The following is a 134,512-nucleotide window of genomic DNA, read 5'->3' as shown; positions in this document are numbered from 1 at the left end:
GGGCGAAGGTAGCCTTCGTCCAGTCCCTGCTCACAGGGAGAGCGCTGAAGTGGTCCACGCCGTTGTGGAAGCGCGGAGATCGGGTGGTGAATAACCTTGCGGCTTATCTTGGGGCCATGAGAATGGTGTTCCTCGGCCCTCAAGTCACCCACGACTCTGCGCTGCGGCTCCTACGACTTAGGCAAGGGTCCGCTTCGGTCGGGGACTTTGCGGTGCGCTTCAGGACAATCGCCGCAGAGCTGGACTGGCTGGATAAGGTCCTGGTCCCTGTGTTCTGGGAGGGCCTGGCAGGGTTCGTCAAAGACGCACTGACCATGCGTGAGGTGCCTGCCACCTTGGAGGCCTTGATTCAAGTTGCTTCTCGCATAGATATCCGCCAGGCGGAGCGGAAGCTTGAGGTCTCTTCGGCACCCATGTCTACCAGGCCTAAAAGGCGTCTGGCCCCTACCTTCCACCGGACAGGTCTCCCAGCCAGCTCTGTAGACGACTCCGTGGAGTCAATGGAGGTGTCCAAAGCGGCTTCCTCTACCACAGGTCCTCGGTCTTCTGTCATCTGCTTTTCATGTGGGCAGAGGGGACACATAGCTACCTGATGTCCTAAACCTTCGGGAAAAGACAGGGTCTAGTTTCCATCAGAGGGGGGATTCTGGACGCTGCATCTCCCTCTAGGTTGACCATCAGCACCCGGTTGCAGTTCGGCAGTACTGTCTTCTCTAACCTGGCTTGCTTGGACTCTGGCGCTGATGGCAACTTCATTTCGACCTCCCTGGCAACTCAGTACTCAGTCCCCTTGGTTCTGTTGCCAAAGCCAAATAGGATTCGGGTAGTCAACAGGTCCCTCCTTGACGATCCCATTACCCAGATCACCATCCCTCTCAGGATGGACGTACCACCAGGACACCATGAGCAGGTGTCCTTCCTGGTGCTTCCCGAGGGGATGGATGAGATCTTACTGGGACTCCCCTGGTTGAGACAGCATGCTCCTATGCTCAGTTGGGCAACAGGGGAGATCTTGTCCTGGTTAGGGTCTTGTAGGGAGCACCTCGTGACCACGGGACCACCCACTACCATTAGGTTGGTTGGGTCCTCGGGGAATAGAGGGGGTTCGGATTTACCGGCACCTTATGAGGCTTATAGGGACGTCTTCTCCAAGAGGGCCGCAGATACTCTCCCCCCCCACCGGCCATACGATTGCCGAATAGACCTGAAGCCAGGCTCCGAGCCCCCTAGGGGCAGAGTGTATCCACTCTCTGCTCCAGAGACGGAGGCTATGTCCAAATATATCCAGGACAGCCTGGCGAAAGGCTTTATTCGCAAGTCTATATCACCGGCCGGTGCGGAGTTCTTTTTTTGTGCAGAAAAAGGAAGGGGATCTGCGTCCCTGTATCGACTACAGGGGATTAAATGCAATCACGATTAAGAACAAATACCCGTTGCCCCTCATTACGGAGTTGTTTGATCGATTCCGAGGGGAAAAAGTCTTCACGAAGCTGGATCTACGGGGGGGCATACAATCTAGTGCGAGTACGAGAGGGCGATGAGTGGAAGACCGCCTTCAACATCAGGGACGGTAACTACGAGTATCTCGTAATGCCCTTTGGACTCTGCAATGCCCCCGCCGTGTTCCAAGACTTCGTGAATGACATTTTCCAGGATTTGTATCTTTCTGTGGTTGCATACCTGGATGACATCCTCATTTTCTCCCCCGATCTTGCCACCCATCGGAGGGATGTCATCCGGGTACTCAAGAGGCTCCACGCCCATTCTTTATATGCCAAGCTGGAGAAGTGTGTCTTTGAACGTGAATCCTTGCCGTTCCTGGGATATATCGTGTCCAGTCAGGGGTTAGCAATGGATCTGGGGAAGATGGAGACAGTGATGAACTGGCCTGAGCCCCGCTCGCTAAAGGCGATCCAGCGATTCTTGGGGTTCATCAATTGTTATCGCCAGTTCATTCTCAACTTCTCGACGGTGGCAGCACCCATCATTGCCCTTACCCGCAAGGGCGCTAATCCCAAAACGTGGACACGGGAGACGGTAGAGGCTTTTCACGCTCTTAAAACCCACTTCTCCAGAGCACCCATCCTCCATCATCCAGATGTCTCCAAACCCTTCCTACTGGAGGTAGACGCCTCTTCGGTCGGTGCAGGCGCAGTCCTGTATCAGAAAAACGAACCAGGAAGGAAGCATCCGTGCTTCTTTTTCTCAAAAACCTTCTCTTCGGCCGAGAGGAACTACTCCATAGGGGATAGGGAGGTACTGGCGATGAAGCTAGCATTCCAGGAGTGGCGGCATCTCCTGGAGGGTGCGAAACATCCGTTTGAGGTGTTTTCTGGCCATAAAAACCTCACATACCTCCAGACAGCACAATGCCTGAACCCTAAGGCAGGCTCGTTGGTCTCTGTTCTTCTCCCGGTTCCGCTTTATTTTCCGCCACCTGGCCGGTGAAAAGAACGTACGGGCCGACGCCTTGTCGCGTTGTATGGTTGTTCTGGATGAAGAAGAAGAGGAGCCTCATCTCATATTACCCCCTTACAGCTTGAGGATGGTCACCCCCACTACTCTTGACCAGGTGCCACCTGGCAAGACCCTCGTTCCCCCTGAGCTACGGAACGAGGTGCTATCGTGGACCCATGCCTCCAAGGTCGGGGGCCACTTCGGGGTCAAGAGGACCATAGACCTAGTGGCCAGGCATTATTGGTGTCCGAGATTAGCCCATGACGTACAGGAGTACGAGGGAGCCTGTATGTCGTGTGCGCGGAATAAGCCGTCCCGGCAGAGACCTGCGGGTCTTCTTCACCTGCTACCGGTGGCGGATCGTCCCTGGAAAGTGGTGGGGATGGACTTTCTGGTAAATCTGCCCAAGTCAGCAGGGCACAGGGTTGTGTGGGTCATTACAGATCACTTTTCTAAGATGGTTCACTTGGTGCCTCTCCCGCGACTGCCGACGTCACGTGTCCTCGCCACCTTGTTCATTCGGCATGTATTTAGGCTGCATGGCATGCCCGACAAGGTGGTGAGTGACCGGGGTCCCCAGTTCGCGTCTCGCTTCTGGAGGGAACTCTGTAAGCTATTGCAGATAGAGCTTAACATCTCCTCCGCATACCATCCCAAGACCAATGGACTGGTGGAGAGGACCAACCAGACCCTGGTAATCTACCTCTGCCACTTCATCTCCGCGCACCACGACAACTGGGCTAACCTCCTTCCTTGGGCCGAATTTGCCATCAATAATGCGGTCCATGAGTCCTCTGGCCGGACCCCGTTCCTGCTTAACAACGGACAACATCCCAGAATCCCGGTCCCGTTGCCCATTATGTCACCTGATCCTAGAGTAGAGGATTGGGAGACCGAGGCCCGGGAAATCTGGGATAACACCCAGGAGGCCCTTAAGAGGGCCAAAGACCGGATGCTGACGACGGCTGATGCGCACCGCCACCCTGCAACGTCTTTCGCCCCTGGTGACCTAGTGTGGCTGTCCTCTAAAAATATCACCCTAGAGGGAGAGGCAGCCAAGTTCGTCCCTAGGTACCTGGGGCCGATTAAAGTCTTAGAGCAGGTAAACCCTTTGGCATACCGGCTCCAGCCCCCTCCACGCTGGTCTATAGCTAATACCATTCACGTATCCCTTCTGAAACCCGTACGACTTAATAAGTTCTCGGGGTCCCTACCAGCCCAATCCGGCTCCTCGTCCGACGACCCTGAGGTAAGAGCTTGTAGGGACAAAAGTCATACAGGGTAGAGGGTACTACCTCATGGAGTGGGCCGGCCATGGCCCAGAGCATGGGTCCTGGAAATTGGAGGATCATATCCGCGCCCCGGGTTTGATAGCGGCCTTCGAGCATGGGCAGGGGGGCCCTGAACGGGGGGGGGGGGGGGGTAATGTTACACCTCATGGCTCCCCTTGTTATGGATGGGATTTAATACATATTGAATATAACCAAGAAAATGCTGGACTAATAACAATAACTAATAAAATGGCGCTTGATTTATCTAAACACACCCATGTCTGGCAATTTCAGACATGGGACTTTCCACTTGATCATAAGACATACTTTTATTTTAATACATGCTGAGTTAGCTTAATGTAACATTATGAATGCATACATATATATTACTCGATGTAAGCTGTTTTTGCAAGTCAACCAATAGGATTATAGTAGGCAACCCTGGCTCTCAGCCAAGGGTCTTTGAATATTATCCCTTTCACTTCCTCAATAAACTCAGAATTCTGCATCGATCATGACTGGTTGTCTTTGATTTGTGCAGATATAGATATCGCATGTGATAAAGGTCTTTAATAACTAATTTGGAATACAGGTGTCAAAGGGATGGATGCGTATCATATGAATGGCATTAACCTAAATTAAGGCTTTAACACCCTGTTGCAAGGAATGAGGTGGTCTCCCATTCCTTGCCTGGCACGAGCCCTCCTGCTCAGCAGTGCCAAAGGTCTAGGAGACTACGCAATGTGCACAGGATGGCTGCTCAGGGTAGCAGCAAGAGTTTCGTTATCCCTGCACATTGTGAAACCACGGGTCCCTCCTCTATGTCCCAGAGGCGGGAAGATGTGCTTGTGCACCACGTGGCATGTGTTGATTCGCCCACTGACGTCACACGGCTTGATGACGCGCCGCAAGCCGATTGCTTTGACACCAGTGAGGCTGATGATGTGGTGAACCCTGACTGGCCGAACTGGGACGTCGTGGACCCTGATTGGGCCAAGTCCGTCGTCACCGCCTCGCGCCCGCCTTTGGGTGGAGCTGCGCCTCCTTAAAAGCTCTGCTTGCCAATATGGTGGTGTGCAACCGTTCTCTATTGTTAGATGTCTGGCAGCGTGTTGCTATGCCACTGTTCAGGCATCTTGTCTACTTGTGGACTTTGTCTTTACTGCCCAGGCAGTACCTTGTTTGTAGGCCGTGTTCCTACCCTTGGTGAGCTCCTCGGGACTCCTCCGGACTCACCTTATTGTTGAAGCACACGTGTGTGGGCACTGCTGTGCTACCCTTGTGCCACGTTTCCGTGACTTCCGCTTGGGCACATGTGCGTGGGCACCACTGTGCAACAAGTACACCGAGCTGTGAACCCTGTTCCATACAACCCTCATGGGTTAGGGCGAGCCGGTGTACGCAGATCGTCTGTGACGTAGCAGACGATCGTCAGCAGTAACCTGCTCACTCTTCAACTGTAGCAGCGGTCCCCTACACCGCACAGTGGACCTTGACCGGCGGAAGCTGTCTCTATACCATCTTGGCACGCTTCCCCGGGTCCCCTGCGTAATATATATATATATATATATATATATATATATATATATATATATATTACACACCACTACATAAGAGTAGAAGGTGGACATGAGTGCGGTTATGTATGTATGTGTATGTATGTATATATATATATATATATATATATATATATATATATATATATATATACACGCATTCACCGCACTCATATCCACCTTCTACTCTTCTATGTAGTGGTGTGTATATATAGTACTGTATTTGTCACACTTCCCAGTATCACAGCCGCAGACGACTTCTAATTAGGGGCTTCCCCTTACAGAGCAGCAGTTGTCACACGACCCCTTATGTCAGTGTACGCTTTATGTGGGAGATCTGCGCGGCGAGGAATTTTTAGACCTCCCCTTAATTGTTTGGATCTTTTCAAACAGCACTTTTCTCCGTTGACTACTGTTGATGATCAGTTACACACTGTCCCTATCCATACTTGTTTGCAGACGCTCCCTTTAAAGGTTAGTCCTCCAGTGCTCTGTAGTACAACGAGGTTGGAAGTTTGCCGACTCTCCCTGGATTGCGGCCAATCAGGTACCCCCTTGTCGTGGTGGCTCCGCCTTTCGCTCAGATCCCAAGTTTCTCCTCCGAGAATAAGCAGCGGAGACAGTGGGGGTAAGAGTGGGGTACAGCAGGGGACACCCAGCTCTCGCCGGCGCGGGGGGCGGGAAAGTCAGCCACTGGCCCCTACTGTGATGCCAGGGGTGTTATTATGGGCCTGGTGGGGTATGAGCTGTGGTGGGGGAGGGGTGGGAAGGGTGGGGTGAAGGCAGGGGATGCCTGGAGAGGACCTGGTGGGGTACAGGTGTTATTTAGGGGCGACATGGAGGCTGGGAGGGGTGCCAGGGGCTTCCTGAGCGGTGCCCTGGATATAGGGTGGGGTTGGGGCATGGATGTGTACAGTATGGAGTAACACTCTGTTACGGCTGGCACCCGTGCTGAAGTGTCTGAGGGCAGCCCCGGGCACCTCCGCCTATTTACGGCTTATGTAGACCTGCCACTACTGACCTGTGCCCAGTGGTGGCATCATGGCTGCCAGCCGTCCAGACGCTCATGGGCAGGCTATCTCATGGCTAGATTTCCTATCACAGTGGTCCAAAACTAATAAAAAGGTGCCAGCTGTGCTCTGTGCCATGCTGTGTACTGCTGCTTCTCGTGTACATGGCAGCAGGCACGCGTGGAGGGGAAGTGGCAAGATAGTGAGAAGACGATGGGAGTCCAGTGATCAGTGGCTGATCCAGACCTTAAGATGGGATTGCAGTCATTGTGGCCCTGCGGCGTGTATTTCTGGGCCCTGCGCTGCCCCTGCGGCGTGTATTTCTGGGCCCTGCGCTGCCCCTGCGGCGTGTATTTCTGGGCCCTGCGCTTCCCTTGCGGCGTGTATTTCTGGGCCCTGCGGCGTGTATTTCTGGGCTCTGCGCTGCCCCTGCGGCGTGTATTTCTGGGCCCTGCGGCGTGTATTTCTGGGCCCTGCGCTGCCCCTGCGGCGTGTATTTCTGGGCTCTGCGCTGCCCCTGCGGCGTGTATTTCTGGGCCCTGCGGCTTGTATTTCTGGGCCCTGCGCTGCCCCTGCGGCGTGTATTTCTGGGCCCTGCGGCTTGTATTTCTGGGCCCTGCGCTGCCCCTGCGGCGTGTATTTCTGGGCCCTGCGGCTTGTATTTCTGGGCCCTGCGCTGCCCCTGCGGCATGTATTTCTGGGCCCTGCGCTGCCCCTGCGGCGTGTATTTCTGGGCCCTGCGCTGCCCCTGCGGCTTGTATTTCTGGGCCCTGCGCTGCCCCTGCGGCTTGAGTCACTGGGCCCTGCGCTGCCCCTGCGGCTTGAATCACTGGGCCCTGCGCTGCCCCTGCGGCTTGAGTCACTGGGCCCTGCGCTGCCCCTGCGGCTTGAATCACTGGGCCCTGCGCTGCCCTTGCGGCTTGAGTCACTGGGCCCTGCGCTGCCCCTGCGGCTTGTATTTCTGGGCCCTGCACCTTGAGTCACTGGGCCCTGCGCTGCCCCTGCGGCTTGAGTCACTGGGCCCTGCGCTGCCCCTGGGCCCTGCGCTGCCCCTGGGCCCTGCGCTGCCCCTGGGCCCTGCGCTGCCCCTGGGCCCTGCGCTGCCCCTGGGCCCTGCGCTGCCCCTGGGCCCTGCGCTGCCCCTGGGCCCTGCGCTGCCCCTGGGCCCTGCGCCTTGAGTCACTGGGCCCTGCGCCTTGAGTCACTGGGCCCTGCGCTTGCCCCTGCGCCTTGAGTCACTGGGCCCTGCGCCTTGAGTCACTGGGCCCTGCGCCTTGAGTCACTGGGCCCTGCGCCTTGAGTCACTGGGCCCTGCGCTTGCCCCTGCGCCTTGAGTCACTGGGCCCTGCGCTTGCCCCTGCGGCTTGAGTCACTGGGCCCTGCGCTTGCCCCTGCGCCTTGAGTCACTGGGCCCTGCGCTTGCCCCTGCGGCTTGAGTCACTGGGCCCTGCGCTTGCCCCTGCGCCTTGAGTCACTGGGCCCTGCGCTTGCCCCTGCGCCTTGAGTCACTGGGCCCTGCGCTTGCCCCTGCGCCTTGAGTCACTGGGCCCTGCGCTTGCCCCTGCGCCTTGAGTCACTGGGCCCTGCGCTTGCCCCTGCGGCTTGAGTCACTGGGCCCTGCGCTTGCCCCTGCGCCTTGAGTCACTGGGCCCTGCTCTCCAAGTGCTTCTTCTGTGGTGTGGGTTAAGACTTGAATGTCTTCCATTGATTGTGCCTCGTGTCCAAAACAAACCTCCCTTTGTGCCAGAATGGAGCACTGACCCTGTGTACAGGCACACTTTGGGGAGTGTCCCCTCCCTCCTCCTTGGAAACATCCAGTAGCTATAGTAAGGGGGGATTCCAGCTGCTGTATTAACCCTCTGCATGACTAGTCTGGATCTATTTACTCCACAGAACAATGCTGGAGGACAAGTCTGGCCTCAGGCATAATACACCATGCTGGCTGTTTACAAGTATTTCTGGACGCAGCCCTGTGATGGGGGCAGGGGGCGCTCTCCAATGCTTACAGGTCTCTGGCTAAATATCCAAATATTAGATTGGAGTATGGAGTGAGGGGGCTGCTCTGTAGGGTCCGCTTTGGTGTGGTCCTCTCTGCATGGCTTCTCCACCGCTCTGCTCTATGGGGCTGACCACTGTGGCACATAGTTAATCCAGTCTATCTGCTTAGATAATTAAGAGCTAATGTCCATGGGGGAGGGGGATCCCCAGCCCCTCCCTCCATTAATCTCCCACCCAGTGTCCCTCTTCTGTGCACTGTGCCTGGACCTTCTCCGCTGGCGGTGGAGCATTAGGGGTACAAGGAGCCTGGTGTATTTGGGGAGTTGGGCTTTATTTTTAGGAGGGGTGTTGAAGCCTGACTTGATGTTGGTTGCTGCACTATTTTGGGAAGGGCGGGGAGGATGGGGACTTGTTACAGACATGGCTTTTTCTGTCTGGCCAGATAGACCTTGTGCTTTGCTAGTGACTAATATTTAACCTTTAGTTGGCACAGGCAGGTTTACTGCAGCCAGTTCACACTGCTGTTATTTTTTGTAGGAAATGCATTGAGCCCACTCCCAGCAGGATGGGGGAAGGGAGGTTTCCCTTTAATGTCCTCCACTTTTAGAGGACGTGCCCGCTCGTACATGGTGGTATTTATTTTCCAGATGATGTGATCTCTGTGCAGGCTTTTTGGAGTTGTGCAAAGTCTGCAAACATTTCTTTTCTGTATTTGACCATTGTGTGGGAGTTGTCTCATACAATTGTTACATGGCACAACTTTCCTTCCCTTTTTTTTCTGATCTGAAATAATATGCAGTACAATTGCATGGCGGGATCCGTTTTGGCCTTTGTAGAATAGTTTGCCGTTTGGTGGCAGGGTCTTGTCACCGCTTGGCCTGCTTGTGACCGCTCCGGTTGCAGAACATCCAGTTGTGTGGGCTATCAGGTTGCCTGTCTATCTAGTCCTTCAGCAGTCATGATCACCTACACTGTGTGTGTTACAGCAGGTTTTCAACTTTTTTTTTTTTTCCATTTTAAAAATTCTTAGACTGAGTAATTTTTTTTTTTTTTTTCTCTTGAACTTTATCTCTTCTTTCTTAAAGGGGATTTTCTCCAAATGCAGCCCATGAGCCCCAATCAGCTGATCACGGCCCCCCCAGCAAGGGAACCGCATCTGCGAGATTACACGATGGCCATATGTGTAAGGCTAGTTTCACACTTGCGTTGAACGGTATCCGTTGCATTGCGTTGTGAGACGGATGTGTTGCATATAATAGCACAACGGATGCTGCATAACAACGGAATCAGCTTTGATATTTTTTTTTTTTTTTTACAGTTTACCGGCGGCAGACTATTGTGAACGATCAGCTGATCGCTCCCAGCAGCCGGTCGCCGGGTGATCAGCTGATCGCTCCCAGCAGCCGGCCGCCGGGTGATCAGCTGATCGCTCCCAGCAGCCGGCCGCCGGGTGATTAGCTGATCGCTCCCAGCAGCCGGCCGCCGGGTGATCAGCTGATCGCTCCCAGCAGCCGGCCGATCAGCTGATCGCTCCCAGCAGCCGGCCGATCAGCTGATCGCTCCCAGCAGCCGGCCGATCAGCTGATCGCTCCCAGCAGCCGGCCGATCAGCTGATCGCTCCCAGCAGCCGGCCGATCAGCTGATCGCTCCCAGCAGCCGGCCGATCAGCTGATCGCTCCCAGCAGCCGGCCGATCAGCTGATCGCTCCCAGCAGCCGGCCGATCAGCTGATCGCTCCCAGCAGCCGGCCGATCAGCTGATCGCTCCCAGCAGCCGGCCGCTGGGTGATCAGCTGATCGCTCAGCAGCCGAGATTGTGTGCGGGGGCGGAGTGAGGAGTGGGTGGGGCCGAGCGGGGCCATGGTGCTGAGGACAGGTGAGTGTCCGTGTGTGTGTACATACATGCGGAGTGGAGTGTGGGAGGGGGCGGAGCCAAGCGGGGAAGTGTCGGGCTCCCTGCACACGTAGCCAGGGTAAATATCGGCAAAGCACTTTGCTTGGTTACCCAATATTTACCTTGGTTACGGGTGCAGGGAGCCAGAGAGGACATGCGCAGTGAAATCCAATGGATTGTGCTGCTCAAAAAACGTTACATGCTGCGTTCCGCCCGGCGCAGCGTCAAAAATAACGACGCTGCGTCGTCCAGTGGAAGCAACGCTGACACTTGCGTTACAGTGCGTCGTCCATACAAGTCTATGGAGAATAGCGCAATGCGTTAACGGACTGCTCTATTCTCCATAGTGATGGACTCTGCTGAACCCAAGTGTGAAAGTACCCTAATCCATGTGCTTGTGTCGTCTGCCAAACTAGAAGCTCCCAACTGGAGCCACCGTCCTTCACCCCAATAATGGCCATTTGCCCTTGGAGGGAAGACTTGTTATGCTGAGACAACGGCTCTAAGCATTTTTGTCCCTCTTTATGAGACGTGCTTGTAAATCAGTTTTATAATGAGCAATTTAGCCAAGAATTAACATGTCAGACCAAATCTAGATTTATGTACAGTGTACCAATTTTATGGGATGTTTTCATTACATAAAATTAAGCATTATGGCTATTTTTGTTAAATTGTCTACCTATTTATTTAATTCAACATATATAGCACTGAGTGATGGCTGTAGGGATGCCTCAGTGTTTTGATTGGCAGCTGCAAATACGCGCTGTAGAGCCAGCTGTCAATCACAATGCCTAGACAGCCGCCCCATGCACTCTACTATGAGTGAAAGCCACTTGCTTCCTGGAGGAAACAAGTTTTGTTTTCTTCCGGTAGCCCTGCTTTCAGTAATGTGTGCGGACAGAATTGTAACAATGCTTATTTACCGATTTAACCCTATATTTGCAGGTAATGGTGTTTGAGTGACAGGTTCCCTTTAATGGCTTATTTTTATCGATCCAAAGTGATTAAACAAAATAGAAATCTAAATCAAATCAACATTAAGATTAGAGATGAGTGAGTACCTAACTATTCATACTCGCTATACTCATAACGAGTACTGTCTAATACTCGCGTACTCATTCTGAATAGCGAGTACAGTGCAAGTCAATGGGGAAAAACTCACAATGTAACGAGTAACCCGAATTCCACACTATTCCCTACTCACATGAATAGCGCGGTATTCGGGTTACTCGTTACATTGTGAGTTTTTCCCCATTTACTTGTATTGCACACAGTATTCGGAATAAATACGCAAATATTAGACAGCACTCATTACAGTTACATTGAGTTATTTCCCATTGATTGGCACTGTACTCCCTATGCGGAATGAGTATGCGTGTATTAGACAGTACTCGTTATGAGTATAGCGAGTACGAATAGTTAGGCACTCGTTCAACTCTAAGGGCACTTTGCACACTATGACATCGCAGCTGCGATGTCGGTGGGGTCAAATCGAAAGTGACGCACATCCGGCGTCGCAGTCGATATCGTAGTGTGTAAATCCTTTTTGATACGATTTACGAGCGCAAAAACGTCCAGATTGTATCATCGGTGTAGCGTTGGTCATTTCCATAATTTAGGAAGGACCGATGTTACGATGTAGTTCCTCGTTCCTGCAGCAGCATACATCGCTGTGTGTGAAGCCGCAGGAGCGAGGAACATCGCCTTACCTGCGTCCTGCGGCTCACGCCGGCAATGCACAAGGACGGAGGTAGGCAGGATGTTTACGTCCCGCTCATCTCTGCCCCTCTGCTTCTATTCGCCGCCTGCCGTGTGATGTCGCTATGACGCCGCACGACCCGCCCCCTTAATAAGGAGGCGGTTCGCCGGCCAGAGCGACGGCGCAGGGCAGGTGAGTGCATGTGAAGCTGGCGTAGCGATAATGTTCGCTACGGCTGCTATCACAAGATATCGCAGCTGCGACGGGGGCGGGGACTATCGCGCTCGGCATCGCAAGCATCGGCTTGCGATGTCGTAGTGTGCAAAGTGCCCCTAAGATGTTTGGAACAGCCTCCCTTCCAAGTTCTGTCAAAAACTGTGTAAAAGGGTATCTAGAAGAATGGATCCTCTTAACCGTAGAGTGATCACATCCAATATCAATCTGACTTTTATTTCTCTTGTTCATTCACTCTACACTATAAGTGAACACTTGTATTCCTGACAGTATTCTTGGCAGTGTTTTTCCACCTCTGCCTACACTTTTTTGGCCGTGCTGTGTACATTTCTATTTTCCCTCATGCACGCGGCGGAGCCATGTGTGAATGTGAGGGTCCATGAGGTTGTGTTGTGGAGCTGCCACCACTTTCTAGCTCTGTATTGCTGCCTAATCCAATAAATCTCACCTTCTACGGACATATCGCATAAGAGGCATCCAGAACTCCTGTAGGGCCTCCTAGACTTCCATAGTACAGTTTTACAGCTTTGTGCGTTTTATTGAGCCATAGTATTGGACCTTGCCTTTCTCTGTCATGAAAAACAAATTGTGAAGTCCAATGCCTGCCATTGATTGTAAGTGATCTGGGCTGTCTCCATAAATCCTCTGTTGTAAAACGCTGGCTGTTGCTGTGTGGTAACTGGAGTTGGTGATCATGTTGTAGTACTATGCTTGCTTCACTTCACGTGATATCAGACTCTAGTCCTGACTTTTTGGTGTCTCTTCTTCTTTTTCTCCTGTTAGAGTTCATGTTGCAGTCCCATGGTTTGCCACCAGTCTGGTTTGGAGCAGGAAAGTCTTCGATCTGGCACTTTATAAAGAAGTCATTGAAACCTTGCCATGCAAAGGACGCCAGTTTACCCATGCTGAATCTTTAACGCTGCTGACTGCTGGGACTTCAGCGCTGCTGGACCCCCACAGGTCTTCGTGGTCTAGTTTCATTACATTCAGAAGGTGGAGGAGGCAGCACGTGACCCTCCTCGCCCGCCTCACCGCGCAATGAAGCTGCAGGCGGTGATGGAGACGCTTCAGCGCCAGCAGCGGGCGCGGCTGCAGCAGGAACTTGAAGCAAGGCAGCTTCAGCAGGATTTGGCAGGCGCTCCCCCTGAAGGGGGTTTTCCTACCAATGGTACTGAAGATGCTGAGCCAGAGACCTTAAAAATGCAGCGAGCACAGGCAGCGGCTCTTGCCGCCATGAGGGCTGCAGCTGCTGGCTTAAGTCAACAGCCAAGTCCAGCTGCTTCAGAAGATGACGATGATGAGGAAAGCATGCCCTCGGAGGATGAAAGACAAAAGGATGTGGAAAATGAGCACTACCAGGACATGGGCTCGGAGGAGGATGAACTGTAAGTGTTTTGTCTTTCTCTCTCCACCATTCCTAACCATGGAAGGTTACCTTGTGTGGGAGGCCATGCACCTCTTGCCTGTAATCTGTGTGTTTTCCTGCAGTCCCTAACTTTGTTTGCACACATTGCCTCCTGTGTAAGGGTCAGGGTTATCCACATTAAGCAGGCACAAATGGAACTGCAATAAGCACAGGCAGAAAACTACTTTCAAGCCTATTTACTGCCATTTTTCAGATCTCTTGTTACAAGTAGTGGGAGATGACGGTCATGCATTTGAAACCTGTGATTTTATTAATATAAGTACACATTTATTATGTATCACTTGTTTCAGTATCTAGGATCCCTTTTGAGCAATTCACCTATCTCCCCCGTACGCTGAGCATACATGTGCTCTCAATGGTGTATTAACCACGTCTAGGTCCTCTGACAGCTGCTCTTCTCCCATGAAAACAAAGGAACTAACATACCTTCTTTTCCCTGTACTTTGCAATTGGGGGAGAGTGGAGACAGTCGTGTACATATAATCTGGACAGCCTTCCCCCTTTAATTATGAGTGGGCACCGTAGTTTGAGTTTTCGTAACTGGCATGATAGAGAGTAGAAGGTACTTCATAATGATTGGCTATCCTGAGAGATTACCGCTCACGTTGGAGGAAATCGTTAACATACTGATCTAATTAACGACTTTAATTGTCTGTGGCATCCTGCGGCATAAACAGACGTAGTAATGTGTGCTGCCCCTCGGATGACCTAGTGATACAGTGTGTGCCAGAAGCTGGCAGCAGGCCTGCATATGTTGGCAGTCAGTCAGGCGGTTAGAAACCTCAGACAGAGCGGGTTTTGAAGTGGCAGGATCTTTTGTTCGCACGATCTGTGCCAAGTTGTACACGGTTTGTTCTCTTATAGGAGCAAGTCTGTCTGAGTAGCCGAAGACTGGGTAATGTTACCTACTTTCACTATAGATTGATTTGACTGCTGATATTAAGATGTACATACATTTTCATCTAAAGTAGATCAGTCTAATCAACATCTGGAGGTGATAAAATTGGCCAACTGCTGAAATGCCTCAAATTTCAATTTTTGTCTTTAGGAAGGGGAAATGGGATGAAGATGATTTTGAAGAGGAAGATGACTATGATGATATGGAGGAAGGACTTGACGTGGGTGAATCGGGCAGGCCAAGTAAAGCGGCAGGCTTGCAACCTAAGCATCCTGCTCAACAGACCTTGCCATCACGCCCACCAGGTGGTGCAGAACGTCCAGGACTTCCACAAAATGCACATCCTCCAATTCAGGATCACGGGGATTGGACATATGAAGAACAATTCAAGCAGGTGTGTAAATTAAAGTGGGATGTGAATTGCGAACATTGAGTTTCCATGATTGTCAGCTTGTAAATTGCCATCCTACTTGGGCATTTGGATATCCTAGTTGGGGCCTATTAGAATGCCCCTATTAGCTGCTGTTTTAGTGGCACACGCTCTGGTAGATCCAGGGTACCCGTGTATTAGACCGATGGCCATATAATGCTCTAGATCACTCTGGAGGATAAATATGGGCCTGGCTGCAACTGCTTGCTGGAGATTTTAGACGCTGGACTCAACGTGCTCTACTGATTGCTGTGTTGGCTTAATTTTTTTTAGAAGATATTGTTGTGGCAAGTCAGCAGCCTAGAAGTTTTAGCGGAAATCGTCTATTCCATATAGTGTTGCTCACTGGGATAGAACTGGGGCTTGCAAATTTTAAAGAAAGAAGCCTTGCCATTGTTTCAGGTTACTGCTCACTTGACTCTTTCAGTATCTTCCATAGCTCTCACTGTAGAGCAGGAGTGGGGAACCTCCGGCCCACGGGCCGCATGCGGCCCGCCGTGACCTTTTATGCGGCCCCCGGGCTGATTACCGGGGGTGGCAGTGCTTGGCCACTGCCATGGTCACACCGGGCGCCGGCCCTTTAAGGTTTCACATGCGCTGCTTGCGCGCACAAATGAGCTCCTTCCCTGGCAGATGCCAGCGTGCTCAGGACTGACTTTGTGGGCGGGTTTAGCGCTCTGCGCTTCCGTCCCACAGCAGCTTCACCATTTCCTGCATTGTGCCGCCCGCTCTCCCCCCTTCTCACGTGCAGCGTGCCTCAATCAGTGCTGTGTGCTGCCGCTCCCCGGCACTGTGTGCCTCCCGCTCTCTGCCCCTTCTCCGGTGCAGCGTGCAGCTCCACGTGCTGTGTGCCGCCCGCTCTCTGCCCCTTCTCCGGTGCAGCGTGCCCCTTGCAGTGCTGTGTGCAGACTCCCCAGCGATGTGGATCACCCCCACTGAGTTCTCTCCAGTGCTCCTTACCACCCCAAGTGCAGTGTACCCCCTAGTGAAGTCTGTGCTCTGCAAGTGCTGTCTGTGCTTCCCAGTCTCCTCCTAGTGATGTCTGTGTGCCCCCCCCCCTTAGTGATGTCTGTGTGCCGCCCCCCCCCCCCCCCCTTAGTGATGTCTGTGCCCCACAACAATGCTTATGCCTACCTGTGACCTACTGTAGTAATGTGTGTTCCCCAGCATCTCCAGTTATGGATTTGCCCCAGCGTCTCCTGTGATATATACGTCACACACTGGGGTATATACATCACATTGGAGATGCTGGGGCTGTACATATGACAGGAGGGGCTGGGGGCATATACCTCACAGGAGGGGCTGGGCGCATATACATCAAAGGAGAGTCTGGAAGCATACACATCACAGGAGGGGGCTGGGGGCATATACATGTCCCAGCCCCTCGTGTGATGTATGTGCCCCCGTGTCTTCTGTGATGTAGGTATCTCTTGTGATGTATATACAGCAGTCCCAGCATCTCCTATGTGATGTATATGCCAACAGCCCCTTCAGTGATGTTTGTGTCTCCTGTGATTTATATACACCAGTCCCTGTGTTTGTTGTGTGATGTATATAGTCTACCAATCCTATTATCACAAAGAGTTGCCTGCGCTCCAGACCGTGACCAACCTGGAAAAGAGAGAAGCAACATAAGTATCACTGAACATCACAGCCGCACAAAAGAGAAGCCGCTCCGGCCACCACAATAGGGGTGAGTTAACTGTTTGACCAAATATAGTTGGTTAATTTTCACATTGATAATTCTTGCGGCCCCCGAAGGTTGGTAGAAATTTCCAAATGGCCCCCGGCAGCGAAAAGGTTCCCCACCCCTGCTGTAGAGTGACACTGTATGAGTAGAAACCTCTCCTACAAGGTATCCATGTCCTAACTCACTGGGGTCACACCTTTTCTGGGAGCCGTAAAGGGTTTGTCTCATAAATGTTTGTTCTTTAGGAGCACACTTGGCAAATAGCAGATTTATCTCTGTGTGGGACAGGGCCTTAAGACTATCCCTTTAACAGTAAAATCCAAGCAGGTCCCACATAGGGTCTGCAAGACGGCACTACTGAGGTAGACACAGTGAGCCACCGAGGTCGGCGGTCGTCTACAGTGGGGTGTGCTGGCGATGTGATGCTTTTCTGAAGGAGGATAACCCAGCACCAGGAAAGTGTAGTCTAATCTGCAGACATCATGTTTTAGAGCAAAGTGCATGGTTTTGTAAAAAAAAAAAAAAAAAAAAAAGATTTGAGAGTAACCTGTGCTTTAATTATTTTAAACCTTTTTCTTTCTGGGTGTTTTTGTTTTGTGTTTTTTTTTTTTTTTTTTTTTTTTTTTTAATTTTTGTATTTTTACTGATGGTTTTCTTTGACAATTAATTTTTGCCAGAGCTGTAGAAGCAAGAGACCACTTCCAAATTTTTTTTTTTTTTTCTCTTTTATAGGTATTTTTTTTTATTAAAATGTAAATTTTGTTTTATTCTATAAACCACTGACATGTCTCCGAATTTCCAAGCAATAAATTTAGTATTTATTTTCTGAAAATGAGAAATGGTCAAAATAACAAAACAATGCATTGCTTTCAGATAATGTAAAGAAAACAAGTTCATAATCATTTAGAAACAACAATACTAATGTTTTACCTCAGAAATCAATATTTTGTGGAATAACCATGATTTTTAATCAGCTTTCATGCGTCTTGGCATGCTTTCCACCAGTCTTTCACACTGCTTTTGGGTGACCTTATGCCACTCCTGGCGCAAGAATGTAAGAAGTTCTTTTTTTTATTTGATGGCTTGTGACTATCCATCTTCCTCTTGATTACATTCCAGAGGTGTTCAATGGGGTTCAGGTCTGGAGACTGGGATGGCCATGACAGGGTTTTAATGTGGTGGTGATTGACCTAGCTGTGTGGCATGGCGCATTGCCTGCTGGAAAACCCAGTCCTCAGAGTTGGGGAACATTGCCTGAGCAGAATGAAGCAACTGTTTTTCCAGGATAACCTTGTATGTGGCTTGAGTCATACGTCCTTCGCAAAGTTTAATCTACCCAATTCTAGCCTTGCTGAAGCATCCCCAGATCACCAATCCTCCACCAAATTTCACAGTGGGTGCAAGACACTGTGGCTTGTACGCCTCTCCTGGTCTCCGTCTAACCATTAGACGACCAGGTGATGGGCAAAGCTGAAAATTAGACTCCTCAGATTACCTTACTCCAGTACTCTATGGTCCAATCCTTATGTTCTTTGGCAAACTGCAGCCTGGCTCTCCTTTTGCTTCTCATTGATGAAAGGCTTTTTTTTTCTAGCTTTACATGACTTGAGCCCTGCCTCTAGGAGCCTGTCTCCTGACCAAAGCTCGACCGCCTTATATGCCTATGAGGCTCTTCAGGTCGGGTCAGGGTACCCGTGGTTGGTATGTAGTAGGAACAGACTTTGGATGTGGCGATTCCTTCATATTCTGATCAAATGGTAATCTTATCATGTGGCACAAAGGCATGGCATCAGCCTCGATGGTTGGTTTCACTGCCAGATCATCAGGCGATGGCATTTGCCGATTACATTGGTATGACATGCACTTTGGCTTGCTGTGAGCCAAATGAGTGCAGCTATTTAGCCATATTCCCGCACTAAAAGTGGCTATTGCAATGCATTTCGTGGTCGGGCTGAGCTCATCGGTGAATTCGATGATGGTTTCTCTGGCTAATATGGGAGAACCCTGAGTAGGCATACCTGCAGCTGCTTCTCTTGCTGCCCATGTGCTCAGGTTATAGTATGATATTAACAGGGTATGTCCTCATGAGACATTGCTTTTGTACAGCAGCATAAATACATTTTAGAGACTTTCCTAAAACCTGGTGTGAAGGCTGAGAGGAGTTGCCCCTAGCAACCAATGGGGCCACAGCTTTTATGAAAAGAGAGGCTTCTGAAAAATGAAAGCTATAAGCGGATTGGATGTTGTGGACAAGTCCCAGCAAGCGTGTAGTTAGTGTTGTGATTTATGGAGCTGCGGTGATGTGCTGCAGGGAATGCTCCGCTCTCGCTTTCTGCAGACTTTGCTGTTTTCCTTCCTAGCCATGTCTTCTTGTAGCTGTGTTGTCAGGCTGTGGTTCTGCCTAGCAGCAGGTATTGCGTGACTAGATCCTTGTTTATATCGCTCTGCTTCCCCTCTCCTCCCCTGACAATGCTTCTGTGTGTGGGTTTTCGCTCTCACTTCCTGTAGTGGGGGGAGGGAGTGATTAGGGTGTGACACTGCAGGGTGGGCACATGAGGGGTAGCTGGAGGTGCGCCTTTCTGGCTACTACTATCACCATACTTTCTCTGGCATCTTGAATACTTTAGTGTCTTGGGATTTGCTGGGGAATCACTGACAGTAGAGGTGGGCTCAAGCTGAGGGTCCATGTACATAACTGTATACACTCTGGACATAGAGCTACCTCTCCGGCAATCTTTGCATTGATAAGGGTGAAAATGTGCAGTGTCCGTTGACATTTGGGATGATACAGTTGCAGCTTTGGGTGATTTTTTTTATGTACAGCATGTGCCATGTGTGAAATCTCGTGCCTATGTTGGATTAATATGCATAGTCATGCCGTGAATTTGAAGGTGAAAAATCTGTAGGCTTTATAGTAGCGGCTAAGGCTAATTTCACACATCAGTTTTTTTCCATCAGGCACAATCCGGAAAAAAACGTGTAAAACGGATCCGGCGCAGGATCCGTTTTATCCCCATTGATTTGTATTAGCGCCGGATTGTGCCTGATGGCCTTGCGTTGCATCCAGCTTTTGCCGGATCCGTCATAATTGCCTAAAGCGGCGGTCGGAGGGAACGTATCTTGTAACTTTTTTTTTTTTGGTCCGGCAAAAAAAATGATACGGCGTGTTTTACAATGCAAGCTTATGGATGCCAGATCCGGCGTAATGCGGTTAAAAACTGATGCGGCCGCTGGTTCCGTTTTTGTAAACTGAGCATGCTCCAATGTATTGAGAAAAACGGATCCAGCAAAAAAAAAAAAAACGGACGAAAAGGATGCAAAAACTGATGCGCCGGATCCGTTTTTTGACGGATCAGGTATTTTGGAAAAAAAAGGATCAGGCACAGAAAAAAAGGATGAGGCACATCAGTTTTTGCATATTCTGCGCCGGATCCGTTGGATCAGGCACACGCCGGATTATGCCTGATGCCAAAAACTGATGTGTGAAATTAGCTTAGGCTGCTTTCACAAATCCGTTTTTTTGCTGAGCAGCACAATATAGCGCTTTGCAGAAAAAACGCAAGGTTTTTTTTTTTTTTTTTTTTTTTTTTTTTTTTTGCTGCTGGTTGCGTTTTTTCTGCATAGACTTGCATTAGCGCCGTATTGTGCCGCAAGACCTTGCGTTGCGTTCGGCTTTTGACGGATGCGGCATATTTGGCCCATGCGGCGGCCGGATGGAACGTTGCCTGGCACGTTTTTTTTTGTTTTTTTTTTTTTTTGTGCGGCGATTTACAGTGCAAGCCTATGGACGCCGGATGTGGCGTCCTGCGGCAAAAAACGCATCCGGCCGCCGGATGCATTTTTTTGCACTGCGCATGCTCAGTATCAAGCCGCATCCGTCAAACTGACGGGCAGCATGGAAAAACGTATGCAACGGATCGTTTTTTTTCGCCGCATCCGTTCCATAGGTTTTTGAGCCGCATTGCAAAAAAACAGATGTGTGAAAGCAGCCATAGTGGGTGATGTTTTACCCAAACCGCAGCTTGATGGTCTATGCTCCTCTACGCATTCATGGCGTATTATCGAGAGAATCCGCACTCAATTACTGTGTACTATTTTGTATTGTCTCATATTGTCCGTACATGTCCCTCTGAATTGTAAAGCGCTGCGGAATATGTTGGCGCTATAGAAATAAAAATTATTATTATTACTTTGTGGAAAATATACGCAGCACCAACTGACTGCAAGGATTCAATTTGTAATGCACACAATAACAATATTGTGGATGGACAGACGCCATTGCAGTATTAAAGTCTTCAGAGTTCATTATAGAAAGTGGTTGCTGTGGCCAAGCCAATATATTTTGCCTGGTTTGAAGCCTAAAACTTTATCATTATTGATACATAGTGGTTTTTGAAATGTGACTCTTGTTCCAGGATAAAACTGTTATGCAGTATACTGGGGTGCGCATTGTCTTTATATACCATCATGTTTCAGCTACAAACCAATTAGGCGTGGGCTTCACATTAGCGGTATTCTGCCGCAATGCCGGATCCGGCACAAATGCCTTCACTTCAATGCATTTCCTATGTACTCGTAGCACGTTCTAGTCACATGCGGTTGTGTATGACGCACGCAACCGCATGTGACCGGAACACTCCATAGGAAATGCATTGAAGTGAAACGCATTTGTGCTGGATTCGGCATTGCGGCAGAATACCGCTGATGTGAAGCCCACCTTAGCGTAGATTTGAGAACTAAAACCTAAATATACACTAAAAGTGCTTGCGTTGTTCTAGTGCACTGTGGCAAATTCCATGAAGTCACTTTTTTTATACTTGTTTTTTTAAGTGAGTTTTCTGGGAATATATGAATATAGTGACCTGCAAGGTCCTCAGCTTAGTTTGTTTTTGGTTGTTTGTTTTTTTTGGGGGGCTTTGTCTTGTCTCAGAAACCTCCTTTTCATTCCTAAAAGCTCATATCAGAACTATGTAGTGTAGAAATCAGAAATGGTTTCTGTAATCTTATTCGTGGAACAGTTTGTGAACAGGTCCATTCTTGACGCATGGTGTCGTCTTGTGAAGACACAAGTTTTTTTGCGCAGGAGAACGCAGCGTCCGTGCTCAGAAGGGGTGGGGCCCCTGCGGACTTTCGCGGTGTTCTCCCAGCTGAGAATACTCGCGTCTCCACAGCATAAATTGACTTGCTGTGGCTCAGAAAGCCACGTCACATGTCCGGATACACTGCGGAGAAGCACAGTGGGCATGTGATGTCTATAAACCCATCCACTGTGCTTGTACTGTACAACACAGCGTTTGGTCGCAGTGAAACGCTGCCTCCAAAATGCTGCTATTCCTGATTGTGTGTAATACCTTTACTGATTAAGCAGTGAAGGGGTTAGTCATGAGTTCTCCTAGTGGGCTTTGTCGGTTACAGGTGCACGTAGAGGTTATTTCCCCCACTCCCCCTGAGTACAGTTCTTTCATCTCTGTAGGGAGGGGACCTGGCTGCACCTGTCAGACTTTTTGTGTAGCTGAGCTGCACAGACGAGTTGGTGTCATGTACATGTGGGGGTTGTTCTTTTGTTTCTGATAAATGCCAGGTGGAACGTTAAAGTCTGTTTAAAGCAGCGCGACTGGGGATTGTAACCTGTTTATATGCTATGTAGATTAATGTAAAAGGACAGAACCTGAATGGTGAGGTTGCAATAAGGAGGGGGTGGGCAATATCCCTTGCTCCTTCTCCGCTCCCATGTGCGCGCATACTGTATAATATACATAATGTGTATAATACTGTTGTGCTCAAAAGTTTACATATCCTGAAAGATTTTTTTTTTTTTTTGCATTCTTGGCCTTTCCGCACCCCCCCCCCCCCCACACACACACCTACTCCATCCATGGTTAGTGGTTGCTGAAGCCATTTATTGTCATACTGTGTTGTCTCTTTTTAAATCATAATGACAGCCATAAATATCCAAATCACCCTGATGAAAAGTTCACATCGCAGTTCTTAATACTGTGTATTGCCCCTTCTAACATCAATGACAGCCTGAAGTCTTTTGTGGTAGTTGTGGATGAGGCTCTTTATTTTCTCAGATGGTAAAGCTGCCCATTCTTCTTGGTAAAAAGTCTCTAGTTCCTGTAAAGTCCTAAAGTCCTGGACTTTCTTGCATGAACTGCGTGCTTGAGTTCTCCTGAGAGTGGTTCAAAGATATTGAGGTCAGGAGACTGATGGCCACTCCAGAACCTTCACTTTGTTCTGCTGTAGCCAATGACAGGTCAACTTGGCCTTGTGTTTTGGATCGTTGTCATGTTGGAACTTCAAAGTACATCCCATGCATCGCTTCTGGGCTGATGTGCAAATTTGCCTCCAGTATTTAACATGCCACATTCATCTTTCTTTCAACTTTGACCAAGTTTCCTGTGCCTTTTGTAACTCACACATCCCCCACATCATCAATGATCCTTCTTCATGCTTTACAGTAGGAATGGTGTTCCATTCATCATAGGCCTTGTTGACACCTGTCCAAATATAACGTTTATGGTTGTGGCCCAAAAGTTCGATTTTGGTCTCATCACTCCAAATTACTTTGTTCCAGAAGTTTTGAGGCTTGTCTCTGTTCTGTTTGGCGTATTGTAGGTGAGATACTTTGTGGCATTTGCACAGTAATGGATTTCTTCTGGAGACTCAACCATGCAGCCCAATTTTTTTCAAGTGCCTCGTTATTGTGCATCTTGGAACAGCCGCACCGCTAGCTTTCAGTGAGTCATGTTTTTCAGCTGATGTTGTTTGTGGGTTTTTCTTTGCATCCTGAACAATTTTCCTGCCAGTTGTTGCCGAAATTTTTGTTGGTCTACCTGATCATGGTTTGGTTTTTACAGAGCCCCTGATTTTCCATTTCTTAATCAGTTTAAACACTGCTGCCTGGCATTATCAATTCCTTGGATATCTTATTGTATCCATTTCCTGTTTTATACAGTTCAACTATCTTTTCCTGAAGATCCGTTGACAATTCTTTTGCTTTCCCCATGACTCACAGTCCAGATATCTCATTGGCTGGATGAAAGATGCAAGAGTATGGGGTGCTTCACACGCAGCGAGCTCGCTGCCGAGTCACGCTTTTTGTGACGCAGCAGTGACCTCATTAGCGATCTCGCTGTGTGTGACACTGAGCAGCGATCTGGCCCCTGCTGCAAGATCGCTGCTCGTTACACACAGCCCTGGTTCGTTTTCTTCAAAGCCGCTCTCCCGCTGTGACACACAGATCGCTGTGTGTGACAGCGAGAGAGCGACAAATGAAGCGAGCAGGGAGCAGGAGCCGGCGTCTGGCAGCTGCGGTAAGCTGTATCCAAGATAAACATCGGGTAACCAAGGTGGTTACCCGATATTTACCTTAGTTACCAGCCTCCGCAGCTCTCACGCTGCCTGTGCTGCCGGCTCCGGCTCTCTGCACATGTAGCTGCATTACACATCGGGTTAATTAACCCGATGTGTACTGTAGCTAGGAGAGCAAAGCTAAGCGGTGTGCGCTGGTAACTAATGTAAACATCGGGTAACCATACCCGATGTTTACCTTAGTTACCAGTGTCCGCAGCTTCCAGACGCCGGCTCCGTGCAAGCGCAGCGTCGCTTGCACGTCGCTGCTGGCTGGGGGCTGGTCACTGGTCGCTGGTGAGATCTGCCTGTTCGACAGCTCACCAGCGACCATGTAGCGATGCAGCAGCGATCCTGACCAGGTCAGATCGCTGGTCGGATCACTGCTGCATCGCTAAAGTGTGAAGGCACCCTATGTCTGGATCCCAGAAGCTCACTCAGCTTTTACGCACACACACTGATTACAAGCAAACAGGTCATAGGGGAGGATGTTACCTTTATTAGCCATTCAAACCCATTTGTGTCAACATCTGTGTATGTTATCAGCCAAAATCCCCAGGGTATGTGAGCTTTTTATCAGGCTCATTTGGATGTCTTTGGTTTTCATTATGATTTCAAAAGAGAAAACACAGTAGTCTGACCAATAAATGGCTTCACCCAACCCCTAACCATGAGTGGGAAAAAAAAGATTGTATTATCATTGATATTCTCTGAAAAAAGACCAAGAAAGCAATAAAAAATCTGCCGGGGTGTGTAAACCTTTGAGCACAGTAGTGTATATGTTTTGTATGTTTGTCTTGTGTGTGATAAGTATAGCAGCCACTATTGGCAGTTATGTAATCGCTGCCTGTAACTTGTCATAACTCTGCATCACTGTGGAATGATAACGTGCAGCTTCTCTCCAGGAATCATGGTTTGGCTTCTTGCCTGCCCGTCTGTTGATTGTTTCCCGTCTTTGGTTTGGGCTCGAGCCATGTTCTATAAACCTTAATCACTTGAAATAACTCTTTCGTGACCACTAGCTCTGATTTGCAAGAATGTCACAGGTTAGCAAAGTCTCTTGTTGAGTCAGACGTTTAGCCAGCTTTGTAGAGCGCGACATTGCAACAGTTCCGAAGATGTGGTGTGCTGCTCTGATCACCTGTCAGCTGCTGTAATGGAAAGGCTTCCACTGTGAGTTTAAGAACGCTATTGAATTGGTTTTTGATGTGTGGTTTTTTTTTTTTTTTTCTCTGAGCGGTTATGCACTAAAAAAAGCATTAAAAAATGCACTCCAGAATCAGAGTAGATTGGTGCTGACACTTGCAGCTTACGCTGCTTTCACACTACGTTTTTCTAACATGCGTCATGAACGGTTTTTTTTAACGCAAAAACGCATCCAGCGCAAATGTATTTTCATTTCAATGCATTTGCAATGGACTCGCGTTAACATGCGTTCACCTGCGTTTGCGTGCGTTATAGTGAGGATCCAGCGACTTGCAGTTTTTTAACATTTTTCAAAAACGTTACTTGTAGCATTTTTGAGCTGTGTCCAAATACTGCAAATTGCTGGATCCTGACTGTACTGCACGCAAACGCATGTGAACGCTGGCATGCTGATAGACAGGACCCTGCTTGCCCTACTGAGCATGCCCAGAAGCCAGCCTGGCGTGATCAGTCCCTCTCTCCCCCTCCCTTTCTCCCCCCTCCCTTTCTCCCCCCCTCCCTTTCTCCCCCCCCTCCCTTTCTCCCCCCCCTCCCTTTCTCCCCCCCTCCCTTTCTCCCCCCCTCCCTTTCTCCCCCCCCTCCCTTTCTCCCCCCCCTCCCTTTCTCCCCCCCCTCCCTTTCTCCCCCCCCTCCCTTTCTCCCCCCCTCCCTTTCTCCCCCCCCTCCCTTTCTCCCCCCCTCCCTTTCTCCCCCCCTCCCTTTCTCCCCCCCTCCCTTTCTCCCCCCCTCCCTTTCTCCCCCCCTCCCTTTCTCCCCCCCTCCCTTTCTCCCCCCCCTCCCTTTCTCCCCCCCCTCCCTTTCTCCCCCCCCTCCCTTTCTCCCCCCCCCTCCCTTTCTCCCCCCCCTCCCTTTCTCCCCCCCCCTCCCTTTCTCCCCCCCCTCCCTTTCTCCCCCCCCTCCCTCTCTCCCCCCCTCCCTCTCTCCCCCCCTCCCTCTCTCCCCCCCTCCCTCTCTCCCCCCCCTCCCTCTCTCCCCCCCCTCCCTCTCTCCCACCCTCCCTCTCTCCCACCCTCCCTCTCTCCCACCCTCCCTCTCTCCCACCCTCCCTCTCTCCCACCCTCCCTCTCTCCCACCCTCCCTCTCTCCCACCCTCCCTCTCTCCCACCCTCCCTCTCTCCCACCCTCCCTCTCTCCCACCCTCCCTCTCTCCCACCCTCCCTCTCTCCCACCCTCCCTCTCTCCCACCCTCCCTCTCTCCCACCCTCCCTCTCTCCCACCCTCCCTCTCTCCCACCCTCCCTCACTCCCTCTCTCCCCCCTCCCTCTCTCTCCACCTCCCTCTCTCCCCCTCCCCCCCCCTCTCCACCTCCCTCTCTCTCCCTCTCTTTCTCCACCTCCCTCTCTCCACCTCCCTCTCTCTCTCCACTCTCCCCCGCCTGAGAGCGGAGGACGCTCATAACCAAGGTAAACATCGGGTAACCGCAGTCTTAGTTACCCGATGTTTATCTTGGTTACGTGTGCAGGGAACCGGCTCCTAGCAGCTGCAGACGCTCGTACCCAATGTAAATATCGGGTATCCAAGCAAGTTACCCGATGTTTACCTTGGTTATGAGCCTCCACAGCTGTCGGCTGCCAGTCTTTCACGTTCAGTTCCCCTCACTCCCGATCACATGACTCCAATGTCCGCCCATAAACTTAAAGTGACAGGATCCTGCAAAATAACACATGCGGTTTTGTGCTGTAAAAGCAGGATCTGCTTTTGCAGCAAAAAAACGTTCATGACGCATGCTAAAAAAACGTAGTGTGAAAGCAGCCTAAATAACATTTTTCACATAGTGCTACTAAATCAGGATAAGGTATGGATTGTTAAGGCAAATCTGTCAGCAAATTTTTGCTATGTAATCAGACAGCACATGATGTAGGAAGAGAGACCCTGACTACAGTGATGTATAACTTGGCTTATTAGGTGCGGTAGTTGTGACATAATCAGAATTCTTAGGTAAAGTATGAAGCAGAGCTGAGAGAGCTGCCCACACCAGGCTCTCTGTGTACATGGTATATAGACGGTGAACTACTTAGCACAGGAAGGGACATGGGTGGTTGGATTTGTACTAGCTTTTGAAACATGGGCCCAGGAATGTATATCCAATCAAAAGGGGGTTCCTTTTAACCTGTCTACATGAATGGAGGGCTAAATGTTCTTGGTTTCTAGCAGCATAATAGCTGCTTGTTTCCACCAGTGCTTCAGCTGTTGAGTTATTCTCTTGGGTTTTGCACAGTCGTTGGTATATGGTTAATCTTCATGCCATAATGCAAGATTGCGTGAGAAGTATTAAGATAGGCTGATGACCAAACTTCCTCTGTGGGTTACCCAGCCACCAATATAAAAGCTTGCATGCAGATGATAGTTTTACAATATAACTGTACACTTTCTTTGTGTATTAGTCAGCATGAAAATCTCTTCCCATTAACTCTTTGTAGTCTTCCTACCTAATGACAGATTATTATACTGCCGTTGCTCTGGATATTGGAGGAATGATTCTGTGGGTGTAGGGCTCCGGAGGTTAAACGGTAACTTACACTCTTATTGATCGGCGTCCTCCCTGTAATTGGCTGTCATAACACAACCCGATCGCTGGTCAGAGGCGTACTTACAGTTTAGTCTATGGACTGCTTCATGGTAATCCTATATGTGGCTGGATGCAGTGAGTTTGTGTAATATTCCAGAACATAATGCTTTGCCTGTCAGGATGTACAAAACGTGCTCCCAATAACCAAGTGATGAAGGGGGACAGGCCATTAGGAGGCATGACAAATTGGAAACATCCAGATGAATGGGAGGTGGGAATCCATGCTTGGTTTTAGCCCTTTCAAACAAAGAACACGTGGATAGGGCGTGACCTCTACACAGAAGGTCCATGATGTACAAAGGGGGTCTTCCCTGGACACATTAAATGCATCAGTGACTAAAGACGCTGGTTAAGGAACGATGTCTTAAACTTTTGTGCCCTTTATAAAAATGGTGTGCGGTTGATTTTAGGATATGTGATGCAGCATAGCTCAGCTGCTGCAGTTTGCTCGTATGACAGAGCGTAGAGCAAGTCACCTCTGTAGTAACGCCACAAATGGGAGAAATCCCGCTGCCTCCTTTATGCTCCACCGCAGCACGTCTTATCAGCTAGGGCCTCTAGATTCTGATACATTGAACCTAGATTAATCTGTGTTTACAGATTATCTGTGGGAAAGTTGTGTACATTTTTATTTTCCACATCTGCCAGAATACAGTTTGGAGTTGCTGAAAGATAGATATATACATATAATAGATCATATGTCGCCCCCTCCTCAAGCTTCTGATGACTTGGCTGTGGAATTCAGATTGTCGCATGTCCTTGGATATTCATATCATGGCTGCACATGCACCAGTACAGAAGCAAATCAGATACAGTCCATATTACAAAACAACGTATTTTTATTTCTGTAATTAACTGTATAGAAAGCTTTCATTGCACCATTGTTGCATATTTACTTCTATTACTTAGGCTGCTTTCACACATTCGCATTTTTGCACTGCGGCTCAATCTGGCTCAAAAACCTATGGAACGGATGCGGCGGAAAAAACGGATCCGTTGCATACGTTTTTCCATGTGGCCCGTCTGTTTTTGACAGATGCGGCATGATACTGAGCATGCGCAGTGCAAAAAAACGCATCAGGCGTCCATAGGCTTGCATTGGAAATTGCGCCGGATCCGGCGCAATGCGTTTTTTTTTCGCCACACAAAAAAAAAACGTGCCAGGCAACGTTCCATCCGGCTGCCGCATGGGCTAAATGCCGCATCCGGCAAAAAACGGACGCAGCGCAAGTCCATGAGGCACAGTACGGCGCTAATGCAGGTCTATGCGGGAAAAAACGCAACCGACGGCAAAAGGTTGCGTTTTTTTCTGCAAAGCGCCGTATTGTGCCGCTCGGCAAAAACCAGATGTGTGAAAGCAGCCTTTAAGGGAATCTGTGCCACCAGGTTTTCGCAACCTCATCTGAGAGCAGCATAATACAGACACTCTGATTCCAACGATGCATCACTTAGTTTACTCGTTGCAGCAGTTGTGACACAACCAGAGTGCTTAGGTTATGTCCACACGCTGCATTCTTGATTTCACAAAAAAAAAATTCACCTTCTGGTAGACTTGACAACTGTAAACACTGCATTTGACAAAAAAAAATGCTGTGAAAACACATGCGTTTTTGTCAGTGGGTTTTTTAAAGGAGAAATAAAATGGGATAGGATACGACAATTGATAGCTAGAATAGATAGAAATAGAAAGGATAGAACATATAGATAGAAATAATAGAATAGCTCAATAGAAGGATGGCTAACTTGGTCAGCTGTCATTATTATTTATTTATTTATTTTTCTTTGTCGCTCCATTGGGAGACCCAGACAATTGGGTGTATAGGCTAAGCCTCTGGAGGCCGCACAAAGTATTACACTCAAAAGTGTTAAGCCCCTCCCCTTCTGCCTATACACCCCCCGTGCTCCCACGGGCTCCTCAGTTTTTTGCTTTGTGCGAAGGAGGTCAGACACGCACGCACAGCTCCACAGATTGGTCAGCAGCAGCTGCTGACCATGTCGGATGGAAGAAAAGTGGGCCCATATAGAGCCCCCAGCATGCTCCCTTCTCACCCCCACTCTTGTCGGTGGTGTTGTAAGGTTGAGGTATCCATTGCGGGTACGGAGGCTGGAGCCCACATGCTGTTTTCCTTCCCCATCCCCCTCAGGGCTCTGGGTGAAGTGGGATCCTATCGGTCTCCAGGCACTGAGACCGTGCTTCATCCACAACTCCTGTGGAGCCTGCTGGATAGGAGCCGGGTATCGTTCAGGGACATGGCCCTGCTACTTGGAGGTACTCTGTATCCCTGTGGGGACAGCGCACAGCAACACTCCAGCTTTGCTGGGTGTGCTAGTGCACCGGGGACAACGGCGCTGACCGGGTTAATATGTGCCATTACACACTCAGCGTTGCTGAGTGTGTTTATGTATAGGGACTGCCGCACTGACCGCCGCGGCCATGGAAACACTGCGGCGCGGCTGGGACTTGTAGTGCGCCGGGGACTTTCACGCCGGCCGCGCTTTTACGGCGGCCGCGTTTATTACTAGAGTCCCCGGCTTTTTGCGGCCTAGTTTCCTTTCCTCCCGCCCACAGCCCTGACAGGCAGGGGAAGGGCGGGACGCTGCACAGAACGAGCAGCACTGAGGGCTGGAGCATGCTTTGCATACTCCACCCCTCTCACTGTGCACAGTGCGGGCACCAGTTCCCGCTCTTTCTGGGTCACGCCCACGGCTCCCTCCTCTCCTCAGGACGCCGGCAGCCATTCCTGTCAGCTCCTCGGACGCTGCAGAGGGGGACAGTCTGGGAGACCCAGGCAGGGACTCTGGTGGCCTCACAACCGCTTTAGGCGGGTGGTAAGCAGCACCTGTGGTGCTAGCCCCATTGTGCAGTAGTGTAACATTATATGTTTATGGTATATATGTTTTACACTGTATGGTGCACAGTTGATTTCTGGCTATATACCCTATTGTGTTACTCAGGGAAGATAATAGCATGGCGCCCACGAAAGGCAGGGGTGCCAAAACACAGGCTTATTATGTTGCCTGCGCCGCATGTACGACCCCGCTACCGGCAGGTTCCACTGACCCTCATTGTGTGCACTGTTCGGCCCCTGTGGCTCTTACTCAGCCGGAGCCTCTGCTAAGAGGGGCCCAGGGGGAGCCACCTGCTACCACTGTTCAGGTGACGGGGACGGAGTTTGCAAAACTCTCTGAGACTATGGCTAAGATACTAGAAGCCTTGCAGTCCAGGCCGGTATCTCAGCACGGGGACTCTGTTGAATCTTTGTTCCCTGGCCCACCTCAGCTGGACCAACAATGTCCTCCCGGGGTATCTCATGGATCCCAGGCTGAGGGTTCTGACACAGACCCCAGCCCCAGACCGACTAAGCGAGCTCGCTTAGATTTTCCCTCGACATCATCATATTGTGCAGGGTCTCAGAGGGGGGAATCTCTGGTTGATGATGCGGAGACAGCTGATCAGGATTCTGATCCTGAGGCCGCTCTCAATCTTGATACTCCGGACGGGGACGCCATAGTGAACGACCTTCTTGCGTCCATCAATCGTATGTTGGATATTTCTCCCTCAGCTCCTCCGGTGGAGGAGTCAGCTTCTCAGCAGGAGAAATTCCGTTTCAGGTTTCCCAAGCGTACACCGAGTATGTTTCTGGACCACTCTGATTTCAGAGAGGCAGTCCAGAATCACCATGCTTGTCCAGATAAGCGTTTTTCTAAGCGCCTTAAGGATACACGTTATCCTTTTCCCCCTGACGTGGTCAAAAGTTGGGCTCAGTGTCCCAAAGTGGATCCTCCAATCTCCAGACTGGCAGCTAGATCCATACTTACAGTGGAAGATGGGGCTTCACTCAAAGATGCCACTGACAGGCAGATGGAACTCTGGTTGAAATCCATCTATGAAGCTATCGGCGCTTCTTTTGCCCCAGCGTTCGCAGCCGTATGGGCGCTACAAGCTATCTCAGCAGGTCAAGCGCAAATTGACGCAGCCACACGCACGTCCGCGCCACAGGTGGCGTCCATAACCACTCAGACGTCGGCATTTGCGTCTTACGCTATTAATGCTGTCCTGGACTCTGCGAGCCGAACGGCGGTTGCAGCCGCCAATTCGGTGGTACTCCGCAGGGCCTTGTGGCTACGGGAATGGAAGGCAGATTCTGTTTCCAAAAAGCGCTTAACCAGTTTGCCAATTTCTGGCGACCGATTGTTTGGCGAGCGTTTGGATGAAATCATCAAACAATCCAAGGGAAAGGATACATCCTTACCCCAGCCCAAACCGAACATACCCCAACAGAGGAAGGGGCAGTCGAGGTTTCGGTCCTTTCGGGGCGCGGGCAGGTCCCAATTCTCCTCGTCCAAAAGGCCTCAGAAAGATCAAAGGAACTCTGACGCATGGCGGTCTAAGTCACGTCCTAAAAAGGCCACCGGAGGTGCCGCTACCAAAGCGGCTTCCTCATGACTTTCGGCCTCCTCACTCCGCATCTTCGGTCGGTGGCAGGCTCTCCCGCTTTTGCGACGCCTGGCTGCCACGGGTAAAAGACCGTTGGGTGAGAGACATTCTGTCTCACGGTTACAAGATAGAGTTCACCTCTCGTCCCCCGACTCGATTCTTCAGGTCATCCCCGCCTCCCGAGCGAGCCGAGGCTCTTCTGCAGGCGCTGGGCACTCTGAAGGCAGAAGGAGTGGTGGTCCCTGTTCCTCTTCAGCAACAGGGCCACGGTTTTTACTCCAACTTGTTTGTGGTCCCAAAGAAGGACGGGTCTTTCCGTCCTGTCCTGGACCTGAAACTTCTCAACAAACACGTAACGACCAGGCGGTTCCGGATGGAATCCCTCCGCTCCGTCATCGCCTCAATGTCCCAAGGAGATTTCCTTGCATCGATCGATATCAAAGATGCTTATCTCCACGTACCGATTGCTCCAGAGCACCAGCGCTTCTTGCGCTTCGCCATAGAAAACGAACACCTGCAGTTCGTGGCACTGCCGTTCGGCCTGGCAACAGCCCCACGGGTTTTCACCAAGGTTATGGCTACTGTAGTAGCGGTCCTCCACTCTCAGGGTCACTCGGTGATCCCTTACTTGGACGATCTCCTGATCAAGGCACCCTCTCAAGAGGCATGCCAACACAGCCTCGACGCTACCCTGGAGACTCTCCAGAGTTTCGGGTGGATCATCAATTTTCCAAAGTCAAATCTGACACCGGCCCAATCGCTCACATACCTTGGCATGGAGTTTCATACCCTCTCAGCGATAGTGAAGCTTCCGCTGATCAAGCAGCGGTCACTACAGACAGGGGTACAATCTCTCCTTCAAGGCCAGTCACACCCCTTGAGGCGCCTCATGCACTTCCTGGGGAAGATGGTGGCAGCAATGGAGGCAGTTCCTTTCGCGCAGTTTCACCTGCGTCCTCTTCAATGGCACATCCTACGCAGATGGGACAGGAAGCCGACGTCCCTCGACAGGAACGTCTCCCTCTCTCAGGCGACCAAAGCTTCCCTTCGGTGGTGGCTTCTTCCCACTTCATTATCGAAGGGGAAATCCTTCCTACCCCCATCCTGGGAGGTGGTCACGACGGACGCGAGTCTGTCAGGGTGGGGAGCGGTTTTTCTCCACCACAGGGCTCAGGGTACGTGGACCCAGCAAGAGTCCTCGCTTCAGATCAATGTTCTGGAAATACGGGCAGTGTATCTTGCCCTGAAAGCGTTCCAGCAGTGGCTGGAAGGCAAGCAGATCAGAATTCAGTCGGACAATTCCACAGCGGTGGCATACATCAACCACCAAGGCGGCACACGCAGTCGGCAAGCCTTCCAGGAAGTCCGGCGGATTTTGATGTGGGTGGAAGCCACAGCCTCCACCATCTCTGCAGTTCACATTCCAGGCGTGGAAAACTGGGAAGCAGATTTTCTCAGTCGCAAGGGCATGGACGCAGGGGAATGGTCCCTTCACCCGGACGTGTTTCAGGAGATCTGTTGCCGCTGGGGGGTGCCGGACGTCGACCTCATGGCGTCCCGGCACAACAACAAGATACCGACGTTCATGGCACGGTCTCAAGATCCCAGAGCTCTGGCGGCAGACGCCTTAGTTCAGGATTGGTCGCAGTTTCAGCTCCCTTATGTGTTTCCTCCGCTGGCACTGTTGCCCAGAGTGTTACGCAAGATCAGGGCCGACTGCCGCCGCGTCATCCTCGTCGCTCCAGATTGGCCGAGGCTGTCGTGGTACCCGGATCTGTGGCATCTCACGGTCGGCCAACCGTGGGCACTACCAGACCGACCAGACTTGCTGTCTCAAGGGCCGTTTTTCCATCTGAATTTTGCGGCCCTCAACCTGACTGTGTGGCCATTGAGTCCTGGATCCTAGCGTCTTCAGGGTTATCTCAAGACGTCATTGCCACTATGAGACAGGCTAGGAAACCAACGTCCGCCAAGATCTACCACAGGACGTGGAAAATTTTCCTGTCGTGGTGCTCTGCTCAGGGTTTTTCTCCCTGGCCTTTTGCCTTGCCCACTTTTCTGTCCTTCCTTCAATCTGGACTGGAAAAGGGTTTGTCGCTCGGCTCCCTTAAGGGACAAGTCTCAGCGCTCTGTGTTTTTCCAGAAGCGCCTAGCCAGACTTCCACAGGTACGCACGTTCCTGCAGGGGGTTTGTCACATCGTTCCTCCTTACAAGCGGCCGTTAGAACCCTGGGATCTGAACAGGGTGCTGCTGGTTCTTCAGAAACCACCATTCGAGCCAATGAGAGATATTTCTCTCTCACGCCTTTCGCAGAAAGTGGTTTTTCTAGTAGCAGTCACTTCACTTCGGAGAGTGTCTGAGCTAGCAGCGCTGTCATGCAAAGCCCCTTTCCTGGTTTTTCACCAAGGTGGTTCTGCGTCCGGTTCCGGAATTTCTCCCTAAGGTGGTATCCCCCTTTCATCTCAATCAGGATATCTCCTTACCTTCTTTTTGTCCTCATCCAGTTCACCAATGTGAAAAGGATTTGCACTTGTTAGATCTGGTGAGAGCACTCAGACTCTACATTTCTCGTACGGCGCCCCTGCGCCGCTCGGATGCACTCTTTGTCCTTGTCGCTGGCCAGCGTAAAGGGTCACAGGCTTCCAAATCAACCTTGGCTCGGTGGATCAAGGAGCCAATTCTCGAAGCCTACCGTTCGGCTGGGCTTCCGGTTCCCTCAGGGCTGAAGGCCCATTCTACCAGAGCCGTGGGCGCGTCCTGGGCTTTGAGGCACCAGGCTACGGCTCAGCAGGTGTGTCAGGCGGCTACCTGGTCGAGCCTGCACACTTTCACGAAACACTATCAGGTGCATACCTATGCTTCGGCGGATGCCAGCCTAGGTAGACGAGTCCTTCAGGCGGCGGTTGCCCACCTGTAGGAAGAGGCCGTTTTACGGCTCTCTTACGAGGTATTATTTACCCACCCAGGGACTGCTTTTGGACGTCCCAATTGTCTGGGTCTCCCAATGGAGCGACAAAGAAGAAGGGAATTTTGTTTACTTACCGTAAATTCCTTTTCTTCTAGCTCCAATTGGGAGACCCAGCGCCCGCCCCTGTTTTTTTGTGTACACATGTTGTTCATGTTGAATGGTTTCAGTTCTCCGATATTCCTTCGGATTGAAGTTACTTTAAACCAGTTTATAATTCTTTTTCCTCCTTCTTGCTTTTGCACCAAAACTGAGGAGCCCGTGGGAGCACGGGGGGTGTATAGGCAGAAGGGGAGGGGCTTAACACTTTTAAGTGTAATACTTTGTGCGGCCTCCGGAGGCATAGCCTATACACCCAATTGTCTGGGTCTCCCAATTGGAGCTAGAAGAAAAGGAATTTACGGTAAGTAAACAAAATTCCCTTCTTTCCAAAAAAAAAAAAAAAAGTGGGGGTCCCCCCCCCATTTTTCATATCCAGCACAGGAACAGCAGCTGCATGCTGCAACTCTCAGCTGTGTTCTGTACCTTGGCTGTTTTTTTTTTTTTTTTTTTTTTTTGTTTTGTTTTTTTTTTTATTGTGCGGTTTCACCCCCCCCATTTTTCTGAAACCAGCCAAGGTGCAGGAGACAACAGGGGGCTAATATTATTAGGGTGGGAAGGCCCATCGTTATTTGGCCCTTTCCAGCCTAACAATAGCAGCCCACAGCCGCCCCAGAAGTGGCACATCCATAAGAGGCACCAATTCTGGTACTGGACCCGGCTCTTCCTGTTTCCTGTTATGTTATCTAATGTTATCTATTATGTAATGTTATCTGATGGTGGATGGTGTAAATCTGTGTAGACTGGATGTCCGGGTGGGTGTCAAATGTCCTGTTCCCTTTGATTACTTAATCATCCCCTGGTGTGATCAGCATTTGTTGATTTCCCTTAACAAGCTGAGCTCCCATAATCCCACTCACCTACCCCTCTAGTCAGCCCTATATATTTGTGTCTTTCTTAAGGGGTGCATGCATGCGGGGTGTTGCATGCATGCCATCATTGCGAAGTGCTGGGCAGTTACCTCAATGGCAGTTAGTCAGGGCAGGAGTCTGCAGGTAAATTACTCTTTGATGCCATCTGTTTTAACCTTAACTATTATTTCTCTCTCTATCATCCTATGTGCCTTTACTGTCCACTTTCACCGCCCTGTCCCCCCTCCATCACCACTCATCCACATCAGCCCCTCTCTCCTCCCCTCTCCTATGTACAGCTCCCAGGCTCTTTTCACCTATCTTAATAATCTGATTCAATCAAGCTCCAGGGACTTCCAAAAAAAGCCATGCCACAAGTCCAAAAACCATCTGACCTTTCTCCTTCTACTCCTACTTCTTTCAGGTGATATCTCTCCTAATCCCGGTCCACCCCAGGCTAACTTTATCCCCTCCCCCACCTCCCATAGAAACCCTGATATTATTAACATTCCCTGTACACCCTCACTTCCCTCTTTTAATTGTGCTCTCTGGAATCCACGGTCTGTATGTAACAAGCTTCCTTACATCCACAACCTCTTTCTCAATAACTCTCTTAACTTACTAGGCCTAACTGAAACCTGGATTCAGGATTCTGATACTACTTCCCCTGCTGCCATCTCTCATGGTGGTTTACACTTTTCCCATTCACCAAGACCTGGAAACAGACATGGTGGTGGAGTCGGCTTACTCCTGTCCCCACAATGCACTTTCCAGGTTATCCCCCCAGCTTCATCACTCTCATTCCCATCCTTTTGAGGTCCACACCATCAGGCTCTTCCATCCCCTCTCCCTCAGAGTAGCTGTCCTATACCGTCCCCCAGGCTCACCCACCCAGTTCCTCGACCACTTTTCAGCCTGGCTGCCACACTTCATGTCCTCAGAGTTACCAACCCTGATCCTAGGAGACTTTAACATCCCCATGAACAGCCCCTCCTCCCCTTCTGCATCCCAGCTTCTATCTCTCACCACCTCCCTTGGCCTCTCACAGCTCTCATCCTCTGAGACACATGAAGATGGTAACACCCTTGACCTGGTCTTTATCCGCCTCTGCTCAATCTCTGACTTTGACAACTCACCTCTTCCCCTCTCTGACCACAACATCCTCTCCTTCAAGCTCACAAACCCTCGTCCGCCCCAGCACACTCCCACCAATCACACATTCAGAAACCTACAGGCCATCGATTCTCAGACATTTTCAGACTCTTTACACGCATCACTGTCCCCTATATCCTCACTTTCCTGTCCTGATCTGGCTGTAAAGCACTACAATGACACACTCAGGACTACGCTAGACCAAGTAGCGCCCCTCACCCTCAGTAAGACCAAACACAGAGTAAAACAGCCCTGGCTCACATCCCAAACTCTACTTCTTCAGCGATGCTCCAGGAGTGCCGAACGCCTATGGAGGAAAACCCGCACACCAGAAAACTTCATCCACTACAAGTTCATGTTAAGGACCTATAACTATTCCCTTCACCTCGCCAAGCAGACCTACTTCACCAACCTTATCTCCTCACTTGCCAACAATCCAAAAAAACTCTTTGACACCTTTCACTCCCTCCTCAGTCCCAAAGTACAGACCCCTGTCACAGCCCTTCATGCTGATGACCTGGCCTCGCATTTCACAGAGAAAATTAAAAACATCCGCCAAGAGATCAGCTCCCAGCCACCAAGCCCTGTGAATCCCATCCCTCCCCATATTCCATCCAGCTCACTTTCCACATTTGACCCAGTCACAGAGGAGGAAGTCTCCAGGCTCCTATCCTCCTCTCGTCCTACAACTTGCCCTACTGATCCCTTCCCCACACCTCTACTCCAGTCCCTCTCTCCGGTTGTCACCACTCACCTAACTAAAATCTTCAATCTCTCTCTCTCTTCGGGTATCTTCCCCTCCTCCCTCAAACACTCTATCATTACTCCATTATTAAAAAAACCTTCTCTCGATCCGTCCTGCACAAGCAACTACAGACCAGTCTCTAATCTCCCCTTCATCTCCAAACTCTTGGAGCGCCTGGTCTACTCTCGTCTCACCCGCTACCTCTCCACTCACTCTCTTCTAGATCCTTTACAGTCTGGCTTCCGCCCTTTACACTCAACAGAAACTGCCCTTGTCAAAGTGACCAATGACCTATTGACAGCAAAACGTAACGGTGACCACTCTCTGCTTATTCTTCTTGACCTTTCTGCTGCCTTTGACACTGTTGACCACCATCTCCTTCTCTCTATGCTCCATTCTATCGGCCTAAAGGACACTGTTCTCTCCTGGTTCTCATCCTATCTTTCTGGCCGCTCATTCAGTGTATCATTTGCTGGCTCCACATCTTCTCCTCTTCCTCTCACTGTTGGGGTCCCTCAAGGCTCAGTCCTTGGCCCTCTTCTTTTCTCCCTCTACACTGCCCCAATTGGTCAGACAATCAGCAGATTTGGCTTTCAGTACCACCTTTATGCTGATGACACACAGCTATACACCTCATCCCCTGAGCTCACCCCCGCTGTACTACAGAACACAAGTGACTGCCTGACTGCAGTCTGCAATGTCATGTCTGCTCTCTATCTGAAACTTAACCTTTCCAAAACTGAACTTCTTCTTTTCCCTCCATCTTCCAACTTTCCTCAACCTGACATCTCCCTCTCTGTGTGTGGCACAACGATAAGTCCTAGGCCGCAAGCCCGCTGCCTGGGGGTTATACTTGACACTGATCTCTCATTCACCTCCCACATACAATCTCTTGCCCGCACCTGCCGCTTGCACCTCAAGAACATCTCTAGAATCCGCCCCTTTCTCACTATGGAAACGACAAAAACCCTCACCGTGGCCCTGATCCACTCTCGCTTGGACTACTGTAACTCTATTAATTGGTCTCCCCCTAACTAGACTCTCTCCTCTACAGTCAATCCTTAATGCAGCAGCCAGGGTCACCTATCTGGCTAACCGCTACTCGGATGCCTCTGCTCTGTGCCAGTCATTGCACTGGCTGCCCATATATCATAGGATCCAATTCAAGCTGCTTGTTCTCACCCACAAAGCTCTCCACAGTGCAGCACCCCCCTACATCTCCAACCTCCTCTCTGTCTATCAGTCCACCCGTTCTCTACGCTCTGCAAGCGACTTTCGACTAACCTCCACACTAATTCGAACCTCCCACTCCCGGATCCAAGACTTCTTCCGAGCTGCACCAACCCTCTGGAACGCTCTACCCCAAGAAGTTAGGACAAATCACAACTTACTCAGCTTCAGACGCACCCTAAAGACGCATCTTTTTAGGGCGGCCTATCACACTCCCTAATCAGATTCGATTCACATAGTCCCTCTACAACCTCTCACAACATAGCTCCACATCAAACTCCATGGCACCCAAAGGCATCTCAAGGCTCGGGCCCACTGGTCCAGGAAACCATTATCCAGCCCCATTTCCGTGAGATGGTTGGATTGTCATTGTAAATAAGCACTTGAACCATTGCCTCTCCCCCATCTCATTGTAGATTGTAAGCTCTCACGAGCAGGGTTGTATTTTTTTCTCCCTCTAAATATTGTATTTCTATAACTGTTACTTGTTTGTATATGATCCTCCTGAATTGTAAAGCGCTACGGAATATGTTGGCGCTATAGAAATAAAGATTATTATTATTATTATTATTATTATTTCCCTGGTGCCGTGGCATTCGGGGTAATGAGTTAATAGCAGCCACTAAATCCGAGATTAGTGATGGCAGTGGTCTGAGACCCTACCCCCATCACTAATCTGTAAGTGAAAGTAAATACATACACCTCCAAAATCATTTATTTGGACTAAAATACAAAAAACACTCACCACTTTATTAACCCCCTAAACGTCCCTGCAGGTCCGAAGTAATCCACACGAGGTCCAACGGCGATTTAGCTCTGTTACATCCCTGCCCTGTCGCAGCAGCACCGTAGCGCATGACTGCCCGCTGACAGCAGACACAGAGCCGCGCGATGAGAATGAACTCGGGTGAACCTCTGACATCAGTGCTGTGACACAGGCAGTAGTGCGGAGCCCGCAGTTGTTACGTCAAGAGGTTCAACAGAGATCATTCTCAGCGCGCGGCTCTGTCGTGGCCTGATTTGCTATCACAGGTGAAAAACTCCAGCTGTGACCGGAAATCACCTGAGCGACTGCATCGCTGATCGCGCTGCTCACTTCAGTCACTTGCGTGATTTGCTGTGACAGGTGGAGGACTCCAGCTGTGGCAGCGGCTAACCTGAGTGACGGCACCGCTCAGTCTTGTTCTATGGCGCTCGCTGCGAGCATCAGATGTAGCAGTGCTGGACGCGCCGTGGGACCTCGTGTGGATTACGTTGGACCTGGAGGGGTGTTTGGTGGGTTAATTAAGTGGTGAAAGGGTGTTTGTTGTTTTTTGTTTTTTTTTGTTGGTTTTTTTTTTTTTATAAAGGATTTTTGGGTGTTTTGTGTTTATTTACTTTCACTTACAGATTAGTGATGAGGGGGAGTCTCATAGACGCCTCCCATCACTAAACTAGGACTTAGTGGCTGTTGTGGGCTGCCATTAACTCCTTATTACTCCTATTGCAACCGCACCAGGAAGATTGGGATGAGCCGGGTAAAGTACCGAGACTGTCTCAGTTAATGGATGCGGCAATTCTGTCTGGCTGCTGGCTGATATTTTTAAGCTAGGGGCTCCCAATAATGTGGGTCTCACCAGCCTGAGAATACCAGCCACCAACTGTGAGGCTTTTATCTTGGCTGAGTATCAAAATTGAGGGGGACTGCACGCCGTTTTTTTTAATTTATTGTACTGTACGATATAGACCCGCCCACTGGCGGCTGTCATTTGTTGCAGTCTGACAGCTGTCACTCAGCGTGGGGGCGTGTCCGACTGCAACCAATGATGGGCTTCAGTAGGCGGGGGAAGCAGTGAATGAGATGAGTGGCCGGCACTTTCAGAAGCAGGAGAGGCTGCGGGAGCAGTGTGACAGCAGCGCCGGTGATCGACGAGCATGAAGTGGAGAGAGCGAGAGAATGGAAAAAAGTTGGTGACCTGCGTTTTGTTGCCAAAAATGCGTCAAACTCAACCAAAAGGCAGTGCAAACACACAGCTAAACATTTGGTTGCGTTTTGACACATCTCATTCATTTCAATGGCTGGAAAATGTTCACAAAACACAATGAAGTGACATGCTGCTTTTTTTTTTTTTTGCAGTGATTTTGACAAACATTTGTCAAACAAAACGCTGTGGGAAAAAAAAGCAACATGCGGAAGGAATTTTTGATCAGACTTTGCTGGGGAAGCAGAACGCATGCATTTTGTCATTGACACCGTGCAGTTTAAAACGCAATCAAAACGCAAGAAAAAACGCTACGTGCGCACATACCCCTAGATGTAACAGCTCAGAAAGATAACCCCGCCCACACCACTGCTCTCGGTATATATTGCGTTTTGACAGGGAGCTGCTTATCAGAGGAAGGGGTGTGGTTGGTCTATCAGGACCTGGTACTGGCGGTGTTAAAACACTAATTGTAAGTAAACGGCACACAGAATAATAAGTGACACATCATCATAGCATCAAGCACTGGGGTTGGTAATGGATAGGCATCTATCAGTCACCCCATTACTAAACCGATTTGGAATTTCTCACCAACCAAGATAAAGCTGACAGCTAAAGATTGCAACTCCCAGCTGCCTGCTTTACTTGCGCTGATGGGGGGAGGGGGGGGACCCTAATTTTTTTTTTTTTTTTTTTTTAAACCGCATAAAGTTCATGCTCCTTTAAATTATGAGGTCCGGGGTCAAGACATGTCCTAAACCAAACTTTTAACTTAAGTCTGGGCCAACCCGAACCTCCGTGGGTCCGCTCATCCCTAGTTATTAGGAAAAGATGTTTCATTTATTGTCTATACAGTTTTTAAAGACATTCTGGTGATTGGTTATACAGTATATATGGTGTTTTCCTAGTCTGTGTGCACCATTCAGTTACCTTAACTAAGCCTTGTGTGTATATAGACCTTGCATGGCAGCACCTGCTAAGCTTGTAGCCTGTACTTTTGTAATCCCTGTGCTTTTCTGTACGGGGAAGCCTCTCCGTGTACTGGCCTCTTATAAGAAGGTCTAGCTTCAGGATGGGAGCGAGCTACAGTCTGAACAAATGTTGAGCCTGGGTGGATTTCAGACTAGCTAATAAAGCTGCGCTAAAAATCAGTCAGATCCGTGGGCAGAAGTGGCAGGCACCTTTTTCCTGTAGGATCTGTCTTGCATATCATTTTTGCCTAGTCCTATAGTAGTGGTTGGGGACCTGACATGGTTGTGTTAAGGCTAAAATCACATTTCCGTTGTTTTGCATCAGTCACATGCGTTGCTTGTGACTGATCCGTTGTACAACGCATGACAAGAATTGGTTTGAGAAAGCGGATTCCGTTTTTGAGAGCAATTAAGTGATCGCACTCAAAAACCGTCGGCTGGGAGATTAGCTGATCGCTCTCATAAGCCGGTGGCCGGCTTCTGTGAGCGATCAGCTGATCTCCCGGTGGCCGGCTTCTGTGAGCGATCAGCTGATCTCCCGGTGGCCGGCTTCTGTGAGCGATCAGCTGATCGTTTGGCCGCCGATGAGCATGCGCAGTGAAAACATACGGATTGCGCTGCTCAAAAAAAAGTTACAGGCTGCGTTCCTGCCGCCAGACGGTCAGTCGTTCCACGACTGATCAGTCGGGTGGAGGATGTGACGCAAGGGCATCAGTCGCAATCCGCCGCTCATACAAGTCTATGGGAAACAACAGAATCCGCCAAACGGATTCCGTTGTTTACCAGAGCCGCAGATTGTGACTGATACAAATTGATGGAAGTGTGAACCTAGCCTAACGCACATGAGTAAGACTCAATTCTTATAGCCCAATTTTGCACACCACCACCTCCACAGTATACCTTTACTGTCAGTGGTGTCCTCCCTCCACTGTATGTACAGTGTATAACAGCCACACCAGCACGCCACCACCTCCACAGTATACCTTTACTGTCAGTAGTGTCCTCCCTCCACTGTATGTACAGTGTATAGCAGCCACACCAGCACGCCACCACCTCCACAGTATACCTTTACTGTCAGTAGTGTCCTCCCTCCCCTGTACGTATAGTGTATAGCAGCCACACCAGCATGCCACCACCTCCACAGTATACCTTTACTGTCAGTGGTGTCCTCCCTCCACTGTATGTACAGTGTATAGCAGCCACACCAGCATGCCACCACCTCCACAGTATACCTTTACTGTCAGTAGTGTCCTCCCTCCCCTGTACGTATAGTGTATAGCAGCCACACCAGCACGCCACCACCTCCACAGTATACCTTTACTGTCAGTAGTGTCCTCCCTCCCACTGTACGTATAGTGTATAGCAGCCACACCAGCACACAATCACCTCCACAGTATACCTTTACTGTCAGTAGTGTCCTCCCTCCCACTGTACGTACAGTGTATAGTGTGACGCCCTAGCAGCAGTCGGACTGCTCGGCAGACACTTTGATGAAAAACAAAAAGGTTTTTTACGGGGGAGAATATTTGTGACGCCACCTGCGGTGTGCGGTAATAAGGAATACCGCCGCTGCTGTATGGGAGTGCCGGGGCTGATGGTGTTGGGGCAGCCTGGTGGTGATTCCCTCCGCAGGTAGGGGCCCCGGGACTCAGGGTAGGGAATAGGTAGGAACAGCCTATATTGATATAGGGCCGGCAGGGCGCTGGGGAGCCAGGGTACTCACTCAGGTGTGATGACGCATTCAGTGGACACAGACTCTGAGGTAAACAAAGTCTCTTGGTACTGCTGCACTCGGTGACTGCACGTGCGGTGGTCCCTTTCAGTGATTCTGTGGTGGACTGGAGCCTTCCTCCATACACTGTATACTGTGTGTGTCCCTGGCCCCGTTGGCTTGAAACCTTCGGGTCCCGTCCCTCTTTTTAATTGGGACCTGCTCTTAGCAGCTGGCACGTGGGATTTTCTGTGACTGCTCTGTGTGGGAAGTCCTATCCCTCCGCTGTGCTGACGCCGCTAATCTCTGAGCCGTCAAGTACAGGCCACTGTCTGCGACCCAGCCAGGCTCTCCTCAGGGAGCTCTTAATCACCAGGTCCTCTCTCTTTTTCAGTTACTACCAACTGTCTAACTGACTCCTCCCACCAGCCTGTCTGACTCATAGGTGGGCGGTTCCTTTCCCAGCTGGAACCACGCCCCTGGTGTGCCTGACAAGTGTAGTGTTTGGGTGACTAGGATTTGTGCTGTTAGTACAGAATCACTGTTGCGGACCCCGGAACCAAGGAGGGTGGGCCCTGCACCAAGGATAGAGAATAGTGCAGTTCCCTGTGACACCCTGGACTAGTCCAGGGGCGTCACATTCCCCCTTGGTTAAACGTAGCTCGTCCCCGAGCTACAGTGCACCCAGAGTGTTTATTTTTATCTGCAAAAAGTGAACATTTTAATAAGAAAAACATATCTATCCATCCCACGCAGGGGAGGCACTTGAACCCAACGTTTCGCTTTCCCAATCCTTCATCCCACCCCCAAAGTTCCAAAAGGAGGCAAGCCACCGCTCCTGTTGGTGGCCAGACCTGGGCCATATGTCTCCCAGGTCTCTCCTCCACCTGTGTCTTCTCCTGTAGGTGGGGATGCAGTCCGTGGCTATGAATGGGAAATAACCATTTACAATAGCACCAGTTCGTGCTGGCTACCACCAGTCCTGTAGCCAAAGGTCCATTTTCAATAAAACTTATCATTGGTCGTCAATCAGGTCATGAATCCAGGTAATTAAAATAAAATCAACATTCTTCTTATCAACACTCTATATCAACATGTCTTACATGACTATCTTTAGCATGGAAAATAGTAGAATTAAAAGCATGGAAAATACTAAACATTTTTAAATTTACTCTATATTTAGACTATTTACATTAGGGTAGAGTAGCCGGGTTCCGCTACCATTCCTCATCTCTGAACCTATGTGGGGGCTGACCAAAGTTCACACGGGTGGACCTTCTCAGCTCCTGGCTTCCCTCTAACCCTTGTACTGTGGTGTTTGCTACTACCTGTTCCCCACTACTGGTGCTAGGTGTTGTAGGTGGTAATCTACGTGTTCGTGGTGCTGGTATGGGTACTTCTCTAGGTGCAATGATTTCAGGCCTCCTTGGTTCTGGTTCTTCCGCGGGTTGCGGGAATGTGAGTACAGGCACAATCACTGCTCCATTGTACATAGGCCAATCTTCCGGGAAGTCACCTAGGATAGTGTGGATCACTCTCTTCTTTTTCTCAGTCACTTGAGGTTGGGGCTGTTCTTCCTTCTGGATGTTCAGGGGTTCAGGGCACTTTTTCAAGTGGTCACGGGAAATTACAGCTGTGGTTCTTCCTTGGTCCTTGCTGACAAGACAGGTCTTCTGGTTGTTGAAATTGGAAGGCTGGACCACATATGGCTCTCTTTCCCACTGGTCGTCCAGTTTATGCATCTTTCTTTTTCTTTTTAAGACCACTTCTCCTGGTGAAAATGGAGGGGCTTGGGCTTGCTTGTTAAAGCTTCTTTCTTGCTTTTCCCTACTTTGGTCCAGATTCTCCTCGACATACTCTTGAATTTGCCTGTATTGAGCTCTACGCTTGGTATCCCAATCTGCATTTGGGGAATAAACTTCAGGCATCTCAACTTCCATCTCCAGATCCACTGGCAGTCTCCCAGGTCTAGCCCTCATGAGATAAGCGGGTGTGCATTTAGTGGAACTCACAGGAATACTATTGTACATGTCCACAAGATCTGGCAATTTTTCAGGCCACTCGTTCCGCTCCTCAAGGGGTAGAGTTTTCAGCAGGTTGATGACTACATAGTTCATCTTCTCACACATCCCATTTGTTTGTGCGTGGTAGGGGGCAGTGCGTATCTTCTTACACCCATACAATTTACAAAATTCCTGGAAGATTTCTGCTTCAAAAGCGGGACCTTGATCTGTTAGGACGTGATCTGGGTAACCGTGGGGTCTGCAGAAATGTGCCTGGAAAGCCTTCGCCGCAGTGCTGGCAGTTAGATCTTTGACAGGTACCACCACCAGGAATCTTGAATAGTGATCTACTATGGTGAGTGCATAGGTGTACCCATTCCTGCTTGGTGTGAGCTTGACGTGGTCTAAGGCAACGAGTTCTAGAGGCTGGGTAGTTACTATTGGTTGCAATGGCGCTCGCTGACTGGTGCTATCTTTTCTCCTTAATGTACATGGACCACAGTTCCTGCACCAAGCTTCTATGGTATCTCTCATCCCAGTCCAATAAAAGCGACTTCTCAGCAACATTTCCAACTTCTTCCAACCAAAGTGCCCAGCTCTATCATGATAGGCCTCCAACACCACTGGTGCATATGCTGTGGGTATTACTATCTGGCATATTCTCTCATGCGTTTTTGGATTAATGAGACTTCTGCACAACTTGCCTCCATGGAAACACAGACGACTTCTTTCTTTCCACAATTTCTTAGCTTCTTCTGGAGCATCTGGTTCAAGGTGTGAATCAGCCTCGGATATCAATGCCTTTATCAATCTGATTGCAGGGTCATTATCTTGGGCTTCTTGCCAACCATGGTGGGGCAATGGGTTGAAAGTCGCCTCTTGCTGATCACTATAATATCGGGGTTTCACTCTATCAGTAGGGCGATGGAAAGCAGGTATCTCAATCTCCTCCAGGTCATCTTCATGCCTCCCATCATCACACAACTGGGGCATCCTGGACAACGCATCAGCGTTAGCGTTCTTGCGACCAGCCCTGTACTTTATAGTGAAATCGTAATTTGCCAGTCGTGCTACCCACCGCTGCTCCAAAGCTCCAAGCTTCGCCGTGTCCAGGTGTGTCAACGGGTTATTGTCTGTATATACGGTGAATTTTGCAGAAGCCAGGTAATGCTTAAACTTCTCTGTCACTGCCCAAACAAGTGCTAAGAACTCCAGCTTGAAAGAACTATAGTTCTCAGGATTTCTTTCTGTTGGACGGAGTTTCCTGCTGGCGTATGCAATCACCTTTTCCTTGCCATCCTGTACCTGGGATAGAACAGCTCCCAGCCCCACGTTGCTGGCATCAGTGTACAGCACAAATGGGAGGTTATAGTCAGGATATGCCAGAATCTCATCTCCTGTCAAAGCTGACTTCATCCACTTGAAGGACTTCTCCTGCTCCTCACCCCATGTGAATGGAGAGCCAGAAGTCTTGCCGTGCTTTCTTTGTCCGACTAGGAGATCTTGTAAGGGGGATGCCATCTTGGTATAGCCTTTCACGAACCTCCGGTAGTACCCCATCAATCCCAGGAATTGGCGCACCTCTTTGATGTTCTGAGGCCTGGGCCAGTTCTGGATAGCTGTGATGTTCTCAGGGTCCGGAGCCACACCTTCGGCACTTACCACATGCCCCAGGTATTGGACTTTGGGCTTCAGCAGGTGACATTTGGAGGGTTTTAGTTTCATCCCGTACCTGGAAAGGGCTTCAAATACTTCTGCCAGATGTCCCAGATGCTCCTCATAGGTCTTGGAATATACAATTACGTCGTCCAGGTACAGCAGGACAGTCTCGAAGTTGCAATGGCCTAAACAGCTCTCCATGAGTCGTTGAAACGTACCAGGTGCATTGCACAGCCCGAATGGCATGCTGTTAAATTCACATAATCCCATCGGGGTGGCAAAGGCGGTCTTCTCGCGATCCTCCTCAGCAACGGACACTTGCCAATAACCACTAGTGAGGTCAAGGGTAGAGAAGTAATTTGCAGATCTTAATGCAGTCAAGGACTCTTCAATTCTGGGCAGTGGATAGGCATCCTTATGTGTGATGTTGTTAATTCTCCTATAGTCCACGCACATCCTCATAGTGCCGTCTTTCTTCTTCACTAGGACTAGCGGGGCTGCCCAGGGGCTGCAACTATCACGGATGACCCCAGCCTCCTTCATACTTCTCAGCATGTCTTTGGCACACTGGTAGTGAGCAGGTGGTATGGGCCTATACCTTTCCTTTATAGGTGGATGAATGCCTGTGGGTATATGATGCTGAACCCCTTTCACCCTCCCAAAGTCTAATGGGTGTTTACTAAACACTTGCTCATACTCCTGAACCACCCTGTAGACCCCTTGTTTTTGATGTAGTGGAGTGGAGTCAGTACCTACATGTAACTCTTGACACCACTGTTCTTGCTGAATCTGGGAACTGTCTGTGGCTGACTGATCTGGTGTGGCTGAGGACTTTACTGTCTGGATGAAATTCTCACTCACAGTGTACAATTTGGCTATGGTAGCATACCTGGGCAGTCTAACCTCTTCCTCCCCGCAATTCAACACTCGCACGGGCACTCTCCCCTTACGGACATCGACTACCCCTCTGGCTGTCAGTACTGTAGACCAGTGCTCTGAAGGTAGGGCCTCTACCACTGCCTGGTAATTCTGTCCACGGGAGCCTACAGCTGCCCTGCACCATATCATCATCTCACTCCGTGGGGGCACTACCACAGGAGCTGCATCCATTACCCGTACACCGCCAATTTCCCCACCAGACAAATTTACCTGTTGCCTCTGCTGGAGGTCTCGAATCTCTCTTTGCAGGACCCTCTGGCGTCCCGTTCCTGCAGTTTCAGAGAGCTGTTGGAGAATAAACAATACTTCCCCCATACAATTCTCAATAACATTAGTCCCCAAAATCATCTTAGGGTTCCGGTCACTAGGGTCATTCTGCACTACTATGAGTCCTTGGCGTGCTAACTCCACCCTGCCCACCTTGATGGTTACCTCCTTGAACCCGAGTTGTGTTACTGGTAAACCATTTACAGCATAAATGGTGAGGTCATTGTCCGGTGGGGCGAGTTCCTCAGTTGACCAGAATTTGGTATACAGTACTTGGGGTATAGTTGTTACCTGGGAGCCGGTATCAAGAAGTGCTGAAGTCGGAATCCCATCCAAGGTGATGGAAACGATGGTCCTTCCTCCAACATACCGCTCCCGCCAGTCTGCTGGGCCTTGTTGATTTAGTCCTGGGGAGTGGCCCTTGGCCCCAGGGGTGGCCCGTTTAAAGGACAATAACGGGCGTAGTGACCAGTCTTGTTGCACCTATAACAAACAAGGTTTTCATACCGGTCACGGTTCCTTCCTCTGTATGTCGAGGTCCTCCCTCTCATCCAAGGGACGTCATCTGGGCAGTTAGCAAGCTGGATCTTCTCCGCCGGCTTGGTCTTGGGCTTGAGCTGCATTGCCTCTAGGATCCTTGCAACATCACTGCTCAGCTGCTGCACCTGTAAAGACAAATCACTGGTATCGCCTGCAGGCGCTGCTGGGGTCTTTGGCTCTGGCAGTGCTCTAACAGGAGGTGGCACATGTAGAGGAGAAGTGCCGGCTTGCCAGGACGTAGCAGGAGAATCAGTTGGCTCTGGGGTTTGCAAAGCCTTGATGGCTCGGTCTTTTAAAACAGCAAAGTCCATTGCAGGATATTCCAGAGTCCACAGCCGTAGCTGCTTGCGGTCCTCCACTGACCCCAGGCCTTGCAGAAACTGTTCAACAAGCACCTTGTTTCCTTCAGCTTCACTGATGGGAATGGTTAGTTTGAGAGTCCGTAGCGCTGATTGCAGCCTCAGAGCATAGTCTCTAATGCTTTCTTGTGGGCGCTGCTTCCAGTTGTAAAACTTTATCCGGAGTTCTGCCTCAGTGCGGTTTTCAAAGGAAAGTCGCAGACGTTCAAAAATGGCAGTTACTGAGGCCCGGTCCTGATCTGTCCAGGTCTCCGCCTCCAGCTCTGCAGCGCCTGATAACTGGCCGAGTAGTACAGACGCTTGCTGCCGGTCATTCATCCCAAACATATCCAGGAGTGTGCGGATTTTTCTTTTGAATCCTTGCAGAGTGTCAGGGGAACCATCATATTGTGGTAGCCAGGTAGCGCCTGGCACATACGGTAAAGTCATTGGCATTATCTGCGCGGTCGCTCGTGCGTCCATGTCACCTTGATCTTGAGGGGGAACTGCCGCTGCGCTCGCTTCACCCGGCGCCGACATCTTTCTATGCCCCCTTGGTTTTCAGCAGCAAGATGGCGGCAACTGAATTTTTTTTTTTTTTTATTCACTTTGGGCTCAACAGTTTTGGAGAAGGCGCACGTCACCCAGGTTAGTGGGTCCAGTCCAATCCTGTTCGTGACGCCAAAAATCAATGTGTGACGCCCTAGCAGCAGTCGGACTGCTCGGCAGACACTTTGATGAAAAACAAAAAGGTTTTTTACGGGGGAGAATATTTGTGACGCCACCTGCGGTGTGCGGTAATAAGGAATACCGCCGCTGCTGTATGGGAGTGCCGGGGCTGATGGTGTTGGGGCAGCCTGGTGGTGATTCCCTCCGCAGGTAGGGGCCCCGGGACTCAGGGTAGGGAATAGGTAGGAACAGCCTATATTGATATAGGGCCGGCAGGGCGCTGGGGAGCCAGGGTACTCACTCAGGTGTGATGACGCATTCAGTGGACACAGACTCTGAGGTAAACAAAGTCTCTTGGTACTGCTGCACTCGGTGACTGCACGTGCGGTGGTCCCTTTCAGTGATTCTGTGGTGGACTGGAGCCTTCCTCCATACACTGTATACTGTGTGTGTCCCTGGCCCCGTTGGCTTGAAACCTTCGGGTCCCGTCCCTCTTTTTAATTGGGACCTGCTCTTAGCAGCTGGCACGTGGGATTTTCTGTGACTGCTCTGTGTGGGAAGTCCTATCCCTCCGCTGTGCTGACGCCGCTAATCTCTGAGCCGTCAAGTACAGGCCACTGTCTGCGACCCAGCCAGGCTCTCCTCAGGGAGCTCTTAATCCCCAGGTCCTCTCTCTTTTTCAGTTACTACCAACTGTCTAACTGACTCCTCCCACCAGCCTGTCTGACTCATAGGTGGGCGGTTCCTTTCCCAGCTGGAACCACGCCCCTGGTGTGCCTGACAAGTGTAGTGTTTGGGTGACTAGGATTTGTGCTGTTAGTACAGAATCACTGTTGCGGACCCCGGAACCAAGGAGGGTGGGCCCTGCACCAAGGATAGAGAATAGTGCAGTTCCCTGTGACACCCTGGACTAGTCCAGGGGCGTCACATATAGCAGCAACACCAGTCTTGGTATCCTAACGGCTGTTATCCGTTCTTTATTTGGCTCCCTGTTTCCATATTCTTTTCTGTTCCTCTTTACTAAGGTATAGCCTTTTAAATCTGCTCAAGCAAACATTACTAGCCAAGTGGGGAAACAAGTCTGTGGAGTCTTAATGGAAATTTCCAGGCCTGGCTTTATGTACACAGGCTAATGTAACAAACAGGCCTATCCAGTCTGTCCAATTATTTATGTTGAAAGCAGCAGTGGTAACAGTAAGACGTCCATATTGTGCTGGTGTCTTCCATCTAGTCTGTAGTAACTGTGGCAGACTTATTATGTGCAGCTGCTTCCTGGTAACCTCTCCACGTAACCTGATGTGTCCAGTAATGATCCCCTCACGTCCTATTCACTGCAAGCACTAAAGATGGCGACAGACTCCTGACAGACACCCACCCACTTTCAAGAATTAAAAAATCCTTCTTAGTAAGCTTATTAGTTTATGATGGCATGTATTTGGACAACTTAGGCTGCTTTCACACTTGCGTTGGACGGCTTCCGTTGCTATCCGCAGCCTTGAGGAATTACAGTAACCGTTGCAGGAAACCGTTCTATTCCTCATAGACTTCTATTAGCTACGGATAGCAACGGATGATCTTGCTTTGCATCCGCTGCACGAAGTTTTTTTGAGCGGCGGAAACCTTTATTTTTCACTGCGCATTTTTTTTTTTTGTTATAAAAATGACAAACTTTATTTTGTTTCTCGGTGGCCGAACGTTCAGCTGAGCGCCCGGCCGCCGGGTAATCAGCTGATCATTCACAATAGTCTGCTGCCGGTAAAACTGTAAAGAAGAAAAAAAAATAAATAAAAAAAAAGCTTTCCGTTTTGTACGATCCATTGTGCCATTATATGCTTATATGCAAGGCATCCGTTGCATCTGTCACACAACGCAATGCAACGGAAGCCGTCCAACGCAAGTGTGAAAGTAGCCTTATTAATTTTTATTGTGTCTTGCCACGTTTACTGTTCCAGCAGTGAGTGAGTCCTGACGTTCCACGCGCACTGTTTATTCCTCGCTGATTGAAGCAGTGTCAGGTCTGCAGAATGTTTCCCCCATACTAATCAGAATGCCCGCTTCATAGGGGAAGCTTGAGAAATCTGTTTGTTTTTCTTACATCTGAGAAACTGATAACTAGACTAGTAAAAACTGACACACTGATAAAAAAAATACTGCTGAAACTCAGTGTGAAAAATCACTCCCCTCTTCATGAGCGTTTCGCCTGCCTTTCTCTGAGCCTCACATTCTCTGGACATGTCACATGCAATTGTGATTTTCATGGATTTTCTTTTAGTATTTTGACCTGAAACTGAAGATACATCTGTGTACCCTGTCTAATACCCATAGGTAGATTAGCTTCCTTTTAGAAAGCTGAATTCACTTGGCCATGGTCCTAACTAGAGGAGCTAGGCTTTCTATCTTCTGCTGTTGTAAAGGCTGGATATAGTAGACAGTCAAGATCTCATCCACATATCACCTTCACATTCTTCTTTCTCCATATGTCTTATAAGTTGCTCAATTTCAGTTTAAGAATTCGTATTAGGTTTGTTGTTTGTTTTTTTTCTCATATCCTCCATTGTAGACACTATGGAACCGATCCAGTAAAGCTTTTACACCAGAATTCTGGCTTGTAAACTTTTGCTACAACGTGACACTAGTAATTTGTGACTTTTGTGATCCTGATGCGATTTTTGCCTAGCACGGACAGTGGGCAGACCTGGGAGAGCAAAGTAGTGTTGCAAATTTACGATGAGCTGCGGCATACACTATTGCACTATGCCCCAAATCTTACTCCAGTCCCTGACTGGAGTAAGGTTAGTGGTGAGGAACATGTCACTTTTCAGATACACCTGATTCAAGCATGCGCCTCGACTGGTGTGATTGCTTGTTAAATCAGGAGCCATAGGTATAAAAGCCAATATATCTCCTCTCCCTTAGGCCCCTTTCACATTGTGCTTTTACTTACTTTCAGTGGTCCCGTCGAAGCATCCACCCGAACCGCTTCTCCCCCACCCCACAAAGCGTGTTTCGGACGCATGCACAGACAGGGCCATTGACTGTAATGGAGCAGACTCCAGTAGCGTGTGCTCTCTTGCACCATTTTTGCACATATACGTTTTCTGCAGGCAGACACCCGAACGTAGTCAACTAAGAGACAGAGCACACACTACCGGAGTCTGCTCCGTTATAGTCAATGGCCCTGTCGGCGCATGTGTCAGAAATGGTTCGGACGGATGCTTCGAGACCACTAAACGCAAGTAAAAACGCAATGTGATGAAAGTAGCCTTATCCACACCTGGATTTGGTTCAAATGTAGTGTATGCACCAAAACCTGTGTGTGTGGCCCCAGCTTTACAATGCCAGGGGGCTGCGTGCTCTCTGGCGGTCCAGAAACTGACTTCTCACATTGGTTACATATATCAGGAAACGTTGAATATCCTCAGTTGAGGATCTAGACTTGCAAAGAGGCCTACCACACCTTCTTGAGTAGCTGGCCTGCTTTCAGGTACGCGGAGTTTCATTTCAATTTCCTCTCTTAACCGTCTTTCCAGAGCCTTAACGTTTTACTCTCCCCCCTCCCCCGCCATATCTTTATTTTGATCTCTAACCCCCACCCTCTCGTTTAGCTGATGCGGCAGCAAGTCATTAAATAATTAATCTTGGGAAGTGGTGTATAGCCGTTCTCATCTTTTATTTATCCTGGCTTTTCAGAAGGGGCGGGCGCCACACTCTAGTTACTAAACACCTCTATACGTGTTGTCAGGCAATGAAGTGCTTTCATGGCAGATCTGTGTGTGTGTGTGTGTGTGTGTGTGTGTGTGTGTATACACACATATTCACACATATGCACACATATGCACACATATGCACACATATGCACACATATGCACACATGCACATATTTATTATATATATATTTTCATACATATACATATATATGTGTGTATATATGTATAGTATAGTACACGTAGGAACAAGGGATGCACCACACTGTGGTCTTCACATGTTGGCTTACTCATTTTGGCTATACCAACTTGTGTGGCCAAATTTTTTTTTTTTTTTCCTATCTGCATTTGTGCTATGAGAATATATATTTTTTAAATTTTAAAGGGGTTGTACTTTACTTGGACAACATCTTTCTTATTCCCCATTGAAATAATAATAATTTAAAAAAAAAGTGTATACTCCTCACCCGTGCTGGTGCCGTTCTAGTGTTGGAGCTCACGTGAGGGTTTGGTTTTTTTGTTTTTTTTTTTTTCAGCCATTTTATTCTACTCTTTAATTTATTTAAATCCATTTTTTTATTCTTATTTATTTATTTTTTTTATAGATGAACCACAATGGCCTGAAAGTTTGAGATGCTTGCTGGGTTTTTGGAAGGACAAAGACCTGATACTCCTCATTAAAGGGCCTTTAGGGTGTGCGCAGATTCCTGTCATTCCCAACTGCCTTGAGGAATAAAAAAATAACCGCATCTAGAGCTACATCGCTATATAGCATAAGGCCCCTTGCACATTGCGCTTTTACTTACGTTCACTGGTCCCGTTGGGGCATCCGTCCGAACCGCCCCTCCCCCACCTCACAAAGCATTTTCGGGTGTATAAGTTTTCTGCAGGCGGACACCAAAACGTACAACGTACGGGTGTCCACCTGCAGAAAATGTATATGTGCAAAAATGGAGCAAGACAGAGAACATGCTAACAGAGCCTGCTCCATTATAGTCAATGGCCCTGTCGGCGCATGCGTCCGAAACGTGTTTTGTAGTGTGGGGGAGGGGCGGTTCAGACGGATGCCCCGATGGAACCAAACGCAGTGTGAAAGTAGCCGAAGTCTTTTTTTCTAAGTCACAAACTTACCTGAAATGTAAGACCCTGATATTTTCACATGAAGCAGAAACGCAGAAATCGCATCCACTTTGCATGTACTGTAAAATGCAGTAGCTTTTACCACTGCATATTATCTGCAGAAAATCCACTGCATTTTACAGCTCAAAGTGGATCTAATTTCTTGAGAACTTTTTGGGTTTTTTTTTCCTCAGACTCCTATGTATAAAAAAACAAACAAAAAGCAATATTAAGTGCTGATTGCGAATTCCTTTTTTCCGCATATTGGAAGAAGGCCCGATGGTGTATTTGTGCAGGACCACACGACTGTGCTAATGGGGATTGTGTGCATTGGAAGGCTTTAGGTTGCCACCTGGCTAGGGATAAATGGCGTGCTGTGAGGGCCTGTGGCTGGAATGGTTGATGGCCCCTTTGTCAGCCAGCAATTAGGCGGTGTGCATTGTGCGGCTGCCTGAGCCTCTGTCAGGCTTCTCGCAGCAGATGTTGAGAAGGAGTTAAACACACAGCATAATCGTTGTTGGCAATCTTGTCATGTAAATGAGTACACTGATTCTGGCAGATTTGCACACTTAGGGTGGCTGCATGCCAACTCCACGCAACCACGTGTCCCTGCCGCAGAGGTAAACACCGCTTCCACATCTGTATGCCGTCACGCCGCGCGTCTAGAGGATTTGTGCCGCTCGTCTGTTCTCCTGGAATATGGGACCGCTCCGGAGTTGTACACCCTGCGGGTTATCCCTTTTGACAAGTGCTGGATCAGGTCCAAAGCGTCCTCCTGACTCACTCATTTCCTCCGTCACAGGAGCAGCAGATGTCAGGAGCCCACGGTATTCTGGGAGGAGATTGTTCTGTCAGCTTGTTAATGACACCTGTACAAAACACCTGCTAAAATCCAGCCTCCGAGAGGAAATTAGATGGTCTAAACAGTCCGAGAAAATATTGGACAACAGTGAAAGACTAAAAAAAAGTTCCTTAGGCGGCTTTCACAATACCTTTTTTTTTTTTTTTTTTTTTTTTTTTAACATCCGTCATGAACGGGTTTTTTTAACGCAAAAACGGATCCAATGCAAATGCGTTTTCATTTCAATGCATTTGCAATGGACTCGCGTTAACATGCGTTCACCTGCGTTTGCGTGCGTTATAGTGAGGATCCAGCGACTTGCAGTTTTTTAACATCCTTCAAAAACGCTACTTGTAGCGTTTTTGAGCTGCGTCCAAATACTGCAAATTGCTGGATCCTGACTAAACAGCACACAAATGCATGTGAACGCTGGCGTGCTGATAGACAGGCTCCTGCTTGCTCTACTGAGCATGCCCAGAAACCAGCCTCGGGTGATCAGTCCCCTTCTCCCCACCTCCCTCTCTCCCCCTCTCCTCCCTCCAGCCTGAGAGCGGAGGACGCTCGTAACCAAGGTAAATATCGGGTATCCAAGCAAGGTACCTGATGTTTACCTTGGTTACGAGACTCCACAGCTGTCAGAGGCCGGATCCAAGGTTCAGTTCCCCTCACTCCCGATCACATGACTCCAATGCCCGCCCATAAACTTAGTGACAGGATCCTGCAAAATAATACATGCGTTTGCATGCGTTTTTTTGCTGTAAAAGCAGGATTTGCTTTTGCAGCAAAAAAATGTTCATGACGCATGTTAAAAAAACGTAGTGTAAAAGCAGCCTTACATGTTCGCATTGTACTTTCTTTTTGTCTCATATAGGACATTGATTTGTCTTTCTATTGACACAGTGGTGGCGATGCTGTAATCATGTACAATGTTACCGCTCAATACACATCTGCCAAAATGCGTGATCTGAAGTGTATGGGGGTGCCTCAGGGTGACCGCTTTATCATGACACTGTGGTAAAACATTAGTCATCCATTCCAATGTGTATTTATACGAGGTCCTCTAATTCTTGTAGGTCTCGTGCTCAGTAAACTGTTATTTCTGAAAACGCGTTTGCTAGAATTCACTGATCACCAGCGTTCACGTCTTAAAAAACTAACTTTTGCAGCCTATTTAGTTGTAGAAACAAATGCAAATAGTCCTGCCAATACGGATATAAGCTTCTTCACAGTTATTGTAGCCCCCCACGCTGGTACTTGCTAGGTGTCCCTGATCCCACGACGGCAGAAGCCTTCAGCTTAGAATGGCCACTGACAAACCATGTTTATATTCCTTACATTTTAGTGGCATCATCCATATAGACTTTTCCAGAAAGAAATCACTGCATTAAAGCAAACCGGTCATCTATTTCGGCAAATGAGAGAAAATCTACTATATAAATACAGCTGGGGACTATACTCACAATAGAGTAGTCCAGCTCTGCCCCTCCCCCGACCAGCTTTTCTTACTGATTCTAGAGGTGTTTGTTCTGTGCCATAGAGACCTGTCAATCAGTTGCCTTCAGCAGTGTGGGACTAGTCTAGACTCTGGCTATGGTCCCCGGCAGGCTGCAATTGTATAGCCAGGATTGGATTGTTGCTGCCTGCCGGTTGGACAGCCTGAATTCGAATCAAATGAAAGGTTCCCTTCAACCAACATGTTATGGACATGTACTTTTGTTCTTTGTCATGGTACATGGGTGTACCAGAATTACTAACCGGTGAAGCTTTTAGCCGTGTTGGCTGGGTTAGTCACTCGCGTAGGTCTTTACTCTTCCCACTTACAATGAAGCACTCCCCATGCCATGGATCACAGGAAGCCTCTCCAGTAGGGCAGCTGGTAACCCTTTGACTTAAGGCTGCTTTACACGAACCGATCTATTGTGCGATGCATCGTTGGGGTCACGGATTTTGTGACGCACTTCCGTCATTCGTAACGACATCTCCTCATGTGACAGCTCCTTGCGAGTCCAACCGATGCCTAATCGTTTGAAATTCGGCCATCGTGTACTCATCGTTTAATTCCATAAAATCGGTCAGTTTAGTCTTAATGAACGACACATTGCAAAGTGTGACACCGTGTAATCGGCCATCCTCGTAGTTATTTGTGACGTCATTAAACGTTCAGGGCGTATTTGTGGTTTTAAATAATCACGCCTAATCTAATCGGATTGGTTGTAGCAGATGCATTTTGATTGGTTATTACTGTTATAAAATACGGAGCTGTAGTCATGATGTGTGAACATTCAGCCTTGGCGTCATGCACAGTGTTTTATAGTGCATTACTCCTAATTTTTCTTACGTTTGTTTGTTCGCTGGATTTTCCGCCCTCACTCCGTGTTATCCCTTTTTTGTGGTAAGTTGTTATATGCCAATCTTTCCGTTTTGGATCAAAATCGACATTAACCAGACCACAAACAACAAACAAGAATGATGCTAAGGACACACGAGGCAACAAAGACAGACGCAGAAGAGAAACTATATATATGGGATGTAACCAATCAACCACATTAGCAGAACTGGATTGAGCAGGTCAGAAGAATTCAGGGCGTGAAACAATCCAGACAACATCACGGAAGGCTGTATAGTTTGCCTAATTACGCCCATACAAAAGACAGATTGACCAAAGGAAAACATGTGTGAAGCCTTTTGTATGTCCGCCATGGCCAATCAATATATCGATGAGCGCTTTGTGGTCGTTTGACAACACTCAACGTGTGACACATGGACAAATACCTATCAGCGATACAAACAAAAAAAAAAAAAGACTTTGCCAAATAAATCGCACGATGGATCGACTCGTGTAAAGCAGCCTTTAGGCCAGTTTCACACATTCGGCTTTTTGCCGGTTTGTACAGTGACAGCGCAACAAGCGCCGGTCACATGCTGTCATGTGACGGCGCATGTGACCCGGAAGTTACAGCGCTGTCACTGTACTGTATTGTCTGTACGGGAGAGCGCCGGATCCGGCGAAAAGCCGGACGTGTGAAACCGGCCTTACTCATTTGTCGCTACCCCCTGCACACTACAGAATTGGGGTGTTAGCTGCAGTAAGCCGGTGTGTGTGACCTGTTCATTCTTCTCGTTTAGCTTATATTACTTCTTGGTTTTCTGTTAATGTATACACTTTAGTGCTGCTTCTTCAAATCTGCCCGTCCTGCGATGTCTGTCTCTCTAGCTATGTCTTTATGTCATGAAACATGTTTTCTTCTCTTCAACTTGGTGTGGCTCAGTTCTCACTTTTTCTTTGGTAGCTTTATGAGCTGGATGGTGACCCAAAAAGGAAAGAGTTTCTGGATGATTTATTCAGTTTCATGCAAAAGCGAGGTAAGTCCAGTGCCCATATTAAGGTGTGGTGAGCGGGTGCTGCAGAAATTCCAGCTGGGGGCTGGTGTTTGATCTCCATGGCCTCACCCACCTGGGAATGCTGCATTCCAACCCCCCATCCGCCGGCAGCCCTGAGGGGGATTTGGCTTTATCAACAAAGCAATTAGTGGAAAATGCAGGGCTACCAGCAAATGGGGACTGGCTTTTACTTTAAATCTCCCTTCATGGTCCTCCTCACTTGTATTGCTGATTGCCTTCTTTTATCTTCACAGCATGTGATTTGCTGATAATATACATACCAGACAAAATAACACTGTAATAATGTGTGTAATTATATATATATATATATATATATATATATATATATATATATATATATATATATATATATATATATATATATATATATATATATGTGTGTGTGTAATAAATAAATAAATAAATATATATGTGTGTATGCATAGAGATTGCTCCTTTTTCCATACCTAAAGGGAACCTGTCAGGTCCAATATGCACCCAGAACCACAAGCAGTTCTGGGTGTATATTGCTAATCCCTGCCTAACCCTCCCTGTATACACTAGCATAGATAAAGAGATCTTTACAAAAAGGATTTCTAAAGATCTTTGATCATATGCTAATGAGCAAAGGGGACTAGTCCCCTGGGTGTTAATTCCCCTGACTAGTCGCCTCCATTATCATATTAGTATGTCCCTGTAGGTGTGCTAGCATGCTAATGAATGGTAGCGTTAGAGGATGATCTCACTCGCCTCTCCGCTGCATCGCATCCGACCACTGGAATTCGGCTCAGTGCACATTGCTCCAGAGTTTGGGTCATGCGCACTATGAAGCCGGGTGTACACGTCCAGGCTTCAAACTGAAGTAGTGCGCATGACAAACTCTGGGGTCATGCGTACTGAGCCGAAATCCAGTGTATGGCAGCAGAGAGGTGAGTAAGATCATCCTCTGACGCTACACTTTCATTAGCATGTTAGCACGCCCACAGAGGCGTACTAACATGCTAATGGAGCCAACTAGCCAGGGGAACCAACGCCCAGAGGACTAGTCCCCGCGCTCATTAGCATATGATAAAAGATCTTTAGAAATCCTTTTTGTAAATATCTCTTTATTTATACTAGTGTATACAGGGACGGTTAGGCAGGGATTAGCAATATACACCCAGAACTGCTCATAGCTTAAGCTGATTTCATATCGTCTTGTACAAATCAGAAGAAAACAATATATTATACATTATTATACATTATATAGTTGAGAATCGCCTGCTCGCACACATTTATTCTGATTTATACAAAATCGTATATCAAATACCTACTTTAGTAAATGCTCTATGGACGTCAATAAAAGCCCCATTATTGTTTTAGTTTCAGCAGTATGCTTGAGTTTTTATAGTACAAGGGAGAGATCTGTTGATCTGTGTTTGACTGTAAGGGGGTCCAGTAAGTTTGTCATTGGGTCTGTCCCTTTCACTGGACACAGTGACACAGCATGTTGCGCCATTTTGTCTGCCACATTTTGCTGCAACTGGGACGGAGGCATAGAGTAAAGCCTCATATGTTTGGTCCTCCTGATCTCCTCAATGTTTTCTCTCTCCAGTTCTGGTTTTGCAAGTAAGGCTGCTTTCACAGTTCCATCTTTTACCCTGAAGTCACAATCCGTCGCCTTGTGAGAATACGGTATCCTGCAAAATATTTTGCCGGATTCAGTTTTCTTCCCCATAGAGTTGTATTGACGGATTGTGACTGATGGCATTGTGTTTCATCCGTCTCACGACGGATCAGTCGTGGAATGACTGACCATCGGGCGGAAGCAACGCAGAATGTAACGTTCTTTTGTGTTCATCGAAATAAAGGACAGCGATGTATCCGTCTGCGTCCGTCGTTTGGTCTCTCTCTCATCTCGATATCTCTCGTAGGTTTTCAATACCAAATGACCTTCTAACCCCGAAAGAAAAAAACAAACCTACAACAGATCCATTTTTTTTTACTGGATCAGTTTCATCAGTTTTACAACAATCTGCGACGCATCTGCAACACATTGACTGATGCAAAAAAGCGGAAGTGTGAAAGTAGCCTAAATTGTATAGCTAGAAACGGCTTTACATGCAGAAAATTGTCTTAAATGTTTAGCTATTTAAAAATCTGTCGTGGGCAACTTTACATATGCCATTCATAATTCTAAGTTTGGTTTGTTTGTTTTTTTAAAGGCTACCAGCCACTCAAAAAAACAAACTACATAGTGGTGTGACCATGTTCAAAGTAATGGTCACTCTTTTGAAACGAATGCTAAAGTGATGGCATTTGCTTTGTGGAGATGACTATTGAATATATACAAATATATGTTCAGCTCACCACTCTGGAGCAGGTATCTCCAGCCTCTGGTCCGGTGCAAGGAACAAGTGGTTTGGCTTCCACAGCTGAGTAATCCGTACCATCAAGAGGAACAAGGGAGGCGAGAGAATCCAGCACTGAAGTAGTAAAAGTATTTTCTTTATTCAAAATTCATAAAATGAAAAATCTGACCAAGTGCAGAGTATAAATACGCTTAACGCGTTTCGGAGAAGAACAGAAATATTGCTTATGAATAGGGAGTCTGTTCTTCTCCGAAACGCGTCAAGCGTATTTATACTCTGCACTTGGTCAGATTTTTCATTTTATGAATTTTGAATAAAGAAAATACTTTTACTACATCGGTGCTGGATTCTCTCTCCTCCCTTGTTCCTCTTGATGGTATTGAATATATAGACTATTGTACGTTTGTATTCTACAAATGACAAGAGGGTAAGGCCCACCTTTGCTGGTTTTGTTGCTAGACACTCTGCTTGTAAATAGGTTTGTTTTTTAAAAGAATGAAAGTTATTGAATGTTACACTCCCACATCTGCACATTTACATTCACCCTTAACGTTACATTGCCATCATGTTTTATATAAAGCTATTAACTGTGGTCTCATTAATAGGGACACCTGTGAACAGAATTCCAATAATGGCCAAGCAGGTCTTAGACTTGTATATGTTGTATGTCTTGGTGACGGAGAAGGGAGGACTTGTGGAAGTCATCAATAAGAAGCTGTGGCGAGAAATCACCAAAGGCCTCAATCTGCCAACATCAATCACCAGTGCAGCCTTTACTCTGCGCACTCAGTAAGTAGCATGTGTTGGACAATGATGTATGACCGTTTATACACTAGCCAACAGTCTATGCTGTGGAACTTGGTTCATTTCAAGGTTCTAGTAAGAGAACCACCACTGATCCTTAAAAAAAAATTGGACCATATTTAAGTCCTAGAAATCCTCTCTGAGAGAGTTGATTATCTTAAAGCTTGCTGGATTTGGAAGAGTTCCTCCGGTCTTTACAATAGTAGGCTGTAACGATACTATTCATCTTTGCAGATACATGAAGTATTTATACCCCTATGAATGTGAGAAGAGAGGCCTTAGCAATCCTAATGAACTGCAGGCCGCTATTGATAGTAACCGTCGAGAGGGGCGCAGACAGAGCTTTGGGGGCTCCCTCTTCACATACTCTCCTAGTGGAGCTCCAAATCTGCTTTCTTCACCAAAGATTCAGATGCCTGCCATGGCACTAGCAGGAGCTGCTACAAATGGAAGCCCCCTAACGTCCATGCAGAAGATAAAGAAGGGTGAGTGCGCACTGGAATCTGCTTGATCACCTCTAGTGTTTAATCTGTGAGTAGTCTGACACTTTATAAGGCTATGTGCCCACGTAGCGTATTTTCATGCAGCTACGCTGCGTTCTGCACCGCAGCGTAACTGCATGCGGCCTGCGTCCCCAGCACAATCTATGAAGATTGTGCCTAATCCATGCCCACATGGCGTATTAGAACGCAGCGCTTCGGCTACTGCCAAATCGCTGCGTTCTAAGAAGTGACATGTCACTTCTTTCGTACGCTCTGCATGCAGCCCCCGCTCTGTCTATGGGAGGGGCTGCACTCAGAGCGCATGAAATCGGCAGTCACCGAAACTTCAGAACGGAGCTTTTCAGCTGCGCTCTGAAGCGGACATGCAATGACGTTACGCTGCTGTGCAGAGCGCACACACGTGGGCACATAGCCTAAGATTGTAGTTACTAACTTCATTCTTGTTCTTTGCAGAGGAGGACTCTCCACTGTCCTTGACAGTACCTCCACGGATACCGGTCACATTGGCTGGCCACTCTATGGTGGCAGCTCAAGTGGCTGCACAGGCAGCTGCTCTGGAACACCTACGAGAAAAACTAGAGTCTGGAGAGCCCCCTGAGAAAAAGCTGGCACTCGGGAGTGAAGAGCAGCAACGCTTGGTGCAGAGAGCTTTCCAGCAAAACCTCTTGGCAATGACCTCACAGTTTCCCATGAACATCCGCATTAACAGCCAAGGTAATATACTGTGTATAAGGCAGACACTAAATGGGTTTTGACATAAGAATTGACAACTGTGCGATTGTGTAGAATGGTGGTCAATTCTAATGTAAGTGGTTCTGATGAATAGCAAGGTTAGCTCCTTAGAGATTTACACTACAGGCAGAGCAATGAACGTGCACAATACTTCCAAGAGTATTGTCTGGAGAAAACAAGCTGTTGCCTATCCACAGGATAGGCAATGTTTGGTGCCGGTCTGGTGCTGTGACAGTAGTGTCAACAGAATGGCAATCTTTAGAGCAGCAGTGTGCATGCTTGACTGCCATTTAATTTCTCATGGGGCTGCCCAGTGCTGCGCTCAGCTTTTTCCAGCAGCTTCATAATGCATTTGCCATTCATTCTCTAACTGGGATAACCTTTCTCCTTTTGGGGATAAAATTCCTCAATTCTGCAGAGGGTCCCTGTTAACATAACTTTTTTCAACAGACAGCCACTTTAAGAAAACCATAAATGTTAATTGGCAACACTGTGTAGGTCGTATGTCTTCACCTAACTGATTTCTGTTCTGCTACACTAGCGGGTATAGAAACATGCTCCTAAATACCCTTTAAAATTTGAGTCCTCAGTGGTTGATGCCTTTTAATGGCTAACTGAAAATATGATCACATATAGCAAGCTTTCCAGACTACTTAAGGGGGCTTTACACGCTGCGACATCGCTAATGCGGAGTCATTGGGGTCACGGAATTTGTGACGCACATCCGGCCGCATTAGCGATGCCGTTGCGTGTGACACCGATGAGCGATTTTGCATCGTTGCAAAAAACGTGCAAAATCGCTCATCGGTGACATGGGGGTCCATTCTCGATTATTGTTACTGCAGCAGTAACTATGTAGTTCGTCGCTCCTGCGGCAGCACACATCGCTCCGTGTGACACCGCAGGAACGAGGAACCTCTCCTTACCTGCCTTCCGGCCGCTATGAGGAAGGAAGGAGGTGGGCGGGATGTTCCGGCCACTCATCTCCGCCCCTCCGCTAATATTGAGCAGCCGCTCAGTGACGCCGCACGGACCGCCCCCTTAGAAAGGAGGCGGTTCGTCGGTCACAGCGACGTCGCCGGGCAGGTAAGTATGTGTGACGGGTCTGCGCGATGTTGTGCGGCACGGGCAGCGATTTGCCCGTGTCGCACAACAGATGGGGGCGGGTACCCACGCTAGCGATATCGGGACAGATATCGCAGCGTGTAAAGTAGCCTTAAGTCAGGAATAATATAACACACAATCTGAACAGTGACTTATGTATACACAGCAGGACATAGAATATTGCTATCTTAAAGCGCTCAGCCACTGAGGACTTTTAATATCTTTCTTGCTACTGGCTAACACTGTACAAATATATATTTCCTGTGCCTGTCTACCTTGACATTGTGGTTTTCGATTTAAAATTTTAAAAAATAAAAGCAAAAAGATTAAATGCTTGATCTTCCCTTCAAAGAAGGGCAGCATGAACAATAAGAAAACCCTTACATACAGCTGCACAATGGTACAGAAGCATGGTATTGCCCCCTGTAGTACTGGGGTCCCTCCTATGACTCCGATTTTTGGCAGTGTCTTTTGCTGTTGGTCCTGTTTAAGTACTCATGCTTCCTCCCATGATCACCGACATATGTCTTCATGTTCAACTGTTTATAATATTGGACCCATTTTTAAAACAACCACGGAGTAATCGCAATGGAAAGTGCTGCATTTGTTGGAAAATAAGTTGCATAAACGTGAAGAAAGTCAACCTATGTAACAGTAGTCTTTTTAAAAGTGGATGTGGATTTTTTTTTTTTTAAAGGCATGCCTTCAGAAGGATTTTCTCAGGGTGCATCTTCAGGTGCTCCGGGCTCCCAGCTTCCGCCTTCGCTCGGGTCTCTGGGCTCCTGAACATGCACAGTTCAGTCCAGCACCACCGTCATGCATCATGATGTAGGTTACAAGTGAGCGTTCTGTCTGCAACACCCCCCCCCCCCCACACACACAAACACACACACACACAAACACACACACACACACACACACACACACACACACAGAGACACACACACACACACACGCACACAGCAGCATGGTGTATCTTGCACCACTCTGAAGCTGACTGGCTGTAAAGCAGCGCCTGCATGTGTAGCATGCTCCTTACCATGGTAACCTGCCACACAGGGTGGCTGGTCTCTTAGCCAACAACAACAAGAATTAAAATTCCCTCCATTCTTCAACTGAGAGGATTTATATGAAGGGCTAGAATACTTGTTCCTACAAGCAGTTTGCAATTTCACCCATTTGAATTTGAAGAGACTCGTTTTTAAGGGACCAAAAAGTAAACGGATGGAAATTAAAAATTGTGTGTGTATACCCACACACATGCGTATGTGTGTGTGTGTGTGTATAATATATATATATATATAATATATATAATGTATATATGTATATGTATGTATGACATGCAGATATATATTATAACATGCACCACACATGTACTAATATAAACATATAGATATATAGATAGATAGATTAGTGCATGTTCTAATATATATCTGCGCATATAATTTTATATATATATATATATATATATATATATATATATATATATATATATATATATATATATATATATATATACATTTTATTTTAATGCCACACATGCACTAATATATATATGTGCATGTTATAAGATAGATATATATATTATATTATATTCATACACACACTATAGATAAATTGCTTTTTTCTGGACATATGGTATATTATCTTTCTGTCTATTTTTCCATTTCTTTTTCAGCTGAAGGTAGACAGGAGTCCGCTGTTAACCTTACCACCAATGGCACTAACAGTATTAGCATGTCTGTGGAGCTGAATGGTATCGTATATACTGGTAAGTTGTGGTGTACCCATTTTCTGGCCCAATTAGCTAAATGCAGCTACTTGCAACTTTTTCCGCTGCATTTTTTTAATTTTATTTTTCTTGTGTTTATAGTGTCTCTTCTGCTGTGGTATTTGTAATTTATTTTTTTTTGTCATGTTTTAAATAAAACTTTTGTTTTGGATGCTTCCTATTACTGTTTTTATAGAACTTTATAGTGAAATGCAGATTTACATGTGGTGTTAGTACGTTTCTGCTACAGAAATGCACAAAAACTCATGCATTATTGGCCTATGTATTTTCCTTTTCTCAATCAAGTCTTTGGGAGAAATCTGTAAAGAGTGCACATTTATATACACACACACATGCACACTTATACAACACACCATGGGCTACTATAAATCCCATTTACTTTGTTGGAAATGTAATGCGCTGTGGTTAATTGCAGAAAAAATACACACCATCAAAAATTCCTCTTGGCATTAAAGTCTAAGGGCAGTCAGGAAGTAGTTAATCAAGCGAACATACTCTTTAAAGTAACGAGCATATATAAGCGTGACCCCGAAGAGCGATGACATCAGTGAGAAGAGGAGCAGAACGGCGCTGGATACCAGAGAAGATGGCGGTAGGGGAGTATACAGTTAGGTCCAGAAATATTTGGACAGTGACACAAGTTTTGTTTTTTTAGCTGTTTACAAAAACATGTTCAGAAATACAATTATATATATATAATATGGGCTGAAAGTGCACACTCCCAGCTGCAATATGAGAGTTTTCACATCCAAATCGGAGAAAGGGTTTAGGAATCATAGCTCTGTAATGCACAGCCACCTCTTTTTCAAGGGACCAAAAGTAATTGGACAAGGGACTCTAAGGGCTGCAATTAACTCTGAAGGCGTCTCCCTCGTTAACCTGTAATCAATGAAGTAGTTAAAAGGTCTGGGGTTGATTACAGGTGTGTGGTTTTGCGTTTGGAAGCTATTGCTGTGACCAGACAACATGCGGTCTAAGGAACTCTCAATTGAGGTGAAGCAGAACATCCTGAGGCTGAAAAAAAAGAAAAAATCCATCAGAGAGATAGACATGCTTGGAGTAGCAAAATCAACAGTCGGGTACATTCTGAGAAAAAAGGAATTGACTGGTGAGCTTGGGAACTCAAAAAGGCCTGGGCGTCCACGGATGACAACAGTGGTGGATGATCGCCGCATACTTTCTTTGGTGAAGAAGAACCCGTTCACAACATCAACTGAAGTCCAGAACACTCTCAGTGAAGTAGGTGTATCTGTCTCTAAGTCAACAGTAAAGAGAAGACTCCATGAAAGTAAATACAAAGGGTTCACATCTAGATGCAAACCATTCATCAATTCCAAAAATAGACAGGCCAGAGTTAAATTTGCTGAAAAACACCTCATGAAGCCAGCTCAGTTCTGGAAAAGTATTCTATGGACAGATGAGACAAAGATCAACCTGTACCAGAATGATGGGAAGAAAAAAAGTTTGGAGAAGAAAGGGAACGGCACATGATCCAAGGCACACCACATCCTCTGTAAAACATGGTGGAGGCAACGTGATGGCATGGACATGCATGGCTTTCAATGGCACTGGGTCACTTGTGTTTATTGATGACATAACAGCAGACAAGAGTAGCCGGATGAATTCTGAAGTGTACCGGGATATACTTTCAGCCCAGATTCAGCCAAATGCCGCAAAGTTGATCGGACGGCGCTTCATAGTACAGATGGACAATGACCCCAAGCATACAGCCAAAGCTACCCAGGAGTTCATGAGTGCAAAAAAGTGGAACATTCTGCAATGGCCAAGTCAATCACCAGATCTTAACCCAATTGAGCATGCATTTCACTTGCTCAAATCCAGACTTAAGACGGAAAGACCCACAAACAAGCAAGACCTGAAGGCTGCGGCTGTAAAGGCCTGGCAAAGCATTAAGAAGGAGGAAACCCAGCGTTTGGTGATGTCCATGGGTTCCAGACTTAAAGCAGTGATTGCCTCCAAAGGATTCGCAACAAAATATTGAAAATAAAAATATTTTGTTTGGGTTTGGTTTATTTGTCCAATTACTTTTGACCTCCTAAAATGTGGAGTGTTTGTAAAGAAATGTGTACAATTCCTACAATTTCTATCAGATATTTTTGTTCAAACCTTCAAATTAAACGTTACAATCTGCACTTGAATTCTGTTGTAGAGGTTTCATTTCAAATCCAATGTGGTGGCATGCAGAGCCCAACTCGCGAAAATTGTGTCACTGTCCAAATATTTCTGGACCTAACTAAGTACAGTGTAGTGTGAGTGTATTGATAATCTGTATTGTATACAGATTTAATGTAGGCAAAACTTTATTGGTGGGCTTCTATAACGGTGTTTAAAAAAATCACTGTTACGTAATCTAATGGTTCAGCATCTCGTCTTCCTCAGTGCGCATACGCAAAAATTCTAATGTACCGTCGCCTAGCAACATAAGCATACTTCCTGCTTTCCCTAATCACATGACTTGGTGACCCTACATCAACATCACTGTGCACCACTTCACCATGGCAACAATATATTAACAGCCTTAAATGGAAACAGGCACTGTGTATACAGTGATGAGAAGATATTGACCCCCCCTTAAGTGCCGATACGCCTTTTATTGCTGGCCATTAAGGGGCCTTGTTCCTAAGCAACACTTTTTAATGGCGGCGAGGAGTAAGTGTTTAGCACCTCCCCGCGGCAAGATTACCGCAGGCATCAGCCTCGACCGGTATTACAGAGTAACCTTTTAAATGCATCTAATTGGGGGGATTAAAAAAACCCTTAGACACAAGCATTTTCCGCGCAATTAAAAGTGCTGATGGATACCATGGTGGCCTGAGGTCAGCTGATGACCTTAGGGTACCATGGCCTGTTAGAGCCTACTGTAAGCAGGGTCTAAGAGTCTGTCTCCGGCAATGCACGAGACCAGTAATCAAAGTGAAAAAAATATAGCTGTCCCTCAGTGGGACTAAAGCGGGCTTTACACGCTACGATATATCTAACGAGATGTTGGCGGGGTCACGTCGTAAGTGACGCACATCCGGCATCGTTAGTGATATCGTAGCGTGTGACAGCTTTGAACAAGCAGAAATACTCACCTTCTCGTTCATCGCTGACACGTCGCTCATTTTCTAAAAATCGAACGTCCTGTTCATTGTTCCCAAGGCAGCACACATCACTCCGTGTGACACACTGGGAACGATGAACACAGCTTACCTGCGGCCGCCGGCAATGCTGAAGGAAGGAGGTGGGCTCATCTCTGTCCCTCCGCTTCTATTGGCCAGCTGCTGTGACGTCACTGTGACGTCGAATGTCCCTCCCCCTTCAGGAAGTGGATGTTCGCCACCCACACCGAGCTCGTTTGGAAGGTAAGTACGTGTGACGGGGTTACAGCATTGTGCGGCACGGGCAACAAATTTCCCGTGCCGCACAAACGATGGAGGCAGGTGCGATCTCAAATGCGATTGCACGATACATTGTACCGTGTAAAGCAGGCTTTAGTAAAATAAGATTGTGAGACAAAAAAACCACAAATCCAAAAAGTCCTGTTTCGCTGATAAAAATGCAGCAATTGGTTAAAAAAAAAATAAAAAATTGCACAATTGGTATCACTGCACTGTAAAACTATCCCATTATTCCATATGACGAACAATGTACAGAGAATAACTTTAAATGACAAATGTCACCATTTTGTTATACTGTCACACAAAAAAATTGTGATCAAAAAGTCATGTTTTTACAATAAAAAATAAAGTGTAAATAAACAGTCACTCAAAGAACAAGCTCTCTGAATACAGCGATGCAAAAACAGATGAAACTTTGTAAAATATAGTTTAGTGTGTAAAAAAAAAAAAAAAAAAAAAAAAAAAAAAAAGCATAAAAATAATGATTTAAATCTGATTATCACTGTAATCATACTGACCTGAAGAATAAATGGTTCTAATCCCTTTTACTGCAGAGTAGAACTGCACAAAAAAGATACATAAAAGCAGTAAGTGAATTGCTGGCCTTTGTTCATTCTGCGTCTGAATACTCTGGATAAAAAGCGATCAATAAATGTTATATACCCCAAAATGGTAACCAAATAACCTCCAGGTCGTCGCTCAAAAAATGAGCCATCCGCACAAGAAAAGTTACAGCTCTCCGAATTTGGCAAGGGAAATGTTTTCCTTGCAGTAAAGTTTTTAACTTTTTTTTTTTTTTTTTTTTTTATTTATCTCTCAAAAATCGATATGAGGCTCAGTTAACATTTATCCTGTGCTCTCCTCTGAGCACTTATGTCTGGGTTTCCATGGATGGGCTCACTCACACTAGCGAATATTCTCTCATGCGAGATGAATGGATTATGCCAGTGACACTCTGCTTGCAGTTTGCGCTGATTGTCAGTCTGCAGTGATCCGATTCTCGCACAGGTGAGGAGAAGAGGGAGAAGGTAACTTCTCCATCTTCTACATTTGTGTCATCCTATATCTGACTGCACTGAGATGACATCAAAGTGCAGTCCAATATTTTGCACCGACCCATAGACTTTGATGGTTGCGTGCCATCTCCTCATGCCAAGTGCTGACAAAACATCGAATAGCACTTGGCTGTGTTTATAGGAAAGTGTTATTGTACCCTAAATCTCAACTGAACCCCTCACTATGAGGAAGATGAAATCCCTTTAGGCTATGTGAGCAAGTTGCATTTTTTTTTCCGTGTTTTTTGGCGCATTTTAAACTGCACTGTCAATGAGAAGCTGCATACATTTGCTTCCCCAGCAAAGTCTGAGAAATCAGAATTTCCATGTGCACGTTGCAGTTTTTTGTCAGTGTTTTATTTGTCAAGTATTTGTCAAAATCTTTGATAAAAAAAAAAAAAACAAAACAGCATGTCACTTTTTTTTTTTTTTTTTTGTCACCCATAGAACTCAATGAGGGGATGAAAAATGGATGGTAAAATGCATGGTAACAAATGGGTTGCGTTTTGTATGCGATGTACCTGCGTTCTTATCACAAAAACCGCTGGTCACCCGCTTTGTTCCAGGATAGAAAAAAACATTGCAGGAGTGAAAATCTGTGTCTCCATCTCTGTCTCTCCGCTTCATATTCACTGATCACCGGCGTGGCTGTCACACTGCTCTCACAGCCTGTCATTCTTCTTTCGAACCCACTCATTAGCCTCATTAAATGTTCACTCCACCCGCTCATTAGCTCATACATATTCACTGCTTCCCCCGTCTGTGATTGGTTGCCGTCAAACGCACCCCCACACAGCTGTCTGCAACAAATCGCAGCCGCCGGTGGGCGAGTCTATATCGTGCAGGAAAATAAATAATTAAGAGACGGCGTGCTGTACCCCTCCCCCCCCCCCCCCCTCCCAATTTTGATACCTACCCAGCCTAGATAAAGCCTCACAGCTGAGTGCTGATATTCTCAGGCTGGGGAGACCACGTTATTGACAGCCCCCCCCCAGCCTAAAAATATCAGCCAGCAGTGGCCCGGAATTCTGCATCTATTTGATGTGACAGTCCCGGACTTTAATCGGCTCTTCCCAATTACTCTGGTGCGGTGGCAATCGGGGTAATAAGGGGTTAATGGTAGCTTATAGCTGCCACAAAGCACTAGGTTAGTGATGTCCTTCATATGAGAGACCCCACATTACTAACCTGTAAGTGAAAGCAAATAACCACAAACAGCCAAAAAATCCTTTATTTGAAATAAAATAAAAAGCCCTCTATTTCACCACTTTTTTTTAAATCTTAAAACACCCCTCCAGGTCTGAAGTAATCCACACAAGGTCCCACGACGTTTCAACTCTGCTACATCTGTCCTGTCACAGCGAGCGGTGATGCAGCATGACTGTCAGCTGTGAGTGCAGACAGAGTCGTGCAATCAAAATGAACTCTGGTGAATTCCTAACGTCACAGCTGCGGGCCCCGCAGTATGGCGTGTGTCGCATCAGTGACGTTACAAGTTCACCTCTCTGAGGTTCAGGCGGCAACTAAAGTGAGCCACGCCATCAGCGGTGACGTCACTCAGGTGAGTCCTCCACCTACGGCTCACTTCAGTCGTGGTCTGATTGCAGTCACAGGTGGAGGACGGCACCGCTGATCGCGTGGCTCACTTTAGTCACTCGGGTTATTTTGCTGTCACAGGTGGAGGACTCCAGCTGCAGCTAACCTGAGTGATGTCACTGCTTATAGTGAGACTCACTTCAGTTGCTGCATGGAGCTCACAGTGGGCAATTTTAGTTTTCTTTATGGCGGTCGCTGTGAGTGTCTGAAGTAGCCATGCTGGAAGCGTCATGGGACCTCATGTGGATTACGTCAGACCAAGAGGGGTGTTTGAAAATGAATAAAGTGGGGAAATAGGGTGCCTTTTTTTTTTTTTTTTTCTTTTCCTTTTTTGTTTAAAGGATTTTTTGGGTGTTTGTGTTTATTTACTTTCACTTACAGATTAATTATAGGGGGGGGTCTCATAGATGCCTGCCATCACTAGGCTAGGGCTTAGTAGCAGCTGTGGGCTGTTATTAACTCCTTATTAGCCTAATTGCTAACACACCAGGGCAACAGGAAGAGCAGGGCCCAGCGCCAGAATTTGCGCATCTTATGGATGCACCACTTCTGGGGAGGCTGTGGGTTACTATTGTTGGGCTGGAAAGGGCCAAATAATGATGCCTCTTCCCACCCGAATATCAGCCTCCAGTTGCCTGCTGCACCTTTGCTGGTTTTAGAAAATTGGAAGGGACCCCACCTTTTTAAAAAAAAAAGTGTGGGGTCCCCTCCAGTTTTCATAACCTGCCAAGATACAGCACACAACTGAGGGTTGCATGCGTTTTTACCTCATGGTTTTATTTATTTATTTTTTTGACAAACGCAGTGTTTACAGTTGTCAACGTCTGCCAGAGAGTGCAGTTTTGTTTGTCAAACCTAAAACGCAGCATACGCACATACCCTTAGACTTCATGTAGTGTCTGTTCCGTCAGTGTCCCATATTTTAGGTGTGGATGACCACAGAGTTGTGCATGCCTGAAAAGATAAATACTACCAGAACAGATGCCCAAGCGTCTCCATCTACATCATTGTTTGTGGATTCCCTGGAGATTTCATCTGATCGCATTTTTGTGGGATTTCACAGGGGAGCCCCGACATAAGTGCTCAGTGCAGAACAAGTCAAAAATCAAAGTTCATCACCCGATATACGGTAATTAATTTAACACAAGAAGAACTGCGTCTGAGTAAATTAAACATTGACAAATTCCCTGGGCATTCATCCACGAATATTGAGGGAATTGAGCTCAGTAATCGACAGATCGCTGTATATAATATAGAATATAACTGACAGTATGGATTCATGAAAGATAAGTCGTGTCTAACCAACATGTTGAGGGTTCTATGAGGGGGTAAGTGTAAACCTGGATATTGGTAATGCAGCTGATGTGATTTATTTGGACTTTGCAAAGGCATCTGATAGTGTACCACATAATAGCCTTATACTAAAACTCCAGAAGCAAGGACTAGGGGAAACTATATGCAACTGGGTAAGAAATTGGCTAAAAGGAAGCCAAGAGTAGTCATAAATGGTACATTCTCTAAATGGGCTATAGTCAGAAGTGGGGTGCCACAGGGATCTGTGCTAGGACCGATTCTTTTTAACCTCTTTATTAATGACCTTGTGGATGGGATTGATAGTACAGTGTCAGTCTTTGCTGATGACACCAAACTATGTAGGATATTAAAAACCTTGATAGTACAATATTACAAAAAGATCTGGATAAGATGTCAGAATGGGCAGATACTTGGCAAATGAGATTTAATGTTGATAAATGTACAGTAATGCACTTAGGACGAAGTAATCCTATAACTGCGTATACATTAAATGGAAGTAAACTCAGAAACTACAGAACAGGAGAAGGACTTGGGTATTCTCATTACAAATAAGCTGAGCAGCAGCACTCCATGTCAAGCAGCAGCTGCAAAAGCAAACAAGATTTTAGGGTGTATAAAAAGAGAGATTACATCCAGTGATCCCAACGTATTGTTACCCCTCTTTTTTTTTTTTTTTTTTTTTAAAAAAGGACATTCAGAAGTTAGTCAGTTCAAAGGCGGCAACGAGACTACTACAAGGAATGGAAGGCCTAACATATGAGAGTTGGAAAAGTTAATTTGTTCAGCTTAGAAAAAAGACGTCTCGGATATCTCATTTATATGTATAAATACATGTGTGGTCAATATAAAGGACTGGCTCATGACCTATTCCTTGGAAAGAATACTAAGGACCAGGAGGCACTCACTGCGAGTGGAAGAAAAGAGATTCCGGCAGCTAAGTAGGAAAAGGTTCTTTACAGTTAAAGCCGTCAGACTGTGGAATGCCCTACCACTAGAGGTAGTAATGGAAGACAATAATAATGGCTTTTAAAAAAGGGCTGGATGATTTCCTCAGTGTACATGACATTGTCTACGTGACCTTAATGACAAAATATATAATTGGTGGAGGAAGGCTGAACTAGATGGACCTAAGGAACAATGAACCATGGGTTCGCTCATTTCTATTTGTGACCTTATGAAACACTGGTCCTGCTGGCAGGTCACAAATCACAGTAGACTGGCTGGATCGATGCCGACAGCAGATTACAACCCCCAGAGGTGAGTATAATACAGGGGGTGAGGAACTTGCATTTAATTCCAGCTCTGAAATTAAAAAAAAAAAAAAAAGCTAGACTGGTACTTAAATTTAAATAGAAAATAATAATTAAATATTGAAATGCTGCCCAAACGTGTGTTATGACCTCAGGAGAGGGGCACAGTATGTGAAAAATAAATGTACAATAAGTTGGGGAAAAATAAAGCTGTTGCCAACCCAAAGAGTTAGCGCTAGCCCCAACCACATAAAAGTAACGAAAAACAGTGTCCACAATATAAAACTTGTTACATTTTAAAGTTTGTTCCCCTTCTGTATTTTAGTGGTCATTTTGTTTTAAAAAAAGAAGAAATATTAATGTAAAAAAATGGACACGTTTTCTTTATTTTCCCACTGATAGAATATAGCTTGTTTATCCGCAAGAAAAAAGTAGAATGAAAATAAGATGACTAAACCTCCCCCATGTATCACAGAAAAAAGATCCAAAAATGATTTGGGTATCCAAACAAGAACATTTTTTACTACTCTTTTTACCCGTTCCGGTTTATGCACTAATCCTGAACTGGTTACAGACTGCGTCCAAATGCTGGTGGCTTTTGTTTAGACTTGAAATAAAGAATTCTATTATTCAGTGGAGCGCTGTGGTTTCTACTTTTACTATCTGACGCCTGACCTTGCAATGCACACTCTAAAGGTACCATCACACTAAGCGACGCTCCAGCGATCCCACCAGCAACCTGACCTGGCAGGGATCGCTGGAGCGTCGCTACACGGGTTGCTGGTGAGCTGTCACCTAGGCAGATCTCACCAGCAACCAGTGACCAGCCCCCAGCCAGCAGCGATGCGTGGAAGCGATGCTGCGCTTGTTAACTAAGGTAAATATCTGGTAACCAACCCGATATTTATCTTGGTTACCAGCGTACACCGCTTAGCGCTGGCTCCCTGCACTCCTAGCCGGAGTACACATCTGGTTAATTACCCGATGTGTAGTCCGGCTACATGTGCACAGAGCAGGGAGCCGGCACTGACAGCGTGAGAGCGGTGGACGCTGGTAACGAAGGTAAATATCGGGTAACCAAGGAAAGGGCTTCTTGGTTACCCGATATTTACATTGATTACCAGCGTCCGCAGAAGCCGGCTCCCTGCTCACTGCACATTTAGTTGTTGCTCTGTCACTGTCACACACAGCGATGTGTACTTCACAGCGGGAGAGCAACAACTAAAAAATGCTCCAGGACATTCAGCAACAACCAGCGACCTCACAGCAGGGGCCAGGTTGTTGCTGGATGTCACACACAGCAACATCGCTAGCAACATCGCCGTTACGTCACAAAAGTCGTGCCTCGGCAGCAATGTTACTAGCGATGTTGCTTAGTGTGACGGTACCTTTTATGGATTGGGGACTACCCACATCTTTTATGGAATGGACATGAATTGTTTATATGTCAACATTTTACATGGAGGTGAACAGCACAGCTTCATGTGTAGCAGCCGCTGCCATGCACTGCGGAACAGCAGCTCCTGTTTGAGAATGGAAGCTGACCCACAAATCTGTTAGTGGCCACTACACATTGAATGGAAGTGTTCTGTTCAGCTTTATGCAAAGTGGCTGCCACTAATAACAGCTCCTCAAACCTCCGACTGATGTGATTCTAGTATCTGCACAATTGGGCTTCAATATTATATGCTTTTAACTGCGGAACTTAAGTTTACTAGAGATAAGCAGACTTGCAAAAAAACGGGACCGGCAGGTCTAATCATTTTATTTATTTTTATTTTATTTTTATTTTTTTATTTTTTTAAATTTGAGTCCGGTCCCCGTATAAGTCTATGGGGATCAGAAACCGGAGATTACAAATGTCAGTAGAAAGGATAGAAGGCGTGCTCATTGTACTTACCAAAGATCTGTCATGGCGGCAAGCTTTTTCCAGGTCGCGAATTCACGTCCGGAGCAGCTAATTAACTTACATTGAATATGCACTGCTTTCCCGTCCACCGGCGCCTGTGATTGGTTGCAGATAGACGCACCCCCACACTGAGTGTCACCGTGTCAGCTGGCTGCTTCCAATCACAGCTCGTTTATATCGTAGGCCGGAGTCACATTGGCATATGGCATCAGATGCAATATGCTAATAACCCTCGGCTCAGGATCTGCTGCGAGCGTGAGCGGAGTGTCATGTGACTGTGATCCAATCTTGCAATCTGCTCACAGCTGCAGATCCCATCTCCTCCATTTCTTTATCGTTCCTTTGGGAGACCCAGACCTTGGGTGTTTAGCTTCTGCCTCCGGAGGACACACAAAGTAATACACTTAAAAGTGTAGCTCCTCCCTCTGAGCTTATACACCCCCTGGTGAGCCAGTCCCAGCCAGTTTATCACTTTGTGTTCAGGAGGCATACATCCACACATGCATTCTCATATGATTTTTTCCTTTTTGGAATGAGATTCAAGTGCGGATCCACGTCTGGACCCACGGCATGTCCCTTCTCACCCCACTGTGTCGGTGGTGTTGTAAGGTTGATTTCCAAGGCTGGAGCCTTACATGCCGTGCTCCTTCACCATCCCTCCTGGGCTCTGGCTTGAAGTGGGAGCCAGCACGGTCTCCATGCCTGGCAGGAGACCGGTCTCCACTCGCAGCCCTTCAGGACCCTGCTGGACCGGAGCACTCATCCCCAGGGACCTGGCCCTGCGTCTCAGCAGCTAAGTACCTGAGACGTTTATATATTGGGGGTCCCTGTGCTTTATTGTTTGGGGAGAGTGTGCTTACTGTATTTATTGGCATTTCCGGCGGGTTCTCTAGCTGTCGCCCGAGAACCGCGCCGATGGGGCCTGCGCGTCTGCCTCGCCGCTCAATTTTAGGCCCCGGCTTTGCCGGAGGCCTAGTTTCTGTTCACTGCCCTCGCATGTCACTCATGCAGAGGGACAGGCTCGGCTCCTCCCGGCGGCCGTCCTGCACAGGGGAGGGACACTCCCCACTGTTGTGCGTGTCTCCTCCCCTGTAGGTCTCTATGGCCCTCCAGATCCCGCTCTCCTCCAGGAACGCCCCAAGTCCCGCCCCCTCTCTTCGCTCCGGCGGCCATTTTCTCAGACAGGGTTCACTCTGCGCTGGCCTGCACTCTGCATCCCTGCTGAGGTGCTGTGCATTGGGGGTCCGGGCTTCGGGATCTGGAGGGCACACAACACCGCTTCCAGCGGTCTGGTAAGCCACAGCCGGTCTCTGGTTGTGGACCTCTGTATATACTCTCTGGGGTTCATTCTCTTTGTAGAGTCCCCACTCCAGCAGCATGTCTCACACGAGGAGCAAGGCTCCAAAGCTTTATACTGTATGCACTGTATGTAAGCTCCTGCTGCCTGAACCGAGCACCTATCCACATTGTGATGTCTGCTCTAACTCGGCGGTGCCACAGCCTGGAGTCTCACCCCCAGTGGTCTCTCAGGCTGCTCCTGCACCTGTGGCTGAACCCCCGGCTTGGGTAGAATCCTTTTCTAGGTCTATCTCCCAGTCTTTTGCTGAGTCCATGGGACTTCTGTCCAGGACTTTGAATATGTATCAGCCCCCTTCACAGGGTGCCTCTACTGCTAAGGGTCCCTTAGGATTTCTATCTTCTGACCTCCGTCCACCGGAGGATTCATCATCAGGGCCCAGACCCCGTCCTCCTAAGAGGAGACGCAGGGTTTCCTCTCCCTCCTCATCCCGCGGCTCTGATTCAAGAGCTGACTCGCAGGATGAGGAGGATGCCTTTACAGGGGGCTCGGAGGGTAACTCCATGTACCCCATTGATCTTTCCGAGGGTGACTCAGATCTTAGTGACTTGATTGCTTCCATTAATTCTGTACTGGATCTCAATCCGCCAGTATCAGAGGAGCAACCCTCTCTGGCAGAAAAGCACCAGTTTACCTCGACTAAGAGAGTAAAGAGTGTGTTCTTTAACCACTCCAGTTTTCAGGCCGCTGTGACCAAACCCAGGGCCTGTCCTGACTAACTCTTCCCAAAGCGTGGTTCTGATGACCGTTTCCCCTTTCCACCTGAGGTGGTCAAGGAATGGGCTCATTCCCCAAAGGTAGACCCTCTGGTGTCTAGGCTCTCAGCCCGGACCGTTGTGTCGGTGGCTGATGGCACCTCTCTTAAGGATTCCACTGACCGTCAGATTGACCTTCTGGCCAAATCCGTGTATGAAGCGGCGGGGGCCGCGTTTTCCCCAACTTTTGCAGCAGTGTGGGCTCTCAAAGCCATCTCTGCTTCTCTAGAGGAGATGCATTCCCTCACCAGGGAATCTATGCCCGAGATGGTTGCCTTAACTTCTCAAGCTTCAGCTTTTTCATCTTATGCCATGTCTGCCATGCTGGAGGCTTCTCACCGCACTGCGGTGGCTTCGGCTAATTCCCTCGTTATCTGCAGGATCTTGTGGCTTCGAGAGTGGAAGGCAGATGCTTCTTCAAAGAAGTACCTTGTTGGGCTCCCTCTTGCTGGGTCCCGGCTGTTCGGAGAACAGCTGGATGAAATTATTAAAGAAGCTACTGGCGGGAAGAGTACTTCCATGCCACAAACCAAAACCAGGAAACCTGCCCAGGGTAGGAATCAGTCGAGGTTTCGTTCCTTTCGTTCCTCCAACTGGTAGTCCTCTAAGCCCTCCGCCTCGTCCGCTAACTCAGCCAAGGACCAGAAATCCAACTGGCGCCCAAAAGCGCGTCCACAGAAGACCGCAGGAGGTGCTGCCACTAAGGCAGCCTCCTCGTGACTCTCTGCCCGCTCCGGCAACGTCCTTAGTCGGTGGCAGGCTCTCCCACTTTGGCGACGCTTGGTTTCAACACGTCTCAGATCAGTGGGTGAGAGATATCATCTCCCACGGCTACAGGATAGAATTCTCTTCCAGCCCGCCAAACAGATTTTTTTTTCTCTCAACTCCCCCTTGCTCCAAGGCCGCCGCCTTCTCAAAGGCCGTGGCAGCCTTGCAGGCCAACGGAGTATTTGTACCAGTTCCCGCCCGGGAACGGTTCAGAGGTTTCTACTCAAATCTCTTCCTAGTTCCCAAAAAGGACGGTACCTTCTGGCCCATCCTGGATCTCAAGCTTCTCAACAAGCATGTTCAGGTGCGGCACTTTCGCATGGAGTCTCTGCGATCAGTCATTGCCTCAATGACCCAAGGGGATTTCCTGGCGTCCATCGATATCAGAGATGCCTATCTGCATGTGCCAATTGCAGTTTCACACCAGCGTTGGCTACGTTTTGCAATAGGAGAAGATCATTTCCAATTCGTGGCTCTCCCCTTCGGGTTAGCCACGGCCCCTCGGGTATTCACCAAGGTCATGGCAGCAGTGATTGCGGTTCTGCACCTCCAGGGGTTGGCAGTGATTCCTTACCTGGACGACCTTCTAGTCAAGGCTTCATCCAGCGCAGACTGTCAGCGGAGTGTCTCGCTCACTCTTGCCATTCTAGCCCAATGCGGGTGGCTTGTCAATCTTCCCAAATCCACTCTGACTCCGACCCAGAGTCTCACGTACCTAGGGATTTCAGTTCGAGACTTTGCCGGCACTTGTGAAGTTGCCCTTAGTCAAACAGCAGTCACTCCAGCTAGCGGTGCACTCTCTGCTGAGGCCCCGCCGTTATACCCTCAGGCGTCTGATGCAGGTGCTGGGTCAAATGGTGGCGTCCATGGAGGCTGTTCCCTTTGCCCAGTTCCATGTGCGCTCCCTGCAGCTGGACATTCTCCGCTGTTGGGACAAGCGGCCTTCCTCCTTACACAGGTTAGTGGCTCTGTCGCCACGGACCAGGAGCTCTCTTCAGTGGTGGCTTCGGCCCCTCGCCCTGTCCCAAGGGCGCTCCTTCCTGGGTGATTCTCACCACGGATGCCAGTCTATCCGGCTGGGGAGCGGTATGTCTCCACCACAGAGCGCAGGGCACTTGGACTCCGTCCGAGTCAGCCCTTTCAATCAATGTGCTGGAGACCAGAGCAGTGCTTCTAGCTCTCCTAGCTTTTCACCACCTGTTGGCGGGCAGGCACATTCGAGTCCAGTCAGACAACGCGACAGCGGTTGCCTACATCAATCACCAAGGCGGGACACGCAGCTGCCTGGCAATGATGGAGGTACAACGCATCCTTCAATGGGCGGAGGACTCCAAGTCCACCATATCCGCAGTCCACATCCCAGGCGTGGAAAACTGGGAGGCAGATTATCTCAGCCGTCAAAGCGTGGACGGTGGCGAGTGGTCCCTGCACCCGGCAGTGTTTCAGTCAATCTGCCGCAAATGGGGCACTCCGGGCGTGGACCTAATGGCATCCCGTCACAACAACAAAGTTCCTGTTTACGTGGCTCGCTCCCACGATCCTCAGGCCTTCGCCGCGGACGCTCTGGTTCAAGACTGGTCCCAGTTTCGTCTGTCCTACGTGTTTCCCCCTCTAGCTCTCTTGCCCAGAGTCCTGCGCAAGATCAGAATAGAGGGCCGTCGAGTCATCCTCATTGCACCGGACTGGCCCAGGCGATCTTGGTATCCGGACCTGCTCCATCTGTCCGTAGAGATGCCGTGGCATCTCCCGGACCGTCCAGACCTACTCTCGCAAGGTCCGTTTTTCCGCCCGAATTCTGCGGCTCTCAAATTGACGGCGTGGCTCTTGAGTCCTAGATTTTGACGGCTTCTGGTATTCCTCCTGAAGTCATCTCCACTATGACTCGGGCCCGTAAGTCTTCCTCCGCTAAGATCTATCACAAGACTTGGAAAATTTTCCTGTCCTGGTGTCGCTCTACCGACCATCCTCCTTGGCCATTCTCCTTGCCGACCCTTCTGTCTTTTCTACAGTCCGGTCTACAACTAGGACTGTCCCTCAACTCTCTCAAGGGACAAGTCTCAGCTCTGTCAGTGCTGTTCCAGCGGCGTCTCGCTCGGCTGGCTCAGGTCCGCACCTTCATGCAAGGCGCGTCTCACATCATTCCGCCTTATCGGCGGCTCTTGGATCCCTGGGACCTTAACTTGGTCCTCACGGTATTGCAGAAACCCCCTTTTGAGCCTCTTAGGGAGGTTTCTTTGTATCGTCTTTCTCAGAAGGTGGCCTTTCTGGTTGCCATAACTTCCCTCAGGAGAGTCTCTGATTTGGCTGCGCTCTCTTTGGAGTCACCTTTTTTAGTTTTTCATCAAGACAAGGTGGTTCTCCGTCCGACTCCGGACTTTCTTCCTAAGGTGGTCTCTCCTTTCCACCTTAACCAGGACATTACCCTACCTTCCTTCTGTCCGGCTCCTGTTCATCGCTTTGAAAAAGCGCTGCATACTCTAGATCTGGTGCGTGCTCTCCGGATCTATGTGTCTCGCACCGCTGCGCTTAGGCAGTGCACCTCTCTTTTTGTGCTAACCACAGGTCGGCGCAAGGGCCTCCCTGCTTCTAAGCCGAACTTAGCCCGTTGGATTAGATCGACCATTTCGGACGCCTACCAGAGTACTCAGGTGCCTCCCCCGCCGGGGATCAAGGCACACTCGACCAGAGCTGTCGGTGCCTCTTGGGCTTTTAGGCACCAGGCTACGGCTCAACAAGTCTATCAGGCTGCCACTTGGACTAGCCTGCATACCTTCTCGAAGCACTACCAAGTGCATGCTCATGCTTCGACAGATGCGAGCTTGGGCAGACGCATCCTTCAGGCGGCTGTCGCCCATTTGTGAAGTTAGGTTCTGCCTACTTCTTAGTTTTTCTGTTTATTCCCACCCAGGGACTGCTTTGGAACGTCCCAAGGTCTGGGTCTCCCAAAGAAACGATAAAGAAAAAGAGAATTTTGTTTACTTACCGTAAATTCTTTTTCTTATAGTTCCGTATTGGGAGACCCAGCACCCTCCCTGTTGCCTGTTGGCAAATTCTTGTTCCGCGTGTTATCACCGGCTGTTGTCGTGGACAGAGTCTCCAGTTGTTCCGGCTCTTGCTCTGTTCTACTTGTGGGTGGCTATTCTCCTTCAGCTTTTGCACTAAACTGGCTGGGACTGGCTCACCAGGGGGTGTATAAGCTCAGAGGGAGGAGCTACATTTTTAGGTGTAGTACTTTGTGTGTCCTCCGGAGGCAGAAGCTAAACACCCAATGTCTGGGTCTCCCAATACGGAACTATAAGAAAAAGAATTTACGGTAAGTAAACAAAATTCTCTTTTTTTTCAGCCTGTGCATATATCGCTCTTCACCTGAATATCAGTGCAGGCCGATATTTCTCTCGCACCCATTGACTTTGTATGCTGCCATTTTTATTTTATTTTTTTTTTTCTCAGTAATTACGAAAATCTCGCAGATGTGAGCTGCAGCAGTCTTACATAGCGCCAAGTGCAATATGAGATTTTCTCGCATTGCACGTGGGCAATTCATACATAAGTGTGACTCTACCCGTACAATAAAAATAAATAAAATTTGCGATGGCCCTCCCATATTCTGATACCCAAAATTAATGATGAGTAGGGGTCTGAGAACCCCCCCGCCCACTCTGTAATCCTCTGAGCAAAAAGAAATAAACACACTGAGAAAAATCCTTTTATTTAGAATAAAATCCTAAAACACTCTTTCACCAATTTATTACCCCCCGAAACAACCTTGCAGGTTCAACATAATCCACACTAGGTCCCACGGCGATTCAGATGTGCTACATCTCTGTCACAGCGAGCGGCCATAGAGCGTGACTGCCCGCTGTGAGTGTAGACACAGTCCCTCAGGTTATTTGCTGTCACAGTTGGGAACCTAGTCATTGCGGCAGCTCAGTCTGTCTGCAGTCGCAACGGACAGTCATGTTCCATGATCGCGTGCTGTGACTGGGATGTAGCAGAGCTAACTCGCCGTGGGACCTCGTGTGGATTATGTCTGACCTTCAGTAGTGTTTTCGGGGTTAATAAAATGGTGAAAGGGGGGGGGGTTGTATTTTATTCCAAATAAAGGATTTTTTCTGTTTATTTCCTTTCACTTACAGATTAGTGATGGGGTGTCTCATAGACTCCTCCCATCACTAATCTAGGGCTTAGCAGATGTGGGCTTTTATTAACTCCTGCTATTACCCTGATTGCCACCGCTCTAGGGCAACTGGAAGATCCGGGTAAAGCATTGAGCTTGTCACATCTAATAAATGCGACAATCTTGGGCGGCTGCAGGTTTCTATTAGGCTATGGGGCAGTCCGATAAGCATGGACCTCCCCAGTCTGAGAATACCAGCCCCCAGCTGTTTTGCTTTTTTGGCTAAGTATCAAAATTGAGGGGGACCACATTTCGTGTTTTTGTTTTTTTAATTAAATGAGCTCCCAGTTAGGGGCTGCAGCCTGTATCCATGGGCTTTATCTGTGCTGGGTATTATAATACGGGGGGACCCTACACAGTGGTGTTTTTTTGTTTGTTTTTTTTTGTTTGTTTGTTTTATATACACACTTCATTATTTTTATACCTCTATACTGACCCGCAGACAGCTGTTGTGTGTGGTTGCAATCAGAAGCTGTCACCCAGGCTGGGGATGCGTCTGACTGCCAGCAATCACAGACTCTAGGATGGTCAGTGGGTGTGGAAAGCAGTGCATATGCAATGAGTATTAATAAGCTGCCCAGGAAGTGAATGCGCGACCCGGAAGCAGTTTGCAGCCATGCTAGAGCTTTGGTAAGTATCTTATTTTCTTTGTTTTTTTTTCCTTAAATGATTCTCGAGTGCCAGTTCTGAATTAAACGCCCGGAATCCCGACGAGCCCGACACCCAAGTACCTTTTGAGAACACGCGGATCCGAACTCTTACAGTCCGGGTCTGCTCATCCCTAGTTTTTACCCCTTCAGTCTCGATGTAAACAAGAATCCTAGTCAATAACTGCAAACTGATTTTGAAAATGGAAAGGAAGTGAAACAAAGCATATTAAATGTTGAATAACTTTATTACATTAACCCTTAGTTACATAATCTTTTATGGTAGTGAATATGTATGTATATAATGCTGCTTCCTTAGGCTAGTTTCACACTTGCGTTGGACGGGATCCGTAGCATTGCGTTGTGTGATGCATGCAACGGATGCGTTGCATATAGTGGCACAACGCATGCTACAGATCGTACAAAATAACGCAATACGTTGTAGTTTTTTTTCCTTGACTTTACACATCTGAGCATGCGCAGTTGTGTAAAGACAGCTGCGTTAACGGAATCCGTCAAATGACGCATTCTAACGCAATCCGCCACCATAGGCGTCCATTATAAAAACAACGGACGCCTTACGGATTCCTGCATGTTGCGTTTTTTTGATACTCCGCCAAGCGCAGAAAAACGCTACATGCAGCGTTCCATCCGCCCGACGCAGCGTCAAAATAACGACGCTGCGTCGTCCAGCGGATGCAACGCAGACACTTGCGTTACAGTGCGTCGTCCATACAACTCTATGGAGAATAGCGCAGTCCGTTAACGGACTGCGCTATTCTCCATAGTGACGGAATGCGCTGAACACAAGTGTGAAACTAGCCTTAAAAGGAATCTGTCACCAGGTTTTGCTCCCTCCTCTGAGAGCAGCATAATGTAGAGACATAGACCCTGATTCTTATGTGTCACTTACTGAGCTGTTTTGTCACTTTGATAGAATCAATGTTTTCTCTGCTGCAGATCTAGCAGTTATACAGAGCTCATGAATATACTGGACTACCTGGTAGCATGCCAAGTAGTCCTGTAATGATAATCTACTGCTGATTAAGTGTTTTTATCGAAACTGCACTAAGCAGCCCAGTAAGTGACACACCGCTGGAATCAGGATCTCTGCCCCTACGTTATGCTGCTCTCAGATTAGGTGGTAAAAACCTGGACATAAGGCATTTCCTCTCTAGGAGCTTGATTTCCCCATATGGCATTCTTCTGATTGCTTCAAACTCTCTCATAAAGAAAAGATGTACTGGCAGTAAACATATAAATCCATTGCTTTGTAACAGTCCTTTTAAAGCCCAAATGACTGTGTAAATGAATTGCATAGCTTTTGAGGGGATTAAAAGCATGGCACCTTTTATTGCTCTAATCAATGGTTCTGTTCTGCAGAATCTGAAGTTCAATGAAATATTCCAGTATGGTGCTCAGTGCCCCCTTTGTGTGGCCAAGAGGCTTAATGCACCTCTCCTTCCACTGGTTTTTGCACGTCTTTGCCTCCCTCACTGGTGATTGGCAGCGCTGGCTAGCCTGGAGAGACAACAGTCTGTACAGAAAGCTAAGGCAAGTCAGTGCTGTCAATCACCAGTGAGGTAGGCGGGGCATGTAACTGCAGTGGGCGGAGCAGTGCACTGGGCCTCTTGGTTTATACGGTCAGATTTGGCTCTGTGTCCCTGGTTCTGGTTTAGAACCCCAATTTCCATATGTCCTATGAATTCTAGATTTATAGAGGCTTAGTTAGTTAAGGCAGCTTATTAGCTAAAATGGTGCATGTCTTTTCTCTGCTGGTCCTAACATACGGGTAAAATATATCTTTGTACCGTGTTCGCCAGTAGAGATAAAAAATAGTTTAAAAGAACTAAAGTCCTCAGTGGTTGATACCTTTTTTTTTAATGGCTAACTGAAAAGATGGTAATAATTGCAAGCTTTCCAGACTACGCAGGTCTCTTCTTCAGGCTCAGTTTAATTCAAAATCTGAAGAGTCACATATTTGTAAGCCCATCACTCAGTGTAGCAGCACTCTTTTTTTTTTTTTTTTTTTTTTTTTTTTATTGCCGAGTGTAGGGCTTATGAGGGTGAGTCAGCATTGAGCGGGGGCCCCACATTGCCACAATTAGGTTGCCAACCTCCGCGGCAAGGCAGCGATAGCTTGCCCTAGAGAATCCACTCTGGGCCCTGACACCCTCAACGGTATCTTGAATATTTATTTATCTCCTTCCTCACTGGAGGGACAATTTGAATAGTTCTCAGAGGGGCATTGCAGCTAGAAGTCCCCTTACTGACAGCCAGACTAGTTTGTGAGGTCTCCATAAGGAGAATAGTCTTCCTCGTGGTCCCCACATAGCTTCTCATAAGCCAGTGCAGATACCCACACTGTGCACTGACTAGGGGCAATCACCCCGAAACACAGTGTCTGCAAATTGGGATTCTAATCTGGTTATAAATTCTAAGTCTTATGAAAAGGCTTGTTTAAAAAGACAATTTTTGACTTTTAGGATTGCTACTTCCAATAGGTGGCGCTAGAGTTTGTCTCCTTCCTCACCGGAGGGACAATTTTAATATTTGTCTCTTTTTTCATAACTTATGATCTCGCATGGTGTGCTTTTAAAATATTGTTATTAAAGGGAAGGTGTCGTTAAAAAAAAAAACAAAAAAAAAAAAATAAAAATGTAAAGTAATGTTTTGTTTAAATATTATTTTTTTGTTTTTAATTGAGCAAAATATAAAAAAAATTAAGTTTGATATTTTCCACTGTTAAACACTAGGGGGAGCAGCTTCTGAAATCCTAAAGCTCGTATTACAGCTGCAGTAAAGTGGGCGGAGTCTGCTCTCCTGTGCGTGATGTCACCTCCCCCTCCCAATCTGAGTGTTTACAACAGATAACAGAGAATGACATGTAGGGACATAGTGCAGAGCCATTTTTTTGGTGACCAGAAATGTCTAAAGTGTCACAAAGGACAGCAGGAGTATCACAGGATAAAATTAAATACACAGCCCTGCAGACAGTATCACACAGGATAGGATTAGATACACGGCTCAGCAGACAGTATCACACAGGATAGGATTAGATACACGGCTCAGCAGACAGTATCACACAGGATAGGATTAGATACACGGCTCAGCAGTTTCACACAGGAGGATTAGTAGATACACAGCCCTGCAGACAGTATCACACAGGATAGGATTAGATATACAACCCTGCAGACAGTATCACACAGGATAGGAATTAGATACACGGCCCTGCCGACAGTATCACACAGAGAATTAGATACACGGCTCAGCAGACAGTATCACATACTGGACAGCCCATGGGGCACGTCCAGGTCACAGTAGACGTCTACTGTAACGTTACTGATGGGGTCGGATCCTGACCACTGTTCTCTATGCACAGGGGCTGCCATAAAGGAGTGAGTAACTGTCGTTGCACACACGCAAATCCAACATGGCATCCCCCAGTGCCTTCAGTAAAATTAGAATTAAATAAAAACTAAGCTTCGATTTTTCATTTTGTATTAAAAATACTTAATTTCATAATCACTATTTTTAATACAAAAATAAAAAACCGCGATACCTTCCCTTTTAAAGGTTATTTTTAAAGGGTATTTCAATAGTTTGGTGTTTCGATATCCCTCTACTTTGCATTTTGGAATGGTTTCTGACTATGTGCCCATGTAGCGTATTTTCATGCAGTTACGCTGCGTTCTAAGAAGTGACATGTCACTACTTTCGTGTGCTTTGCATGCAGCCCCCGCTCTATGGGAGGAGCTGCACTCAGAGCCCATGAAATCGGCTTTTCAGTACGCAGTGTTTCTGCAGCGATTTGAAGCGCACATGTGCTGTTCAAATCGCTGCAGATATTTTTGCAGGGACAGAACGCAACGTGGGCACATAGTCTAAATATGTGACTCTTCAAATTTTGTATTATGCCATACCTGATGAAGAGACCTGAGTAGTCTGGAAAGCTTGCTATTACCATCTTTTCACTTAGCCATTAAAAGGGATCAACCACTGAGGACTCTGTTCTTTTCTACCTAACGTAGACATGCTTTATACATAGTTTTTTTTATGAGGACTATGTGAAGTTTCCATACTGCTGGCACTGTAGGAAAATTAATCTCTTTAGGCATAATCTGTGCCAGAACCTAGCAATATTCTATCAGAAATGCCCTACAGCTGGATTATTAAAGGGCCATTCTGTGGAAAAACGGGAGCCCTACAATTATGTGTAATACAATTATTTGGGGGATGTAATGGCTGCTGGAGTGTAATCAACTTTTCATTCTGTTTTAGGGGTCTTATTTGCTCAACCTCCTACCTCAACATCTGGACTCGGCAAAGGAAATGTCACCAGGACTGCAAGCGTGGGAGGGACCGGTAGTAGCACATCGCTGGCTCCTTCGTTGGCTCCGCAGGCTTCCGGTTCAAACAGTTCTTCACCTTGACATTTCCGCCAAATCCAATACAGCTGACGCCAAAAAAAAAGAGAAAAAGAAAAAAAAAGGAAAAAAAAAAATCACTTAATGTTTCACACTCAGGTTTATTACTCCTTGTCTGTGGGAACCTCCGGAATGCATTGCTGGGTTCAGATGGGGTTCTGGTTTGAGCCAGTATAGGGTTAGATTTAGCCTACCCTTTATCCTCTGTGAAAAAAACCATATACCTCATTTATTGCACTGCAACAATACATATATTTTTTATTTTTTCTTTCTTTTCAAGTACCTCCAAACACACAAAAAAAAACCCTCATCCCAACTTTGCTCTCCGGGACCCACATACATTTTTTATTTTTTTTTAATGGCTACAAACAATGAAAATCTATAAAATTAAAGAGGGTTTTGTGTACAGGGCTTTTATTCAAGGAAGGATGAAAATGTAACTTCTAAAGAAATCTATATAAATATATATATAAATATTGCTGTATTCCTGGCACTGGACTTGTATGGGGCACAGAATATCAGCACGATGGGATGGGACGTGCCCGCTGCTCCTTCGTAGGCTTGTGCTTAGTGATTCTCGCCCTTCAAGCTCTGGAATGTAATGGAGAGGAGCAGGGAATGCAGATTACTGATTGTTTTTCTTGTCCCCCCCCCCCCCCATTCCCCACCTTTGTTCCTGTGGTTGTCTGAAGTATCGGCGTTTAGGCTACATCAGTACCTCAAGTAGACACCACCATTCCATTACCGCCTCCCCAATTCAATGTATTTATACGGGTCATATCAGCTGGCAAAAAAAAAGTGAACGCTTCTGATTTTAATGTTTTTCTGACCTTTTCTTCTAGACCCTTTCCTGTGTTTTGCCCTCTTCTCAGGGCACATACTGTGACGGTATGTTGCTCTTTTGCTGCTTCTGGTCCTTTGATTGAAAACAGAAGCGCATATATATTTACTTATATTTGATAAACTATTTTCTTTTTTTTTACACAGATATAATAAATGTATACGCTATGCCACAGGACCATCTACTGCCAAGTCTGTTAGATTAGGTGTCCGAATAAGCTGGCATTTGCAGTTCACCCTCAATGTCTTAATTGCCACTGAGATGGCAGTGTTAATCTCTTGTAGTATGATACTGTCAGTTTTTAACCCTTTTCGAGTTTATATTGTGATAATCAACTTTTTTTTTTTTTTTTTTTCTGTTGAAATGGGCTGAAATATTTTTATTCAAGAATCGGAGCAGTAGTAGTGAAGGTTCCAGATTTCTGAAGAGCTTTTCATGTCAGGAAGCAAATCTAATCGTTTTTATGAAATCTAAATGCTAAAATCTAATGTAGACAAAGCTATAAATGATGTCTTTATAGCACCATTTTTATCAAAAAGTGCCCTTACATTGGCCCCACATACCATGCTCCTTGCTGATATAGGGCATTATTCTCCGGTTCTAGGTTTCTGGGGTAAAAGAGGCTCTCTTGACTTAATGTAATTATACCCCCTTGTCCTACAGTCATAAGATAGACCTGTAGCTGGGAGTATCCTGTACACATTGTGATTAACCATCTGTGTTTATTGCACTACATTGTCATTTTGCAATATACTAATGGTGTCTTTTTATTTTTTTTTTATTTATTTTTTTTAATATACACATGCCGATTCTGTGGATGAGCTACATACATGGCTATCATGTAAAACACATTGTCCGCTACAGAATTTCCTGTAAACAATTTCTGACAATACCTGCATGCAGAAGGATAGAGATTACTTTAAATGCATCGCAGATAGATTTAGAGGGACCTTGTCAAGTTTAAAAAATAAAAGGGCATGAACTTGCTGATATGGGGTTCATAGTGTTCTGACACTGTGCAGCTGTTGCACTGGGAGACCCTCTGCCAGGAGGAAATAATCTTTATTCCTCCCAACAGCCTAGGCCTTTCAGTCATAGGTATGTGGCTGTAACCGCACCTCCAACACTGACTGACAACCAGCTTTGCATTAATGCAGTGATAAGCCAATGTCAGTCAATGCCGGAGGTGCGGTTACAGCCACCACTCACTATGCTCTGAGCAGTGATTCAAAGCCCGAGGCTGCCGGGAGGCGTAAAGATTAGTGATGAGCAAGCACTAAGATGCTTGAGTGTGCGGTACTTGAAACAAGCAGATCGGACCCTCTGATGGACTCGACTCTAGTACAAAGTATAATGGAAGTCAGTGGGAAACCCAATCATTATTCCTGAAGGTCTTCTGTAAAAAAAGCTTGTTTCCTATTGACTTTCATTATACTCAGTACATGAGCCTCACCCATCTGAGTATCCGATTGTTCGTCACGAGTACTGAGCACCCGAGCATGGGAGTGCTCACTCATCGCTAATAAAAACATTTACTTTCAGCAGCTGAACTCTCAGTGCAGTGGCTGCACTGCCAGAACGCTATTAACCGTCAGATTAGCCAATCAGCAGGTTAATAGTGTTTTTTTGTTTTTGTTTTTTATTTTTTTATGTAACCAGTTCCCTTTTTAAAGGGTATTCCAACTTCAGACAGGTACAGCACTTCTTCAGCATAAGGCTGCAGACACATTAGCATATGACATCCGACGCGAGAGCATCGGATGCGATAAACTAATGGCGAGCGTGAGCAGAGTGTCATGCAACTGTGACCGAATTTTGTGATCTGGTCACAGCTGCGAAGCTGAGAGCGGGTGCTGCGGAGGAGAGCGAGGGGTTAGGGAGATTATCCCCTCCATTGTGAGCCTGTGCGTATATCGCACTGCACTGGGATGTCATCCGAGTGCAGTCCGATGTTTCTCTCGCACACGTACACTTAAATGGGTGCGAGTGATACGGCTCTCGCAGACAATGGCAGCATGCTGCAATTTTTTTTTTTCCTCAGTCTGTTTAGGACTGAGGAAAACCTTGCAGATCTGAGCTGCAGCATTGTCTAACATGGGGCAGAGTGCAATGCCAAATTTCCTCACATTGTACTTGTCCGATTTATACGCTAGTGTGAGCGCACCCTAACGCGGGCTTTACACGCTACGACATCGCTCAAGTGATCTTGTTGGGGGTCACGGAATTGATGACGCACATCCGGTCGCTTTAGCGATGCCGTTGCGTGTGACACCTATGAGCGATTTTTCATCGTCGCAAAAACGTGAAAAAAACGCTCATCGGTGACATGGGGGTCCATTCTCAAATATAGTTACTGCAGCAGTAACGAAGTTGTTCCTCGTTCCTGCGGCAGCACACATCGCTCCGTGGGACACCGCAGGAACGAGGAACCTCACCTTACCTGCGTCCCGGCCACAATGCGGAAGGAAGGAGGTGGGCGGGATGTTACGGCCTGCTCATCTCCGCCCCTCCGCTTTGATTGGGCGGCCGCTTAGTGATGTCGCTGTGACGCTGAACCGCCCACTTAGAAAGGAGCCGGTCGCAGGGAAGGCAAGTCCGTGTGACGGGTCCGGGCGATGTTGTGCGACACGGGCAGCGATTGGCCCGTGTTGCACAACCGATGGGGGAGGGTACGCACGCTGGTGATATCTGTACCGATATCGCAGTGTGTAAAGCGGCCTTAAGGCTACTACTCCATTTTAGTTTCCTTTCAGATGCAAGCCCTTTGATTTGCTGATCTGGTGTTGTAATAAGGTTCTCCTGTTAGTAGTTTTGGCACTTACCTATTGGGTACTAATAGCATATCCAGTAGACCTGCTAATAATGTCTGAAGTGTCAATACCCCTTTATATGGTCAGCCCAAAACAAAATGGTTTTAGAGAACCGGTGTCTGACAGATCTCTCTAGGGTAAACTTAAATAGGTATGTAATTTTGGGTTGTTGTTTTTTTGTTTTCCCTCCTAAGGCCATGTGCGCACCAGAAAGTGACTTTTTCATAAGGAAAATCCGGACCCTCTTAAAAAAAATCCTGCACCTGCGGTAAAAAAAGTACCAAAACTGCAATGAAATCTGCATGCGGTTTTGTTGCGGTTTGGTGCAGATTTGCCATGGTTTTTCCACAGGTTGGTCCCTGCGGATTTTTACCATTATCTATGGCACAAACCGCAGGTACCTGCAGAAAAGAAGTGACATGCACATTAATTACGCAGCGGAAATTCTGCGGGTAAATTCGCAGGTATAAAAAAAAAAAAAAAGCAGTGTGCCACAGCATTTTTTTTATACCCATAGGTTTTTCTGGGGAATGACTCTGCAGAAAGGTTAGACACATTTTCTACAGCAAATCTGCGGCAAATCCGCAGCGTGCGCACATAGCCTATATCCAAGACAACCCCTTTTAAGGGAGACTAATTGTATTCTCTATTTTAAAGGGCCTATGTCAGCACAGGATGACTGTTCATACCAAGCACATTCATTCAGTGCATTATGGTGGGGCTGATCACTTCTTCCCACCCTCACACACATCTCCAGCCTCCCCTTGTCTTTGATCGGCTCTGGCCTCATGGTCAGAGGGTTAGAGATGGAGGTAAAACAGGCCGGTGGGAGGGTGGATATACAATTTCTGCCACAGCAGGAGTCCAGAGCGTCTGTGCTTGGTTAAAGCTGTTATCCTGCGCTGACAGACGCCCTTAAGTCTATTAGCGTATCATACCAAAATGTTATTTAAGGTAGTGACGGGTAAAAAAAATAGATGTGTATGACTTTAAATAGTACTATAACAATTGCCTGTAGAGCATTGTATAGTATTGCAACCCTAGAGGTTAATTGTCACTTTTTCTTAACTCATTTGAGATTTAATGTGAAATCTCCATCTCTAGCAATAATGCTCCTGGACTTGGTAGCGATCAGATTAAGTTAATGCAAATACCTAATCTGTCTCGTATAACTTTATAGCCCATAGTCAAGCTGGCCATGTGCTTCTAATGTTTGTTGGCAGATCTGTCTGATTTTTCTGTGGAGGTTCCCGAGTGGTCCCAGAAAGGACTGGCAGCCACTTGCCACAATAGATCAATAACAATAATCTATCTGTTCTGCAAAGCCAAAATATCTGTTGCTCAAAGGACTCGGGGCAAGCCTGCTGCCACACCCTGTATGGCAAATGCCAATAAAATGAGGTGGACCAGTCGAAAGAGAATGACTGACTTAAGCAGAATATTGTAGGGCACAGTTTGCTGAGCAGGATATTTTGTTCCTTTTCTCTCGCTGCTTTTCCCTTCATGCCCTGATTGGGTGGGGATAGATCGAATTTAGAAACAAATCTCTAATATATATATTGGTTGTATATACATGAAATGCATCATGTGAATCTTGGCAGAGTTGGATTATAACTCAGGGGATATATTGTTTTTTCTGGCTCTGCCTCCTATGCCTGGGGACATGTGGGTTGTTTTGGTGATTTTTATAATTTTTTTTGTGTAATCTCCTCTGTCATCATGTGACTTTATTATTAGGAGGCAGTGTTCATCTTCAGAAACACTGCCTCTCACCCTAGTGTAGCCTGCCTCAGGGAAGAGACATTTAGGAGATGTTTGCCTCATGTCTGTAGGGTTTGGGGCTTCCCTTCTTAATAAAATGTCAACATTTTCTTTTCTACCCCTTTCAATTACTTCACTTGGATCCCCACAATATTTAGATACCTCAAAAACTCTTAGGCCGGTGTCACACTTGCGAGTCCCTTGCGTGAGGCTCGCGGTGCATCACCCAGGACGGACTCACTCTCATCACAGGAGCGGGTCTGTTGCATGCATCTCTATACAGCCGAGACGCTCCTGTCCGGAGAGTGAGAGTCCGTGCCTGTTGATGCAAAGCGAGACTCGCGTGAGGCACTTTCAAGTGTGACACCGGCCTTAAAGGGAATCTGCCAGCAGGTTTTTGCTATGTTATCTAAAGAGAGATTTCTCATCACACTGTGTGCAGTTGTTTACCTGCAATGTTTGTTTTAGCTTGGAGATTATCATTGCTAGACTACTGAACTGAAAGCTGGGAAAAGTGCCAGAATTAGATGTGCCACTTCTGGGGCGACACTGGGCTGCTGATTTTAGGCTGGGAGGGGCCAAATAACCATAGGCCTTCCAGTCTATTACCAGCACCCAGCTGTCTGCTTTACCTTTTAATGGTTGTGAAAAGTAGGAGTGAGCCTTCAAGTTTTTTTTTTTTTCTATTTAAATTTAATAGATCAATGTGCTGTTGCCTCTATTCTGGATAATCAAGCAAGGTAAAGCTAATAGCTGAGGGTTGCAGCCTGAAGTTGTCTGCCTTACCTGCGATCTTTAGAAATGTACAAAGAGAGCCTGGTGTGGGCGGTGGCAGCTTTCTGAACTGTGCTATATGCTAAATCTAAAACGTGTCAGAACGGCTGCACCCAGAAATCTAAGTTTGATTCAGGGTCTTTTTTGCCTACATTATGCTACTCTCAGATGAGGTAGCAAAAACCTGCTAACCGATTCCCTTTAAAGGTCTGGCTGACCACAGCATTTTCTGTACGTACACCATGTAAAGTAGTAACTGCCCTGAATAACATGATAGGAGTGATCATGAATAGAGATGTGCTCGCCACTGCTCATTACTCGATCGAGCATCGGGGTTCTCGGGTTTAGACTTGAGTACTCAGTATAATTGAAGTCAATGGGAAACTCTAGCATTTTTAAACTTGCCACTCGATCGAGTAACGAGTAGTGGCGAGCACACTTGCTCCTCATCCTGAAGCATGATCACTCAATTTTAGGTGTGTTGGTGGTAAATTTAACTCAATGTCTGACATCTTTTAGTTTATTGACATTTCTACGAAGTAGGTTTGTCTTTCCTTCCTGGTTATCTTGTCCTCCTCCTCCTCAGGGACTCTCATCATTGCCCTTCTGCATCGTAAGCCTTTGTCCATAATGGCTCCTCTTCTGATTTTTGATGCACTAAATGCCTTCTCTTTACAGCTTGCTGAACTACCGAGGTAATGCCCAATGGCTAAATATTGTCTGGGGTCGGTGGGACACCCCAAACCTATCCTGTATTTTGGGACTCTTCACTTTTTTTTTTTTTTTTTTTTTTTTTTTTTTTAGGGTTAGTAGATTTTAGCAATATTTGTGAAATATCTCTTCACATGATTCTTTTATGCAGAATTTTCTTTTTCTTCTGTTTTTGGTCAATACCATTTCACCACTTTATCCTGTAGTCCTGTGAATTATGTTAAATGTAAGTAGTTGGTGATTTATGGCGTGGGTTGGCAGTATTCCTTTGTCTTGTGTAAGACGGGGCTATTGAATTTAGTGGTGAAAAATAAAACAATAAAATGCAGATACATCATGTAAACCCCTTTATGTCAGGGCAGATGGCAACTTGTCCCAAAAGCATGTTGATACCTTTCTGGTGTAAATGGGGTTAAACTCAGGAATATCACATCTCTACCTCAAAAGTCTGTGGGTTTATAATACTCACATTGCTGGAATATATATTTCACAGGTTTTTACTTTTTTTGTTTTTTTTCCTCAGATTCTTCAGGTATTAAAGCCTTGTGATTATAAATAGTCTAATGTATAAAAAATAAAAAAAAAACCCTGAAAGTTTACATTTTATAACATTATGCAGATTGTATTTAACTCCAGAATATTTAAAGAAAACAAACAGTTGTAACTCTGAGCTTGATGACATATTAAAAATATCTTTTAAAATTTTCATTTGCATGGTGTGTTGCATTATTTGGGGCAAGTTCTGATCCGCTTCAACTACACCTTACTGTTAACAGTGGGGATGAAAGGCTCTCATGGGGCCTAAGGCAGGCACTTCAGAACACTTAAGACATTCTTTTCACCAACCCCCGCCGACCCATCTCTATAGCTGATGGATGGACAGTAGTTTGTCACCTGTACCATATCGTCTAGCTACCATTTACACATCCGCACAACATTTACTCTCTGAAATCAGCAACTTAAACTCAATAGTTATAGTGGATATAAAGTCTGCACACCCTTGTTGCAGACTCTAAAGGGTGCTCTACACGCTACGACATCTCTAGCTATAGCTAGTGATGTCGTGCGCGATAGCACTCGCCCCGGTCGTACGTGCGATATGTGGTGATCGCTGCCGTAACGAACATTATCGCTACCGCAGTGTCACGCACATACCTTGTGAGCAATATTGCTGTGACCGCCAAACAATCCCTCCTTCAAGGGGGAGGTGCGTTCGGCGTCATAGCGACGTCACTGTGGCGTCACTAAGCGGCCGGCCAATAGAAGCGGAGGGGCGGAGATGAGCGGGACATAACATCCTGCCCACCTCCCTTTCTTCCGCATTGCCGGTGGACGCAGGTAAGGAGATGTTCGTCGCTCCTGTGGTGTCACACGTAGCAATGTGTGGTGCCGCAGGAACGAGGACACCGCTACTTACCTGACAACGATTTTTGTTTTTTTGCGATCGTTTGATCATGATCCCAGAGTATTGATGGGTTAAAGAGGTCCCCAACGCTCTACCAGCCATCAAAATGCTGTAGTCCCGATTAAGAGCAGCACCTAAGGGGTTATATGGCTATGGTCAGTTTCAAAACCGATCATGACTGTTGCAGCAGGGTGTTAGCGATAGTGTACAGCTGATAGCCGCTGAATTTTCACCCATCAGGGGATGCTATTCACTTTTATATTTCAGGTCAGTGTTGTCGTATTGGTGGTCACTAAAGGGTTAATGTAGGTTTTGGTAAAACATAGCTGGGCTTTGATGATTTTATCTATAAGACAAGTCTTCTGTATTGCCACCCTACAACCACAGGCCAGACATATGAAGAATTTGGGAGATTATTGTAACATTTGGTGCGCAACCAGTATTTGCCAAAAATTCCTTCAGGTGCAGTAATGTCGCTGTAGGCCTCTTGACTGCCACATAGACTAATTTTCTTCTAGTCATTACTTGAAGATTTTGAGTGATTAGTTCTAGGTAGTCATTTACCAGGTTAGTAATGGTGGGTGTCTGACACCTATTCATTTCTAACCCCTGGGCTTGATGCTAGCTGTCAATTCACAGCTGACACCAACCCCAAAAATATTACACAGATTGTCACCGCAACTGAAAGCTGGGAAAAGTGCCAGAATTAGATGCGCCACTTCTGGGGCGACACTGGGCTGCTGTTTTTAGGCTGGGAGGGGCCAAATAACCATGGGCCTTCCAGTCTGATATTACCAGCACCCAGTTGTCTGCTTTACCTTTTAATTGTTGTGAAAAGTAGGAGTGAGCCTTCAAGTTTTTTTTTTTTCTATTTAAATTTAATAGATCAATGTGCTATCGCCTCTATTCTGGATAACCAAGCAAGGTAAAGCTAATAGCTGAGGGTTGCAGCCTGAAGTTGTCTGCCTTACCTGCACAGGTTATCAAAAATAGGCTGAATGCTACTTCATTGTTTTTTTTTTTTTTAGTTTTTTTTTTTATTTATTCATTCATTCCCTATCCACATTGCCCCCATTTTGTTTCGTTTTGCAGCCCCCTAGCCCTTACTACATTTTACAGCACAGAAGTAAATCCGGGTCCTGAACTGTCACCAGATTTTTGCCGCCTAATCTGAGAGCAGCTTAATGTAAGGGCAAAGATCCTGATTCCAGCAGTGTCACTTACTGACCTGCTTAGTGTAGTTTTGATAATCTACTGCTGATTAATCAGTGATTTTTTTTCATTAGAGGACTATATGGTATGCTGCCAGATAGTCCAGTATATTCATGAGCTCTGTGTAAGGCCGGACTCGCACACTTGGATTGAGTTGCAGCTCCCCAGACAGGAGCGTGCAGCTGCATGTATTTCTATGCAGTGGCAGGCTGTGACGGGTGGTGCGTCTCAACTCTCGCGCTAGTGTGACTCCGGCCTAACTGCTAGATCTGTAGCAGAGAAAATGTTTATCAAAATGACAGCAAACAGCTCATTAAGTGACACATCGCTGGAATCGGGCTCTCTATCTCTACATTATATTGCTCTCAGATGGGGGAGTAAAACCTGGTGACAGACTCCCTTTAACAAATCAGGCAGAACCTGGCAAATCCAAACTTCCACGCATCCGCTAATCCCTAAATATGAGTATAAATCGCTAATTCTGAATACCAATACTGCCACAACTATAAGTTGTGGTCAGTTTATTTTCGTTTCTATTTGTTTTGTTTTTCAATTGAATGGTAAATTTTATAAGTGACATTAAAGGTGGAAAAGTTTCTAAAATGATGGTTCTGGATGTGATTTTTATAAAACAAAAACCTGGAATTTTACAGGGGTTTCCACTGCAAATAGAATCTTCAGCAGCATTTTACAATTCTGAGGGCACTTGTGCAAACCATATCATACATTACCAAGTAACCCATTCAACAATTCAATAAAAAAAAATGGAAGGCCTTGTTTGCAAACTGAAGATTTGAGGAAATAGAGGTGATTACAGTCCCTTGCGAAAGTATTCGGGCCCCCTTGAATTTTTCAACCTTTTCTCACATTTCAGGCTTCAAACATAAAGATAAAAATTTTAATGTTATGGTGAAGAATCGGCAATAAGTGGGACACAATTGTGAAGTTGAATGAAATTTATTGCTTATTTTAATTTTTTTTTAAAAAAATAAATTACTGAAAATTGGGACTTGCAATATTATTCATCTCCTTTTACTTTCAGTGAAGCAAACTCACTCCAGAAGTTCATTGAGGATCTCTGAATGATCCAATGTTGTCCTAAATGAGTGATGATGATAAATATAATCCACGTGTGTAATCAAGTCTCCGTATAAATGCACCTGCTCTGTGATAGTCTCAGTGTTCTGTTTGAAGTGCAGAAACCATCATTAAGACCAAGGAACACAACAGGCAGGTCCATGATACTGTTGTGGAGAAGTTTAAAGTTGGATTTGGTTACAAAAATATTTCCAAAACTTTAAACATCCCAAGAAGTACTGTTCAAGCGATCATATTGAAATGGAAGGAGTATCATACCACTTCAAATGAAACAAAGAAAAAAAGTATACTCAACAGGGATCACTAATGAGTCATTATATAGAAAAATACAAAAAAACTTTATTGTGATGACAGATCAAGAACACACGTTTGTCTGGCTCAGAGAGCAATCAAGACACACAACAAATCGACATTAAAAACACTAAAAAACCAATCACGGTTTATGTCCCCAAACACGCCGTTCCCCAACAGATTATAAGTGTGGTATATAGGACAAAAATAGTGCATAAGTGCCTTTTATCAATAACTCTCATCATTACCCACATATAAAGGTAGTTTTTTGAACTACTAGACAATGTGTATGATAGATTTATGCGAATAAGCCCAAATGGGTACGTACATACACACAACCCCCTAGTATCCGTTGCCTACTCAGTAACAGATTATTGTATATAGACCTGGTATCAGCTACCCATTAGAGTGGGAAAATAGGTACCTTAGTAATAAATAGATAAGTACCAGTATCACCACTGTATATTGAGACTGGGGACGACTCAAGTAGTGTATTAGAAGGACCACAATGTCACATGGTCACCTGTAACAATATAAGGTTAGATGCCAATTCTCAGGACTGAGTAATCAAAAAGTACTGATCGATCATATACTACAGTAAAGGGTTAAATATAAAATTCACTGCTGATTATAGTCTGCTAGTTTAGATTAAAAAAAAAAAATCTTTTGAGAAACCGACAGTTTCTAAGGTTTTGTGAAGGATCCAGACCCGTACCAAACAGTATGCTCACTGCTAAGCAGCTGGAGATGGAAGGATAGAGAGAAACTGATACAATAAGTGAAAATAGCAAGCCTGCCTGGGGAGGGGGGAAAAAAGGGGTGAGAGTAATGATAACACAATGGGGTTTGGACGGCGTGCACAGACCGCACGCGTATCGCCACTAACCCAATGGCTTCTTCAGGGAAAAAAAAAAGAAAGCAAATCTACCAAGACACAGCTGTCTATCCAAACTATCACCTCAAACAAAAACAAGACTGATCAGAGATGCAGTCAAGAGGCCCATGATCACTCTGGATGAACTGCAGAGATCTACAGCTGAAGTGGGAGAGTCTGTTCATAGGACAACAATCAGTCGTACACTGCACAAATCTGACCTATATGGAAGAGTTGTAAGGAGAAAGCCATTTCTCAAAGATATCCATAAAAAGTGAAATTTAAAGTTTGCCACCAGCCACCTGGGAGACACACCAAACATGTAGAAGTAGGTGCTCTGGTCAGGTGAAACCAAAATCGAACTATTTGGGCATAATGCCAAACGCTGTGTTTGGCGTAAAAGCAACACAGCATCACCCTGAACACACCATCCCCACTGTCAAACGTGGTGGCAGCATCATGGTTTGGGCCTGCTTTTCTTCAGCTAGGACAGGGAAGATGGTTAAAATTGATGGGAAGATGGATGGAGGCAAATACAGGACCATTCTTGAAGAAAACCTGTTCGAATCTGCAAAAGACCTGAGACTGGGACGGAGAGTTGTCTTCCAACAAGACAATGATCCCAAACATAAAGCAAAATCTACAATGGAATGGTTCACAAACGTATCGAGGTGTTAGAATGGCCAAGTCAAAGTCCAGACCTGAATCTAATCGAGAATCTGTGGAAAGAGCTGTAATCTGCTGTTCTCAATGCTCTCCATCCAACCTCACTGAGCTCGAGCTGTTTGCAAAGGAAGAATGGACAAGAATTTCAGTTTCTCGATGTGCAAAACTGATAAAGACATGCCCCAAGCGACTTCCAGCTGTAATCGTAGCAAAATGTGCCGCTACAATGTATTAACTTAAAGGGGCCGTATAATATTACACTTCGCACTTTTCAGTTTATTTTTTTTAAAAACTTTAAATCAAGCAATACATTTCGTTCAACTTCACAATTGTGTCCCACTTGTTGATTCTTCACCATAACATTAACATTTTTATCTTTGTTTGAAGCCTGAATTGTGGGAAAAGGTTACAAAATTCAAGGGGGCCGAATACTTATGCAAGGCACTGTATGAGATAAAAAGGAATATATTGTATGGTCAGGTAGAATAAGATTATTTATGCAAGGCTGCATGCCGTTGTATATTTAGATAATGAGGTGATGATATAGGTCTGTATAAAAATGTTTTTAGGGCACTCTTCAAACTATGGGCGCTGTGAATTACCGTAGTTTGGTGTATATTCCAGAAAACTGGTGCAGCTGGAGAAAAATCTTTGAAATGCCAGTGGGAGATTAGGTTTATGGATGATTTTAGTCTTTCACCATTGGCACACTGGAGAGCAAGTTTTCGCAGATTAGAGTAAATATGGGTAGGTGCTTCAATGTGAGGAGATGCTAAAGTGCAGAGAGCTTTGTGGGTGAGATTGCAATGCTTATCTATAGCAGATGAGGAACTAGTGACTGGCACAATGGGGAGGCATCTGTGTAGTGGTTGGACAGAATATGAGCAATATGGTAAGAGCTGTTTCAATTGTAAGAAACTGGTGGTTTCTAGAAGTGTTTTTGAGTGATGATTTAGGGTGGGGGGAGAACTTCCAGCCCGAGCCGATTACTTCTTATGCGGCCCCTGAGCACATTCCAGGATACTGCAGTACTCTGGCGGCCATTTAAATTGCAATATGTGTCACACATAGCATTAGGTCCTCTGCACGCTGAGGACGTACTTTGTGGGCAGGGTAAGTGTGAAATGTGCTGCCTTCCCGTCCCACAGAAGAGGAGCAGCAGATTTACTGGCCTCCCTGCTGTACATGCCTTCCCTGAAGCTGTGTGACTCCTGACTCCTGCCTCCTCAGTGAGGTTTCCTCCCAGTGATGTGTACCCCCTAGTACTGTGTGCCCTGCCCCCACCCCAGTGCTGTGTGCCCTCTCAGTCCTGTTCATGTCTCACAGTCCTGTTTGTGCCTCTCTAGTACTGTCCATGCTGCCGCAAGTGCTGTCCGTGCCCAGCAGTACTGTCTGTACCCCTTGCTGTGATGTATATGCCCCAGTCTCTCCTGTAATTTATGCGCCCCAGGGACTCATGTGATGTATATGCCCCCAGCCTCTCCAGTGATTTATAGATTCTCCAGCCCCTCCTGTAATTTAGATATGTCTCCAGCTTTCCCTTGTGAAGCATATATGCACCAGCCCAGGGGTGTAGCTAGGCTTTTTGGCAATCGGGGCAAGAAGTCTTTGTGTTCAAGTAGTGGACAACCTCTTTAATATAGCCATGTATAACAATGTTAAAAGTTGTGAATTGTTACTTATGTACAGGATCTGAACTAATAACATCACAGGAATACAATCACCTGAACCATTAACGGTAGAAAAATACATAATTCGAACTCTCATCACAACAGAAATGCAGCATTACAAACCTCAGCAGTACAGAAATTCCTCACCAGAACCACCAGCAGTACAGAAATTCCTTACCAGAACCACCATCAGTACAGAAATAAATGCATATAACCCCATAAAGAGAGGGGAGCCAGCACGATCTGAAAATGGCATGCATCATATAAAAAGTGCAAATTCACAGATTTATTCCAACTGTACTATAATATAAATGAGATTTTTTGCAAATAATTGATCAATTCTTTGAGCCACCCCTGCCAACGTCACGGCAAATCTCAATAGGGGGGTCCTACTCTATATTCTGTATTTCATGTGCCATGCGGCCTCCTAGATAAAGTTAAAAGCAGAACCATAATGGAGCACACATACCTGTAACCTGTATATACAGTTAGGTCCAGAAATATTTGGACAGTGACACAAGTTTTGTTATTTTAGCTGTTTACAAAAACATGTTCAGAAATACAATTATATATATATAATATGGGCTGAAAGTGCACACTTCCAGCTGCAATATGAGAGTTTTCACATCCAAATCGGAGAAAGGGTTTAGGAATCATAGCTCTGTAATGCATAGCCTCCTCTTTTTCAAGGGACCAAAAGTAATTGGACAAGGGACTCTAAGGGCTGCAATTAACTCTGAAGGCGTCTCCCTCGTTAACCTGTAATCAATGAAGTAGTTAAAAGGTCTGGGGTTGATTACAGGTGTGTGGTTTTGCATTTGGAAGCTGTTGCTGTGACCAGACAACATGGGGTCTAAGGAACTCTCAATTGAGGTGAAGCAGAACATCCTGAGGCTGAAAAAAAAGAAAAAATCCATCAGAGGGATAGCAGACATGCTTGAAGTAACAAAATCAACAGTCGGGTACATTCTGAGGAAAAAGGAATTGACTGGTGAGCTTAGGAACTCAAAAAGGCCTGGGCGTCCACGGATGACAACAGTGGTGGATGATCGCCGCATACTTTCTTTGGTGAAGAAGAACCCGTTCACAACATCAACTGAAGTCCAGAACACTCTCACTGAAGTAGGTGTATCTGTCTCTAAGTCAACAGTAAAGAGAAGACTCCATGAAAGTAAATACAAAGGGTTCACATCTAGATGCAAACCATTCATCAATTCCAAAAATAGACAGGCCAGAGTTAAATTTGCTGAAAAACACCTCATAAAGCCAGCTCAGTTCTGGAAAAGTATTCTATGGACAGATGAGACCAAGATCAACCTGTACCAGAATGATGGGAAGAAAAAAGTTTGGAGAAGAAAGGGAACGGCACATGATCCAAGGCACACCACATCCTCTGTAAAACATGGTGGAGGCAACGTGATGGCATGGGCATGCATGGCTTTCAATGGCACTGGGTCACTTGTGTTTATTGATGACATAACAGCAGACAAGAGTAGCCGGATGAATTCTGAAGTGTACCGGGATATACTTTCAGCCCAGATTCAGCCAAATGCCGCAAAGTTGATCGGACGGCGCTTCATAGTACAGATGGACAATGACCCCAAGCATACAGCCAAAGCTACCCAGGAGTGCAAAAAAGTGGAACATTCTGCAATGGCCAAGTCAATCACCAGATCTTAACCCAGTTGAGCATGCATTTCACTTGCTCAAATCCAGACTTAAGACGGAAAGACCCACAAACAAGCAAGACCTGAAGGCTGCGGCTGTAAAGGCCTGGCAAAGCATTAAGAAGGAGGAAACCCAGCGTTTGGTGATGTCCATGGGTTCCAGACTTAAGGCAGTGATTGCTTCCAAAGGATTCGCAACAAAATATTGAAACTAAAAATTTTTTTTTAGGTTTGGTTTATTTGTCCAATTACTTTTGACCTCCTAAAATGTGGAGTGTTTGTAAAGAAATGTGTACAATTCCTACAATTTCTATCAGATATTTTTGTTCAAACCTTCAAATTAAACGTTACAATCTGCACTTGAATTCTGTTGTAGAGGTTTCATTTCAAAACCAATGTGGTGGCATGCAGAGCCCAACTCGCGAAAATTGTGTCACTGTCCAAATATTTCTGGACCTAACTGTATAACCGCTTCTATGTTGCAAAAGAGGCAATTGTGGATAGAGGCCAGCCCAGGTCCCAGCATGTGGAGCAAGCTCTACACATACCAGGACTATATCAGAACTGACCCTCCCAGTGCCAGACAGCAACCATTGATAAAGGCGGACCAGATCCAAGTATGGTGCTTAATTAGCAATGCCTGTGGAAAGGGTGGGGCAACTGAATGTGTACAGCTACCAACAGGAGGAATATATTGCAAACCAAGATCAGGCGTGCATAGCATGGTGGTGACCAGCCACCAGACATTTGTAGCATAACTACAACCAAACAGAGAGTGAGGGGAGCCAGCACGATCTGAAAATGGCATGCATCATATAAAAAGTGCAAATTCACAGATTTATTCCAACTGTACTGTAATATAAATGAGATTTTTAGCAAATAATTGATCAATTCTTTGAGCCACCCCTGCCAACGTCATGGCAAATTTCAATAGGGGGGTCCTACTCTATATTCTGTATTTCATGTGCCATGCGGCCTCCTAGATAAAGTTAAAAGCAGAACCATAATGGAGCACACATACCTGTAACCTGTATATATAACCGCTTCTATGTTGCAAAAGAGGCAATTGTGGATAGAGGCCAGCCCAGGTCCCAGCATGTGGAGCAAGCTCTACACATACCAGGACTATATCAGAATTGACCCTCCCAGTGCCAGACAGCAACCATTGATAAAGGCGGACCAGATCCAAGAATGGTGCTTAATTAGCAATGCCTGTGGAAAGGGTGAGGCAACTGAATGTGTACAGCTACTAACAGGAGGAATGTATTGCAAACCAAGATCAGGCGTGCATAGCATGGTGGTGACCAGCCACCAGACATTTGTAGCATAACTACAACCAAACAGAGAGAGAGGGGAGCCAGCACGATCTGAAAATGGCATGCATCATATAAAAAGTGCAAATTCTGGTATGTGTAGAGCTTGCTCCACATGCTGGGACCTGGGCTGGTCTCTATCCACAATTGCCTTTTTTGCAACATGGAAGCGGCTATATACAGGTTACAGGTATGTGTGCTCCATTATGTTTCTGCTTTTAACTTTATCTAGGAGGCCGCATGGCACATGAAATACGTAATATAGGTTAGGACCCCCCTATTGAGATTTGCCGTGACGTTGGCAGGGGTGGCTCAAAGAATTGATCAATTATTTGCTAAAAATCTCATTTTTTTTTTTTTATAGTACAGTTGGAATAAATCTGTGAATTTTCACTTTTTATATGATGCATGCCAATTTCAGATCGTGCTGGCTCCTTTTTCTCTGTTATGACTGTAGTTATGCTACAATTTCTGGTGACTGACCATCACCATACCATGCACGCCTGATTTTGGTTTGCAATATATTCCTCCTGTTGGTAGCTGTTCAGATTCAGTTACCTCACCCCTTTCCACAGGCAATGCTAATTAAGCACCATACTTGGATCTGGTCCGCCTTTATCAATGGTTGCTGTCTGGCACTGGGAGGGTCAGTTCTGCTATAGTCCTGGTATGTGTAGAGCTTGCGCCACATGCTGGGACCTGGGCTGGTCTCTATCCACAATTGCCTTTTTTGCAACATGGAAGCGGTTATATATACAGGTTACAGGTATGTGTGCTCCATTATGGTTCTGCTTTTAACTTTATCTAGGAGGCCGCATGGCACATGAAATACGTAATATAGGTTAGGACCCCCCTATTGAGATTTGCCGTGACGTTGGCAGGGGTGGCTCAAAGAATTGATCAATTATTTGCTAAAAATCTCATTTTATTTTTTTTTATTATAGTACAGTTGGAATAAATCTGTGAATTTTCACTTTTTATATGATGCATGCCAATTTCAGATCGTGCTGGCTCCTTTTTCTATATAATCCCATAAGTATAGAAATACAGCATTAAAACCCTCATTGGTACAGAAATATATCACCAGAAATACCATCAGTATATGGTACATCAATTATAAGGACAGACCCATATATATTTGTATTATATGAAGCTTCAACTTTTAGTACATCCTTAACTAGCAGTATCTCTTTACCATTGTTATCAGTCATCCTCCTACTGCGGACCATGCATGAACCACAGCATTAATGAGAATTAGTATTATAAATAATAATTTACATCCAGGTTCCTTTACAAAGACAGAAGAAAAAAAAATTCTGGTATTCCCATAAAATCTTCAGTTTATTTTTAAACTCCTAAAATCCATGATCATAGAGGAAGCAGTTAATGTTGACGCATTTCGACCCTTGCAGTCTTAGTTCTAAGTCTGCTTTCACAGTAAAACTTTTAAATACAATAAGCCACTCCCATTCGATGACATCATTGTTTGCATATTAACATAATTCTATTCACCATTCGAATTTTATCACTGAAATGATGCCAAAATTCATCAATAAATGTACATTAAATCATTACAGAAATTCAAACCGAAAAGAAATTCTAGTTTTAATATTCAATATACACAAAGCCTCTGCTTTCAACAATGCTTTTCTCCAGTTCCTTCCATGTTTGGGTGTATTAACCCTCAAGAAACCCATACATCTGAGATCTGCATTATGCTCCTGTGAGAAATGTTTGGCTGCACCCGAGGTAATAATTCTATCTCAGTTATTTCAGATGTATGGCTTTCTTGAAAGTTAATAAACCCAAACGTGGAGGGAACTGGAAAAAAGCATTGTTGAAAGACTAGGCTTTGTGGATATTGAATCTTAATACTAGAATTCCTATTTGAATTTCCATAATAATTTAGTGTATATTTATTGATGAATTTTGATATAATTTCAGTGATATAAAATAGGAACAGTGAATATAATTGTTAATATGCAATCAATAATGTCATAAAATAGGAGTCCCTTATTGTTTTTGAATGTTTTACTATTAAAGCAGACTGTTACGACTAAGACCACAAAGGTCGAAACGCGTCAACATTGACTGCTACCCCTGACTATGATCATCGATTTTTATGAATTTATAATAAACTGAAGATTTTATGGGAATACCAGAATTGTTTTCTTCTGTGGATTTATTACTATTGCTCATTTGTGGCTGATGGGCTTTCTGGTTTCCCTGCTAAAAGAATACAAGAGCAGGATCCCAGGTAATCTAATGGTAAGTGTTTTCTTGGAACTGACCTTATACAACCCCTGCCAAAAATTAGGAACTCACCTGGTTCTGAGGATGTTCATTCAGTTGTTTACTTTTGTTTAAAAAAAGCAGATCCCAGACATGGCACAAAACTAAAGTCATTCCAAATGGCATCTTTCTGGCTTTAAGAAACACTAAAAAAATCATGAAAATATAATGTGCTAGCCAGTAACGGTTACTTTTGAAGACCAAACGGGGAAAAATTATGGAATCACTCAATTATGAGGAAAAAAATATGGAATCATGAAAAACAAACAAACAAAAGAACACTCCAATACATCACTAGTATTTTGTTGCACCACCTCTGGCTTTTATAACAGCTTGCAGTCTCCGAAGCATGGACTTAATGAGTGACAAACAGTACTCATCATCAATCTGGCTCCAACTTTCTCTGATTGCTGTTGCCAGATCATCTTTGCAAGTTGGAGCTTTGTTATGGACCACTTTCTTCAACTACCACCAAATATTTTCAATTGGATTGAGATCTGGACTATTTGCAGGCCATGTCATTGACCTTATGTATCTTCTGTGATGACATGGACTCTCAGTGCCTAGCATGGGTTAAGTTTCTTAAAATTCAGCCAGACATGAAGATAGTTTGTTTATAGACATAGACTTGTTTATAGTTTGTTTATTGTTTCTACAAGACTCTTAAGAGTCTAGAGTTACAGTTCTTGTTGACTCATGTAATAGCCTTGGCCAGTGAAGGTCAGACACCCAGACAAATCAATTATGCGAACTTCCCATTGTATTACTATGTAAATTGCTAGATGTGAAGTAACTTAGCTGTCTCTCCCTCGTCTCTGGATATTTTGTATACGGCTTGAAATCTAGCCAATAAGAGCCCAGTCTTATCCACCAATCGTGAAGACCCCAATGGTCTGAATGGAGAGCTCAGGGGTATAAGAAGGACTATCCTGTTATGGTCCGGAACCATGGAAGACAACCATAAATCATTGGTAAAAGGTGACAAGAGCATTGGCAACTAATCTGGCCGCCATCCCCTTACTAACCATCACAACTAGAAGTAGCCGAGGGGTGAACTAACATCCTGTGCACCGCGAACCCAGCCGGAGAACTAACTATCCTAAAGGAAGGAAAGATGAAAACTCTCTGCCTCAGAAAATAGATAAAGAATAGCAAGCCCCCCCACATTCAAAGACTGCAGTGATATAGGAAAACACAATACACAGATAGATGATAGGATTAGCAAAAGGTGAGGCCCTACTGACTAAATAGGACAGGACAGGAAAGGGACTGATGGTGGCCAGAGAAAAACCCTGCAAAAATCCAACAACCTGTAGTACAAAAAAGCCCTCAGATCGCAAAGATCTGAACTCCGTCCTATACCAGGCACTCTTGTCATACCAATGAACAGAAAGCAGGAACCATTACAAATTCAAGAAGCAACAAACACATGGAGCAATACTCCAAACATAGCTGCAGGGAGCTTTCCAGCTAAGCAACTGAGAGGGAAGTTCCCTGCATGCAAATAAACTGAAAACAACCACAGCAAATGACAAACTCAGATAAGAACAAAAAGAACCAAACAAAAATAAAGAGCCAAGCACTTATCTGGGGTAGATGTGGTCTGGAGCAGGATGAAGCAGGCTGGTGAACAAAGAACAACTGACATCCAGCATAGCCTGCTATCAGACCAGGGTTTAAATAAGCAGAGAGTTAGCAATGGAAACGCCCATTGCTCAACACACCTGGTCTCTGTCCAAACCATTCCTGGCCACAAGAGGGAGCCTCACAGCAGCCAAAGCATAACTGACATTCACAACACTATCCATTGCCCGGGTAGACTCTTGCTACATGCTACCAATCTAGGATCTGCGGATCCAATTGGCAAGCCATAACCAAACTTGGATTATAATACTACATAGACGTCAGCATTGAATGCAAGGATTCGGCTGAGATATCAAAGACTATCTAAGGAAGGAATCCAGCTTGGGACAATCCAGTCACCTGACTACAGGCTTTGCGGTCTTCAGACAGCTTCTTAAATCTGGTGTTATTCCATTCTCGGTGGGTGCCTGCCGAAAGCAAGGTGTTGCTGGTTTGGAGTAAGTAGCCCTGGAAGTTCTGAGGCACAGACATTCTAATACCTGGTGAGACAGCGGAAGGGTGAGAAACTATTGACAGTTACATTTTGTGGTTTTGCTTGTTATGTGCCATATGCCATTAATTGTTTGGGGATCCAATACAGTCTTAATATTGTGATTCCCTCACCCTGTGTTGTCTGAGTAGTGTTCTGCCAACAGTTAAGGAGGTCGAGCATTCAGTTGGGATGAGCCCTGGGCCATGCTGTATTTCTAAAGGCGGCCAGGGCAGCGAACGAGACCACCCACTGACCCCCGTGTCTCCACATCTTCTTTCAAGGAATATTTTCACAGTTTTTGCTCTATGGAAGGATGCATTATCATCTTGATAAATGATTTCATCATCCCCTAAACATTCTTTCAATTGATGGGATAAGAAAAGTGTCCAAAATTTCAGTGTAAACTTGGGCATGTATTGATGATGTAATGACAGCCATGTCCCCAGTGCTTTACCTGATATACAGCCCCATATCATCAATGACTGTGGAAATTTACATGTTCTCTTCACGCAGTCATCTTTTTATTATTTAGCTTTTCTTTATATAAATCCCATTTCCTTTAGGCGGTTTCTTACAGTTCGGTCACAGACATTGACTCCAGTTTCCTCCAATTCGTTCCTCATTTGTTTTGTTGTGCATTTCCTGTTTTGGAGACATATTGCTTTAAGTTTCCTGTCTTGACGCTTTGATGTCTTCCTTGATCTACCAGTATGTTTGCCTTTAATAACCTTCCCATGTTGTTTGTATTTGGATCAGATTTTAGACACAGCTGACTGTGAGCAACCAATATCTTTTGCAACATTGTGTGATTATTTACCTTCTTTTAAGAGTTCGATAATCCTCTCCTTTGTTTCAATTGACATCTCTCATGTTGGAGCCATGATTCATGTCAGTCCACTTGGTGCAACAGCTTTCCAAGGTGCGAGCACTCCTTTTTAGATGCAGACTAACGAGCACATCTTATTTGCTGCAGGTGTTGGTTTTGGAAATTAAACTTTACAGGGGGAGTCCAAATTTTTTCTCATAATTGAGTGATTCCATAATTTTTTCCGCGTTTGGTCTTGAAAAGTAACCGTTACTGGCTAGCACATTGTTTTCCTGATTTTTTTTTTTTTTGTGTTTCTTAAAGCTAGAAAGTTGACATTTGAAATTACTTTAGTTTTGTGCCATGTCTGTGATCTGCCATGTCTGTGATAAACAACTGAATGAACATCCTCAGAGCCATGTGCTTCCATAATTTTTGCCAGGGGTAGTAGAAGACGATGTCTCTGATCCGAGTTGTCTCTATTCTTCCTCTTGGCCAGATGCCGTGATAACTTTTCACATCCACAGTTCATCTCTGCAGACTTCCATCTTCTCCGGTCTTCTGCAGCACATTCTGATGAGAGACCCTTTAAGATGGCGGAATGATTATAATACTCTTATATAAAAATATCTGCCCTACGTTGTGCCACTGAATAAATAATTTCCCCTCACCGTGTTTTCTGCACAAAATATGATGCACACACTGTCCCTCTAATGGTACATAACCTCCACAATGTCCTCTCCTTTCCATACTGAGCCTCCTCTTCACACTATCTTCTACACTGTTTCCCCATAATACTGCCCATTCGTTATACAGTCCCTCGTCATCAAACACCCCTCGTTGCTATGGCCTCACACTGCCCCCCATGCTGCCCGCTCGCCATACCCCCTTCTACCCAGTCTATTTTGTGCCCTCTCACATTTTTTTTCATACCATAGTCTCCTCACTACCTCCGCACTCATTCTCCCTCACTCCCACATACTGTGTCCTCACCCATTCTGCCCGCTTGCTGCCCATACCATGTCCTCAAAAAAAACCTCGCTTACACACAGTCCTGAAATTCCCAGAACTGTGTCTTCAAGATTTATTTCCTTTGTTTTCTCCCATTCTGTGTTCATATGCACTCTCCCCCTCACTCCCCATACTATGTCTGTGTACTTGCCCCCTTCACCTTCTCTCACCATGCTATGTCTGTATAGATTGCCCCATTACTCCCCATACTGTGTCTAAATAAATCCCCATTCCCCTCCCTCTCTCCACAACTGTCTCCATATATATCATCTCCCTTCCCCACCCTCTCTCCCAATACTGTGTGGCCATATATACATCTCTCTTCCTCCCCCTCTCTGCCCATACTGTGTGGCCATATATACTTCCCCCACCCCACCCTCTCTCTTCATACTGTGTGGCCATACATACATCCTTCACCCTCTCCATGCTGTGTGGTCATACATACTTCCCTCTCCCCACCCTCTTTCTCCATGCTGTGTGGTCATACATACTTCCCCCTCCCGACCCAGTCCCTCTATGCTGTGTGGTCATACATACTTCCCCCTCACGACCCTCTCCATGCTGTGTGGTCATACATACTCCCCCCCACCCTTTTTCTCCATGCTATGTGGTCATACCCCCCCCTCCTCCTCCTCCACCCAGTATCTCTGTGCTGTATGTTAAGGATATGTGACGCCCCTGAGGCTTCAGTCGCCACAGGGTACTGCATCTCTTTTAAGATGTAGTACTCATCCCGGGTAAGGAGAGGTTAATCGCTGGTGATTCACATTCACACACCACAAACAGTTAGGTGCCTTCCCACTGGGGAGAAAGCCTAGGGTAGGCAGAGGGTTGGCCATCACGAAGCATGGGACTTTCCCGGTCACTGAGCCAGCCACCTGGGGGATGGGCACCACTTGGGGAAAAGGAAAGGAGCATCTTCACACACAGTCAGTTAGCCCCGGGCACAGCTTGGGGTGAGATGCACACTGGAATCTCGGTCTACTTTCTTTTACCTCACACTTCTGGGAGCGCCATAGGGCCCATAGCTTAGAGCATCCAGCTCAGCCCAGCTTCTCTACAGCTCCACGGGATTCCAGGGTCTGTGGCGAGTGCAGATAACACCCGCGACCCGTTCCATATTCCACATACACCAGGATTGGAGGAACCCTGACCAAAAAGGACTCACAGTGGGAACACCGGCGGTGACTTCGAATTGCTCAGGATCGGCAGGGGCCCATCACAGCGGTGACCAGTACTTCTGAAGCGGCAACCGGGTTCCTTAACCCCTTCACGACCCATGACAGATATATCCATCATGGATCGTGTGAGGTTGCGGTGATCCACGCACATATCAGCTGTTTTTAACAGCTGACGTGCGCCTGCAAGTTACAAGTGGAATCGCTTCCACCTGAAACTTTTAACCGTTTACATCTCGCTGCCAAAGTCTGGCAGCGAGATTTATATGCGCGCGGCCATTACTTTCACTTACTGCCGCCCCCACCGGAAGTCACGTGCGTGATCACGTGACATTCGGTGGTTGCCATGGTAGCACAGGGTCAAGTGATGACGCCTGTAGCTAACATGAGTCACTTTCGGTTTCACTCGGCCCAGAGCCGAGTGAAGCAGAAAGTGAGCATATCTGCTGTTTACAGCTGTGTAGCTGTGATCAGCAGATAGGGATGAGCGATTGGATTGTTTATCCATATAGCCCCCTAGTGTGACTAGTAAAATAAAAAAAAAGTTAAAAAAAAGTTTTGAAAAATTTAAAAACAAACCTAAAAGTTCAAATCACCCCCCTTTCACCACATTGAAAATTAAAGGGTTAAAAAAACCCAAAAAATATACACATATTCAGTATTGGCGCGTTCAGAAATGCCCGATCTATCAAAGTATAAAATCAATTAATCTGATTAGAATTTTTTTGCTGCTACGCCATTTAAGAAAATGTCAAAATTACGTTTTTTGGTCGCCGCAAGTTTTACGCAAAATGCAAAAACAGGCGATCAAAACGTAGCATCTGCGCAAAAATGGTACCATTAAAAATATCAACTTGAGACGCAAAAAGTAAGCCATCACTGAGCCATAGAGCCCAAAAAATGTAAACGCTACGGGTTTCAGAAAATGGCGCAAAACGTACACCACTTTTTTTAAACAAGCTTGTGAAATTTTTTAACCCCTTAGATACAAGTAAACCTATACATGTTTGGTGTCTATAATCTCGCACCGACCTCAGGCATCACAACAACACATCAGGTTTACCATACAGTGAACATGGTAAATAAAATGTCCCAAAAACTATGGTGTAATCACACTTTTTTTGCAGTTTTTCCACACTTAGAATTTTTTTGCTGTTTTCCAGTACACTATATGGTAAAACTTATGGTTTCATTTAAAAGTACAACTTGTCCTGCAAAAAACAAGCCCTCATATGGCAAGATTGACGGAAAAATAAAAAAGTTACGGCTCTCGGAAGAAGGGGAGCAAAAAAAACCCCGGAAAAACGGAAAGCGCCCGGGGGCTGAAGGGGTTAAAGAACTGTGAGTAAAATACCTGGAACCTGCAGAGACTGTGTCCACCTGTCATTCCCGGCCTCGGCGTCTGCCATCACTACTCTCCTCATCATCCTCCCCGGGCTCTCGGCTGCTACTACCATCCACCCCGGAAGACAGCGACAGCAGCGGCGGCTAATTCCCTGGTCGCATACTGCAGGTGTCATCACGAAATCAACCTCCACCATCATCCATCACCATCCCCTCTCCCTTTTTAATAATAAAAAAAATTCAAAATTTACCTTGCTTGTGTCTACCTTGTGAGTGCTGGGGTTCCTTCATATTCTCTGTGTTGTATGGTCATACATACTTCCCCCTCTCCACCCTCTCTCTCCATGCTATGTGGTCATACGTACTTCCCCCTCTCCCCACCCTCTCTCTCCATCCTGTGTGGTCAGAAATACTCGCTCCACCCGCTCTCTCCATGCTGTGTGGTCATTCATACTTCCCCCTCCCTACCCTCTCTCTCCATGCCGTGTGGTCATAGATACTTCCCTCTCTCCACCCTCTATCCATGCTTTGTGGTCATACATACTTCCCCCTCTCTCTCTCCATGCTGTATGGTCATAGATACTTCCCCCACTCCACCCTCTTTTTCCATACTGTGTTGTCATACATACTTCCCTCTCCCTACCCTCTCTCTCCATTACCATGTGGTCATAGATACTTCCCCCTCTCCACCCTCTCTCTCCATGCTGTGTGGTCATACGTACTTCCCCCCTCTCCACCCTCTCTCTCAATGCTGTGGTCATACATACTTCCCCCTCTCCACCCTCTCTCTCCATGCTGTGTGGTCATATGTACTTCGCCCCTCTCCCCACCTTCTTTCTCCATGCTGTGTGGTCATACGTACTTCCCCCCTCTCCACCCTCTCTCTCAATGCTGTGGTCATACATACTTCCCCCTCTCCACCCTCTCTCTCCATGCTGTGTGGTCATATGTACTTCGCCCCTCTCCCCACCTTCTTTCTCCATGCTGTGTGGTCACACATACTTCCCCCTCCCTACCCTCTCTCTCCATGCCGTGTGGTCATAGATACTTCCCCCTCTTCACCCTCTCTCCATGCTGTGTGGTCATACGTACTTCCCAATCTCCCCACCTTCTTTCTCCATGCTGTGTGGTGATACATACTTCTTCCACCTTCTCTCTCCATCCTGTATGGTCATACATACTTCCCCCTCTCCACCCTCTCTCCATGCTGTGTGGTCATACATATTTCCCCCTCTCCCCAACTTCTTTCTCCATGCTGTGTGGTGATACATACTTCCTCCACCCTCTCTCTCCATCCTGTGTGGTCATACATACTTATTCCACTCGCTCTCTCCATGATGTGTGGTGATATATACTTTCCCCTCCCCATCCTCTCTCCCCATACTGTGTGGACACATACTTGCCCTTCCCTACCGTATCTCTCCATGCCGTGTGGTCATATATACTTCCCCCTTTCCACCCTCTCTTTCCATGCTCTGTGGTCATACATACTTTCCCCTCCCTATCCACTGTCTCCATGCTGTGTTGTCATACATACTTCCCCCACTCCACCCTCTCTCTCCATGCTGTGTGGTCAGGTCATACATACTTCCCTCCTGCCCACTCTCTCTCTCCATGCCTTGTGGTCAGGTCATAGACACTTCCCCCCCACCCACCATCTCTCTACATGCTGTGTAGTCATAAATACATTCCTCCCCCCATATTGTGTCCGGATATACTGCTCTCCTCACCCATACTTGTTCATCTTCAGTGTCTTCAGCTCACACTGGAACACTTACCACCACTGTTTGCCACCTATGCGGCACCGATGAGTGACGTCAGCAGTAGAGTTGAGCGCGGTTCGTGGTTCGAGGTTCTCCAGTTCTAAGCTCGAGTGATTTTTGGGGCTGTTCGAGATCGAACTAGAACTCGAGCTTTTTGCAAAAGCTCGATAGTTCTAGATACGTTCGAGAACGGTTCTAGCAGCAAAAAGCAGGGCTTTTTACAGCTACAGTGAGCAGGAGCCATCGCTGGCAGCCTGCCACAAGCTGGTAACCAAGATAAACATCGGGTATCCAAGCAAAGCGCTTTGGTTAGTAACCCGATGTTTATCTTAGTTACGTGCAGGAAGCCCACACTTCCCGCTCAGCTCGCTCCGCCCCCTCCTGCCCGCGGCATGTACACATATACACACACACACGTACACATACATACATACACACACACACACACACACACACACACACACACACATCCCCCCCCCCCCCGCTCGGCTTACCTGCGGTGATGAAGTCCCGCCATCCCGACCTCAGCGCTGTCACTGTCCTCCATGGCCGCCGCTTGTCACATCACCTCTCGCTTCTGACCCGAGACGTCACGGACCTCTCGCGATACTTGATGTGAAGGCGCCGGTCATTGACCTCAGTGACAGGGGCTGTCGGCAGTGCTGGAGATCAGCGCAGGTAATGTACCTCGCTGACAGCAGCACTTGTCATGCCCTGCAGTGACCTGGGCTGACCCATTGATGTTAGCTCAGGTCACTGCACTGCTCTCCCAGTCAATGGGGAACATCCTGCTCTTCATTGACTGGGACAGTGTGGATCGTCATGGCAACCCCTTGGATTACACCAGACCTGGATTTGTTTTTCATTCTAATAAATTGGTTAAAGAGGGGATGTTTTGGGGAGTGTTTTTTCAAATAAAAATGTGGTTGTCGTCTATTTTTTTTTATTACTGACTGGGTTGGTGATGTCGGGTATCTGATAGACGCCTGACCTCACCAACCCCAGGGCTTGATGCCAGGTGACATTACACATCTGGTATTAACCCCATATATTACCCCGTTTGCCACCGCACCAGGGCGCGGGATGAGCTGGGGCGAAGCACCAGGATTGGCGCATCTAATGGATGCGCCACTTCTGGGGCGGCTGCAGCCTGCTATTTTTAGGCTGGGGAGAGTCCAATAACCATGGACCTCCCTAGTCTGAGAATATCAGGCCCCAGCTGTCTGCTTTACCTTGGCTGGTAATCCAATTTTGGGGGACCCCTACGTGTTTTTTTTTTTAATTATTTATTTAATTTAAAATAACAGCGTGGGGTGCCCTCAGTTTTGGATTACCAGCCAAGGTGAGGTTGCCAGCTGTGGTCTGCAGGCTGCAGCCGTCTGCTTTACCCTAGCTGGCTACAAAACTAGGGGGAACCCTACGTCATTTTTTTTTCATTTTTTTGGCTAAATACAAAGCTAAGCACCCCTTAGTGCCACATGAAAGGCACCAAAGGGTGCTCCACTTTTTTCTCCACTTGAGAAAAAATGGAGAAAAAGTGGAGAAAAAGTGAAGAAAAAGTGGAGAAAAAAATGGAGAAAAAGTGGAGAAAAAGTGGAGAAAAAGTGGAGAAAAAAATGGAGAAAAAGTGGAGAAAAAGTGGAGAAAAAGTGGAGAAAAAAATGGAGAAAAAATGGAGAAACAGTGGAGAAACAGTGGAGAAAAAGTGGAGAAAAAGTGGAGAAAAAATGGAGAAACAGTGGAGAAAAAGTGGAGAAAATATGGAGAAAAAGTGGAGAAAAAAATGGAGAAACAGTGGAGAAAAAGTGGAGAATAAATGGAGAAAAAGTGGAGAAAAAAAATGGAGAAAAAGTGGAGAAAAAGTGGAGAAACAGTGGAGAAAAAGTGGAGAATAAATGGATAAAAAGTGGAGAATTTTTTTCTCCACTTTTTCCCCATTTATTCTCCACTTTTTCTCCACTTTTTCTCCACTTTTTCTCCACTTTTTCTCCACTTTTTCCCCATTTATTCTCCACTTTTTCTCCACTTTTTCTCCACTTATTCTCCACTTTTTCTCCACTTTTTCTCCACTTTTTCTCCACTTTTTCCCCATTTATTCTCCACTTTTTCTCCACTTTTTCTCCACTTTTTCTCCACTTTTTCTCCACTTTTTCCCCATTTATTCTCCACTTTTTCTCCACTTTTTCTCCACTTTTTCTCCACTTTTTCTCCACTTTTTCCCCATTTATTCTCCACTTTTTCACCACTTTTTCTCCACTTTTTCTCCACTTTTTCTCCACTTTTTCTCCACTTATTCTCCACTTATTCTCCACTTATTCTCCACTTATTCTCCACTTATTCTCCACTTTTTCTCCACTTTTTCCCATTTATTCTCCACTTTTTCTCCACTTTTTCTCCACTTTTTCTCCGTTCTTTTTCTATGGTCGGTCTACCCATTAGCTCTGCCATGCATACTGTAGCTCTACACCTACTGCACATGTTACTTTATGATTGACATCTCTTTCGTACCAGAGCTGTCTAAGCCTACTCTGACCCCATATTTGTCATTACTATATTGTCCTTGTACTGTATTATGACATTTGTATCATGTGTTTCATTTCTTGCTGTGTTGCAATTTTTTTGCTGCATCCCAATTGTACCTCTACATTGTTCGAGTTTATGTTATTGTTCTCTCACTCTTATGTGATACTGATTATTGTCATTTTTCATGATTACATGCAGATAAGTCCAATCTGACGAAGGCTCAGGCCGAAACGTCATTTGTAACTTGTTTTGGACAAAAACATATATGCTTATGAAAAAAATTTTTTCTTAATACGGACCAATAAAGAGTGATTTTGCATTACTATCCATTGTGACTTACTGACTTAGTCTGGGAGATATAGAGTGCCGAGGTTACTCACTAATTTTATCTATTATTACCTCTGAGCACCTATATACCAGTGAGCAGAGCTTCCTCTACAGTAGTTCTCCTGATTAGGCATGCCCTTACCTCATGAGCAGGGCATTGCAGCTTTGGTAGCAACCATTACGACATGGACTCTGCTGCTGTGGACCCGGGGAGAGTGAGTGCAGATTCATTGCACCCACACTCCTCACATGAAGGGTCCGCACTCCTAGAAAATAGGGGATACGTTCCCTGAGTGTCTCCCCCCCATATTCTAGACGGTCCAGAGTCGTCGTGGGACCCCTTTATTTTTTTTCTTACAATAAATTGGTGAAAGAGGAAATGTTTTGGGGACTGTTTTTTCAAATAAATTTCTTTTGTCGATTTTTTGTTTTTGTTAGTACTGACAGTTTATGATGTTGGGTATCTAATAGACGCCATGACATCACAAACTGCTGGGCTTGATCTCAGGTGACTTTACAGCTAGTATCAACCCGATTTATTACCCCGTTTGCCACTGCACCAGGGCACGGGATGAGCTGGGGTGAAGCGCCAGGATTGGCGCATCTAGTGGATGCGCCACGTCTGGGGTGCCTGCGGCCTGCTATTTTTAGGCTGTGAAGGCCCAATAACTATGGACCTTCCCACCCTGAGAATACCAGACCACAGCTGTCTGCTTTACCTTGGCTGGTGATCCAATTTGGGGGGGACCCTACTTTTATTGTGTAATTATTAATATTTATAAAATAATTATAAAAAAGAGCCTGAGGGGACCTCCACATTGGATCCCCAACCACGGTAAAGCTGCCAGCTGTGGTTTTCAGGCTACAGCCGTCTGCTTTACCCTAGCTGGCTGAAATCCGCAGCAGAGGCGCCCACAAACCTCGGGCTAACCTGTGCTGCGGATTCCAATCCCCAGCTGCCTAGTTGTACCCGGCTGGACACAAAAATGGGGCGAAGCCCACGTCATTTGTTTTTTAATTATTTCATGAAATAAGTGAAATAATTAAAAAAAACGGGCTTCCCTATATTTTTGGTTCCCAGCCGGGTACAAATAGGCAACTGGGGGTTGGAGGCAGCCCGTGGCTGCCAGCTGTACCTGGCTAGCATACAAAAATATGGCGAAGCCCACGTCATTTTTTTGGTGGGCAAAAAACTTCTGCATACAGTCCTGGATGGAGTATGCTGAGCCTTGTAGTTCTGCAGCTGCTGTCTGTCTGTATGGAGAAGAGCAGACAGCAGCTGCAGAACTACAAGGCTCAGCATACTCCATCCAGGACTGTATGCAGAAGTTTTTTGCCCACCAAAAAAATGACGTGGGCTTCGCCATATTTTTGTATGCTAGCCAGGTACAGCTGGCAGCCACGGGCTGCCTCCAACCCCCAGTTGCCTATTTGTACCCGGCTGGGAACCAAAAATATAGGGAAGCCCGTTTTTTTTAATTATTTCACTTATTTCATGAAATAATTAAAAAACAAATGACGTGGGCTTCGCCCCATTTTTGTGTCCAGCCGGGTACAACTAGGCAGCTGGGGATTGGAATCCGCAGCACAGGTTAGCCCGAGGTTTGTGGGCGCCTCTGCTGCGGATTTCAGTCCGCAGCCGTCCCAGAAAATGGCGCTCTCATAGAAGCGCCATCATCTGGCGCTGTATCCAACTCTTCCAACAGCCCTGGAGCCGGGTGGCTTGTTGGGTAATCATGAGTTAATACTGGCTTTGTTTTACCAGCCAGTATTAAGCCAGAGATTCTTAATGTCAGGCACGTTTGACCCGGCCATTAAGAATCTCCAATAAGGGGTTAAAAAAAAAGACACCACACAGAGAAAAAATACTTTAATAGAAATAAATACACAGACACATTAGAGACTCCATCTTTATTACCCCCTGTCAGCCCTCCACGATCCTGCTCTTCTGTCTTCTTTCTTTCTAGTGTAGTAGTAGTGACGATTGTAGTGAGGATGAGATTCACCAGCTCATCACTTGGGGCTGGGGAACCTCCATCCTCACTACAATCATCACTAGTGTAGTAGTAGTGACGATTGTAGTGAGGAAGGATGAGATTCACCAGCTCATCACTTGGGGCTGGGGAACCTCCATCCTCACTACAATCATCACTAGTGTAGTAGTAGTGACGATTGTAGTGAGGAAGGATGAGATTCACCAGCTCATCACTTGGGGCTGGGGAACCTCCATCCTCACTACAATCATCACTACAATCGGGAAGCAGCGTGCAGCCTTCACTCCGTGAGTGATCACTGCTGGCTGCTAGCGGTAACGCTGACAGACGCGTTACCATAGCAACGGTGCTCTCGGAGCCGCGGTTAGCGGTGACGTCACCGCTAACTGCGTTGTTATGGCAACGGTGATCTCCGTTAATGACCGGCTGTGTCAGCCGGTCCCTAACGGAACGGGGAGTCGACCGTGTGCTAGAGCATGTCGCCGGTACACGGCGATACACATATGTGCACCGTGTACCGGAGAGATGCACTCGCAGGTCCTACATGACGTGTCATAGTCATGTGACCAGTCTGTAGCCAATGAGATAATAGCCACGTGACTGGTCACATGGCTATTTTGACGTCACGATAGGTCCTGCATCTCTGCTGGCAGTGCAGGTCACCGGGAGGATTCAGCGATCATCGGATGGAATAGCGGCAGGAGACAGAGTGCAGAAGGGATCGCGAGGACCGGTAAGTGTTATGGCAATGTTTATTAACTGTTTGTGTACATTTATCATGCATTTTTATGTTTGTGATTGCCTCCCATTATAGCCTATACGTTCGAGTTCGGTTCGTCGAACGTTCGACGAGCCGAACTCGAACGGGACCCCCGTTCGGCGAACCGGCCTCGAGCCGAACCGGGACCAGTTCGCTCATCTCTAGTCAGCAGTGTGCTCAGCTGACCTGAGCACACTGCTGATGTCACCCTGACCCAGAAGTAAAGGCAGGCACAGGGTTTAATTATACTTATGTCTGAAAGACATAAGTACAATTGATCACAGGGAGCCGCACGCTGCACTTTCTCTGAGTTTGGCTGTCAGCTTGAAACCGGACTCAGATAATAGCCGACTCCCACTATGGGGATGGCAAAACACAGCCACTGGGGAGGCTTTCAGAGTGCGGCATCAGGCGACCCGATGGCGCCCCCTGACAGCTGCACCCGGGGCATGCCCCGCCGCCCCCACCTCCAGATATGCCTATATGTCCACAGCCCCTCTTGTGATGTATTGTATATGTGTCTCCAGCACATCCTTTCATGTTTATATGCCCCAAGCATCTCCTGTAATTTATGCACCCCAGCATCTCCTGTGACGTCTATGTCCCCAGCTCCTCATGTGATGTATATATGCCCCAGCATCTCCTGTATTTTATGTGCCCCAACATCTCCTGTGATGTCTATGCCCCCAGCCTCTCCAGTGATGTCTACGTCCCCAGCCCCTCATTTGATGCATATGTCCCCATCCCCTCATGTGATGCATATGTCCCCATCCCCTCATGTGATGTATATGTCCCCAGTCCCTCCCATGAAGTATGTGCCTCCAGCGTCTCCTATGTGATATATATGATTTACCAATCTTTTGACTCCAGAGACGTAGATCTAGCCAGCACAATAGGGGTGTAGGGGTAAGTTAATTAATTGTTTGACCAAATATAGTAGGGTAATTTTCAAGGTGATAATTTTTTGCGGCCCCCGAAGTTTGGTAAACATTTCCAAATGGCCCCCGGCAGAAAAAAAGTTCCCCACTCCTGATGTAGGTAGTGAAGAAAAGATCAACGTCAAATGTTATTGCCTAGGAGTTATGGATATTTCCATGCATTGAAATAGAAATATCAATTTTAGGTTAGGAGAGGGGAGAAATCACAAGAATTTCAGTTTTGTAGATTCCGATTCAGATAGAAGAGATAAGGTTTCAGAGACAGGAGCCGAGTCAATCAATGGTGTTTATTTAGTGGTGCCCGGGTGATGCTAATTTCATTCTCATGCTTTTTTCTGGGGAAAATTTGCACAATAGGAACTCGAAAGAGAAACAGATCTACAACTAATCCCTGAGAAACCCCAACTGAAATAAAATGCAAGTTATATTAACAAAACAAGGGGCATGGCAATTAGTCAGTATACCCTGGGTTGTTTAAATGGGGGCAGTGGTATGAGGGGACAAAATGTCATTGCTTCCTTTTGCAACTGTCTTTTGAAATGGAGAAATGTGACTTACTGGCTATATACAGTGCATATCCTGTCCACCGCCATTAACTTGAGAATGGCGGCAACTATAGGCATAGAAGTGGTGTCTAGTAGCTAACGGAGTTAGCATTTTTTTTTTTTTTTTCGAAAACGGAACAAGCTAGAGAAAAAAAAGTGAATTACAAAGTTGTAGGACATCCTCAATTCAATATGAATCAACACCTTGCATACAGAAATACTATGATTAGAACGTGTAAAACTCACAAGGCTGCGGACGTGAAGCGATACCTCATGGAGACCTTCCTACAAGTGCTTGGGTATGGTGGCTGCGTGGAGTGGTCTCCTGACCTGACCCCATTGGACTTCTTTCTGTGAGGTCACATCAAACAGCAGGTGTCTGCGACCCCTCCACCAACATTGCAGTACCTACAACGACGTATCACAGATGCTTGTGCAAACGTGTCACCTACTATATTGCACAACATGCAGCAAGATACAGTATGCTGTCCAGAGTCCAGATGTGCATTGCAGCTGACAGTGGCCACTTTGAGCATCAAAGGTACATGAGCGCCATATGCGTGACCAGCATTCAATGTTTTTGGGGGGTCATGGGTTTTATATCATAGCATTTCTGTATGGAAGGTGTCAATTCGTATTGAATTGATGATGTCCTACAACTTTGTAATTCACTTTTTTTCTCTATCTCGTTCCGTTTTTGACATAAAAATGCTAACTCCGTTGTTTTCCACCAGGTGGCGCTATAGGTGGTTTCATTGCGTAGCGCATGGCTACTTTACTATACCCAGACACCACTTCTATGCCTATAGCTGCCGCCGTTCTCAAGTTAATGGCGGTGGACAGGATATGGGTGGATACACTGTACAGTAACTTCTAGAGATTGAAACAGTGACACTTGCCAAGTCTTTCTTTTTTTTTCTTCTTTCCAACTTAAACAGGCTTTAGCAGCGGAGGGTGCTGGTGTTTTGGGCAACAACCGATTATCTGTATTCCTATGCTTTTACTGGATTGTTTATGGTGCAATGTAAATAATAAAGACTTGTCGAGTTCTACTGTTTGAAATCTTTTCAAATTTGGTGATTGGTATGCTATGTTTAGATGAGCACCGCCTCTTTAGAAGTCGCAAGGCCCACTAAGGAAGTGTTGCCACCCATGCTCTGATGTAAGCAGTGCTAGTAACTTTCTATTTTGAGGTGGGTAATATGGAGTGAGACAGTATAAAGAGGGCTTTACACGCTACGACATCGCTAATGCAAACTCGTTGGGGTCATGGAATTGGTGACGCACATCCGGCTGCATTAGCGATGCCGTTGCGTCTGACACCGATGAGCGATTTTGCATCGTTGCAAAAACGTGCAAAATCGCTCATCGGTGACATGGGGGTCCATTCTCAAATATCGTTACTGCAGCAGTAACGAGGCTGTTCCTCGTTCCTGCGGCAGCACACATCGCTCCGTGTGACACCGCAGGAACGAGGAAGCTCTCCTTACCTGCCTCCCGGCCGCTATGCGGAAGGAAGGAGGTGGGCGGGATGTTACGTCCCGCTCATCTCCGCCCCTCCATTTCTATTGGGCGGCCGCTCAGTGACGTCGCTGTGACGCCGCACGGACCGCCCCCTTAGAAAGGAGGCACTTCGCCGGTCACAGCGACGTCGCCGGGCAAGTAAGATGTTGTGCGGCACGGGCAGCGATTTGCCCGTGTCGCGCAACAGATGGGGCGGGTACACACGCTAGCGATATCGGGACCGATATCGCAGTGTGTAAAGCCCGCTTAAGGCCAGCCAGCATCAGACTCTATTACACTTGTAGTTTTCAGCTTCAGAGAAAACTGCAAAATATGTTCAAGTTTTACATCTCCGTTAATCATGCCTTCTCTTTGTTCATGCTTTATTTGAAATGTTTCATGTAATCTCGCAACAGACCTAATGGGTTATAGTTCCCAAAAAATGTAAAACCTTTAATCTCCTAACTGCAAATTGAGGTTTGTGACATTTCTCACTTGAAACTAAAACACTTTACAATATACATTTTTAACACAAACTTACAAAGACCTTGTTCTTTTATGATAGGCCTTGGACAATAAGCACATCTGTCTTTTTAAGGCCAATTCCCACCCTCAGTCTCTTTGTATCCTTCTGTTTGAAGAGTGGGGAGGAAGCCATTGGTATCCCCATTTAAGTCATTGACTGTTTTAATTAGTCTTAGATCAGATGTCAGGAAGCGGCTGTGTGTACACAGGATGAAAATTTATTGACGGGAGAGAGGAAAACGCAAAACTTATTCATCTCTAATTTCAGCTAATTCTGCTATTGTTTTAATAATTTTTTTTAGTGGAATATTGGTGCTCTTATTTTAATATATATATGATATATGTGTGCATGTGTGTGTATATTATATATATATATATATACATTTATATACTGTATGTGTATATATATACTGTATGTGTATATATATATAGATATATATATATATATATATATATATATATATATATATATACATACAGTATATATATATATATATATATTTCTGCTTTATATTTCTGCACCACAACGATGCACAATATATATTGCTCAATTAAGCTAGTGTGAAACAATATGTTTGTACATAATGTGTACACACCCCTCACGAAAAGATGGGGGTATTTGGCTTTTCAGGTGAAATTTCTGTTAAGCAACAATGCTGATTGATCTCAACTTATGGAATCAATAGCCAACAGCATGATTGGTGTGACCCCCACCCACCCAACACACACACACACACACACACACACACACACACACACACACACAGGCAGTGTCTTCATAACTTGTCATGTGGCCTTAAGCATCAATTGCAACTTACCAACAAGGTCTCATGTTGTTCACAGGTGGCGTTCTTGTTTGCTAAGACATGGCATCCCACTCTTCTTGAAAGGTGGCCCTGAGGTCATTGAGGTTCTTGGGTACAGAGGTATGAGCCTCTACAGGGATTCAGTTCTGGAGAAAGCGCAGTCCACTTCATTTGAGGTATCTAAGGCTATGTGCCCACGTAGCGTATTTTCATGCAGTTACGCTGCGTTCTGCACCGCAGCATAGCTGCATGCGTCCTGCGTCCCCAGCACAATCTTTGAAGATTGTGCCTAATCCATGCCCACGTTGCGTATTAGAACGCAGCGCTTCGGCTGCTGCCAAATCGCTGCGCTCTAAAAAGCAACATGTCACTTCTTTCATGGGCTTTGGATGCAGGTCCTGCTCTGTCTATGGGAGAGGCTGCATTCAGAGCGCATGAAATCGTTTTTTCACTACGGACTGTTTCTGCAGCGATTTGAAGCGCACGTGTGCTGTTCAAATCGCTGCAAACATTCCTACAGGGACACAACGCAACATGGGCACATAGCCTTAGGCGGGCTTTGCACGTTGCGACATCGCAAGCCGATGCTGCGATGTCGCCGCGATAGTCCCCGCCCCGTCGCAGGTACGATATCGTGTGATAGCTGGCGTAGCGAAAATCATCGCTACGCTAGCTTCACATGCACTCACCTGCCCTGCGACCGTCGCTCTGGCCGGCGACCCCCCTCCTTCCTAAGGGGGCGGGTCGTGCGGCGTCATAGCGACGTCACACGGCAGCCGTCCAATAGCGGCGGAGGGGCGGAGATGAGCAGGATGTAAACATCCCGCCCACCTCCTTCCTTCCGCATATCCTACGGAAGCCGCGGTGACGCTGGTAGGAGATGTTCCTCGCTCCTGCGACTTCACACACAGCGATGTGTGCTGCCGCAGGAGCGAGGAACAACATCGGACCGTCGCGTCAGCGTAATTATGGATTACGCCGACGCTGCACCGATGATACGATTACGCCGATTTTGCGCTCGTTAATCGTATCATCTAGGCTTTACACACTACGATGTCGCATGTGATGCCGGATGTGCGTCACTTCAATTTGACCCCACCGACATCGCACCTGCGATGTCGTAGTGTGCAAAGCCCGCCTTAGTCTCCAGCAACCATTCCCTCATGATGCAACCTCGATGAGTTGGGGCATAAAGTCCATAAAGATGAAATTAGGAGCGTGTTGTTCATGCAGAGATACAATGACTAGATTAATAATGTTGTTCAAGTAGTAGGGGCTTGTTAGTATACTATTACCACCACACCAACACCACCAAAGGCTTGCCTGGTGACAACAATGGAAGATGCATAGCACTCTGCTTGACATTTCCAATATCGTTGGCTGCTATAATTTCTGCTACGTTTAAATCGACTTCCATCAGTGAACAGCATTGAGGCCAACTGGTCCATCATCGAGCATAGATGCTTCCTGGCCCATGCCAGCCGATGACGCCTGTGCCTGGTGGTATGATCAGGTACCCTTGCAGTTCGTCTTGCACATAGACGACACTGATGTAAACCTTTTCAAATGGTCTGACTTGATACTTGGGAGCCTTTCACCCTCTTTAAATGTTCCTGTAGCTGTGTGGCATTCATCTTCTGGGTCCGAAGATCATTGGTCACAATTAAACGGTCTACCGTGTGGGTTGTGACCAAAGGATATCCACTTCTATGCCTTTCTGTCACTCTTCCAATCTCTTTGTATCTCTGTTGCTACTTGCTGATGACACTCTAAGCTCAGTAGCCACTTCCATCTGAGAACATCCTGCTTGAAGCCTCTCAATGTCGTAGTACTGTTGATCAATTGTTAGGTGTCATCTTGGTCTCATATCAACATGTGAACTGCATTATAAGGAAAACTGTTTAAATACCCATTATAATTGAGTTTTTTGGAGATGGAAATTTAATTTTCCAGCAGAACTTGGCACCTGTCCACACTGCCAAAAGTACCAATACCTGGATTAATAACCACAGTATCACTGTGCTTGATTGACTAGCAAACACGCCTGACCTAAACCCTATAAAGAATATATGGGGTATTATCAAGAGGAAGATGAAGCCACCAGACCCAACAAAGCAACCTGGGCTTCCATAACACCTCATCAGTGACACAGACTGATCGCCTCCATGCCACGCCGCATTGATGTAGTAATTCATGCAACAGGAGCCCCGGCCAAGTATTGAGATTAAAATAATTTTTTCAGTGTGTCTAATAAAATATTCTAATTTTCTGAGATAATGACTTTTGGGTTTTCATTGGCTGTAAGCCATAATCATCAACATTAACAGAAATAAACACGTGAAATAGATCACTCTGTATGTAATTTCTCTATATAATATGAGTATTTATTGAGGTGCACTTGTATATGCAGCCAATTCACTGATGTCACTAAGCCGACCACAAGAGCGTGCGCTGCTGTTCTCTGTTATCTGCCAATACACACACACACACACACACACACACACTATTTGCAGCCAATTCACTGATGACATATCACTGACTGCAAGGGTGCACGCTGCTGTTCTCTGTTATTTGCCAATACAAACACGCTCATACACACACTTACAGTCATACACATACTTACACTCATACATACACATATACTCTCATGCACACACAAACTCATACAATCAGGGGAATAATTATTTGATTCCTTGCTGATTTTGTAAGTTTGCCCACTGAAAAAGACATGAACAGTCTATAATTTTAAGGGTAGGTTTATTTTAACTGTGAGAAAATATCCAAAATAAAATCCAGAAAATCACATTGTATAAACTATATAAATTATATAAATTAATTATATAAATTAATTTGCATTTTGCAGAGAGTAATAAGTATTTGATCTCCTACCAACCATGAAAAGAGTTCTGGCTCCTACAGACTAGCTAGACATTTCTAATCAGCTCGTTACCTGCATTAGACAGCTATCTTAAATTGTCACCTGTATAAAAGGGTCCTGTCCACAGACTCAAGCCAATTTTGTCCCTAATTCCCAGGCCATTTTTTTGCAATTCTGACCAGTGTCATGTAATGGGATCAACAATTCAGACTGCATCATTAATGTAGAAATGGATTTGAATACTGTTTCAGCAATTGCCCACAAGGGGGCAGTGTCAGACTGTACAATCACAAATACAGAGCTGGGAAATCCCCTACTGCAGCTTGTGTGTGAAAACCAGGAAGAAAAAAAAGTGCGGGAAGGTTGTTCAGCTCCAGAGCTCAGCCAGAGGAGAGCTCCGGTGGCAAAAGAGCCCTCTGTTCAGGGAGACCACACGCAGCTCTCCTCTGGCTGAGCTCTGGAGCTGAACAACCTTCCCGCACTTTTTTTTCTTCCTGGTTTTCACACACAAGCTGCAGTAGGGGATTTCCCAGCTCTGTGTTTGTGATTGTACAGTCTGACACTGCCCCCTTGTGGGCAATTGCTGAAACAGTATTCAAATCCATTTCTACATTAATGATGCAGTCTGAATTGTTGATCCCATTACAGTCACTTCACAGGTTATATCTCTGGCACACTTCAGCAGATCCCGGTGATTCTGAATTGTTTTTTTCGCAACATATTTTACTTCAGTATAGTTATAAATTTAGGACGATATTTTTTACTTTTATTTGTGAAAAAAACGGAAATTTGACGAAAGTTTTGAAAATTTTGCAATTTTCAGTTTTAATTTTTATGGCCTTAAACCAGAGAGTTATGTCACACAAAAAAGTTAATTAATTAAATTTCCCACATGTCTACTTTATATAAGCACCACAATTTTTTAAACAAAATTTTTTGGGGTTAGAAAGGTTCAAAGTTCATCAGTAATTTTCCATTTTTTCAGCAAAATATACAAAAACATCACATTTGAAGAGACTTTGAAAGGACAATGTTATAGAAAATACCCAAAAGTGACACAATTCTAAAAACTGCACCCCTCAAAGTACTCAAAATAACACCAAGAAGTTTATTAACCCATCAGGTGCTTCACAGGAACTAAATAATGTGGAATAAAAAAAAACCAAAAGTTATCATTTTACCTAAAAATGTTGCTCTAGCCCCAATTTATTCACTTTTAGAAGTAACACAACAATATGGACATCAAAATTTGTTACCCAGTTTCTTCTGAGCGCACTGATACCCCACATGTGGTCAGAATCCTCTGTTTGGACAAATAGGAGGACCAGAAACAGAAAGGAGCAATTTATGAAATTTGGCTGAAATAGATTGGGGGCACCATGTTGCATTTGCAGGGCCCCTAAGGTACCTACACAGCAGAAACCTCCCACAAGTGACACCACTTTGGAAACTAAACACCTCAAGGATTTTATATAGGGGTATACAAAAAATTGTTTAAAAGAACAGAGAGTTGTCAGTGGTTGATACCTTTTAATGGCTAACTGAAAAGATGGTAATAATTGCAAGCTTTCGAGACTACTCAGGTCTCTTCATCAAGCATGGTATAACACAATATATATATTTAATATATATAATATAGGGGTATAGTGAGTATTTTGAACTCACAGATACAGAATTTCATAACATATTGAAAATTTTCATTTTTTTCACAAAAATATAGCTTTAGTACCAAATTTCTCACATTTTCAAGAGGTAACGCCAAAAAGTGGACCCCATGATTTGTTATCACTTTCTTATGAGCACGGTGATACCTGAAATGCAGTCAGAAACCTCTGTTTGGGCAAATGGGAGGGCTTGGAATGGAAGGAGCAATATTTGAATTTTGGAAAGCAGATTTGGCTGAGAAAGATTGCAGGACCATGTTGCATTTGTAGATCCCTGAGGGTTACCTAAACAGTAGAAACCCCTCACATGTGACCTCATTTTGGAAACTAGCTTTTAAGAAATGTATCTAGATGTTTGGTGAGTACCCTGAAACCCTGGGCACGTCACAAATTTTTATAATATTGAGCCGTAAAAATAAAAACAAAACAAAACATTTTTACCACAAAATTGTTACTTCATCCAGGTAGCTTTTTTTTTTACATCGGTATCAAGAGAAAATGTACCATAAACTTTATTGTGCAATTTCTCTTGAGTACGCAGATACCTCATATGTGGTGGAAATCAACTGTTTACTCGTATGGCAATGCTCAAAAGGGAGGGAGCGCCATTAGACTGTAAAAGTGGCTAGAATCATTAGCGGATGCCATGTTGCATTTGGAAAGCCCCTGAGGTGCCTAAACAGTGGAGTTCCCTCACAAGTGACCTCATTTTGGAAACTAGACCCCTCAAGGAATTTAACTAGATATTTGGTGAGAGCTTCACAGAATTTTATAATGTTGAGCCGTGAAAATAAATAAATAGATTTTTACCATAAAATTGTTACTTCAATCAGATAGCTTTTTTTCACAAGTGTAACAGGAAAAAATGCACCATAAAATTTATTGTGCAATTGCTCCTGAGTTCACCGATACCTTATATGTGATGGAAATCAACTGTTTGGGCACACGGCAGAGCTTGGAAGGGAAAGAGGGCCATTTGCCTGCAAAATTAGCTGCAATTAGCAAGCACCATGTCGTGTTTGGAGAGCTCCTGAGGTGCCTAAACAGGGGAGCAAGAGACCCCATTCTTGAATTCTAGACACCTCAAGGATTTTATCCAGGGGTATAATGAGCATTTTGAACCCTCAAAGTACTTCACAGAATTTGATAACCTTAGGTCGTCATATTGAAAATTTAAATTTATTTTCACAAAAATGTTGCTTTAGCACCATATTTCTCACTTTTTCAAGAGGAAACACCAAAGAGTGGACCCACCGTCGTTTCTTATAGTTTCTTATAGTTTCTTATCGTTTCTTATCCAATTTCTTATGAGTGCAGTGATAAACCACATGTGGTCAGAAACCTCAGTTTGGACAAATGGGAGGAACAGAAACAGAAGGAGCAGTATATGAAATTTGGCTGAAATAGATTGGGGGCACCATGTCGCATTTGAAGGGCCACTAGGGTACCTCTATAGTACAAACCCCCCACAAATGACCCCATTTTGGAAACTAGACCTCTCAAGGATCTTATTTAGCAGTATAGTGAGCATTTTGAATCCACATGTACTTCACAAAAATGTTGTTGTAGTGCCAAATTTCTCACTTTTAGGCCACAACTCTGCGACACTGCACCTAGGACGCAGTGTCAGCCCACCTGCGAAGATGCGAGTGTTGTTCATGAGAGAACGCAGCTGCCTGTGCCCACAATCCGGGTTCAGGCTGTTGCGGACTTTAGCTCTATTCTACCCACGGAGAACACTCTCGTCTCCACAGCATAAATTGACATTGGTCAAGAAGCCATGGTCAGTTTATGCTGGTTAAACTGGTCAGTTTATGCTGCAGAGAAAACAAGCACAGTGGGTAGGAGAGTTAAAAAAATCCTTCCACTGCGGTAGTACTAGACAACACAACATTTTGGATGCAGCGAAAATACACTGCATCCAAAACGCTGCAAACTCTAATCATGTGCATTGTAGAGTTGAGCGATGTTCGATTCGAACGGTTCGCCAATTTCAAATTCGAGTGATTTTGGGCGGTGTTCGACGAACTCGAACGATTTGCTTCAAGTTCGGCAGTTTGAGTTACATTCAATAACGGTTCGATCACCAAAAGCGTGGCTTTTCACAGTAAGGTTATGTGCGCATGTTGTGTATTTGCATGCGCCCTGCATCCAGAGCACAATCCCTCTCTCTTTCCTACTCACCGATCACGGGCGTGGTGCTGTACGGCTGTCACAAAGCTCCGGCGGCTTTTCCTCTTTTGAAAATGGCTGCCGCTTCATTATTCAATCTGGTATTCCCTGCTTTCCCCGCCCACCGGCGCCCATGATTGGTTGCAGTCAGACACACCCCCACGATGAGTGACAGCTGTCTCACTGCAACCAATTACAGCCGCCGGCAGGCGGGTCTATATCGTGCAGTAAAATAAATAAGTAAATAAAAAAAAAAATGCGGTTCCCCTCAATTTTGATACCAGCCACGATAAAGCCACAGGGCTGGAGGCTGGTATTGTCAGGATGGGGAGCGCCACGTTATGGGGAGCCCACCACCCTAACAATATCAGCAGGCAGCCGCCCGGAATTGCCGCATCCAGTAGATGAGACAGTCCCGGGACTCTACCCAGCTCATCCCGAATTGCCCTGGTGCGGTGGCAATCGGGGTAATAACGGGGTTATTCACGGCAGGCATCTCCCCAAGATACCTTCCATGATTAACCTGTAAGTGAAAGTAAATAAACACACACAATGAAAAATCCTTTATTTGGAATAAAAGACAAAAAAACACCCTCTTTCACCATTTTATTAAAATCCCCAAATACCCCTCCAGGTCCAACGTAATCCACAGAGGTCCCGCGACGCATCCAGCTCTGCTACATGAAGCTGACAGGAGTGCCGTAGAACACGAGCACTCTGTGTCAGATCCACGGAGCAACTGACGTGAGCCGAGCTGTCAGCGGGGACGTCACTGAGGTAATGCCTGCGTGTGCGGTGATGATGGGGGTTGTAGTGCCTGCCTGTGTGCGAGGATGATGCATGCCATAGTGCCTGCGTGTGTGCGAGGATGATGAGTGCCGTAGTGCTTGCGTGTGTGCAAGGATGATGAGTGCCGTAGTGCCTGCGTGTGTGCGAGGATGATGAGTGTCGTAGTGCCTGTGTGTGTGCGAGGATGAGTGTGGTAGTGCCGGTGTTTGCCCTCCCATTCATCCATCCCTCCATCCATTCATCCATCCCTCCATCCATTCATCCATCCCTC

General features: G+C 46.4%; 1 protein-coding gene across 1 annotated transcript; it reads left to right on the top strand.

The window, feature by feature from the left end:
• Positions 1-13,027: 13,027 nt before the first annotated feature.
• Positions 13,028-89,836, top strand: ARID3A (AT-rich interaction domain 3A). Its single transcript, XM_075338078.1, has 8 exons — positions 13,028-13,502; positions 14,592-14,835; positions 59,183-59,255; positions 62,230-62,413; positions 62,663-62,913; positions 63,385-63,645; positions 66,446-66,538; positions 89,070-89,836. The coding sequence occupies exons 1-8, from the start codon at positions 13,156-13,158 to the stop codon at positions 89,219-89,221; spliced, it is 1,605 nt and encodes a 534-aa protein (XP_075194193.1). The 5' UTR covers positions 13,028-13,155; the 3' UTR covers positions 89,222-89,836.
• Positions 89,837-134,512: the final 44,676 nt, after the last annotated feature.

The sequence above is a fragment of the Anomaloglossus baeobatrachus genome, chromosome 1 (assembly GCF_048569485.1).
Source record: "Anomaloglossus baeobatrachus isolate aAnoBae1 chromosome 1, aAnoBae1.hap1, whole genome shotgun sequence".
NCBI classification, from domain to species: domain Eukaryota; kingdom Metazoa; phylum Chordata; class Amphibia; order Anura; family Aromobatidae; genus Anomaloglossus; species Anomaloglossus baeobatrachus.
Note: the sequence above shows the minus strand (reverse complement) of the source record. Positions and strands in the feature narration are given on the sequence as shown.

What these genes read in the sequence shown, in the direction of transcription:
- ARID3A (XM_075338078.1), top strand. Translation starts at nt 13,156, where the DNA reads ATGAAGCTGCAGGCGGTGATGGAGACGCTTCAGCGCCAGCAGCGGGCG. An exon ending in CAGTTTCATGCAAAAGCGAG is followed by an intron (nt 59,256 to 62,229) that starts GTAAGTCCAGTG and finishes TCTCATTAATAG; the next exon opens with GGACACCTGTGAACAGAATT. An exon ending in CATGCAGAAGATAAAGAAGG is followed by an intron (nt 62,914 to 63,384) that starts GTGAGTGCGCAC and finishes TGTTCTTTGCAG; the next exon opens with AGGAGGACTCTCCACTGTCC.